General features: G+C 54.2%; 6 protein-coding genes across 17 annotated transcripts; 4 read left to right on the top strand and 2 right to left on the bottom strand.

The window, feature by feature from the left end:
- Nucleotides 1-9,817: 9,817 nt before the first annotated feature.
- On the top strand, nt 9,818-17,590 carry WBP2 (WW domain binding protein 2). Of its 2 annotated transcripts, XM_036837605.1 has the most exons (8): nt 9,818-9,952; nt 12,241-12,349; nt 13,540-13,675; nt 14,541-14,633; nt 15,282-15,416; nt 15,629-15,751; nt 16,189-16,265; nt 16,390-17,590. In XM_036837605.1, exons 1-8 carry the CDS (start codon nt 9,894-9,896, stop codon nt 16,441-16,443), a joined length of 786 nt encoding a protein of 261 aa, XP_036693500.1. In that variant the 5' UTR covers nt 9,818-9,893; the 3' UTR covers nt 16,444-17,590. The 2 variants fall into 2 exon arrangements, with proteins under 2 accessions (XP_036693500.1, XP_036693501.1); XM_036837606.1 differs by lacking the exon at nt 15,282-15,416.
- A 1,253-nt stretch (nt 17,591-18,843) lies between these two features.
- Nucleotides 18,844-32,825, top strand: UNC13D (unc-13 homolog D). Of its 4 annotated transcripts, none has more exons than XM_036838389.1 (32): nt 18,844-19,074; nt 19,827-19,862; nt 20,100-20,207; nt 20,301-20,360; nt 20,449-20,515; nt 20,743-20,923; nt 21,346-21,390; nt 21,526-21,594; nt 21,778-21,847; nt 22,036-22,140; nt 22,238-22,330; nt 22,405-22,508; nt 23,689-23,806; nt 23,913-24,037; nt 24,179-24,269; nt 24,343-24,399; nt 24,486-24,583; nt 24,691-24,742; nt 24,867-24,997; nt 25,085-25,205; nt 25,566-25,709; nt 25,875-25,973; nt 26,082-26,288; nt 26,469-26,537; nt 27,506-27,648; nt 29,315-29,420; nt 29,498-29,569; nt 30,114-30,197; nt 30,293-30,413; nt 30,627-30,750; nt 31,225-31,421; nt 32,124-32,825. In XM_036838389.1, the coding sequence occupies exons 1-32, from the start codon at nt 18,958-18,960 to the stop codon at nt 32,231-32,233; spliced, it is 3,324 nt and encodes a 1,107-aa protein (XP_036694284.1). In that variant the 5' UTR covers nt 18,844-18,957; the 3' UTR covers nt 32,234-32,825. The 4 variants fall into 4 exon arrangements, 3 of the variants coding, with proteins under 3 accessions (XP_036694284.1, XP_036694285.1, XP_036694286.1); XM_036838391.1 differs by having other exon boundaries at nt 18,958-19,074; nt 27,569-27,648; XR_005018018.1 differs by lacking the exon at nt 30,627-30,750.
- A 1,052-nt stretch (nt 32,826-33,877) lies between these two features.
- UNK (unk zinc finger) lies at nt 33,878-67,636 on the bottom strand. 7 transcript variants are annotated; one of them, XM_036836498.1, is made up of 19 exons: nt 67,105-67,235; nt 62,863-63,119; nt 62,408-62,573; nt 62,180-62,282; nt 48,002-48,211; nt 46,797-46,973; nt 46,526-46,656; nt 45,817-45,952; nt 45,149-45,266; nt 44,062-44,146; nt 42,729-42,871; nt 42,118-42,318; nt 41,476-41,541; nt 40,760-40,934; nt 39,774-39,875; nt 39,435-39,623; nt 37,096-37,277; nt 36,217-36,474; nt 33,883-35,361 (listed from the first exon to the last, which is right to left on the bottom strand). In XM_036836498.1, the coding sequence occupies exons 4-19, from the start codon at nt 62,236-62,238 to the stop codon at nt 35,206-35,208; spliced, it is 2,388 nt and encodes a 795-aa protein (XP_036692393.1). In that variant the 5' UTR covers nt 62,239-62,282; nt 62,408-62,573; nt 62,863-63,119; nt 67,105-67,235; the 3' UTR covers nt 33,883-35,205. The 7 variants fall into 7 exon arrangements, with proteins under 7 accessions (XP_036692399.1, XP_036692393.1, XP_036692394.1 ...); XM_036836499.1 differs by lacking the exon at nt 67,105-67,235 and adding an exon at nt 66,439-66,525; XM_036836503.1 differs by lacking the exon at nt 62,180-62,282.
- Nucleotides 67,637-70,985: 3,349 nt separating this feature from the next.
- LOC118886723 (histone H3.3A) lies at nt 70,986-73,387 on the top strand. Its single transcript, XM_036836846.1, has 4 exons — nt 70,986-71,122; nt 71,600-71,737; nt 71,857-72,010; nt 72,107-73,387. The coding sequence occupies exons 2-4, from the start codon at nt 71,610-71,612 to the stop codon at nt 72,233-72,235; spliced, it is 411 nt and encodes a 136-aa protein (XP_036692741.1). The 5' UTR covers nt 70,986-71,122; nt 71,600-71,609; the 3' UTR covers nt 72,236-73,387.
- An 8,429-nt stretch (nt 73,388-81,816) lies between these two features.
- Nucleotides 81,817-89,118, top strand: GALK1 (galactokinase 1). 2 transcript variants are annotated; one of them, XM_036836414.1, is made up of 8 exons: nt 81,818-82,041; nt 82,729-82,918; nt 83,359-83,478; nt 83,682-83,817; nt 83,927-84,108; nt 88,460-88,610; nt 88,712-88,874; nt 88,967-89,118. In XM_036836414.1, exons 1-8 carry the CDS (start codon nt 81,877-81,879, stop codon nt 89,036-89,038), a joined length of 1,179 nt encoding a protein of 392 aa, XP_036692309.1. In that variant the 5' UTR covers nt 81,818-81,876; the 3' UTR covers nt 89,039-89,118. The 2 variants fall into 2 exon arrangements, with proteins under 2 accessions (XP_036692310.1, XP_036692309.1); XM_036836415.1 differs by lacking the exon at nt 83,359-83,478 and having other exon boundaries at nt 81,817-82,041.
- Nucleotides 89,119-89,225: 107 nt separating this feature from the next.
- Nucleotides 89,226-119,608, bottom strand: ITGB4 (integrin subunit beta 4). The gene is given in 42 exon segments (XM_036836413.1): nt 89,226-89,640; nt 89,748-89,855; nt 89,932-90,096; nt 90,179-90,334; nt 90,434-90,622; nt 91,184-91,333; nt 91,758-91,916; nt 92,067-92,303; nt 92,842-93,039; nt 94,182-94,313; nt 94,401-94,583; nt 96,448-96,585; nt 96,732-96,912; nt 97,259-97,416; nt 98,178-98,382; nt 100,910-101,058; nt 101,883-102,062; nt 102,157-102,305; nt 103,295-103,318; nt 103,450-103,508; nt 103,824-103,927; nt 104,190-104,381; nt 104,571-104,604; nt 105,369-105,470; nt 105,472-105,476; nt 105,577-105,699; nt 106,438-106,567; nt 106,742-106,840; nt 106,961-107,064; nt 109,039-109,241; nt 109,964-110,040; nt 110,215-110,379; nt 110,794-110,916; nt 111,204-111,293; nt 111,615-111,878; nt 113,012-113,183; nt 113,369-113,465; nt 114,149-114,353; nt 114,505-114,606; nt 114,828-114,910; nt 115,909-115,997; nt 119,260-119,608. Coding segments are annotated over 41 exon segments (5,613 nt in total). The 5' UTR covers nt 115,988-115,997; nt 119,260-119,608; the 3' UTR covers nt 89,226-89,500.
- Between the last annotated feature and the right edge of the window lie 964 nt (nt 119,609-120,572).

Genomic DNA, 120,572 nt, shown 5'->3' with positions numbered 1-120,572 from the left:
TTGGGGGATCCATGGATTTGTTCTTTGGATGCTAAGATTAACCCAGACCTAAATTTGTCAGGAGGCTTACATTTTGCCCCACCCACTAAGATTGGACACTTTCACTCACTCATTCAACAATATTTATTCAGTGTGGTGTACTGTTCTCCGGGCTGCGGATACAGTGGTGAGTGACCCAAACAGAGATGCCTGTGCCACACAACCGGCCGTGTGATAATTGTGGCTGTAGTAAGTACTGTACAAGAAAAGGGCAGCAACTCCACCCCTGCGGATACACCCAAAATAACTGAAAGCAGGCACTCAGACAGATGCTTGTACACCCATGTTCACAGCAGCACTATTCACAACAGCCAAAGGGTGGAAGCAACCCAAGTGTCCATCAGTGGACGAATGGATAAACAAAATGTGGTCTGAATATACAATGGCCTTAAAAAGGAATGAAATTCTGACACATGCTATCACATGAATAAACTTTGAAGACATTATGCTAAGTGAAATAAGCCAAATGCAAAAGGACAAATCTTGTATGTTTCCACTTATATGAGGCACCTAGAATAGACAAATTCAGAGACAGAAAGTAGGAGGGCGGTTCCCAGCGGCTGGGGGAGGGGGGATTGAGGAGCTCGTGTTTAATGGGGTCAGAATTTCAGTTTGAGATGATGAAAAAGTTCTGGAGATGGATCGTGGTGATGGTCTCACAACAATGCGATTGTACTTAATGCCACCGAACTGTACACTTACAATGGTAAATTTTATGTGATGTATCCAGTGTATTTTACTACTGAGGGGAAGAAAAGTTTTGCCTCTGCTATTTTACAAAACAAAACACAAATTTCCCAGGAACAGAAATTAAAAAAAAAAAAAAGATAGAAGGAAAAAGACAGCGGTCACGAGAAGGGGCCGTATTAGGCGCGTGGGGGAGGCTCATTTCCAGGGAGGACCTCCCTGAAGGGACAGCTGAGGCCTGGAGGACAAGGAGTTAGCAAGACAAAGAGGATGGGTGTGCGCTCCGGAAGGGGCCAAGTACTCCAGGGGACCAAAGTGTTTTAAGGAAGGCAAGTGACATGACGTGGCAGTGCAGAGCCTGGTACGGATTCTGGACTTGACTTAGGAGGAATGGGAAGCCAAGGCAGGGTTTCACATGGGTAAACAATACAATCAGATTTGAAAGTTTAAAATCACTCTATAGGGACTTCCCTGGTGGTCCAGTGGTTAGGGCTCCACGCGTCCACTGCAGGGGGCGCGGGTTCGATCCTTGGTTGGGGAACTAAGATCCCGCATGCCACATACAGTGCGGCCAAAAAAAAAAAAAAATCACTCCGTAATTTAAGTGAGAAATGGGTTTAAGGAGGGAAAAAAGAGGATGAGAGAGATCTTGCATCTTTCCAGGGAGATGGAGATGATCCCCCCCACTCCCCCCCAACCCCAGACTGCTGGAAGGAGGACCCAGAAATAGCAGGGAAGGGCCCAGACCCACTAGAGCCCCTCCTAGCCCCTCCCTGAGCTCCCTCCTGCAGAAGGGTCCCTCCAGGCGTGGCTGCTCAGTGCTGGGGTGGGGACAACTTCGAAGGTGATGCCTGTGTCTTTCTGCCTTTCTGGGATTTTGGAGGCACGGAGGGGAAATGGACAGCAGGGGCGTTGTGTAAACACTCCTACAGCAGGAATCACTCAGAACAGGCCTTGCAGCTGTGCCTGGGGATACTGAACTCCACAGAGCAGGGAGGTCTGGACTGGGAGCCACTGGGTGGGGCTCATCTCCGTAGCAACCAGAAACAGCCCCAGACAAGCCCTGGCTGGGCTTACTGATGGAGGAGCAAGGAACTTGTGTTACTGAAATACCCGTGGCCAAAACGACACGCCCTGAAATAGCTCACTTTCCCATCACCAGCGCCCCACGTGGCATCTCCCACTCTGTCTTCGAAGCCCAAATAACCAACAGCAAATGGCAGAAAGTTGAGGGTTACCAAGAATTTTCTTTCTCCTGTTGGCTTATTGGAAGATGACGACTGGCTGAGTGAAAAAAAAAATACGGTGTATCAAGCATGAATTGGCTCCATAACACTCAGGTACAAGAAATGTCAATTTTGGTATTTTTCCTAAATCATAAAATTTGATTATGAGCTGCCCTTTGCCAAGAGGGAAAGGAATTCAACCTCAGGCATGTTTTGGGGGCTTGGGGTCTTCTGTCCACTGGGGCAGCTGCTGAGATGCCCGTTGTCTGAGCCCAAGTGGTCCTTGTATGGTGACCTTCCTCTCCCTTGGGTCAAACAAGGTTTAGAGATTGTGACCAGCTGTTGTCTTTCTGCTCCAGCCCCTTTGTGTTAGTCTGTTAGGGCTCTCGTAACAAAGTACCACAAACTAGGTGGCTTAAACAACAGAATTGCCTTGTCTTCCAGCTCTAGGGAGGCCAGAGTCAGAGATCAAGGTGTTGACAGGGTTGGTCCCTCTGAGGCTGCGAGGAAGGATCTGTTCCAGGCCTCTCCCCTAGCTTCTGGTGATTTGCTGACAATATCTGGCAATCCTTCTAGCACTCTGCCTTTGTCTTCACATGGCGTTCTCCCTGTGGGTGCATCTGTATCCAAATTTCCCCTTTTATTTTTTTTTAGTTAATTAATTAATTTATTTTTGGCTCACAGGCCCGGTTGCTCCGCGGCATGTGGGATCTTCCTCAACCAGGGCTCGAACCCGTGTCCCCTGCATTGGCAGGCAGATTCTCAACCACTGCGCCACCAGGGAAGCCCCAAATTTCCCCTTTTTAAAAGGACACCAATCATATTGGATTAGGGCGCACACTAATGACCTCATCTTTAATTATATCTGCCACAGCCCTGCTTCCAAATAAGGTCACAATTTGAGGAACTAGGGGTTAGGATTTTGACACATGAATTTAGACGGGGGACAAAATTCAACCCATAAAATCCACCCTCTAAGCTGGGCTCCCTGATACAGGGGCTGGGACTCTGCATTTCTCCACTACCTGCTTCTCCCTGCCGGGCTCTGCCATCAGGGGGCGCTAGAGGGCTTTCAGGGCTGAAGGAGAAGGGGCTGGCTGCTTCCCAGCTGCTGGCGGTTCCATCATCACTGGAAGGCTTCTTCCCTGGGGCAGCTGCAGTTCCTTAGCGGCAACTAAATGCACTTCGTAGTTTTTCTGACCCTTGCAGAACCAGCTGCCTGGAGCCCCCTTCAGAGGCACCAGCACCAGCAAGCATGTGCCCCCTTCGGAGAGTTGGGTTTTAGTTCCCAGGGGCTTTTCCTTCAAGCTTCTGTGTTTTAATTATTCTGACTTTGCCTTTTGGTCCCCCAGCCCTAGGTTCAGGCACCTCTGGGGCACATTGGAATTATTTTTTTGCACCTTTTCAGTTACCTAGCGACCTAAGTGACATGGCTAGCTTTATACCTGTGTTAATTCTTTTTTTTTTTTAATTTTTAATTTTTTTTTGTGTTAATTCTTTATAGTACGTTCTCTCTGTTCAGATAGCTGGACCCTTTCACACAAACCCCCAAATCACAGTTCAGGCCTCCCATTGACCACACCCCACCTCTTGGGATTGCCCTGTGGGAGCAGGACGGGTGGCAGGTGGAAGGGCTACCACTGCAGAATCCCGCAAACTCTGCTTCGGTCCTGGGGCTCTGGAAGACACCCCTTCCCTCTCTAGGTCCAGCCATTCTGCCCTCTCTACCCTCCAGCTCCTACAGCCCCAGACACACGCAATAGGCTGCAGACAAGAGCCTGGGGCTTTGTACCTTCCAAGTATCTGGCACATTCCGTGTTCAGCCAGAGCTGAAAACAACTGTTAGGGGACCCATAACCCTGTTAGGGCAGAACCCTGTTAGGGAACAAGAAGTCTTGCCTGCCCTCTTGGTCGAGGGATAGAAAAATGCCCCTCAGTATTTTGAGTCTTGCCTGAAGACTCAAGTACTGCCCCTCAGTGTTTTGAGTCTTGCAAGAAGTCTTGCCTGCCCTCTTGGTCGAGGGATAGAAAAATGCCCCTTAGTATTTTGAGTCTCCTAGCCCACGAAGAGTGAAGCAAAGATGTGATATCCTAAAAAAACTCTCCTCCCCACCAAGAGGCTGAGAATGACCTAAATCTCACTGACACAACCCTTTAGTAAACTGATTTGGGAACCATACATACGGGACAGTTTCAGCTCCAGGAGGTGGGTGGATGCAGGTCCCGTCTCTGGCGGGAGTGGGGGAACTCCAGGACTCCCCTCCTCTCCTCTCCTCCCCGTCCCCCTCTGCCCCCATCCTTTCTTCTGGAATGGGGGTTTTCAAGCTGAGGATTGCAAAATTAATTTACGGCATAACAATTAGCAGTTTTTAAATGACAAAATATCATAGAAAATCTCAGAGGACATCACAATACAAAATAAAAATTGTCCCAAACCTGGTCTGGGGCAATTCTTTTTTTTTTTTAGGTGATACAATTCACAGGCTCTTTCTGGGGAAAAAAAATAGCATTTATGATAAAATGCTTAAGCAATTTTTATTTCTTTTATTGAGGCATAGTTAATTTATTTTATTATTTTTTTAAAAATTTATTTTATTTATTTTTGGCTGCATTGGGTCTTTGTTGCGGCATGCGGGCTTTCTCTGGTTGTGGAGAGCGGGGCCTACTCTTCATCCCCGTGCGCGGGCTTCTCATTGCGGTGGCTTCTCTTGTTGCGGAGCACTGGCTCTAGGCACGCGGGCTTCAGTAGTTGTGGCTCGCGGGCTCTAGAGCACAGGCTCAGTAGTTGTGGCTCACGGGCTTAGTTGCTCTGTGGCATGTGGGATCTTCCCAGAGCGGGGCTTGAACCCGTGTCCCCTGCATTGGCAGGCGGATTCTTAACCACTGTGCCACCAGGGAAGTCCCTAGTTAATTTATAATGTTGTGTTAGTTTCAAGTGTACAACAAAGTGATTCAGTTATACATACATATATATGTATATATGTATATATATATTCTTTTTCAGATTCTTTTCCATTATAGGTTATTACAAAATATTGAGTATAGTTCCCTGTGCTATACAGTAGGTCCTTGTTGTCTACCTATTTTATATATAGTAGTATATATAGTATATGTTAATCCCAAACTCCTAATTTATCTCCCTCCCCCCCCCATTAAGCAATTTTTAGATAAACTTTAATGGCATTAAGATTTATTCTGGGGGACTTCCCTGGTGGTCCAGTGGTAAAGAATCCACCTTGCAATGCAGGGGACGCGGGCTCGATCCCTGGTCAGGGAACTAAGATCCCACATGCCGTGGGGCAACTAAGCCCACATGTCACAACTACTGAGCTTGAGCATCTCAACTAGAGCCCACGTGCAGCAAACTACAGAGTCCACGCGCCCTTGGAGCCTGCATGCCACAACTAGAGAAGAGAAAACCCACACGCCACAACTAGAGAGCAGCCCGTGCACCACAATGAAGATCCCACGTGCCGCAACTAAGACCCAACGCGGCCAAAAATAAAATAAATAATAAATAAATCTTAAAAAAAAAAAAAGGATTTGTTCTGGGAACTTAGTTACCTCTCCCATCTACCTGGTTGTCTTCAGTCAGAAACCCAGTGACCTCTGGCCAAGCAGTGGCTCTCTGACCATACTCCTTCTATAAATTGTCCCTTCTAAGAGGGAACCTCCGAATTGACCCTCAGGGGACTCATAACTAAAAGTGTTCTTCAGCAACATGTAGTAGGGTAGATATCGTTTCAGGAAAGTTGTTTTGGTAAAGTCTCTGCAGCCAGCCACCAGCGGGCACAGCCTCCAGGCTTGCCCCAAGATGCCCAGCCATCCATGAGCGGGAAGAGGGAAGCTGTTTTTCAGGTTTGTCTTCTAAAAGATTCTGAGGAGAGTCTATGGGAAGCAAGGACCAGTTCTGGAGTGGGTGCTGTTTCTGAGTGGGAATTAGAAGCACTGGGGATTAACTAGGGACTGGGGGCCATCACGAGGTGAGTGGTTTAGTATTGGGGCACCCCCGCCAATAGTTGGGAATTGCAAAACTTATCTAGGGGTATCATTGGTAAGAAAGCAGCAGTTGCTGAGAGAGAGGGGTGTCGTTCCCTCTTATGACTGCTGCTGACCCTGGAAGAAGTCAGGTTTCCTGCTGTCTCTGCTGCAGGCTTTGTTCGTGTCTCTGTCTGTGAGTCTGTTTCTGTTTTGTAGGTAAGTTCATTTGTGTTGTATTTTAGATTCCACGTATAAGTGATATCATATGGTATTTGTCTTTGTCTTTCTGACTTACTTCGCTTAGGTATGACAATCTCTAGGTCCATCCATGTTGCTGCAAATGGCATTATTTCATTCTTTTTTATGGCTGTGTAGTACTCCATTATATATATATACCACATCTTCTTTATCCATTCAGCTGTCGATGGACATTTAGGTTGTTTCCATGTCTTGGCTATTGTGAATAGTGCTGCTATGAACATATAGGTGCATGAATACTTTTGAATTACAGTTTTCTCCAGATATATGCCCAGGAGTGGGATTGCTGGATCAGACGGTAACTCTATTTTTACTTTTTTGAGGAACCTCCATACTGATTTCAATAGTGGCTGCACCAACTTACATTCCCACCAACAGTGTAGGAGGGTTCCCTATTCTCCACACCCTTTCCAGCATTTGTCATTTGTAGCCTTTTAATCATGGCCATTCTGACTGGTGTGAGGTGGTACCTCATTGTAGTTTTGATTTGCACTTCTCTAATAATTAGTGATGTTGAGCATCTTTTCATGTGCCTGTTGGCCATCTGTATGTCTTCTTTGGAGAAATGTCTATTTAGGTCTTCTGCCCATTTTTCAATTGGGTTGTTTGATTTTTTGATGTGGTATGAGCTGTTTGTATATTTCCAAAATTAAGCCCTTGTCGGCCACATCATTTGCAAATATTTTCTCTGAGTCTGTAGGTTGTCTTTTCGTTTTGTTTATGGTTTCCTTTGCTGTACAGAAGATTGTAAGTTGACTAGGTCCCACCATTTGTTTATTTTTGCTTTTATTTCTATTGCCTTGGGAGACTGACTTAAGAAAATATTGGTATGATTTATGTCAGAGAATGTTTTGTATATGTTCTCTACTAGGAGTTTTATGGTGTCATGTCTTATAGTTAAGTCTTTAAGCCATTTTATTTTTGTATACGGTGTGAGGGTGTGTTCTAACTTCATTTACATATGGCTGTACAGCTTTCCCAACACCACTTGCTGAAGAGACTGTCTTTTTTCCATTGTATATTCTTGCCTTCTTTGTCAAAGATTAAGTGACTGTAGGTGTGTGGGTTTATTTCTGGGCTTATTGGGTCCTTTATTTATTTTTTTTTTTGAGTCACCGTGCGGCTTTCAGGATCTTAGTTCCCCAACCAGGGATTGAACCCATGCCCTCAGCAGTGAAAGCGCAGAGTCCTGACCACTGGACTGCCAGGGGATTCCCTTATTGGGTCTTGATATAAAATGTACTTCTTACTGTGGGTCAACATTAAAAAAAAAAAAGGAAAGCCACCATCTGAGAAACTGCTCCCTAGTCTTTTAAACATCAGGACACACATAGAAAATGATTATTTGTTCAGCACAAATGATACTTGTCCAACTCACTGGGGCAAATAAATGAAGCTTCTTGGAGCTTAAGAGGTGACTGGAACAGGGTCACCCTGGACCCTGCCTGGCTGTTCTGTGGTGATGGGCACAATGTCCCAGGCGAGCCCGAAGCACTCGAGGAGCTCCAGTCTGCAGAATAGGAGCAATTACAGCTCAGCAAAAAGCCATCATTTCTGGAAACAGCCAGAGTCCGTGTGGACTAAAAGGCAGGAGTGATCTGAGTTCTGAGACCTGGGCCCAAACAGGACCTTTTGCCACCGACTTGGTTCAGCAATGAACTGCCCTTGAGCCCCTCAGTGTGGGTCCTGGAATGCACCTGCCCTCTCCACCGCCTGGGAGCAGCCCTCACAAGGTGTTCACATGATCACATGGTTTTAGAAAATTTGCAAAATTTGGACACTTAAGCCAGAATCGGTTAAGCCTGCTATCTCGCTCCACTCAGACTTCCTCTTCATCACGTTTCCCTTCATGCTAGGAGGCCTCAGTGTGGCCACAGCACTGTGTGTTCATAATCGTGTATCTTAGTTCTACAACAGGGCCTCCAACGTTGGAGAGGCTTCAGGCCCCACAAAACCCGCCTCTGCCTCTGCCACCAACCGGGATCGCAAAGGGGTCAGGGCAGGACTGCGCTGTTGTCCCACCTTCCCTCTTATGGTCCTTGTAGCAGCCATTCTTGCACACCCATTACTGGGTGGGTTTTCTCTTTCTTTTTGAAATGTATTATTAATATTTAAAATGCACACAGTAAACAAACAGTACAAAAGAGCACACAATGCACAGTAAGTCACCTGCCAACCCCAGTTCCCAGAGCTGAGCTTCGAAGGGAGAATGCCAAAAACAGTGTCTGGTGGATCTTTCAAGAAAATATCTAGATCTAGATCCTATCCTATTTTTTATACAAACGGAAGTATATTTATACGCCAGTTGTACAGACAAACCTTAGCAATCTTTCCACATCAGCACATAGAATATGACTTCATTCTTTTCAACCGCTACATAGATTGTATGTGTGGAATTTACCCTAACCCTTTAGGGCAGACTTCATCATGTCCATGACGCACTACTTCACTGCACTTGTCCTGCAACTTCCTGGTGGTTTTGCGCAAGACCTCACAGAAGGCTGTTACCTGTTTCATAATATTTTCTAGTTTTTGATCCTTCACCTAAGAAATCTCACTCAAAAGGAAAGTCAAGCAGGTGGATCCCAAAGTTGGCCACCACGGGTCAGGAAATCAGCTGTTTGCTTAAAAATCAAACTGATCCCTTAAGATTAATGATGCACCTGCGCCGTCCCGTGGGGAGTGAGACCTGCCCCCCTCACCCCCACAATTGCGGGTAAAGCTCCACCTCGGAGGTGCGGGAGTTTACATAACTACAGCGGCCGAGTGGGGGCCGCCCAAGTGCTGGGTCACAATGAGTCAGCCTCATTCTGCAAGCTCCGGGTGTCACAATTGTGCCCAGTTCCATTCAGCTCCTCCGAGTCCGATTTAAACCTTCCAGCCTATTAAATGCTGGGAGGGCGGGACTGCAGAGCCAGAGCGTTCTAGAGCGAGCAGCGCCACCGCGAGGCCAGCTGTGGTGGAGGCGACGGTCAGGTGCCGGCGCTGGGCCAAGGTTCTCCTCCCCGCACGGAGATTCTCACCGCCCACTTCGGAGGGTGTGGGTTTGATTTCAAGGGAGGGATGGCAGTTTTTCTTGACTCTTCTCTCCCAGAACAGAGACTGATTCTTGGACTCATCTCTCTGGCTCAGTGATTACCCAAGTGTGTGGCGGGGGAGCAAAGTCATATAGGAAGTGCTCCCCATACGCTTGCGGACTGAAGGAAGATGCCCCAGTAAGTGTTCAGCGCTCCCACAGCAGGTATAGGTTATAATCCCCATTCTGTGCGTATGAACTTTTGCGTCCAGGGCCTTTACGACGAATTTCCCTGTGACGCGCCCAACTATTTACGCCGGTCCCTCGGAGGACCGGGTGGAAGAGGGTGGGGATTAGTTATGCAACGAGCGGAGTCAATCCAGGCCTATGGTATCGGAGACTACAAGTTCCAGAATGCAGCCTTCCGTTAGCGTAGTGAGAGGTCGAGGTTCAGGGAGCCTTCTGGGAACTATAGTCTTGAGTTTGTTTGTGATGCGAGCGAAACTAGGGGGGAGGGGGAGAGGGAGTAAACTATTAGCACGTGACGCCAGGGATCAGGTGGTAGGGCCAGCCTCCGCGCAAGAGCTGATTGGCTGACTCTAATACGAACGACGCCACTAGGGGTGGGCCGAAGAAGGGCGCAAGCGCACTGCGTCCCGAGTCTCGGGACCCTTTTCCAAGACACTATGGCGCTCAACAAGAATCACTCGGAGGGCGGCGGAGTGATCGTCAACAATACCGAGAGGTGAAAACACTACGGAAGGATCCTGGAGAACGGAAGGGCGGGCGTCGAGGGTGTGGGTAGTGGGTGGTGGGTGAGTGGGCAGTGGGGAATAAATCCGTGAAGAGGGGAAACTGATGGGGGGGTGGGGAGTGGGGTAACGGCTGGGGGCGGGGCTGAAGGAAGGTGGTGGGGCGTGAGGGAGGGGCGGGATGTTGCGATCAGCTGTGGGATGGGGGTGGGGCGGCTGGATAGGGTAGGGGTTTGGAAGGACGGGTGGGGGTTTGGAGAGACGGGTGGGGGTTTGGAGAGACAGGCGGAGCCTCTGGGTAGTTCTTGAGCCCCTGTCCCAGAGTAGGTGACTTTAAGAATTGGGAAGAGCTTTAGACAAAAATAATTGCCATTTATTGGGCGTTTACTGTGTGTCAGGGACTACACCTCTTTTGCTTTTTTCAATATGTAAATTCTGTGCGGCAGATACTATTACTATCCACATTTTACACGTAGGGAAACTGAGGCACAGAGGTAAGTATCTTGCCTGAGATCACAGAGCTGTAACGGGAAAGGAGTCCTGATTCCAAAGTCAGTAGCCTTAACTCCCAGTATGTAGCCTTACAGTATATTCCAGAACTGCTCAGTTTCCAGATGAAAAACTGAGGCCCAGAGGTGAAATTACATAGCTAACGTTTGTCACATGTCTGACACGTTTCCTGTAAAGGTGTAAAGGTCTGTCTTTGCCTCTCTCCCTTGAATTCCTGTTGGCTTGGGTCACTTCCCAGAGCAGAGGTCTCCCAACTTCAAGGTTCTTCCTACCCACCCCCCTGTCAGTTCTGTCTCTTCTCCACCTCTGGGCTTCTTGGATGATTTCTCTTCTCTTGCTCCTTGGGCACTGAGAATCAGACCAGCCAGCCCTGGTTGAGCTATGCTGACCTGAAAGCACCTCTTGAAGGAGCATAGGAGGAACCTGAGTCCCCACAGGAGACTTGGTGGGGTCAAAGCCTGGTAGCTGGTTAAGGCCAGCACCCAGCCCAGGGCTGTCATCCGGGAACGCTTGATGAGTCAGAGGAGAACACCCAGGGAGCCCAGACCTCAGAATACTGATTCTTCCTCCATCTTACCTGCTCAGCGACTGGCAGTCCCAGCCTGTTCCTGGTAATGACCTCTTTTCTCTGAGCTGTATTTTAATTTTCTGGTACTGGTCCTCTTTCCCACTTACCCCTCCCCAGTGAAGGAAGTTGTGATATCTGGGAGGCGAAAGAAGACAAATGGAACTATATGAACTTGGACCTTTTGTCTTGTAATCAGAGAAACTTCACATTGCCCTTAGTGTGTAGCTGCTCTGTGTGCAAGCCAGTCCTGGACCTGGACAAACCCTTTTGATGCCATTTGGTAACATCTCCTGGGACTATTTCTTTCTCAGTGAGACTTTTCTGGGACAAGAATGTATCTATCCTGCTGGGCCTCCTACCCGGTTTAGGACTCATTGCTGCTAAATAATGATGTGCCTTGTTTCAGAAACTGCTTCAGCCTCATTTCTGAAAAAATTGTGTAAACAGTAATTGAAGTCCACATTCAGCATTTAAAACTTGATGTGTAAAATAGTGAACCTTAGTCTTCAAATCATGAATCCCTTTGAGAGTGATGAAAACTATGGTCTCTCCCAGGAAAAAGCACGTACATGATCATCTCAAGGGCTAGTGGACTGACGCCCCTGCAGACCCAGCTTCAGAACCCCAGGTTTAAAGGAACCCTGAAGTGAGCCCTTTGGTAACGTGTAGAGTCATGTCTTAAAATGTTTGTATATCAGGCTTAAAAAAATAAACCAACAAAAACAGAACACCTGTCATAAGGACCTAGAAGAGAATAGAAGAGTTAACCCAGATAATCTAACCTGATTTGAGGGATTATGGTGTCTCCAGAGCCCTGTGGCTCTTCTACAGCACTGGTCACTTTTTTTTTTTTTTTTTTTTTGGCTGTGCCTCTTGGCTTGTGGGATTTTTGTTCCCTGACCAGCGATTGAACCCTGGCCCTCAGCAGTGAGAGCATGGAGTCCTAACCACTGGACTGCCAGGGAAGTCCCTGCACTGGTCACTTACGGGCTGTGTGTGTGGGGTTTAGGGGAAATTCTATGGAACCCCAGGTTGCTCATCTCTTCCATGGCTGTGTTAGTAGTTTTCTCACAGCAGTGTTGAAGCAGATGACGTGCTGGCAACTACTAATAAGCAACTGCTACCCAGGAGGTCCAGTCCCTGGGGGTGACAGATTGTGACTCCAGCTGTCTCATCAGGGCATTTCCTCTTTTCTCATCACAGCATCCTGATGTCCTATGACCACATAGAACTTACGTTCAGTGACATGAGGAATGTGCCAGAGGCCTTCAAAGGGACCAAGAAAGGCACCGTCTACCTTACCCCGTACCGGGTACGTTGTACAGCGACACGGTTGGTTTGGTGAGTCAGTTGGTTTGGAGACTCATGGCTCCTGGAGGCTGATGGGAGTCTTGGGTCAGCCTCAGCCTTGTGAGTCTAGTGGCCGCTGAACCCTGGTGAACGTTAGCATGTTTCTGTCACATGCTCCTGGCTCTAGAAGCACCAGCCTCTTCGCACAGCAGAACTGATGGCTAGGCAGTGAATCCATGTAAGTTCCAGAGGTGCTGCTGCAAACTCTCTCTGTAGGTGGATGCAGCTGCTGGGATGACCTGGGCCTGGAGGGGAGAGACTGTTATTACTTTGATTTCTGTAGGAGTAGCCCGTGAGGCCTTTGTGCACATCCAGCGTGACAAATGTGGTCAACAGGATACAGTGGCATGGCCACAGCCTCGGGAGTAGGCAGAGAGACCGGCCAAACCCTGCAAAACGAGAAATGCCAGACTGCAGAATGGGCCTTGCCTGAGAGTTCCCCAGGCAGACTCTGAGAGACTTCCAGAGAAACACAGATGGATATTCTTGGAAGAGGATCGCTGCGTGTAGCTATCTCAGAGTTAGACTTAAGGATGGTTAGAGGAAGAGGAGCACAGGCCTTAGCGGAGACTGGGGTGGGGTGGGGGTCTCAAAACCCTATCTCTGGGGGTTCAAGCTGGCATCTTCAGTCACAGATTGAAGTCACGGGGGTAAAGCAGAATGTTCTCCACGTGCAGGGTGGGAGACTGGCTGTTTGGGCAGAGTCTGCAGAAAGGTTAGGATCGTCCCTTCTCCCGGGATCTGCCACCCGCTGCCGTTCCCTCTTCTCAGTTCTGTGAAGCTCAGGCTGAACTCTCCCTTCAGGAGCCCTGCCCTGCCTCGGCCCTGCCTCTCTGCCCTGGCCTTGCAGGCCCTTCACTTAGGCTCCACAGCCGCCATCTCCTCACCACCACGTCTCAGTGGCAGAGCAGTCTGTCCTGCTCACGCGTGCCGTCTGAGCCACACATTTTTCTTGTGAATTCACACGTCTGGCCCTTCCAGCCCGGCTGCATCTGAGGCCTTTTACTCTAAAAAGCGCTCTCCGGGGCTGGCGGGTGCTGGCTCAGGCCACCCGCCCCAGCCCTGGGAGGTGATGGCCACCCACACATAGGGGATGATGGCCGGGCAGGCCATGGTTCGGGTGGTGATGGCCCTTGTCCTCTGTCCCTGCAGGTCATCTTTCTGTCCAAGGGGAAGGATGCCATGCAGTCCTTCATGATGCCGTTTTATCTGATGAAGGACTGTGAGATCAAGCAGCCTGTGTTTGGAGCAAACTACATCAAGGGGACAGTGACGGCTGAAGCAGGAGGTGGGTGACACGGGGGCTTGGGGACACTGACGGGGCTTCCAGAGAGGTGCTCTGGGGCATCTCTGACTGCTGCCCTGGAGATGTCCTCTTTGGACCCTATCCCCCTCGCCTTGTCTTCTTCCTGGCTCTGGATTAGCTTCCAAGACCAACACTTGGGCTGCCAGTGTTCAGCAGGGGTGAAGTTGCCAAGAGCTGGAAAGTGCTGACATTAAAGGTGACAGCTCAGATCACCTTTTCAGAGAGGGAAGTCAGCAAAATGACTGTAAACCAAGTGAAAATGCTTATTGTGACTTGGGGAGTGTTCAGGTGTTAGGTATGGGAGGGAGCTGTCTCAGGTTCTTCGGAACGGTCTTTCCCCTAGAGCCAGGCAGAGCCCGCTGCCCCTCTGTAACGCCCGGAGAGGCCCTGCTTGGTGGAAGGCTCTTTGCAGACCCCAGAGACCCCTGTGTCGAACTCGCCTTCCCGCTCACGTTCAGCCTGGCCCGAGCCTTGCTGTTGAGCTCACAGTTTCCCTCTGGACAGAAGCCAGGCTGGAGGGGCCTGGGGTTCGTCCTCAGGACCCCTCGGCATGAGAGATCTGCTCTGAACTTGAATGTCAGTTGTTGCTGAGCGTGCTTGTTGCTGAGAAGCTGCTTCCCTGGGGGTGGGAGGCCTGAGTGCAGATGTGCTTACAGGGCTGCGCAGTAAGCGGGCAGGAGGTGGCCGGTCTGCAGTGCTGGCATGCGATGTGGGTGGTAAGCCAGAGCAGCCCTTTCCCCGCAGGCCTCCTGGCCATTGGATGGGGCCTGGAGAGGACGAACAGCCATCTCTTGGGACGTAACTTAAGTTCTTCTCCGGAGCTGTTGATGCACTGTTCCCTTCTCAGGTGGCTGGGAAGGCTCTGCGTCGTACAAGTTGACCTTTATGGCGGGGGGCGCCATCGAATTTGGACAGCGGATGCTACAGGTGGCATCTCAAGGTATCAAGGCTCTAAAAATCAGGGGCCAAGGACGCATTGCATGTGTGTGCTATTTGCTCATTTGGGTTTGTGTACTTTTTGTTTTGTTTTTTAAGCAGTCAGGAGATGAGTTTCTGGGCCCCAGGCTGCCCAGGGCTGGGAGTTGGGAAGGAAGCCTGTAATAAACATCACCCTCCTGTACCTCAAAGGCTGGGTTTCCCCTGCCTGGAGCAGGTATAGGACATTTTAACAAAGCTGTTTGGACTCAAGGACGTTTTACTGTGGCCTCATAGAAACAAACAAAAACCCAACCATTAAGCTACCCTCAGGCAACCATTTTAAGTCCCCAAGGGCTGTGTTCAGCAGACCTCCTCACCTCGTCCCCAGCCTCACCCAGCTCCATTCTCTACCCCACCTCTAGCCTCCTCCTTCCCTCCATCCATCCCTCCACCCCTGTCCTGGACCTCCTCCACCCCAGCTCTGACCTCTCTCCCCATCCAGACCCCTCGCCTCATCCCTGACCGAGGCGGACTCCAGTGGGGAGGGGTGAGGCGTGTCTGCTGTGTGCATTCCTGGGACCCTGCAGCTCCCCTCGGCAGGCGGTCGGGCCGCCCTCTCCCCAGTACCTGAGGCCGGCGACACTCATTTCTCTCTCCCCTTGTGCTGTAGCCTCCCGAGGTGAAGCCCCCAACGGAGCCTATGGTTACTCTTACATGCCCAGCGGGGCCTATGTCTTCCCCCCACCAGTCGCCAATGGAATGTACCCCTGCCCTCCTGGCTACCCCTGTCCACTGCCCCCAGCTGGTGAGTGTGTCCTTTGCTGCCCACGCCTCACCCCCCCCCCACCTCCCCCCGCACTGACCACCCTCACCCAGGCCAGGGGGTTGTAGAGGGGAGACTTGTTCTTTGGCCTGCTTCAGGACTGACAGAGCAGCTGGAGGGGCCTGGGAGGGTGCCAGCTACGGGAGCCGGGGCTGGGCTGCTCACTGGGTCCCCGTCACCCTCTTGCCGAGCAGAGTTCTATCCGGGACCTCCCATGATGGACGGGGCCATGGGGTACGTGCAGCCCCCGCCGCCGCCCTACCCCGGGCCCATGGAGCCTCCAGTCAGCGGCCCCGATGTCCCCTCCACTCCTGCAGGTGAGGGCCCTGGCTGCTCCCCGTGGTTGCACGGAAGCCCCAAATAATGCATGACCACTGGCCTAGGGACGATCCCAGGGGACCGGCAGCGCGGTGGCCTGGTGGCGAAGGGGTAGATTCCAGCCCCCACGCTGTCCTTTAGCTGGCCGTGTGCCCTGGGCCCAGGAAGGTCCCCCTCTGCACCGCAGTCTTCTCATCCACAAAACGTGCCAACGGCACCACCTGGGGGGTTTGTGGTGAAGGTCAGGTGGGGCAGGAGGTGTAGAGGGACCAGATGGGACAGTGTGGCATGCAGTAAGTGCTCAGGAAAGGTTCACCATTGTTTTACTGATGGAACTGGGTCCTGAGCACCAGGGGGCCGGGGCCATGGGGGCAGCCGGAGGAGGCGGGGAGGGCTGGTCCCCGGGGCTCTTCCCCAGTTTGTGTGTTCTCAACAGCTGAAGCCAAGGCCGCGGAAGCAGCTGCCAGCGCCTATTACAACCCAGGCAACCCACACAACGTCTACATGCCCACGGTGAGCGGGGCTGGTGAGCGGGGCCGACGGGACCCGCGCAGCTCCAGTTTGCTGGGATTTAGGGGCAGGAGAGACCTCGTCTTTCTAACCCTTCTAATAACATGATCTTTCCTTTCTTCCTCAGAATCAGCCTCCGCCACCTCCTTACTACCCCCCAGAAGATAAGAAGACCCAGTAGACCGCTCACACCCCCCTCCTCCCGCCTCTTTGTTCTTTCCTCCCCTCCCCTCCCCTTGGGGCTGAGTCTGGGGTGGGGGGCGGGCCTCGTCCTTTCTCCAGGTCTGATTATAAAGCAGTCACCAGGAACTAGCTTGGGGTGGGGGAGGACCTCTTGACTTGGATGATTATAAAGCAGTCGCCAGGAACTAGCCTTGAGGGGTGCGGGGAGGGCCCCTTGACTCGGGAGCGGTGCCTCCCAGCTTCCCACGTGAGCCCAGAGCCCACAGCACTTCCCTCTCACCATCCCCGGGGGGCGTCCCCCTCGTTCCTGTCCTGCTCTCATAGCTTCTACCCACGGAGGGACTCTCTGGCCGCCTCCTCCGCCGCAGTCCAGCTCTCTCGTTTTGTAGCCACTTTATCCTCTCAAGCTTTGCCCTCCCCAGGGACCCCTGCCAGGCCCTGCTCACATTCCATCCACTCTGGTCTGTGCCTGGCTGTGGAAGGCCACCTGTCTGCCGGACTGTCAGCCTACATTCCATTCCCAGCCAGCCTCAGCCCCCGTCGTGCTCGCCTTCCCTTCCCTGTCCTTGGTCATCCTGTTGCCACTGCTTTTGACTTTTGGAGCTTTCCCACGAGCCACCAGGGGGTGGGTGGCATCAGGGCCAGGCTGCTGCATCTGGGGAGGGAGCCCCTCTGCTTCCTTGCTAGTTTTTCTGGCACTTGTTTCCCTTTGCCTTCTCTCTTTTCCCTCTAGAAGGGGCTTCTTGGATTGGAGCTGGAGAATGCATGTCCACTTGGGGGCTGCCGGGAGGGCCGGGAACAGACCCCTGGGGCCTGGCCTGGGCGCTGACCATGACCTCTCGCCGGCCCCTGGGGCCTGGCCTGGGCACCTGGGGCTGGCGAGAGGTCCAGCCAGGGGCCTGACCCCTGGGGCCTGGTGTGGGCGCTGACCATGACCTCTCGCCGGCCCCTTAGCCTGCCCTCTCCCCTTTAAGCTTCTTGCCTGGTTGGTGATATGCCCCCTGGATGCACTAAAATTTGCTCCCATTTGCTCCTGGATTGGCTGTGAAGAGAGGAGATGGTTATTTAAAGAGAATTCCCTATTTATTTGACAAAAAAAATTCAGTTAATATATTAATGTGAAATAAACCCTGTTTGCACCTTGATTTGTCTGCTGAAAATGTGAGCTAGTAAAAATGAGTGACTCGACCCTGTCTGGCTCTGCCTGTGGTGACGAGGCAAGCTCTTGGGAAGGAGGGCTGTCGGGCTGCTAGGGGCCAGCGGAGGCTGTGTTCCCTCCCGTGTGAGAGTCCCTTGTTCTCCTGCCTATTTGGGCCCAGGATGCGAAGGCCTCTCCTGTGTCTGTTCCATGGCAGTTGCTCAGCAACTGTGCCCACCCACCGAGTCCCCTGGGGCCTGGCGCAGCCCAGCAGCTGCCCTGGGTGGGAGGCGTTGGCAGGAGGGGCCAGGCTGGACGTGAGTTCCCGCGTCCCTGGCTGCTGTGCTCACCGCCTTGCCTCGTGGGAGTGAGAGGGCACGTCAGTGAAGGCCAGCCATTCAAGACTGGTCCCCTGCAGTGCGGGCTGTGGTGCCACCCTCCTCGTGAACCCTGGGGCCAGGGGCGGGTGGGAAACGGCCACCGTCCATGCCCAGGCCTGCACCCCCCGGACCCTGGCCTGGAGGGAGGCCCTGGGACCCTGTGGTGGAGCTGCGCCCAGCACCGAAGCGTCCATTTTCCTGTCCCTTCTGGGCCGAGTCGCCCTGTCAGGAGAGGCTAGGCGCCCTGTCAGGAGAGGCTAGGCGCCCTGTCAGGAGAGGCTAGGCGGTAGCCTCCCCAGCCTGTTGCCTCTGCAGCCCCGCCCAGCAGCTCCTGGGGTTGACTGAGCCCCCTACAGGGGCATTTGAAGGGAGCACCCGCCCGACCATCCTTATGGGGGCAGGGGCCGTGGGGCCGTCCCTGCCCCGCGCAGCCTGGCGCTGTCACCTCGGTGGAATGTCACCTGGGGAGCAGAGCAGGTTGAGCAGTTGGCCGACGGCGGGGGAGACGCCTCTCCGGGGCCTCCACCCTGTCCCCCGCCCACCCCTACCCCGGGTCTGCGGCCGGTTCAGGGAGACCTGAGGGTGAGAAGCCCACCGGCCAGGGCAGCGTGCCCCAGTCACCTGGATGCGGCAGGCCCGCTGCCCCCCTGCCCTCATGCCCCCTGCCCGCGGCGCTGGACCCTCCCCAGGGCCCCTGTGGGAAGGTGGGGTGGGGCGGACCCGCCCACCTGGTCTACCTCTGCCTCCAGCCCAGCCAAGTTCCTCCCAGGATCCCAGCCAGCGGGGAGGGAGGAAGGAAGGTGCAGGGGCCTGGGAGCCGGGGCCCCCCAACCCCAAGGTGGTGAAACCCCGGCCTGACCGTGCCCTGACCCGCCCTTCCTTCCCCTTCCCCTGGCACCGGGTGGCAGCCCTGGGCTCTTTGCATAAGCCTGTGGCTTCCCTATCTTCACCCAAGGCAGTGGCACGGCGGAGGGGAAGGGCAGGGCTGGCCACCATGGCGACGCTCTCCTCCCAGCCCCGGCGGCGCCCTCCCCTTTCGCGCCAGGCCATCAAGATAAGGCGCCACAGGGTCAGAGATCTGAAGGATCCCCTGCCCCACAGGGCTCAGGAGGTAGGAGGGACCTCAGTGGGGAGAAGAGCAGGCCTGGGTGGGGCTCTGCCCTCTCTGCGTGCGCCGTGCCCCACTCTTGTGGGCTGCGGCTGAGGATGTGTGCCCCTCCCCTGCCCACCCTAGCCCCCGGCAGAGCCTTCGGGGTCTGCAGAAGAGGGTCTGCCATGTGTTCTCTGGGCCACCCTGGGGCTCAGGTCTGGGGTCTGAGCCTTTCGGAGCCCCCTCCCTCTCGCGCCCCGTCCCCAGCCATCCTCTTCTCCAGTCCCAAAGCCACCAGCTCCACTAGGCAGGGAGTGTCCCCGCTGGGGTCTGGGCCTTCGGGGGCCAGCTGAGCAGCCCCCAGGCCTGCTTGGCGTGACCCCCCCGGTCTCCCACCTCTGCTGCTGGGCCTCACTTCCGCCGCCGGGGTGCGAAGCGGAGCCGCCCCCGATAAGCAGCGCTGTTTCCTCTGGGGAAGGAAGGGAGGTTGGGGGAGGTTGAGGCCACGGGCGCCTGCTGGTGCAGCTGAGCCGGCGCAGCTGAGCGCCAATGGACCCGAGCCACGGCGGGCCAGGGGATGAGGGAGGTGGCCCGGGTGCCGGAGCCCCGGGAGCCCTGCTGTGGGAACAGGTGTGCGGCACTGGTGGGGCTGGAGGCCAGGTGCTGGGGCCCCCTCAGCCCTCGGGCTGGGCCTGCTCTGTGAGGAGCCGCTCCCGCATCCGAGCCCTGGTCCAGGCCTCGGGGACACCTTGTCTTTCCACCTCGCTCCCCAGATCGAGCCTCCATCCCACCACTTGTCCCCTGAGGAGGTAAGAATCGGAGTGTTTCCGGGGCGCAGAGGGGTGCTGGGAAGCAGCCCTGCATCCTCCCAAACACCCCCCTAGGCTGCTGGCCAAGGCTGGGTCTCAACCCCCTCCCCTCCCCTGCGCGTGTGGACGCCTGGTCCCCGCCTTGGGCATGTGCCGTGAGTGCCAGGGGTGGCTGGTGGGGCTCAGGCCTTGTGGTGGGTGGACGGAGGTTCCCAAGGTGACCCTGCCGTGTCTCAGCGGGCCCTGCTCTACGAGGAAGCTCTCTACACGGTCCTGTACCGCCTGGGTCAGCCCGAGCCCACCCATGTGGGGGAGTCCTCTGAGCTGCTTCGATACCTGCAGGAGGTAAGGCCAGCCCCCACTCCACCTGCCTCCCTGCAGCCTGGCCGTGTCCCCCCGCCCCCGTGCCCCAAGCTTCCCGCACTCCTACCCCGCCAGGCCTTCCGCATGGAGCCCGAGGAGCACCAGCGGCTGCTGCGGCAGGTCCAGGAGCTCGAGGTAAGCCCGCCGGGCTGTCCTGAGCGAGCACGGGGGCTGCGAAGCCCAGCTCCCTCTGGGACTCAGGCCCCACCTCCTGTCGCTCCAGAAACCAATATTCTGTCTGAAGGCCACGGTGAAACAAGCCAAGGGCATTCTGGGCAAGGATGTCAGTGGTGAGTAGGCGATGGGGGCCCTGAGGGCCTTCTTCCTGGCTCCTTCCTCTCCCCATCACAGCCTGTCCCAGAGCTTGTGATGGGAGTTCCCATCTCCCAAACATCCCCTGGGGCTCACTTTGGTGCTGCTGGCCCCTTGTCCTTGGAGCCTGGGATGGAGAGGGGTAGGGGGTGATAAGGGCTCTCTCCCTGGGAGCCTGGCCAACACCCCTCCCCTTCCCCCCCAGGGTTCAGTGACCCCTACTGCCTGCTGGGCATCGAGCAGGGGGTGGGTGTGCCGGGGGGCAGCCCTGGGCTCCAGCGACGGCAGAAGGCAGTGGTGAGGCACACCATCCCGGAGGAGCAGATCCACCGCACCCAGGTCATCACCCAGACACTCAACCCCGTCTGGGACGAGACCTTCATCCTGTACGTGGCCTGGCCCCAGCTCCTACCCGCTCTGGGCCTACCCGTCGTCGATGAGATCAGCAGCACTTCCTGGCTCGGGGGGAGGGAGCTTGGTTTGACTTGGGGAGGAGCCTGATCCCGAGGCAGGGGAGACTGACAGGAGGCCAAACAGGACACAGCAATGGCATAAATGCCACGTGCTGGTGCGGGGCGGAGGGTCAGGCACATCTGGGTTGATCTGGGGGGTAGCCTGAAGCCTTACTTTAAAGGAGAGAGAGATGCAGTTGGGAGGGGAGGAGAATCTGCAGGGAGGGACTAAGACTTGACAGTGGGTGATACTAGGATGGCAGTTTTGGGGGGCAGGCTCGGAGCTGAGGTAGCCTGTGGCCTGGTCAGGGGTCTATCCCTCCAAGACCCTCAGCCATGCTCTTTTCTCACTACAGGGAGTTTGAGGACATAAGCAATGCCAGCTTTCATCTGGACATGTGGTGAGGGGCATGTTCCCCCCCCCCAACCCGTAGGGGTTGGGAAAAGAAGGGGGCCTGGGGGTGAGGGTGGCAGAAAGGGGTTGGGGGCTCCCAGGACACCCTCTCTGCCTCCTGCTCAAACCTCTGCCCCACCAGGGACATGGACACCGTGGAGTCCGTCAGACAGAAGCTCGGAGAGCTCACAGATCTGCACGGTCTGCGAAGGTGAGGGCCATGGGTTTCCCGGGGAAGGAGTCAGGGCTCCTTCTGCCCTGCCTCCACATGCACACTGGTTGTTGGGCTGCAGGCTCTCACCTGGGCCCAGGTGGCTGCAGGTAGGGAGCAGATTCCAGCCTGACCCGGTCAGGCTCCTGGCCCCTCTCCCTCACGGGACCCTGCCTGGAACAGGATCTTTAAGGAGGTCCGGAAGGACAAAGGCCAGGATGACTTTCTGGGGAACGTGGTTCTGAGACTACAGGTGAGTGGAGTGGGGAAAGGTTCCCGGGAGAGAGGCAGAGAGGGGGTGACGAGGGAATCAAGGGAGGGGTTCCAGGTCTGCACCAAGCGGAGCGTGGGGTCTGCCTCCCATCGCCACCCCCGCCCCCGACCGGGTGAGGCGCCCACGGCTCACAGGCGTGGGCATGCCCTGCCTGCCCGGCCTGCCAGGACCTGCGCTGCCGGGAGGATCAGTGGTACCCTCTGGAGCCTTGCACGGAGACCTACCCAGACCGTGGTCAGTGTCACCTCCAGTTCCAGTTCATTCACAAGCGGGTAGGTGGCCCGGCTGGGTGGGGAGGAGGGGCTGCACCGGGTGTGGGGTCCTCTGCTCACGGCCGCGCCGGCCCCCCCCCCCCCCCCCCCGCCGCAGAGAGCCACCGCGGCCAGCCGCTCGCAGCCCTGCTACACGGTGCACCTCCACCTGCTGCAGCAGCTCGTGTCCCACGAGGTCACCCAGCACCAGGTACTGCCCTCCTGGGGCTGGGCAGGGCCAGGGTCTGCCTGTCAGGTGCTGACACCCTCCACCTGTCCCCTCAGGCGGGCAGCACCTCCTGGGATGGGTTGCTGAGCCCCCAGGCCGCCACCGTCCTCTTCCTCCACTCCACGCAGAAGGACCTGTCCGACTTCCACCGGTCCATGGCGTGAGTGCCCACCCTCTCCCTCCCTGCCTGCCCTCCTACAGGCTGACAGCCCCAAGTCTAACACTCAGGAGATTTCTGTTTGGGGCCCAAACTGTGTATTTTAAGTTTTGAGTCAGTTGCCAACTTAAAAATCTGGAGATTTGCTGTACAGATTCACATCACCAGTTTCCCGTGAAAGCTTCGTGCTGGAATTGCAGGGCTGTCGCTTTGCTGGGCTGCAGGTGGTCAGGGCAGAGTAGCGTGCCCTCCCCCATCCATCACAGTTGCCTTCTGGCCGCTTCGTCCCCTGACATCACCTGAGTCCTTCTGGGCGGTTGAGTTTGCCACCCCGGGCCCAGACGCCAGGGCCATTGAACAAATCTGTGCGCTGATGCTCCTGAATCCGTGTTGAGGGCCCGTCACCTCCCCTGAGCCTTGTTAGATTACGGGAATGCCAGGAAGGGCACACAGGAGTTTGTAGATCTTTCCATGCACGAGAGGAGTAGGGGCACAGCACGGGTGCTGCCAGGAGGAGGAGTGAGAGTGGGAGCTGACACTTGGCATTCAGTAGGGGGTCAGAAGGAGGCTGGCGGAGAAGGGCAGCTTCTAGGACCGTGGGCAGGTGGGTATTCCTGGATGGCTGTGGGGAATGCATGTGAGGCTGGATGCTGGAGCAGGCACCGGGGGAGGGGGAGGGGCTCGTTTGCCCGCAGGGCCTCAGCAGGGAGTGTGGTTGGCCGCTGTGTCCTCCGCGTGGCGGAGGCCTGTCCCTGGGCTGCTCTTCTCCCCCAGCCTCCTTCGCCCTCCCTCTTGTCTCAGTTCGGTCACCTCTGTGAAGTCTCCCCTCGACTCTCTAAAGGGATGCTCTAGCTGATGTTTTACATGTACTTGAAGGCTCGAGTCTCCAAATCTGATTTCTCAAAAGAAGCAAGAAGTCCTGAATTTTAAAATCACAAATATTCTAATTTAAGAGATGGACAATTCATTTACATGTTTGAAAAGCACTTCTGGGAACAGAAACAATCCTGTGGGTTACCTTCAGCCACTGGTTTTCAGCCTCTGCGGGTCGATGGGGATCCCCAGGAGGCTTTGGGGTGGGGATAACGCCCCTCCCCCCTACCCCCCGCCAGGCCAGGCCAGGTGAGCTGTGGGAAGGAAGGTGCCCCACTTGGCCAGGCTGAGGGCTTCCTGTCTGCCGCAGGCAGTGGCTGGCCTACAGCCGTCTCTACCAGAGCCTGGAGTTCCCCAGCAGCTGCCTCCTGTACCCCATCACCAGCATCGAGTACCAGTGGATCCAGGGCCGGCTCAAGGCAGAGCAGGTGGGCTGGGGCGGGGCGAAGGGTGTTGGGCAGGCAGGGCTCAGGGAGCGGCTCCCCGGGCCCCATAAGGCAGCCCCCGCCTCACAGCACCTTCCTGGCCTTGCAGCTGGAGGAGTTGGCCGCCTCATTCAGCTCCCTCCTGGCCTATGGCCTCTCCCTCATCCGGAGGTTCCGGTCTGTCTTCCCCCTCTCCGTCCCCGACTCCCCAGCCCGGCTGCAGTCTCTCCTCAGGTCAGTGGTTACCCCCCCCGCTTCAGTGGAGTCGGGGACGGGGAACAGCTGGGGCACCTCTGGGGTGGGGAAGCCTGCCTGAGGAATGCGTGGGGGCTACGAGGCAACAGGCATCTCGCACACGGCTCTCTCTCCCCACAGGGTCCTGGTACAGATGTGCAAGATGAAGGCCTTTGGAGAAGTGTGCCCCGAAAGCGGCCCCCTGCCCCGCCTGGTGACCGAGGCACTGCGGGTATGGTGCCCACCCTGTAGGTGTGGTGCCTGGGCCCAGCAGCCCTCCCTGCTCACTGTCTCTCTGCCCACAGACCGGCACCACTGAATGGTTCCACCTGAAGCAGCAGCACCATCAGCCCATGGTGCAGGTGAGGGGGCTCGGGTGAGGCGGTGGGTGGTGGGACGGGATGCTTGCCCCTCAGAGCCCTGCCTGGCTCACCTCTGTCCCTGCCAGGGCATGCTGGAGGCGGGCAAGGCCCTACTGAGCCTGGTACAAGACATCATTGGCGACCTGCACCAGTGCCAGCACACGTGGAACAAGATCTTCCATAAGTGAGCAGGTGGCTGGGTCGGGAGGCAGTGTGCAGCAGGGGTTCAGAATGGGGACCAGAGGGACCCTGCTGTGTGCCACCAGGTCACACCTGCTGCCTTTCCTCCAGTGTCCTCAAGATCGACCTCTTCTCCATGGCTTTCCTGGAGCTGCAATGGCTGGTGAGCCCCCGCCCCGCAACCCCCCACCCCCCCACCCCCACCCCCACCCCCCCACCCCCGCGTCCCAAGGCCACGCCCTCTGCCCTGGCTCTGGAGCTCCGCCCACCACGCCTTCCCTTCGCAGGTGGCCAAGAGGGTGCAGGACCACATTGCGGTGGTGAGCGGTGCCGTGACCCCGGAGATGGGCGAAAGTCTGTTCCAGCTCTACATCAGCCTCAAGGAGCTCTACCAGCTGGCCCCGGTCCCCTCGGAGAGGTGGGCAGCAGGCTGGCTGCAGGGAGAGGAGGGCCCGAAGCCCGCAATGGCTCCGGCTTTCCCCAGGCTGACCCTGGCTCTCCCCAGGGATGGCGTCCTGGCCCTGGAAGGCTTCCAACAGTGGTTCCAGCCGGCCATCCCCTCCTGGCTGCAGAAGACGTACAGCGTGGCCCTGGAGCGGGTGCAGCGCGCCGTGCAGATGGACGAGGTGGGGTTGGGGCCTGGGCTAGGGGCAGAGTCCCACATTTCAGGGTGTGGCTCGCAGCTCCGCCAACCGTGTGGCACGTGCAGAAGCGGTTAACCAGCTTTGAGCGGTGCTCTCGAGGCCAGCTGAGTGCAAAATGCTGCCTCCTGTTATACTGGGGGCGGGGTGGGCTTCGTTTACATGCTGATCCCTGCAGCCTGGGGGCGCTGGGCAGAGCCCTGCTTGTTCACCTTGCCGCCCCCTGCCCAGCTCTGTGCTTGCTGGCTGTATGAGCTCTGGATGCTTGCAAATGGAAGTGGGGAGGGAGAGCATGGATTTGGCAAGCCTTGAGCCCTCCTTTCTACACACTCCCCCATCTCCTAGCTGGTGCCCCTGGGTGAACTGACCAAGCACAGCACGTCGGCTGTGGATCTGTCCACCTGCTTTGCCCAGATCAGCCACACTGCCCAGCAGCTGGACTGGCCTGACCCAGAGGAGGCCTTCATGATCACCGTCAAGTTTGTGGAGGTGCAGCCTCCTTCCCACCCCACGATTTCTCCCAAGTTCTCATCCTAGCAGCCTCCAAAAGCCTATGTCCTAAATCCCCCCAGTCACTGAAATTCCTGTGCCTCCCCCTCATCTGCCTCTCCTCGGCACTCCCCAGCCCCGTTGATCATCCCCTCCTCACCCCAGGACACCTGTCGGCTGGCCCTGGTGTACTGCAGCCTTATAAAGGCCCGGGCCCGTGAGCTCTCTGCCGGCCAGAAGGACCAAGGCCAGGCAGCCAACAGGGTAAGGGCCAGAGCTGCGAGCTGAGGCTGGGACGGGGTAGGGGTGGAGCCTGCCGGTCCTGGCACTATTCAGGAAGCTCGGCATCCCTGTGCCCATGCCTGCCTGCAGCTATGTGTGGTGGTGAATGACATGGAGCAGCTGCGGCTGGTGATCGGCAAGCTGCCCACCCAGCTGGCATGGGAGGCGCTGGAGCAGCGGGTAGGGGCTGTGCTGGAGCAGGGGCAGCTGCAGAACACGCTGCATGCCCAGCTGCAGGGCGCCCTGGCTGGGCTGGGCCATGAGATCCGCACTGGCGTCCGCACCTTGGCCGAGCAGGTAATTTGTTTGACCCACAGTGACCCCACCCCACCCATCCTCAGCCTGAAGTACCCTCCAGCAGGACTTGGGCCAATGTCCAGCCCCCTTCCCTTCCTGAACCTAAACTCAGGCCCCAAGCAACCTCTCCTGACCCCCGACTCACACCCTGGCCTCCCTCCTACCGTTTTGTGTCTCCAGCTGGAGGTGGGCATTGCCAAGCACATCCAGAAACTCGTGGGCATCAAGGAATCCGTCCCGCCTGAGGATGTGAGTGGCCCTCCCTGCTTGCTGACCTTTGCCAGCAATGTGGGTCAGGGATTGCAAAGGGGCTTAGGGTGGGCAGGGGGCTGAAGGCCATGGGGTGTCAGAGATAAGTCCCCCAGACTTGGGCAAGGAATGTTCCCTCCTGGCCTCGGTTTCCCCCTTAGATGCTAAGAGGGTGGGGTTGGGTCATTCCGTGGGCTCTCCCAGCACTGACAGTCAATGTGGGAGCTGCAGTGGGGGAGGCTTTAGACTTTGCAGCCAAACAGCCCTGGGCATGCCTCCTTCTTAGCTGCCTACTAGCGTAGCTGTCCTATTTATATAGGTCAGCTGACCTCAGGCTCCTCATCTGTCAGCAGGGATAATAATTACACCTGTGATTGCTAGGGAGAGGGCTACTCATTAATTCATCAACTATTTAAGCACCCACTTTGTCCCAGGTATTGATTTAGGCACTGGGGATATATATCAATGAACAGTGTGACAAAAATCCCTGCCTTCCTAGAGTTTTCATTCTAGTAGAGGAGGTGAAAAAAGAGCTAAGTATATAACTATAACTATAGCTATTATTAGAACTATACATGTGTGTGTGTGTAAACATATATATATATGTATACACACACATATCATATGTTAGTTAATGATAACCACTCAAGAGAAAAATAAAGCACACAAGGAAATGGGAAGGGTCAGAGGACCGTATTTTTAGATAGTGGCCAGAGAAGGCCTTACTTGGAGGGTGACAGCTGAGTCAAGACCTAAAGGAAGGAAGAGAAGGAGCCACGAAGATTTCTACGGGAGAGAACAGCATGGGCAAAGGCCCTGAGGCAGGACCAGGTCTGGCAGGTTCAGGGCTATAGCAAAGGCTATACTGTCTCCAGTGTGGCTGGAGCCGACTGTGGTCAGGGGCTGGCTCTGCACACATTCCACAGATGCGCAGGAAAGCTCCTAGCCCTGTTTCCTCTCCGGGTCAGGGCAAAGGAATGGGGGTGGGACCAGAATGGGCCAGAACCAGACGTGCTGCTGCCCCTCCCCAGGCCATTCTGCCCCTGATGAAGTTCCTGGAGGTGAAGCTCTGCTACATGAACACCAACTTGGTGCAGGAGAACTTCAGCAGGTCTGCAGTAGCGCCCCATCACCTCCACCTCTCCTCCCACCCGCCCCTCCTTCCCAGCCTCAGCATCCATCCTCAGGGGAGGATGCAACCAGCCTCTCTTAAATGCTTGCTCCAAGGGTCAGGGCGCTCATGGCCACACAATGCTGTCCATTTCACCTCAGGCTGAGCTGAAACCTGCCTGTCCTTTCTCCCTTAGCCCTGGGCTGCGTCTTCGGGAGGCTGCAGCTCTGCCCTCCCTAACATTACAGGCAGCTGGTGTTCCAGGGGAACTTCTCGTTAGGGTCTCTCTCAAAACAGGGCCCAGCACACTGGGCAGCAGTGGGTAGAGGTCAAGGGCATGGGCTCTGGACGACCTGCATTCATACTCCAGCTTCACTGCTGCTTGGTGGGTGGCCTTGAGCAGATTACTCAAGTTTTCTATGCAGATGATCATAGTTCTGGCCTCTACTGAGGACTAAATGAGTCATGTGAAGTGCTGAGAGCAGTGCCTGCAGCAAAGGAAGTGGTTGATGACTGAGCTGCTGTGACGACGGTGACGGTGATGGCGACAGGTCCTCCACATGGGGCTGCTGGCCCCCAGAGTTCTGCTCCCAGTGGGGCAGCGGGGCCTCGGGAGCCCACCTTCTTTATTTCCTAGGCCAGAGAATGCCATTTGTTCAGCTCTGATCTTCACACAAAATAGAGTTTAATCTCTACTAAGACAGGAGCTTGACTTACCACTCACTGCCTCAGAACATTTAGAACAGTGTCTGTGCATAACGAGCACTTAAGTATGGGGACTAAATTAACTACTTTTATTTTATTTTAATTTTTTTAAATTTATTGTATTTATTTCTGGCTGCGTTGGGTCTTCGTTGCTGCACGGAGGCTTTCTCTAGTTGAGGCGAGCGGGGGCTGCTCTTCATTGCGGTGCACGTGCTTCTCATTGCGGTGGCTTCTCTTGTTGCGGAACACGGGCTCTAGGCGCCGGGCTTCAGTAGTTGTGGCATGCGAGCTCAGTAGTTGTGGCACAAGGGCTTAGTTGCTCCGTGGCATGTGGGATCTTCCCGGACCAGGGCTCGAACCCATGTCCCCTGCATTGGCAGGCGGATTCTTAAGCACTGCGCCACCGTGGAAGCCCCCCCCCCATTCTTAATTACACATTTTTGTGCTTATCTGCCTGACTCTGCTTTGACAAGTGAAATTTCAATTATTTCAGGTTGTTATTAGGAGGGACTGTGGCTTGGTTGCTATTTTTTTCTTGCCACAGGTAGTACATGCTTATCCATGCTGTGTGCTGAGATCCTATTCATCTTGGTCACTCCCATCTTGACTCATGATTCTGTCATTGGGGGGCCGCCCTCCTGCTCCCTTTTTTGTTGGGGTTTGCTAATCCTAGTGAGAAGGATCCTTCACTAGCTTCCAAGACATGCTGGATAGGACTGGGCCTGTCTGCCCCGCCCCCTGCCCTCCTTCCCTCAGCAGACCAGCCCTCCCTCCCTCCCCTGCCTGCAGCCTGGGCCCCAGTCCCACCAGTGGAGGCAGGTGGAGGGTGGGGGTGGGGAGGCACTGGGGAACAGGGGTGGGCCTGGGTCCCACGAGGCCTCTTCTTTCTCAAGAGCATCTCCGCTTCCTCCTCCTCTGTCCTCCTGTCCTGTGTCCGGCATCCCTCTGCACGTCACCCCAGCCTTCTGACCCTGCTCTGGACCCACACACTCACGGTGCTGGCGGAGGTGGCTGCTTCCCAGCGGAGCTGCCCTCTGGCTTCTAGCAGGCTGAAGATCGCACTACAGGTAATAATACCAGTGACAACAATAAAAACCCTGGTGGGAGAGTGCCTGGGGGTCACCTCTGATGTCTCGCCCCCTAGAACCTGGAGATCTGCTTCTACGCAGAGGGCTGTGGCCTGCCGCCCGAGGCCCTGCACACGGCCACCTTCCAGGTAGGGGCCTTTTGGTTAGCTGGTGGCGTGGGGAGCCTGCCTTCCTGTGCTCACCTGTGTCCGGGACCAGCTATGTGATTTACAGGGCCCAGCACAAAATGAAAATGTGGGCCCCTTTAAAAAAAAAAAATTGAGGCGACTTCCCTGACAGTCCAGTGGTTAAGACTCGGCGCTTCCAATGCAGGGGGAGCAGGTTCCATCCCTGGTCCGGGAACTAAGATCCTGCATGCTTCGTGGCACAGCAAAAACCAAAACCAAAACCAAACAAACGCCCCCCCACCCCAAAACCAACAAAAAACCCCTCCACGTGTGAAGTTCTTCTAAACACGGTTGGGGCGGGGGCGGCTGTGAGACACACCTGTGGAGCCCACCTTGTCGGGTGCCTCTGGCTGTCGCCAGGGCAACCCTGGCTGTGGTCCCCCAGCGCCCAGTGCTTTCCACGTCACGTTGTCGTCTCCCCGTTGGCTGCAAGCTTCTGAAGGGCAGCGCTGGGCTGCGACTGAGTGTGACAGGTAGTGACTCCTCAGCTGTGCCCCCTCCCCAGGCTCTGCAGAGGGGCCTGGAGCTGCAGGCGGCCTCCAGCCGGGAGCTCATCCAGAAGTACTTTTGCAGCCGCATCCAGCAGCAGGTGAGTCTCCCTCCTCCGCCGTGCTCGCTGCGCACCCGGAGCCCCGCCTCGCCCGCTCAGCCCCCGCTGACGCTGCCCCTGCGCCCCGCCCCCAGGCAGAGACCACCTCCGAGGAGCTCGGGGCCGTCACGGTCAAGGCCTCCTACCGCGCCTCCGAGCAGAAGCTGCACGTGGAGCTGCTCAGCGCCTCCAGCCTGCTGCCCCTGGACTCCAATGGTGAGTGGAGGCTGCCCCAGCCACTCTCCGTGGCCCCACTCTGGTCCCCCGAGTCTCCGGGGGCTCTGCTCGTCCAGCCGGGGCACTGGGTGCATTTCTGCTGGATTCCCAGGAGGGGGCAGTGCTGCCGAGCGGGGCACAGCTGCTGGCGTGGGCACCGGAAGCGGGGCTGGGATATCCTCGGCCAATGTCCCCTCCCCGGCCACTTGCCAGGCTCCAGCGACCCCTTTGTCCAGCTGACCTTGGAGCCCAGGCACGAGTTCCCTGAGCTGGCCCCCCGAGAGACCCAAAAGCACAAGAAGGACCTTCATCCACTGTTCGATGAGACCTTTGAATTGTGAGTGGTCCCACTAGCCCTGGACCCGCCTCAGGCCTGCTCCTCCCAGCTGAGGCGGGCCTAGGGGCTCCCCTCAGAGGACTGGGTCTGAGTCCCAGGGAGGGAGCACTTGGGACAAGTGTTTGCTGGCACAGGCCTCAAACCTGCTCCCCTGCAGGTGGAGTGGGGCTGTTGGGGAGACTCCTCCCACGTGTTGGACTCAGAGGCTTGCTTTCAGGGAAGGGTGCTGCCCCTGAGGTCCTCTGTTCCCCAAGTCAGGCAGGCCTGGGTACACAGGGGCCCCTGCTTTAAAGCATCGGCCCACAGCCAGAGCAGGCATCATGGCGTGTGGCCCAAGGTACACCAGCCTGAGCGCTTTCAACCCTAATCCCACCCGTCTGGGCGAGCCCGCTTTGGAGGCGGGGTGGGGGGGGCGGGGGTGGCAGCGGCAGCACGTGGGGCAGGCAGCTGAGCCCGGCTCTGTCCCCCGCCCAGCCTGGTGCCTGCTGAGCCGTGCCAGAAGGATGGGGCGTGCCTTCTCCTCACCGTGCTGGACCACGACACGCTGGGGGCTGACGACCTGGAAGGGGAGGCCTTCCTGCCGCTGCGCTTGGTGCCGGGCCTGACGGGGACTGAGGAGCCCGGCGACGTGCCTCAGACCCGCCTGCCCCTCACCTACCCTGCACCCAACGGTAGGCCTGAGCCCTGTGAGTGTGGGCCCTGGCCCAGCACTGGGGTTACAGGGGAGGGGCAGCCATGAAAGGCTCAGGGGCCCCCAGAGGCCGAGTTGGGGTCAGAGGAAAGCCTCCTTGGAGGCGGAAGCCTGTGGAGCCAGCGTGGTGGCTTGTGTTGCTGAGATCTCGTGCCTGATCAAGGACCAGTGAAGGTTAAGTTAGGCCAAGTGTGTGCGACTCTCTCTGGTGGGGTAAGGACATCGACAAGTTTGCCTGGGGAGAAGGGCCATTTCTGTGCCCAGGGGGCACGTTCTTGCAGAGCAGTCCCCAAGCTTGGTAAGAGGAGTAGGTCTTGTGTTTGAGCACTCACGAGGGGTCAGTTCTAAGCACTGGACATACGTTAACCCTCAGTCCTTACAACCACTCAGTGAGGCAGGTGTTATCGCTACTCTCCGAATGAGTAAACTGAGGCACGAATTGGTGGACTGGCCCTAGGTTCTTGTATGAAAAGGTAATAGTCGCCACCTGAGGCACACGTCAGCCTCTCGCACCGCAGGTGCACCCCGCTGCCCAGGGGTGGCAAACGCGTCTCCCGCCCCACCTGTCAGGCCGTCTCGCGAGCTTGGCTGGTGTGCGCCCATCGCTAGTTTCTGGAGAATGGGGCGGTGCTGCAGGACCTGCCACTCCCCGAGTCTGACCCCCAAATGCCTCTCTTTGCAGGGGATCCAATCCTGCAGCTGTTAGAGAGCCGGAAGGGTGACCGCGAGGCCCAGGTGTTTGTGCGGCTGCGGCGGCAGCGAGCCAAGCAGGCCTCCCAGCACGCCCCGTGACCAGGGCAGCAGCAGCGGGGCTTGGGTCCCTGGGAGGCCTGGGTTCTCCCCACCACAGCGCAGCCCTCCCGCCTGGCCTAACACTCCAGGAGGGCCCTGCAGGTCAGGGGAGCCCCAGTGTGCGGGGTTCCTGCTGCCAGAGCCGGGGCCCACAGTGATGGGGGCCCCATTCGCAGTATTTATACCCCCTCCTTCCTCCCCTCAGCCCCAGCCTCGGCATTCTCTGCCAAATCCAGCCCCTGGGGGAGCGGAGACAGCTGTCTGCACCCCTTACCCCTGCTCCCCTCTTCGGGCAAAGCTGCTCTGGCAGAGGAGGGGCTCAGCCCTTCCTCTCCTGGCAGGCCTGTTCCAGCCACTGAGGTGGGGGGCCAGGTGCCTTGGGCCTATTCTTCAGCAGCCATAATGAAGGGAGCCTGGGTCCTCTCCTGAGGGAGCTGCCAGCACCCAGGCTAAGGAGCCTAGAGCCAGGGACCTTCTGGCTCTGAAGGGGTGAGAACTGGTGGGCAGTGGGGCTGGCACAGTTTGGCTAGCTGTGTCTGCCGAGGACCACTCCTCCTTGGGACAGTACCTAGAAATTTTCTTAGCAAAATAAAAAAATTAACAATACATCGTCCTCTTACTAAACATACTGTTGGCCTGCAGCGGGGCCTAGGTTACAGCCAAGCCATTGCAAACCCCTTCTCAGCCCTCAGGAGAGGCTGGGCTGCCCCCGACCCCGGGCCCCGGCCCACCGCTCACTCCCCCATGTTACAGAGCAGCGGGGTAGGTGTGGAGGTAACTGACTCAGCAGCAAAGGCTTCGAACAAACCACCACCAGACGTATCGGCTTCTGTCGCCACTGCCTAACACAGGAGCCTGGCACTCATGGGGGCACCATGAGTGGGGGGCCTCCCAGGGGTGCAGGTTGAGGCCGAGGGGCTGCTCTGAACAGAGGGCTTAGAGGAATGGGGCCCCAGACCTGCCTGGGGGAGTGGCCCATGTGCTGGGAGTCAGAGCCTGAGGCTCACTTCTCATTCTAGTGTGACCGTGGTTGAGTCACCTAACCTCTGAGTCTGCACAGGTATGATGGATGGGGGGAGGTCAGATAAGACCACGTCCAAGGCTTCTTTCAGCTCTGCTCCTCTGAGACCCATACAGAAAGCCCACAAGGTATGTGTTTTCCCACCCACCTAACAGGCCAGCTAAGAGCAGGGGGAGGGAGGTGGCTCAAAGGCTCCCTCAGGGGGCAGGCCCACCTTTCTCACGATGCTTTTATGAGCAGGCACTGTCTGTTCCTCTGAGAAGCTACTAGGGGCCTTGTTGTCTTTTGGAAAACAGTAAGTATACCAGTTGCATCTGACGATAGAGCGCTGAAGAGCCCTAGGGCCTGGGAGGTCTCTGGGTCCAGGGCTAAAGGTCCCCATCCCATCAACCCCAGCAGGCCTGCGTCAGAACACTCAAGCTCTGTCTAGGAGCCTGGAGCAGCCTTTGGGCCTGGATGGGCCCAGGGTGCCTCAAGGCCTCTTCAGCTACCTAGCCACACCTCAGGGGTCAGGCACGAGCCTTTTCCATGGCTGAAACCTGGGCTGGGCTGGCTGAGCTGGGCCAGAGGCCCTCATTTGGGGCCCAACCCTCCCTCACCCCGACATAAACAAGCTACCACCGCAAGTTCATATTTTATTTCCAATACGTTTGGAGCTTTGATTTTTGCGTTTTTGTAAAAAAGTTTTCACTTAATTCGTTGAAAGCCCTTTCGTGCTGAGCCCAAGGGGGCGCCTGGGCCGGGCCAGACCCTTTGCAGCCCTCTTGCTCCCACCCCAGATCCCCAGTGCTGGGAGTGGGGTGGCTTCCCTCTGTCCACTCTGCCCTCCCACCCCCTGCTGCATCTCTCTGTACAGGACAATTTTAAAAATGGAAGCTAAGACACAATATACACTGGACAGGCACGCACACACATGCACACAGGCGTCTGCTCCAAACGGGCAGGACGTCAGCTGCACTCAGAGAGCACCAAGGAATGCATACGGAGCCCCTCCTGGGGAGGAGGGCGGGGCCTGGGCCCCACCTTGGTCCTCACAGTCCGCAGCTCCTCCCCACCTGTTGCCCTGCTAGCTGCCAGAGGGAGGGGTGGACAGCACGGAGGGCTGTGCACGAGGGGAGACGGCTGAGGGCAGCTGGGGGGTGATGGAGAGGGCAGTGCCAGCCTGGTAGGTCGCCCTGGGGCCAGGGAGGCTGCTCTAGGAGCCCGGGGGTGGGGGGAGGACTGGGGTAGACCCCCGGCCTCAGGTACCTGAGGGGTAAAAGGCCTGGGCTTTGCCCCTCGAGGAGCTGCAAGGGCCCAGGGTTGGGAGTGGGGCTGGCCCCACGGCTTTGGCCCGCCAGCCTGGACTAAACACACGCTGGGTAACCCTAAAGCTAGGCGGGCTTGGATGCCCCGCTCTCAAGCCTCACAGCTGGGAACCAGGTCTGGGCCCAGGTCCTCCACACCCCTGGCTCTCGCCCTGGCCTGGGGAAGTGGGGTGAACAGGGCCTGCCCTGAAGGCTTGTCCCCTCCCCTCAGCCCCTTCTAGCTTTCCACCCTTCCCTGCTCAGGCCCCAGGAAGAAGTTAAAAACAGTTAGTTCCTACATAAAAAAGAGGCTGAAACAGATTCCCTGCCAAAAGGCTGGTGGGAGAAGAGGGGACTTTGTCTCTGCAGTGGGAAAGGTAGGGAGCGGGCAGGGGGAGGACTGCAAAATAGTTTTTTCTTTTAAAAAGTGCTTGGTAAGTCTGTTTTAAAGTGTGTGTCTATATCTATGTATAGATATACACACAGACACTGTTCACACACTGGCCGCCCACGCACACCTACACACATACAGAAATGTATACATATACATAATCATATACATATACATACATACATACATACATACATACATACATACATATATATATACTTTAAAAAGTCCTAGGGGAGGAGATCTGAGCCAGGCCGGGGCCAGGCCTGCAGGGTCACGACTGGAGGGCATGGGCCCGGCCTGGCTGGCAGACGGGGCACTCACTGCCCTCGGCACAGAGCTCACACAGCACGGCGTGTTGGCACGGCAGCACCGCTCGGTTCTGCTCCTGACACTTAAGGCATTTCACCGACTGCATGTGGAACACGGCCTGCGGGGAAAGGGACATCACGGTCACTGGCGCAGCCCCACGTCGGACAAAGAGCTCCCCCAACTCTCAGTGCAGCCCCTCGGGATGAGGAAACTCGACAGTGTGCTCACAGGCCCCAGCTGGTAAGGGAGAGGGCAGGCCCAGGGGGCAGGCTGATCACCTCAAGGCGCCTCATTTCCGCTTTCAGCTGCAAGGCCGAGTGGGGCTGAGTCGGAGCTGTGCGGGGGGAGCGGGGAGGGCCAGGGCTGCTCTGCAGCGCCCAGCCGGACGGGCTTGCCCTCGCACAAAGGCTTCTGCCTCTGTCTCATTTGATCTTATAATGACCCTAGGTCCCCAATGAGAACTGTGGGGTCTGGAGAGGGTAGTGACGGGCCCGAGGTGACATGGCTGCACGTGGGGCCTGGCTGCCAAATGCCCAACGAAGGGAAGAATGCTCTTCCCACTGTGCTGCACTCCCCTGGGGACCCAGAAGGGCACCGAGGAATGCAGACAGTAGCCCTGGGGACCTAACCATTCTGGAATGTCTGCTGGCGTGTGCAGAGCTCACGGGAAGAGAAGTGGTCAGGAGGAAACTTAGGGCCCAGGCGTACTAATGCAGCTCAGCTCAGCGCCTGCCCTCGAAAGTGCCAGAGGTGGGCCCTGGTGCCCGTCTACCTCCAGGTTTCCCACCTCCCCAGTGAGTGACGTTCTATTCCGAGCTCCTCTCCAGCGGGCTGGCATTTTGTGTGAGCTCAGCGGGGACAGAGGCTCTTAGGAGGGTGGCCATCCCTGGAGCAGCAAGGACCCATCCAAGTCCAAGCACTGGCTGAGCCCACTTACCTCCCCACCCTGTGCTCCCCAACCTCCTAAGCTGACCTTGTCCACTTGCTCCAAGTGAGCCCGCAGCTGCTTCTGGAGAGAGTAGAGGGTGGAGAGTGAGAGGGCTTCCAGGTCGGGGAAGGTGGGCAGGGCCTGCGGGTCGGGGCCCGAGTGCAGCCGCTCCAGCTCCTCCTGTAGTTTCTTCACCTGCACCTCCAGTGCATCGCGCTGCTCCCGGGCCAGCTCGCACTCAGCGCCTGCCGCGCTGGCCCGCTCCCCAGCCTCCTCTGCCTCCTTCTTCCAGGCATCACAAGCCTATGGGCCCAACACGCAGCACCTTGTCATGATGGGCCCCCTGCCCTTGCCCCCCACCCCGAGAGTGCATCTCTGGGAGCCCGTGTGGGCCACTGTGGCTGCGGGTCCTGCTGGGGAGCTGGGTCAGGTGTCTGGGAAGCGGGGCAGGGAGGAGGGCTGACGCTGCCGGCAGAGAGGAGAGGTTTCAGGGCCTGCAGGAGACCCTCTGTGGGCAGGGAAAGGGGCCGAGCCCAGCACAGCAGGGGAGCACCAGGCAGAGCCGGCCAGCACCTCTAGGGGCAGCCGTGCTGTGGCTGGACGTAAGGCCCATCTCAGAACCTAGAGCCCTGGACCCAGAGCCCTGGAGAGTCAGGGCTTCTGGGTAGAAGCAAGCAGTGCTATGGGCCCAGACCAAATAAGCAGCTCACAGAGGGAATTCCAGGCCTGGGATATCAGCCACCCCAGGGTCCTGACCGGCAAGGCAAGTTTTTCCACAGCGGGAGAGAATAAGCCAAACGGAGTTTCTGCTCTGTTCCCCAGGACCCCTGACCTCCCCCAGCCCCTGTACCCACTGTGTAAGATGGGCTTGGGCTAGATGCCACCAGGCCCTGGGAAAGGCAGGTGGGCGTGGGGGCCCAGTACCTGTTTTGCCTGCTTCCAGGACTCCTCCCACTGCTTGATGGTGCCGTTGGCGTCATCTAGCTCTTGCCGAAGCCGGGCCAGCTCGGCAGCCCCGGGCCCTGACAGGAAGGCAGGGGAAGTGCCCGGGGAGAAGCTTCCAGAGGCAAAATGCTCCCAGATGCTGCTATTCATCCCATTCAGACCTGCCCCAGGAAGGGGAGGAACATCAGAGCTCTGAAGAGCTTTGGGCTTGGGCCTGGGCCCGGCCCTGTCCAGCCCTGCCTGGGGGCCTCCAGGGGCTGGCTGTGCAAGGCTCTGGCAATGTTAGGTTGGGAAACTTCACGGGGAAGCGTAGGCGCCACCTGTTACTCATCGGCTGCTATTTAACTTCCGAGTCTCAGCATCCCCATCTGTAAAGTGGGGTTCCCATCACTTGCCTCACGAGGTGATTCAGGGGACTTGGGAAGTGCTGTAGGGAGAGCAGTCTGTGAACGTGGCAATTTGTGAGCCCAACTTCACTTTCAGGCTAGAGAAAGGGGAGCCTTCTTGCACCCTGATGTGAGACCCAGGAGGAGATTCAGGAAAAAAGACACAGGTCAAGAGCCTCAGATGATGGCAGAGCTGGAGCGGGAAGAGCACAGGGAGCCCTTGGTCCATCCCCCTTGTTTTACAATGAGGAAATTGAGATAAAACATGTTGCCAGGAATCACAAAAACAGTTAAGTGGTAGAGCCAGGACACAGCCAGGGCATCTGGCTCCAAAGGCCTACTCTCTGCAAACAGCTAAGCTGTGTGCTCGTCCACCGCCCCCTCACCCACTCATTCAGCAGATGTTTAACTAACACCACGTGCCCCTGCTCTGTGGCCCCCAGGACGGCCCCTGTCTTCTGAGGGAGACCCACATCCACTTCTGGCCTCGTTCTGCCCACACACATCATTCTAATGACTTCTTTCTTGTTCCCTTTCCCACTAATCCAGCCAGGATGTTCTAGAACCAAATGGATTTAAGAGAGTCTATCCTCCAAGCAACACAAGTGCACCTACGTGACCAACGTCGTCCTGTGCGGAGATACGAGGCTCTCTGCCCTGTCCTGGAGGCGAGGACGTGGGATCCCTGCTGAGGCAACCCTGGCCAGCAGCAAGCTCCACCTGTGCTTCTCCTCCCGCTCGGGCGGCATTTCCTCTCGTGGAGAGGAGCCACTTCCTCGGGGAGCCCCACCCAGGTTAGGTCCCTCTATGATTCTGAATCGCGGCGCCCAGCCTGTTGCCTCCACACGACAGTGATGGTCTCTAAGTGTGATGTAATGCCCGGGCGCCTCTGCCTCTCCCAAGAGACCATGGCTCCATGGCAGCAGGGACTGCTGAGCTCACCTTGTGTCCGTAACTATGTGCGGAAGGAAGGAATGCGTGGCCAGTAAGTAGGGCTGCAGTCAAGATGCCTCCAGAATATGGGCAAGCCAGACAAATGTAACACTAAGCATCTGAAGCTGCAGCATCAACATCAACGGTGAGCTGCTGCCCTGATCTTCAGAGAGATTAGGGAAGGACCCAAACCCAGTCAGAATGTCACAGGGCAGCTCAGAGGCTCAGGCTCGGTGTGACCAGGATGCCCAGCACCCTCAGGGAGGGTGTTTCTGATCTCCTTGAACAGCTGCCGGGGGAGGGGGAAGTAAGGGTAGCAGCTGCTGCTGAATGAGAGGCAGCAGGTTGGGCGTCTGCTGCTTTACGTCTGTTACCTCAGCGGACGTTCGCACCGGCCCCGCGCACACACGCAGGTCTCCACCTGCGCTTCTAGACCCTCTGCGCTGACGAGCCCTCCAGAGCCCCTGGTCCACACAGTTCTAACGCTGGGTTCAGCAAACAGCCTTTGGGGCTACAGCTGGGTCCGCGTGGTGCTTCTGCTGGACAGGGAGGCCGCCCTGCGCCAGGGCTGAGCCTGTTAGGACCTCTCCCTTGGCCCCCAGGAGCTCTGGGCGACTAGGCAGAGCCGCCACACTGGCACGGAGAGCAGACCTAGGCCCTGGCAACTCTGAGGCCACGCTTCTCACTGTGCACTGGCCCGGGGCCTAGCACTTCACTCATGTTATTTCATTTAAGCCTCACAACCACCACACGAGGTGCGTGCTGCCGTTATATTATACCCATTTCACAGAGGAAACTAAGGCAGAGAGGCTAAGTCACTTGTCCAGGTTCACACAGCTCAGAGAATCGTGGAACCGGGGCCTGACTCGCCTCCGTGCCCAGAGCCCCTACTCTAACCTCCACTCTGCACTACCTCTAGCCGTGGACAAAACGTCCAAAGGCACTTTCCAAAAGCCCAGATTCCTGCCCCAGGCCTTAGAGAGCCATACCCGCTCTTACCCAAAGATCCATGTGATGCTGAGGTCCCCAAAAACGTGTTTTCTGACTGGCTCAGGTGGCCCTGGGGCTGCTGCAGGAAATGCGAGGAGAGGCTGACAGGAGGGGAGGGGGACGCCGAGTGGAAGGAAGCGGAGCTGCTCAAGGAGCCTGGGATGCTCACGGGTGCGGAGCTCTGCAGCAAGCTGCCGCCTGCAAGAGAGGCCCAGGAGCGTGGCCGAGTGAGGGCTGGGCAAGCCAGGGGAGCCACACGGAGCAGGGCACGGCTCGTCTGCCCACCCCCTGGGCCAGGCTGGACCCCAGGGGCCCTCCCAAGCCATCCTGCCCACCCATGCCCAGTACCGATTGTGATGCTGCCGGGGTGGGGCACCGTGCTGGTGTCGAAAGTCTTCTCCAGGGCAGCTACCCCAAACTCGTTCAGGTCCAGGTCATCCAGGGCAGACTCTAGAGACGCAGTGATCGGAGTATGAGCCTCCCAACCTCCCGAGGGGCCACAGTCCCGAGGTTCCAGGCCTCACCTCCTGGACCACCTGCCCTTTACTGCCTCTACTCCTGCCCCTGCCTCATCTTCGAGCTCAGTCCCACTGGAGCCGTGCTCGCTCAAGCCTCTGCTTGTGCCTGGGCTGCCCCTCTGCCAACACCGATCCCCTAGCCAAGTCCCCCTCAAATGGCTCTCCTTTCGGAAGCCTTCTTCGATACCCCCGGGGGAAATGAGTTCTAATCCAGCTGACAGAGGTCTTGTCCCCTGATGTTGCAGCTTGTATGTCGCACCCCTGAGCTCACTGAGGGCAGGCAGGTCTCTGGACCCTCAGTGGCTAGTGCACAGTAGTTGCCCAACAAATGTCCACTGCGCTCTGAGGAACTGGACTGGGAGGGCAGAACAGCATGTCTTCACCTCTGTCACCCCAGTGCCTGCAATAGGACCTAGCACAAAGTGGCACCCATAAATGACTGCTGAAAGAGAAGGGCAGTGGCTTCTCATGACCAGCTGTGCAGGTTGCTCACAAGGATACCTAGTCGGGTTGCGTGACATACGTCGTGGAATGAGACCGCACGTACCCATGGGAAGAGCCACCTCTTTCTAATCTGCACAAAAGAGCAAATTGGAGGGCTAATTTGCTATAAAGGCTAGTCTTGGCCCTACACCTTGGGCTCATGTTCCATTTAGGTCAAAGGGCTCAGAATGCCCACCCTCCGACTCTCCCAAGACAGATGTCTAAAGTGACCAGTATGCTGGTTTGAGTCTCACTCCAGAGACCTAGTATCTCTGACTCCAGACCTGCTCCTATTTTAAATGATAGACTTAGCAACAGAAATGGCCCAATTACCTATGACCGACTCTACCGTGTCGCTGGTGGGGTAGAATGGTAGAGCATTTGCATTCATGCCAGGAACACTGCTGGTGCCGGCGGGGCTAGGGGGAGTAGCTGCTAGGCTGGAGGTGATACTAGAAGAGATGCTTGAGGTCAGAGGGCTGCCCACAGGGAGGATGCCCAGCACGTCCTGCAACGAGAGAGTGAAGGAGAGACACAGTGGGAGGGCTGCCCACGGGCGGGGGCTGGAGGCGGGGGCTGGCTGGGGCAGGAGGGAAGGGTGCATCCCCATAGTGGGACGGCTGCCCACGGGCGGGGGCTGGAGGCGGGGGCTGGCTGGGGCAGGAGGGAAGGGTGCATCCCAGCTCTCGCCTGGTTGCCCTCAACACCTTGTTGGGAGGCTGGAGTTGGACAGGGGTGGCTTGGAGGCTGCAGGGCCTACTCACCCCTAAAGTTCTGCAGTAGGGGAACAGAGAAGCAAGTTCAGTGCAAGGACAGATGTTTAATAAATATTTTTTTTGACTGGTTAATGAGTGAGTCTGGAGGTGAGGGGCTCAAGGGCCTGACTCCCACCCTCTCTGAATTTGGGGCTGAGGCCCCACCTTAATCCTGCCCTCAGTTTGTAGAGAAAGCGGTGCCCCGTGCTCCCCGAAGAAGCCTCCTGGGGTTCTGGGCCTGTCCTGTCCACAGCAGGTGCCCGAAGGGGAGAAAGGGGGCTGAGGGCTCTATACCTGTTTGGGTTGAAGCAGAGGCTGCTCTTGACTCCTGGGCTCTAGTGAGTGGGGTTTTAACTTGGCCTGAGAGGAAAATCAGGGAGCAGGAGATGAGTGTGGTGCTCGGGAGGGACCCTGAGCCATGAGCCCTCCTAAGCAGCAGCTTGCCCTGGCTCACTGAGGGGGCAAGGAGGCGTCAGACACCTGTTGTACAGTCCCCCTCCACACACATGCACCCTCCCTCCCTAGCCTGGGAACCCGGGGAGCTGCTCCTCTCCTCCCTGTGACTCCAAGTCACAGATAAGCCAGCTCCAGACCCCTCTTGTCCTGCTCCCCAAGGCCCTGCTGTCCCATCAAGGCAGCACAGGGCAGGGAAAAGTCCAGACGTGGGGTCAGAAGACTGAGGTAGTAACCCCTTCCCCTCTATTAACTGGCTCTGACACTGGGTGAGGTGCGCAGCCTCTAACCTGCCTGTCTTCATCTGTAAAATGGGACGGCCTCACCCACTCTGCTCAGTCTCGAAGAGGCTGGGAACAGGGGCTTCCTAGCTCCCAGTCACGTTCCCCATAGCTGGGCCAGGACAACCCTCCAGGGCTTCTCCTGCCGCATGCAGAAGGCTAGCCCATGCTAACCTCACTGGGCTGCCCCCTCATCCCTTACCTGGCACTTCAAAGTTTTCAGGTACTCAGCCCCCACCTGGTCTTCCCTCTCGAAGCCAGGAGCCTTCTTGTAACTGCCAGGGGCGAGGCCAGGCTCCCCAGGAAAGACAATGCCTTCCAGACTCGGGGGCTTCCGGGTGGAGCCCGGTGGGGAGCCGCAGAGGTTAGATGGGCTGCCAAGGCTGCTGTTTCTACAGAGGAGCTGCAGAGAAGGAAGAGAGGAGGCTGGTGGGCAAAATGCAGGCTGGGGCATGGCCCATTCTCCGTCCCCGCGTGGGAGGGAGATCCTTCATCAAGAGGCTCAGTTCCTTTTTAATTGGCCAGGGGGCAGCAACCACCACCCAGGACCCAGAACCTCATGCGGAAGCTGTGTGTTGGGGGGCGGACAGGCTTTGTCCCTTGTACTACCTGTGATCAGCTCTACCCAGGCTGATCGCAGGGCTCTGGGGACACCACTCCAGCCACTATCAGCTTTTGACAGAGAGAAGAACCCTGGGGCAGAAAGGGCAGAACCCTTGGGCGGAGGCCTCCTCCCCAAGCACAGGGCACGAGAGGCAGGTGTTGGCTCTGGGCAGGCAAGGTGCCCACCCCATCCCCTGGACACGCACGTACTGCACTGAGGTCAGGGGCATGCGGGCTGGAAGGGCTCACGGGCACCGAGTCTCCGGCAGCAGATGGCATGTACAAGACGGGACCTGGCTGGGTGGGGCTGGACACAGCTGAGGAAGGTTGCAGGTCGTCACTGAGGGGTGGCTCTGCAAGAGACAGGGGCAGGGTGTCAGCAGGCTCCTGAGCCAGCTCTGTCCCTCCAAAAATGCATCTGGGTCTCTCTTAAAGGAGAGCATGCATCCCCCTGTGTACAAAGGGAAGGCTTCTGTTTCTATTAATATCACGTGCTGTGCACTTACTATGTGCCAGGCAATTTGTATTAATCGTAAATCTTCACAATGACTGGAAGATAGAAGTAATACCATTGGTCTCCATTTTACAGATAAGGAAACTGAGGCTCAGAGAGGTAAGGTATATCTCCCAAGGGGGCTGAGCTAGGAAACTTCTGAAGAGCTGGGATTTGAACCCCAATCCACACGACTCCAAAGCTTGGGCCATTCACTGCTTCTCTGTGCTGCCTCGGCTGGGCCCACCTCTGAGCCACGTGTGTGCTTCCCCCTCCCTGGGCCTTTATTTTTCACTCTAATCCCAGAGATAAGGCCTAAGGCTAGAAGAAGGTTAAGGACAAACAGAGCAGTGGCCTGGGGTAGACACAGGTTGTAACTCAAGCCCGTCTCTGAGACTGGCGCTGGTGGTCTGGACCTGCACCGAGCGGTACCGCAGCCCAGGACCACGTGCAGCTGCTGAGCACCCGGAACGTGGCCGGTCTGGGTTGGAATGTGCTGCAGCTATTCAAGTACACACCAGCTTTCAAAGACTTGGTTTGAAAAAAAAAAAGGGAAAATATCTTGATTTTATATTGATTGTATTTTAAATGATATTATTTTATGTTGGGTTAAATAAAAATATATTATTAAAAATTGACCTATTTCTTTTTCTTCTTTTTAGATGTGGTTACTAAAAAGTCTAAAATGACCTAAGGGGGGTGCATTAAATTTTGATTGGACAGCCCTGCTCTCAGCAGGGCAGAGTGCCGGGTTCAGCTAGCGATGTCTGCCATGGCTGTGGCACGGGGTGGCTGCTGGGGTCTGCCTAGTTGGCTCGGGGAGGGTGCCTTACCCTGCCTGGGGCTGTGAGTGCGCAACCAGGGGCACAGTCCCTGCGGTCGCACGACCTTGGAAGCTCCAGGGTTTTGAGACCAGTTCCAGAGAGGGGGATGGAACTTCCAGTGGGGACAGGGGCCCACTGCTGGCTGACACTGAACTTAGGGGGAGGGGGGACGGGGGGGAGGGGAGGGGGAAGAGGGCACTGCCCCAGGGCAATGGGAACAGCATACGGTCTACGTGGGCGAAGGCGCAGAAGGGTCCTCGGGGACAGCTGCCCGACTGCTGCATGTCGTTGCACTTGGTAGATTTATAGATCTGGAGGGCAGAGCAGAACAGAGGCGGGTCAGGCTTGGGCAGAGAGAGAAAGGCAGCCAGGGGTGCCTTCAGCATGGCTGGGTTAGCTTAGAAATCTCTCCTTTCTCCTCCCCACCCGATGCCGCTTCCCCAAGTCTCTCCCTGCCGACTGCTTACTCAAGCCAGAGTGAGCAGACACTGCCGCCCGCACGCCAGGGACCACCCCCTCCTGCGGTCACAGGCCCAACCAGCCCTGACCCAGCTCTCACAAAGGGATCTCCTCCATGCTACTCTCACTCATGATCTTGGCCAGGGCTGTGACCTTCCAATGTGCCTCTGGGCATTAAGGGAGCCAAGTTCACAGGCAACACCCGCCCACCCTGGAGCACTCTGGGTTGGATCTACGCTGGGCCTAACCTTCCACCCTGCGGTCCGTAACCCATGTCACGCAGTTTCTGTCCACGTGCCCATCGCAGGGTGTCCTGACCTCCACGGAACCAAGGGAAGCGACAGCACACGCCTCTACATACCATACGTGAGATCGTGGCACTCTGACAGAGCCCAGGCCACACCGTGGGGCCAGAGGCTGCATCAGGGAAGTTGCTGGTACCCTAGGCCCTCATATGGTACAGGACAACGGTAAGGGGATTTCTTATTTTTTAAATCCTGATGCCACGTTAAGTACCACAAGTGGTGCAAAGCCCAGAACGGCCAAGTCACCATGCCCAGTGCGTGCTCTCCCTATCAGGGGGGCTCGGGGAAACAAAACCGGGAGCCAAGGGCTGCTTGGTGAGTGTGGGCTCAGACAAGGAAAGCTGCCAAATTAGGGTGTGGGGCTCCTTTAGGTACTGCCCAGGGGGGAGCCTGTGGCTACAAATCCCTCTCCCAGGATGGTGTCAGGATGGATTCTGCCAGCATCGGCCCGGACCCTCCTTTCCTTTCTCCTTGCTTTCCAAAGAGGGTATGTTAAGCCACCCCCAACCCTCGAAGGGCCGCAGCTCGGGCCCCAGCTCCAAGGCCCACCTCCGGGTGGAACTGCTGCTCTGTGCGGGTGTGGCAGTATTGGCAGGAGTCTCCGTTCTCACACTTGCCAGGGTCACCCCATTCGTCCCCGTGTTTTACGTTCGGACATGGAGATGACCTGGTTAAATAAGAGGGTGGGGTCAGATGGACACAGAGAGGATCTGGGGGATGCCAATGAGATCGCTGCTGTTCAGGGCCCCTCTCTGGTCTCCCGGCTTTGCAAAGCCAGGCTCAGAAGTAGGAAACATCAGCTGCAGAGTGAGGGCCTTATTGGGGCCAGAAGCCAGGCTTTGCTTCTCTGGCCCAACCTGGCTGCATCACCAAGAAGGACACTGTTTTGCTCCCTTCAGCCAAGTCCTCCCCCCGAGCACTGTGCAGCCCAAGGAGAGCCAGGCTACAACCACACCGCAGCTGGGCCCTGGCAGACGCCCCTCAGGATCAGAACTAGAGGAGCTTCTAACCCAAGATCCTCATTTCATGCCAAAGGAGGATCCAGGAAGGCCCCCTATCGTTCAGCTATCTTGACCATTCTCTCCCCTCATACCTGGGTCCTGTGATTCTGTGATCCCCAGGGCTGGCCTCCCTGAGAGCACAGTGCAAGCAGCCCCTGCCGTGATCCCTTCCCTGCCACCCTCCCTCCCACGGCTGGCCTGCTTGGGCCAAAGGACCTGTATTTGTGTTTCCGGGGACTCCGCCGCCGGTCCTTGCTGTTGTGGTAGTAGGGACAGGCATAACCCTGGCGGCACAGCCGTGGGGGCTTCTTGCACGGCTCCGTCTTATAGTTCCCCAGCACATAAGCGGTCTCTGCACAGGGGGCCAGAGGCAGGGGTCAGGTGGGTGAGGCAGGGGCGGGGCGCGGGGAAGGGAAGGAGAAGCCACTAGGAAGGAGTCTAGGAGCCGAGGCTTTTTTGAGAGGTATAAGCAGGGCCACCTCCTTGTGGGCCAATGCCAAGACTGAGACCCGGGAGAGAGGTAAGGAGGATGCCGCCGTCCCTCACTGGAGATACTCAGAGCTCACAGAGTTAAAAGGGCGTCCGCAGGAGGGTTGAGAATACACCTATGTGTACTCATATACGTGTACGACCGCGTATGTGTGAAAGCCCCCTGACGGAATTTAGGGAGCACCTGGGGTGATGGGAGCAGGGCAACGTGTGTCTGGGGAGACTCCCCCAGAAGTGCCCCCGGATGCCGGGGCTGCAGTTGGTGGGATGTGAGGTGGGATGGGGGGGCAAGTGCCTCCCAGCAGAAGTGGTGGCTTGGACTGGAGAAGGCAGTAGGTGGTGGTGAGCCATGTCCTCAGAGCAGCCATGGGGAGGAGAGGGGGGAGGACAGACAGCTGGTGGGAGGGGGCATGGCCATTTGCGTGGCCACCTTTACCTTGCCACCGTGGCTCCTCACTGAGGATTTTTTCTATCATGGCGTGGCTTGCGGCCCCAGCCGACTGGCCCTCTATGCTGCCCTCTACTGTGGTCTGGCCGTTCTGCAAGGCCTCCATTGCCTGGAGCTCCCTGGGAAGAGAGGAGAGGACAGAGAGAGCGGGGAGGGGGCATGAGGAGGAAGGAACCAGAGTGCCAGCCCTGCACTCCGTCGGCGGTACTCACCGTGTCCGCAGCCAGGCCCCCACCCCGGCCCTCAGCCATCAGCCCACCTGATGTCGTAGACAGGGGAGCGGAGGTCATGGGGCCCATGAGCAAAAGCGCAGTGCAGGCCGTTTTTGGTGCAGTTGCCTTTTGAGTCTGTCTCGTGGATGCAGATTCCAGTCTTATAGTAGCGCAGGTGGTACCTGCGCTCAGTGTCCCCTGTGGTCCTGTGCAGGAATGGGCACCTGAAACACAACAGCGGGGATGGGGTCACTCACCTTCGCCCCCTGCAGCCTGGGCTACCAGCCGTGCCCTTCCCTGCCTGTTGAAGGCTTTCTCATGACCCGGCGGGTGTACTGATGGTGGGCCAAGGAGGCAAGCAAGTGACGAGTCCTGCTGAGGTAACAGAGCCACCCTCCCACTGCAGGTGGGTGCTGTAGCCCAAAGTGGGGCCTGAAAGGCCTGGCATTCCTACTTCAGCTTCTCAAAGACTGCTCAGCCAGGGCCCTGGGCTGTCCTGAAGAGAAGCTCCAGAGGGGGGCACTCTTGGGAGAACAAACACAGCCTAGGTCAGGGGTCTTCAGAGAAGCAAACGCCCTCGGGCCCTGGGTGCTTCATTAAGCTGGGGGGAGGGGTGAGCAAGCCTTTGACCCCTGGGGGAAACGGAAGAGCTGGTGTGGGATGGTTCAGGGAGGCGCACCCACAGAACCCCCGCAGTGCCTCCATCACTACCGCTGCACGGCTGAAACCCTTGTTCGGCAGGGTCAGGAAGTGCTCCCTCTCAGTGACGTTCCCAGGTTTGCCACCTCATGTTTGTCATTTGTTATGCCCTGTCTCTTCACAGAGCTTTGTGGCAAAATATTTAGGGTCAGCAAAAAGGGGAACTAGAGAGGCTCTATGTCTCTAAACAGCCAGCCTTGGTGGGAACTGCATGGGATGGAGTGGGTAGTATGGGCTGGGGAGAGGGTCCTTGTGACCTGCACGGGACCAGGAAAGAAGGCCCAGGAAGCCACTTTGGTTCAGATGTGGCCCTTAGGCTTAGCAGAAGAAAGGCCAGTGTAGGGCTTCCCAAAAGTAGGGGAAGGAGAAGGGGTCTCCCCCAGAGGATGGCGGGGTCTGAACCCAGGTTCAAACCATAGGAAGGTGGGCCAGGCTGCAGCAGGTCCCCAAAGGCAGGCTCTGGCTGGCTTCTTGGACTCTGCCTGGACTATTCTGAGGGCATCTGATCCAGGAGACAGGGGGCTCCTCTGAGGGCAGGCTGGGTAGCACTCACTCGTCGCCCTCCGGGCAGAGGCCTGTGGCCTCGTCGTACTTGGTGCAGTAGACGTCGGGGCTGTAGTTGAAGGTGCCGTCCCGACGGCGGATGGACCGGCGGCGTCGCTGGTTCACGAAATGCCAGTGGAAGCAGGTGTAGGGCCGATGCTGAGTACATTTGTGCTGCACAAAGAGCGGGCACTGCTCAGTGCGGAATTCCTTCAGGTACCTGCAGGGAGAGCCCCCGAGTAGGGTGGGCCAGGAGCGGAGAGTTAAGTCCCTTGTTTCCCAGCAAGAAGTTGGCCACCAAGTCCCCCAAGGGCCCTACTCTGGGGGGCTAGTTCAACTGAGACACCGGAAAAGACCCAGAGCTAAGGCAGGCCCTCAGCATCAGGATCCTTCCTAACACGCAGGTCCCCAGCCAGCCTGAAGGGCAGGAACCATAGACCACAAGGGCCCTCAGTGGTCAGCTGCCTGCCGTGGTGACCAGAGGAGGGCTTAATCAGTGGCTTGTTCTCTGAGCGCTCCCCAAGGTTTCCCAGGCCAAACCACTGATCACAGGGAAAAGGCTGCAAACCAGAGCTCGAGGAGCCTCTCCTAAACTTCCTGCAAGGGTCTCTGCTGCCCAGATCTGCCTGCCAATTCCTGGAGGCCTCACTTGTCTCAGGAGCAGGGCTGGGGCACCAGGCCGAGGGCCAGGACAGCTGCTGCTTTAGAGCTGAGAGCCCAGGTCACAAGGTGTCCTTCTGGACCACTGACACGGGTCATCACTGTCCTGTCCGCTGACCTTCCAGAGACATTTCCTAGCATTACCCAAGTATGTTTGTGAAGCTCATGTTGGAAGCATGTGAAGAGACTCCCTCTTAGCCTTGCCTCCCACAACAGTCTTGCAAATGAGTACCTGAAGCAGCTGAGGTATTCTATTTCCATCCTGACTAACCTGGGGTTGGGGGGCTCTGACTGTCCTCCCAGTCTCCTCCCTACCTGCATCTCTCTCCTTTACTCTGCATCTAAAAACCAAGACAACCCGAAGCTCCTCCCCCCACACCACCCAGTGGAGGGCCTGACCCACTTACCCCCTTACAGAACCATACCATCCATCTGTGTTTTCATTCACTTTGTGTCCAGGTGGAAGGTTTCTTAGATTTACCGCCACTGCCCGCCCCCGACACTCACACACAGACACACAGTGGGCACAAGCAGGCAGCCCAGTTCTCTTTATTCATTGCTTCAAGCCCTAGCAATGAAGGCAACAAATGGCTGGATAGAAGGCATTTGATGCCAGTGAGGAGGATGGTTCTAGAAGGCACAGAAGGTTGTGTGCAGAAGGCAGTGTGGAGGGAGCAGCCACCTGGAGCTGGAATGCCTGGGAAACGGGCGAGAGGGTCCAGCCCAGGTCTTTGGCTCATGCCAGGATATGCAGGGCCTTATCAGTCTGGGCATATGGAGGTGTGGGGACAGGTAGGTCCAGGGCTGAGACTTTCCAGACAGGTTTCCTTTAATGCTAACAAGAGTGCTGTAAAATCCTCCCAGCCAAGGGGAATTGCCTGGCGGCCCAGTGGTTAGGACTCCGTGCTTTCGTTGCCAAGGGCCCGGGTTCAATCCCTGATCGGGGAAACTAAGATCCCACAAGCCATATGGTGTGGCCAAAAAAACCCAAATCCTCCCAGCCCTGAAGTGTGGAGAAGTGTCCAGGCATGTGTACTGGGCAGGGGGAAGCTGGAGCTGGGTGCTCCCTAAAGAACACAGATAGGGTGTTTAAGGGGCAGCGAAGCTTCCAAACAGCCTCCTATTCATTCAGCACCTATTTACTGAGCACCTACTAGGTGCAGGCATGGTGGTGAGCACTGAGGACACTGACGTAGCAGGTCCTTATCCTTAGGAAGCCCATATTTTCATGGGAGACACACCAGTAACAGGTGGAATCAATCAACTGTGGAAAAGGTTATGAGGAAGGTTTGCAGAGGGCTCTTTGGGAAACCAGAGGAAGGATCCTTGACCCAGGCTGGCACAGAGGAAGGGGGAAGGGAAGGAGAGGTACTTGTGGGTGAAGAATGTGGGAAGGGTGTTTTAGGCAAAGGGAACTGTATGAGCTTAGAAACAGTATGCATAAGTCAAAGAGCTCCAAGCGCCTTTGTGGAATGTGAGTGGGGTAGGAGAAGAACTGGAAAAGGGAAATGAGGATGAGGTGAGGTGTGGGAGGAGCCAAATTTCAGGGATATCATCTCCAGGCTGCAGATACATTCTGAGACACTGGGTTGAAACCTGGAAGGCTCTGTAGAGCCTCTCACAGCCCCTTTGACATTGGAACGTAAGGTCTTTCTTCCTGTCTCCCTCTCTGTCTGGTTATAGACAGAAATCTTCCCTGCATACTGTACACAGGTACAGTATGGGGCAGTATCAAACCCTGGCACTGAGTTGGGACACCAACCCCCCAACTGCTAGACTGATCTCTCCTGCGCAGCACATACTCTACCTGACTCCTGACCCACAGGAGACTAATTCAGGAGGTAACAGGTGGGAAATGGGAGCAGAGGAAGCTAATCCCAGGGCCAGGGAAGAATGAGAAGTATTGATAGTTAGGACTGACAGATTAAATACAGGACACCCAGTTAAACTGGAATTTCAGATAAATCAAATATTTTGTGGGACATGCTTATACTAAAAAATTATCCATTATCTGAAATTTCAATCTAACTGGCATCCTGTTTTCATTTTTTTTTTAAGCATAGCTTGGGTTTCTTTTCTTCTTTTATTTATTTGGCTGCGCTGGGTCTTAGTTGCGGCACACGGGATCTTCATTGCCACATGCAGGATCTTTAGTTGAGGCATGCGTGTGGGATCTAGTTCCCTGACCAGGAATTGAACCCAGGCCCCCTGCAATGGGAGCGCAGAGTCTTAACCATTGGACCACCAGGGAAGTCCCTGGCATCCTGTATTCTTGTTTGCTAAATCTAGCAACCCTAAGAGTGGCGTCTGCCTGCTTAGTATCAGTGCCTCAGTAAAAACCCAGGGAGGCAGTCCAGAGAAGTGACTGTGGGCACAGTCTGTCCTCTCGGAGAAAGAGAGTTCCTGGTGAGCCTGCTTCCCTGGGGCAGCCATGTCCACAGTGTTACCTACAGATGCTACGGCTCCAAAGGGCTCCAGCTGGCAGAGGTGTCACAGAGGAAAGACATGGAGGCAACAAATTACCTCATTCTAAGCCTCTTCATCTCCATGCCCACCGCCACGGGTCAGGCACTTGGTACCTTTTAATAAACCGGTCTCCTTGTATCCGGTCTCTCCCCTGTCTAGTTTATGTTGCACAGTACTCGTCATTCTTCCCAGAACCTAAATTTAATTTTCACTTTCTTAAAAGCCTTTAGCTTCCATCAGTAGCCACTGATAAAGACCAACTATTCGGCCTGGCATTTCAAGCCCTACACGTCTGGTCCAATGTACTCTTCCAGCCTCATTTCTCTTGAATCCAGTAACACTGGAGTCCCTGGTGTCTTGCAAAGAGATCTTTAACTTCCCTGCCTTTGCTCATGTCCCCTTCCTCACCTGTAGAAATCTTTCAAGGCTGAATTCAATGGTAATTAATCTTCTGATGCCATCACTTCCATGAAGTTTTCCTTGACCTCTACCTATCCTCCCCCTCCTGCCCTTGTCCCCAGCTAAGTTATCATCTCTAAGCTTCTACAGCACTTTCTCTAGACATTTCGTATAGTCCTTATCCTGCACTGCATATTAATAATGTGTACATTTTCCTCTATTACTAGATTATAAAGTCCTTGATAGCAAGCATGTAGTAACCCAGTACAGTGACAAGGTTTGCTGAATGAATGTAACAAGAAGTCGCACAAGAGGCAAAGTCTACAAAGCAATATCAACAATTTTATGATGCCGCCCACAGGCAGACATTGAGAGCTGGAAGCTTAATCCTATTCCCTTGTGAAAAGCACTACAGTGCAGGAAATCTGTAGCTCTGCAGATAGGGCGGACTGTCCTGCAGAAAAGCCTCTCATGAGAGAAGGGGCCAAATGACTGAATCTAGGCAGGCAGAATACCCACTTTCAACCGACAATAATCAATGAGAGAAATGTCTAACCTTCTGCTTAAACCATTAACAGAACTGTGCCATCCTCCACCTGGGAACCAAAATGTTCAGTCAGAACTTCCCACTCTCCCTGTACCCCTCCAACCTTGTGCTAACCAGCAATGCACTGTCCAGACAGCAAGGAGAAACGCACTTAGAAATCACTCTTTTCTACTTTCATGGATTGAAATGAAACAAATTTTCAGTGGAAATGAACAACTGTCTCCATTAAGCTCCAACCGATCTTTCCATTTTAAAGGTTTGAAAGCATAAGATCTAAGAAAATAGGCTGAGACTTACTCGTTTCAATTCAACCAGCTCTCAGGAAAACCAAGAAGTCCTGGAATCCCTGGTTAGGAGAGAAGACTCACCAACCACCCCTGCCCCACTCCAAGATCTGGGGGGCGCACAGGGCCACAGAGCTCAATTCTTCACATTTCCATCTCCCAGGAATACCCGCACTCAAGGATAAAAGACAATAAACGTGGACTAGCTTCAAATTGCAAGGCCTCAGTGACCTACTGTGGCCAGGGTGAGTCAAGAAACCACTCAGGCCCTGAATCAGTAAGAGCTGATGGAAAAAGCCACACCTTCGTCCTTCCCAGCAGAAGGATCAACGAAGGTTGGAGGAACACTGAGTCTGCTCAGAGCCTCACCTTGACTAGGGAGCAGCGCCCGCATGTTTGTCCCAACAGGGGCTGACTTTCAATCAAAGCTATCTTTCACTCCTTATTAGGACATCATATTAATTATCCTATTAATGGTCTATTTGTAAATGTAAAGGATCATTGTGCAAGTAACAGGCCCACTTACAAAAAACTTTTAAATGTAGAAAAGGGGGGACTTCCCTGGTGGCGCAGTGGTTAAGAATCCGCCTGTCAATGCAGGGGACACGGGTTTCAAGCCTTGGTCCGGGAAGATCCCACATGCTGCGGAGCAACTAAGCCCGTGAGCCACAACTACTGAGCCTGTGCTCTAGAGCCCACGAGCCACAACTACTGAAGCCCACGCGCCTAGAGCCGGTGCTCCTCAACAAGAGAAGCCACCACAATGAGAAGCCCGCGCACCGGGACGAAGAGTAGTCCCCGCTCAACACAACTAGAGAAAGCCCACGCGCAGCAATAAAGACCCAATGCAGCCAAATAAAAATAAATTTTTTTAAAAATATTTTTTTTAAAAAAAGGGCAAAATCACCCTTAATCCCACCACGAATAATGCTAGACTTTTGGTAAATTTTCTCCCAGTAGTTTTACAAATATAGTCATAAGGTATCATATTACTGAACTGCTTTATAAAACTAATACCTTTCCCTAAAAACTTTTAAAATCAAATACATGCAAACATTTTTTTAAAAAAATCAAATGATACTTTCAATATTTACTGGATTATCTTTACTTTCCAAAATTCTAAAACAGCAAAAATCAGGCTACTTGAAATCAAAATTCAATCACTTGCCCCATTAAACCAACAGTGATAACATAAGGGATTAACAATATATTCAGTAAATTACATCACTCTTTAAGATTTTTGTGATGTGGACCGTATTTAAAGTCTTTATTGAATTTGTTACAATGTTGCTTCTGTTCTATGTTTTAGTTTTTTGGCTGCAAGAGGCACGTGGGATCTTAGCTCCCTAACCAGGGATTGACCAGAGATCGAACCCGCACCCCCTGAATTGGAAGGTGAAGTCTCAACCACTGGACCACCAGAGAAGTCCCTACATCACTCTTAAGGTGTTAAATCAAGTGCTAACTGCTACCAGCTCAATTTCCAGCTAAACTTTATTTTTTGGGCTGTACCGCTCAGCTTGCTGTACCGCTCAGCTTGCGGGGATCTTAGTCCTCTGAGGACCAGGGATCGAACCGGCGCCCTTGGCAGTGAAAGCACAGAGTCCTAACCACAGGGAATTCCCTCCAGCTAAACTTTAAATCCTATTCTAAATTGTCTCAATGGCTTATCTGTTTGGGTGTTTCACTCTCCTCTGGGTAGGAGGGTGAGAAGAATTTGAATAAACTGAACAAACAGAAAAGTATTAGAGATGACTTAGAAAAACTACATAAATTTATTTTTATTTTTTAAAATTAATTATTTTAATTTATTTTTGGCTGCATTGGGTCTTTGTTGCTGCGTGCGGGCTTTCTCTAGTTGCAGCGAGCCGGGGCTACTCTTCATCGCAGGGCACGGGCTCTAGGTGCACGGGCTTCAGTAGTTGTGGTGCATAGGCCCAGTAGTTGTGGCTCACGGGCTCTAGAGCACAGGCTCAGTAGTTGTGGCGCACGGGCTTAGTTGCTCCTCAGCATGTGGGATCTTCCCAGACCAGGGATCGAACCTGTGTCCCCCGCACTGGCAGGCGGATTCTTAACCACTGCGCCACCAGGGAAGTCCTATTTTTCCTTTTTATTTTTTTCCAAGATTTTTTTTTTGACATGGACCAATTTAAAAGTCTTTATTGAATTTGTTACAGTATTGCTTCTGTTTCGGTTTTTTGGCTGCAAGGCATGTGGGATCTTAGCTCCCTGGCCAGGGATTGAACCCACAACCCCTGTGTTGGAAGGCGAAGTCTTAACCACTGGACCACCAGGGAAGTCCCAAAACCACGTAAATTTAGAGACAATGGGGAGGACGTAGCTGACGTTTTAATCCGTATCTATCTAGTTCCCCCCTGCTTCTAGAATCGTGCTTAGCATGGCCTCACTCTGACTCTACCTCCCCTGCTGCCACTGACCTGCTCCTCTTGCCAACAGCAAGCTAAACTCTACAGCAGGGTCAGCAAACCTTTTTCTGTAAAGGACCATATAGTAAGTATTTCAGACTTTGAGGGTTAAAAGGCCAAACTGAGGATATTACGTACGTACTTAAACAAGAGAAAAAACAAATTTCCACAAAATTTTTATTGGTGAAAATATAATAATTGGCTACAATTTTTGGTAACACAGGTCTACTAATAAGAATGGATTTAGGGTGGCAGGAATAACATTTGCAAAGTTGGGGTTCCCTTTCACCAAAATTGGTTACGAATGTTCATCTGTTTATGCTGATTCTGTAATAAGCTTTTACTTATTTCACCTTTGAAAATGTCTTTTCACATAGACTGACAAACGCTGATATCATTCTACAAGCATGATTTTAATTGAGCATATTGGTCTTAGAAGACATTTATAGAATTCTATTAGTGTCTTGATACCTTTTTTTTTTATATCTTTATTGGAGTATAACTGCTTTACAATGTTGTGTTAGTTCCTGTTGTATAACAAAGTGAATCAGCTGTAAGTATACATATATCCCCCCATATGATGCTTTTAACTACTTCCGATTGAAGGTTTAGCATAAACTCATTTGCAAAGGTACATGGATTTTGAAATATGGAAATTTCCTTTGTATTCCTATCAAGATGCAAAATCACTGCTCAAACTATAATTTGTGTTCAGAAATCATATCCATGGTAGGGACTTCCCTGGTGGTCCAGTGGTTAAGAATCTGCCTTCCAATGCGGGTACGTAGGTTCGATCCCTGGTCGGGGAACTAAGATCCCACATGCTGTGTGGCACTGAGCCTGTGCGCCACAACTAAGACCTGACGCATCAACCAATCAATGAAATCATATCCATGGTAAATTTGTGTAGGGAAAGAGATCTCACCTTTGTTTTAACTTCTGGCAGCAGAGGAAGTGTGTAAGGCAGTTTGACATGACTTATGTTTCAAACGTTAGTTGTCAAAATGACTTTACTGCGACATAAGGTTTGCATATAAGTGATGTTTTGCCTTATAATTTTAGGGTGAATTCATTAAGAAACATTATCAAGTCTGCAGCAAAAGCTAATTTCCAAAGCCATTCAGCATTCAGTAATAGTGGTTGAGAATGATTCTTCTTTCAGAAAAATTTCAATCTCAGCCCTGAACTCCAAAAATTACAAGAAAACTTCACCACTGCTAAGCTATCTAGTTGTGTAGTAGGGCATGCCAGAATATTCAGCTTCTATTTTTGATAAAAATTTATGGAATTGAGGATTGTTAAGTCCACAAGAGAGGGTGAAGCTCATCACCGATCCTAGCAGTTCAAGAACTCATGACAGATTCGAATATTTTCCACAGAGTCCCTGCTGATGAATAATACAATAACCACAGGCTTTAAACACCTTATGTTTTCATAAGCTTTGTAAATTTGTCCAATTAAATTTTTCTGCTCCACACATATTCCTACCATCATCAGTTGTAACAGGTATCATCAGCAGATTATACTTCAGGCCGTAGTGAATTAGTGTTTTCTTAATGTTTTTGAAAAGAAAATATCCTCAGCTGTAGTTGTTTTAAGTAGACTATTCATAGAAGCTACTTCTTCAGTCACTTCAAACGCGGCATTGACTTCATGAATAAAACTAAACAGTAGCTTCTGTTGACACATCAAGAGCCAAGAAAAACCACACAAAATCATTTGCCTTGTTTTCTAATTGACTACTGATGTTTTTCCCATTGACCTCAACATTTTGAGAAATTGTTCTTGCTGAAAGGCTGATGCTCTTAAACAAGTTTGTTTTCTCTGGACATGTTTCTTCGGCTTCTTCCCTCAAACATAATTTAATTAATTTGCTATCTGTAAATGGCTTTCCTTGCCTGGCTAACACATGAGCCACTCAGAAACTTACTTCAGTTGTAGCCTCGTTTTCATTTTTGTGAAGAAATTCTGCTGTAATGAAACAGTCTCTTTAGAATTTTCTAATTTTTCTGATCGTTGCCTTTCTATGAGTTGGGAATATTGGGACAACTACGTAGTCTGGTAATGTTAATGGATTCTTTCTGCACAGCTTTTTAATTACAGATAGCTTTGCCAACTAATTCAGCGACAAGAAAATCCACACTCCCCTGTGCCCTAAAAACACGACATTCCAAGTCCATTCTTCTCTTCTCATTTTGATGGGATACTTAGGCACTGGTAATAAAGAATAAATAAAACATTGTGGTATGCTGACACACATGGCGCTGGAAAGACTGTCAAGTTGTAACTGTGTCACCATGATTTGTAGCGCACGGAAGAGCAATGCAGAGCAACAGTCTGGTCTCCATCAGAACTACTGAACTCTGTGGTTAAACTGCAAAAGCAGCCATAGACAATATCTAAACCAATGACCGTGGTTTCCAATAAAGCTGTATTTATGGATGCTGAAAATTAAATTTCTTTTTTATTTTTTGGGCCACACGGCATGTGGGATATCTTAGTTCCCCAACCAGGGATCGAACCCACACTTCCTGCATTTGAAACACAGAGCCTTAACCACCGGACTGCCAGGGAAGTCCCGAAAATTAAATTTCATATAATTTTCATGTGCCGTGAAATATTCTTTTTCAACCATTAAAAATGTAAAAACTATTCTTAGTACACGGGCCATACAAAAGCAGGCAGCAGGCTAGATTTGTCATACGAGCCATAGTTTATTGATCTCTGCTCAACACACCATAGCCTCCCCTCATTTTTGACCTCCATACTTTCAATCATGTTGCTCCTGTGTCTGGATCACCCTTCTGGCTTCTCTCTGCATAAGAGTTTCTTGCCCTGCCCAGTGGTATTAATTGCCCTCTCTTCCATGTTTCCGCCACACTGTGTGAATACAGCAGGTATGGCCCCACCACAGTTGATTTCAACTGCTTTGTATACAGCCAGGTCTATTCATCTTTGTACCCCTGCACAAAGCCAGCTTGTAGCAGGTGTTCAGGACGTGTTTGTCCAAGAAAAAGCAAAAGTGTTAAAGCATCCCAAGTGGCACAAGCCTGGTCCACAGCAGCTATGTACTGACCCAGCAAAACACAGACAAGCAACTTAGATGCTTCTCCTGGCAATTAAGAAATCAGTAACTTCTCTAGCTACCTTGCCCACAAAGTCTGCACAGCCTTGTTCCTCACCCTCAACACTAAATTTAAGATCTTCAGCTTCACATGCAGACTAGAAAAGCAACCAGTGGGATGGCTCACTCTGTAACTGCTGCTGAGAATGTGCAGAGATAAACAGAGATGTATTAAATTCCTTCTTCTGTTTCCTCAAACAACTAAAAGGTATTATGATGACTATTTAGCAAAAGCTGGGTACAAACTAGAGCTATATTAAGTGAAAGAAAAAAAATATATATATATAACTGGACAATTAGGTAAACTATATGCAGAAAGAAAAACTGGAAAACTACACCCAGTATTATTGATTTTAGTGGTTATCGTGGCTTTTCCAAAATTAAATGAAAGATGTATGATGCTAATAAGTCAGAAGAGTTCTTTTAAGTTAAAAGTGAACTGTGGTAAATCTTTTTGTAAAACAAATTACTATTAGAATCTCATCCTGCTTATGATTTGTAAAGTCTGATTGGATACATATGTAAAATGGTCAGATGTGAATAAAAAGGCACATAGGCAAGACAATGATGGCCTCTGGAGAAGCAACAGGAAGAGATGGTATGTGCTCGGGACTTGATCTGTGAGCCCAACAAAAAGGGGGCAACAGACAGAGCTGACAGTAGAAACCCACCCCTGACACCCTGCAGACTGAAGGTCAAGGCTCTGCTCCCGAGGAGCCAGCTGCTCCTGGCTAGCCAGTGGTCACCGCTCATGAGACTCACACAGGGGTAGCAGAGCTCTGGCCACGTGACAGATGTACCCATATCCCTAATAAGCCACCGCTGTTCATCTTTATTACAGCTAGTCTTATTAAATCCGAATTTCATCTATTTCAAGCAATAATCAAGCTTTATCATGGAAACAGAATCTTAAAATGCGAGAAATGGTCCTGTTCTTAAATATTCCTTATTGAAATCTAGCCACAATGTGATAGGATTCTGAAACTAGCAAAGGAAAGAAAAAACAAAACAAACAAAAAAACCCAAAAAATTCCAGTCACTGTCGAAGACAACATTGTGGTGTCCAAAGGCTCAAATGACACTTATCTATAATCTACTGTTTTCCATGTTCATATTAACCCTACTGGTTACTTTTTTTTCCCCATACATAACTCCTATAAAGAAATTTAGTCACAGAGCTCATAGTTCATGACTTACCAAAGATTCTTCATTTTTAAGTTTGAGGATAAAATCTTTTTTAACTTCAAGGAGAATATTGTAAGAGCAGATAAGCAGTAGATTAAGAATCCTAAATTACTTATCCAAGTGTGTGTGTGTGTGTGTGTGTGTGTGTGTGTGTGTGTGTGTAAAAATAAATATTTCTTACAATTTGCTGAAAAATCTTTCCTCATTTTTGAAGAGCTTTAGGTAAACTATTAGTTCTGGATTCAATGTTTGTAAGGATATACATACACATTCTGTTTTGACACCAAACATAACCCAGAAACCATACAACTTTATGACAATAACCATACTAGTAGGAGTTACCAAAAAAAATGGCTTTTTGAAAAAACAATGCCAAATAAAGCTAAAATTGGTTATTGGTAAACATTTGGACAATTATTTGTCCAAATCTTTATTTAAGATAAGATAACGTGCTATCTCCTGAAGTGATCCTGGTTTAGAACACTCCGGCAGAAAAAGCAAGCCCAGATAGTATTATTCAGGCAAACAAAATAAGCTTCTAGTGAATTTCTGCATGTGTCTAAATCTTTAAGGCAGGCTTTAATCCTATAATTGCACTTAAGCAAGCAAACACTTTAAGGTGGGGTGGAGTCACTCACAGGCAAATGATTTCAGCCCATTCTCACTGGGAAAGAGCTGATACCTGTGACACGTCCCGGCCCCAAGAACTAACAAGAACCATGAACGGTACAACGCTGGTGTTCCTGGTTCCTTCTGTCTATAATTTTCTCCTTGCCCTAAGGATCCTGGAACTGGTAAAATTGAGGAAAGTTCATGTAATCAGTGACTCAACATCACTGATTTTGGAGAACATGTGAGGGATACTGAAAACCCTGGTTCATTCCCTAAATTAGATAACACCTTGTTTCGATTCAAAGTTTTCCTGTAAACAGCTGGCCTCAAAAGCTTCCAATATGACAAACATTTTAGTATAAAGGTTTTAACTGATGTGTTATTTTGAACACTGTTTTCTGTACAACAGTCTTTATCCCTGAAAGAGTAGTTTGTTGAGAACACAAATTCATTGTCTGAGATATATAACCCGGCTGATGGAGGCTATAAGAACTGCGAATGAAGTGAAATTCGAATGGATACGGAAGAGAGGCGTGTGCTCTGAGGACAACACGGACCCACAGGCTGTTGAAGGAGGCAGCAGTGCAACTGAAAGCAGTAACCTGAGCACTGTTCAGATACTGATAAGAATAGTACTTACACTGTGCTAAGTGCCAGGCACGGTTTTAAGCACTTTACATACATTAACTCACTTAATCCTCATAACTACCCCTTGGCACAGGTATTATTGGTATCATCAGGAAACTGACACACAAAGAGGGAAGTCACTTGCCCAAGGTCCCACAGCTAGTAAGCGGCAGAGCTGGCCTTCAAACCCAGACAGTCTGGTCCTAGAGTCACTAGTCTTAAACACCACGCTGTTAACTATGCTTTTCTTAAATGAGCTACAGGAAAAACAAGAGTAGTAACAACAAATAAGCATAAGTGGCTCTCTAGAAGCTGTTGAAAGTATGTCCAGGAGTTTTTGACAGGCCATAATTACAATACCATAAAATAAGTTACTAAAAACAAAAACAGAAATGTTAACTTCAATGTACTCTACTGGATATTTAATATTCATTTTATGTATTCATTATAAAAGTTCAATAGTAAAATCTGTTCTGTTTGGTTTTAAATAAGAAAATATAAGTACAAGTTTCTAATTTATGTTGTTTGACTTACACAAATCCTAAACTGGCAGGCTACCAGATGCTTGGCACCTCTTAGCAGTAGAAGTGAAATAAAAAAGATATAGTAATGTTCTTACCAAAATTAATAAAAGCTCAGATATAAAAACTACTACTTAAAATTTTTAAGTCATAAAACACCATGCCAAATGTTTTTATCAACCTCTTCCTTCCTAAACATAACTATCTCTCTTCAATGGGGTAGTTTTGTGAATAGGCCAAAATTTCATAGGAAGGTGGGAACATGGGTCTTCCCCTCCTCATTAGAAGTCACTTTGTTAGGACTTATGGTGGCCATATGTTGTTTCAAATACTAATAGGAAACAAATGAGTCAACTTATGAACACAAAAAGCAAACTGTGATGTAAAGAATAAGGAAAGGGAGGAAAATAAGCTCAGATATGACATGACGATACTATCACAGGCCTTAGTATCTTCTTTGTCTCCTAAATAAATTGAGCCACCAACAGGAAAAAGGTCACCTCACAGAGAACGCTATGAGATTTTTAAGTTGCTAGACTCCTTTCCATCTTCTCCTCCTCATCAGCTCTTGATACTGCTGTCAAATTCTACACACTGGCAAAGAAAAAAGGGGTGAAAGTTGAGGGATTTTATAGAGAAAATATTAAAAGTTTGTTGTGATTATTTGAATGAAAATATTATAGCCATTGATATCACTTTAAATGCCTAAAACACATGGCCTATTCTTACAGAAATGCCCATGTGAACATTAGAACAATCATCACAATACCTGATGAACAGAAATAATTCATTTTAGCAGAACAGCAACCTCTTCTACCTCCCACCCACCCTGGGAAGTAAACACAATTCATTTTATGAAGGTATTGGGAAAAGTGTGCTTGTTCTTTATAATGGTTATCAATTCAGAGACAATTTAAAGTACAACTACCAACAACTAGGCGTCTCAAACTTGCTGAGTATTCACTTCTTAAAAGAATCTCCTCAGACTTACAACATGGAGGCATTCGCCTAGAATGGATACACGGAGACGAAGCCATTGAGAAGGCTGGGAAAAGGGTGCCAAGAGCTCTTCACAAACTGCAGGCTTTCCCGTGCTGAATGATGCTGCCGAGCCCTGACAGGCCATGTGTCTAAGGCCCCTCTAGTTGCAGGGACTCATATACACTGATTATAACCACCTTTTTTTTCAAAAAAATTGAGATGTAACTTATACAACATAAAAATTCACCATTTTAAAGTGTACATTTCATTAGTTTTTAGTATATTCATCATGTTGTGTAACCATCATCATGGTCTGATTCCAGAACATTTCCATCCCCCCAAAATAAACCCCATACCTATTTTCATATGCAATGATTTTACCCAAACTTTCTCCGTAGATCTCTCTGTTGCCCATGCAGGTATTTTAAGATGGCTGGCTGGGGTGAATCTATAGAGTATCTATATGGTAAGAAAACAAGAAAACTACATTGTCCAGAAGGATACTGAACGCAAATCCTTGGCATTTTTAGCAATTAGGCTAATGTAATTTTTATATATTGGCTAAGAATGGCAGAGAAACTTACATTCAACATCCATCTTCACATAACACATTAGTGTGCCCCAAAATTCATCCAAGGTGTTAAAAGAAGGGAAGACAATCTACTATGATTAGCCATAACTGTCCATAGTTGTAATTTCAAAATATAGAAGATGCATATGTGGGAAAACCTCCTTTAGTATCAAGCACAGCTGGATCAAAAAAACAAAAAACAAAATGAAAAACTTTATGATTAAGCAAATATTGTCCCCACTTGGGAAAATAATCCCTAGATCAGTTCTCTATTTAAAGTAATGTAGCTTTAAATGCAACCTTACTCTTATCAGTCTTCTAACCTAGAGTCTCTCCTAATGAGAAAAATAACCTTTAGGCAAAGGTCTGGTAGGAAAGCCTGCAGATGTGCGGTGCTCAGGCTGTTGCAGGCCTCTCATTACCTAAGTGAGCTCACGGCTTCTAAGACACACAGGAAGGAGACCTCACCTTCAGGCATCAGGGTGTTGAAAGCGGGAGGAAGTAGGTCCACGAGGGTGTCTTGCTTTTGTGCACTTATCTGGGGTGCTATTTGCAGAGAAGGAGCTCCTTTATAGAGTGTGCCCAAGATGGATTTCTCTAAGTTGCTCTCAGAGTTGTCCAGCTGCCCTCACCAATAAGCCACAGTCTTTGTAGGTTGATAGAAACCACCAGTCAAAGCAGATGCATATGGATTGTGGGGAAGCCTTCTTTAGTATCTAACATAGCTGGATTAAAACAAAAAAACTTAACCATTAAGCAAATCTTCACTTTAATCATTAATTTAGATTATAGCAAATATCAACTAGGTGCTAAAATTGAGTCTACCCTTAGCATGGGCACTTAACACTTATTAATGGGGATTTTGTGGACTTGCCTGAAGGCCACAGTGAGCTCTCAATTTCTGTCCTGCAAGAAATTAGTTCTCCTTGATAAACAAGTAAACAAGATCCAGAAATGTTTATTGGTAATTTAACTCATTCTTGCTGAGGCTGCTAAGCAATGCTTCCAATGACTTCCATTGTGCAACAAGTTGTGCTCTAGTAATGTATTTACAAAGTTACTGCAATCTGCAATAATGATTTAAATACTGTTCATTGCCTGGATTTTCCAAAACACAATCAGATGCAATCAAGTGAAGCTCATGACATTTACATAATGTATAAACTAACAAATTTCCCTCAAAGTAGCTTATCTATGGAAGTACTGCTACATTATTCTTCTTCAAAGATGCCCAGGAAACAGTCCTAAATTAAAATGACACCTGGCTAGTTGAGGGTATAAAGCACTTATCCTCTGTCTACCTATAAGAAATCACCCAGTGGCCAGAAACCTCCAAGTAACCGTCAATAAACTAGAATTTCATTTTCCTTTAATACAAGAGAATTAAGAAGTCTGAGAATCAACTGCAGGTAAAAGAATCCAAAAATGATTTAACGTCTTTGAGGTTTATATCCTCTTATAGGGTCAAAATAATGAGGTCAAAAACTTAATTTTTTTTTTTTTTGCCGTGCTGCGCGGCTTGCGCAATCTCAGTTCCTGGACCAGGGATTGAACCTGGGCCACGGCAGTGAAAGCACCAAGTCTTAACCACTGGACTGCCAGAAAATTCCCAAAACTGGGATTTTTTTGACCACACCACGCAGCATGCGGGATCTTAGTTCCCACTGAGGGTTGGACCTGTGCCCCCTGCAGTGGAAGCGCAGAATCTTAACCACTGGACGGCCGGGGAAGTCCCCAAACTGGGATGTTTTATTAAAGATGGCAGGTTTTTTGGTGACCTTTCAGCTATACACTTTTAACAATATAATTGTTATGTAGTAAAAAAGCCCAAAGTTAGCTAAATTTGTAGATACATTTCAGAATGTAAATTGTTCCAAAATTTCCCATTCTTCAGTCTGTTTTTATAAAACTCTTCTAAAATATAAGATGGACTTGTTCTAAATAAAGCTGCATTAAATTCAGTCTTTGTCAAAAAAAATAGACAAATTACCTAGCAAGAGGTCACGTGGTTCTTGTGTTGAAAAGTACTAATACATAAATACTATCATTTTACTTAGTGCTAATCAAATACTTGGAACTACAACAGAGGAAATTCTGATATAACCGTTATCTAAAAGGGATGAATTCCTCAAGTCTAGCACAAGTGCCGGCTACACCAATTTTCTGAAAGGATTAATTCTAAGTTTCCCTTAAAGTAAGAATATTCAACAGCTTAAAAAAAGAAAACAAACAAAATAATTATCCTTCAAACTATGTTACGAATAATCCTCTTGGATTGGGAAAAGGAGGGCTCAAACTCTAGGACTTTAGTTGTGGTATAAGAATAAAGGGCAAGAAGCAAGCCAACAGGAACACAATTTTTGCTTTTGATGGATTCAACTGTGTTTGCCAAGACTGACATTATGATGAGTGGGATTCAATTTTAATGCAAATCTCTTCTAGATTATTGCAAAATTAATGCATGTCACATAATCTCAAATAACATCAGGTACAAAAAAATACACAAAATTAACGTATAAGAAAGTTTTAAAATGTAAAAAAAATTTGACAGGTAAAAAAATACAAACATTCAAAAAAAAAACAAGGAGTCTATATCTGTATTCAACAATGGGATCAATGCAATAGATAAGGTCATATTCAGGTTGGAACAAATTCTGGAAATTCATGCTACAAAAGAGAATGAAAAAAATGCTCGGCAGCTCAAAATTTTATAGCAAATATTGAAATCAAAATTAAAATGTTCGTGTCTCCTAACCCCCAAGGAAAACAAATGGGTCCACCTTAAATAAATAAATTCAGAGCCAACAAGTGTACTCGTGCCATCATCAGTGTCCTCATGCTCCCTGCTCCTCAGACCTGAGTGAAGCTTTCCAAATCATCAAGGTTTCTGAATGCCCATAAATCTACCAAGAAAGACAACTGACTTCTATCTCTGATTTTTGGACACACACACACACGCACACACACACACACATACACACACAGAGGAACAGATAATAGAAAATAAAGAGATGGGAACACCTCCAACCTCCAACCACCCAATCAGGCCTGGGCTTTTCATCTGCTGCTAAGCCACTTTAAGAGCCCAGACTGATTACTCTGTACTTACCCACAAGGAATGGAAAGACAGATTTTAAACAAATGAGCATCAAGAGGACAAAGACTCATATTAACACACACAGCTGCTGACTTGTTTCATCTCTCAATTCCAAAATGATTAGAAAGCCTTTCTAATATAGACTCCATAGTATACTCAATGACAACACAACACAGAAACAGAGGTTGCTGAAACCAAGATTCACATAACTCAAAATGTTATCGGTATTTTTCTGAAAAAACGTGATCTGAGCAACCAGTGATTATAAATAAGTTCCAATAAGGTGAAGTTTGCAGATTTCCAAATCAAGACTCTACTGTTGCTTGACCACACCATTCATCTGATCACTGAATTCTCTGAGATAAGACCAGCTCACCAAAGCCAGCGGCAGGACTGCAGAAAGAACTCCAGTAAGAAAGCAATGCAAATGGCCATATTAGAAAAGTTATAGTTAACATGAGTCAGACTTAAGTCCACAAAAAGTTTCAAATGATTTCAACCAATAACAGAGAATCTCACGAAGAAACCAATACACTTCCTAAAATCGATGTTCCCTAATACCAGAAGAATCTCCCAATGGGTCTCAATTCCATCAGTGACAAACAAGTGCTCCTGTTGTCTACTTCTTTCTACTCCAACACATGCTTCTTGCTCTTGGTTCACCAGACAGCATTACTGTGTTCCCCTTAAGGGCTGTTCAACCCCCAGCTTCCAAAATCTCCAGCAAGACTGAGGTACACTTGGGGATCCTTCTAAACTTGCACACAACTTGGGAGACGAAGGGGACGTGGGGCACTCAAAGAGCATCAGGGAAAATGGAAACCAACATTGTGCTTAACAGGAGGGCCTGCCTCTTTTTCTCTTTCTTTCTCCCAAAGCATCTAGCACTAGGTAGTTGCTTAAAGTGCCTTGAGAGGCAATATTATAAAAAGACGACAGGGACCTACATTTAGACACAAGCAGATTCCCAGGAAGAGGCTTCCCATCTTACTGGACTCTCGTAGCATCAGCATTTGGGGCTCCCTCTGATGCCACATTTGGCTTGGGCCTGAGGACACATTCGGACCCCATCAGCCTCGGGATCCCTGACTAGGGCTGGGTCAACTGTTTTAGTGAATTCAAGCAAGAGTGACCTCTGTGGACAACACACGGGCCTCACGGACACAAAAGGCCTCCTGTGCACACTACATGGGTCGCCTGACAAGACTTCACGCTAACGGTCATTTATAAGCGGGTCTAGGGCTGGCCCCTTAGGAACTCATTCTGGTCGCATCTTAGACTTCTTATCGCCCCAGAAGTGCCTGGGATTGTGGTTTTACGGTCTGAGGAACAGTTAGGCCTCGAAGGCCCGGCCTAAGATGTGTGCACTCCGCATCCCAAGCTCCCGCCTTCCCCACTCGGCGGCGGGGACCGGGTTTCCCGCCCCTCGGCCGACCAAAGGTTGGTGGCAGTTGGAGGCAGTTGGGACCGGCCCCAGCAGGTTGGAACCGGTCTGGGCCGGGCCGGAGGAAGAAGGGGGGAGGGAGAGGCCGCCTCGCGCTCTCCCTGCGCGCGTGACTCACGCTGGCCGCTGACGTCAGGCGTGCGCGCGCGGCGGGGGGGGCTCTACGTACGTGTAGTGCTGCGGTTTCTCGGGCTGTGCCTGCAGCACCTGAGCGGTAGCGGCCGGGGGCGCCGACGAAGCTGCGGAGCCGCCGGGCCCTGGGCCCTTCGACATGGTCCTGTCTTCCTGCCTCTTCGCCGCTCCCCTTTTATTATTCAGTCTGCGCGGTCCGCGCCGAGGCCCCAGTGCGCCTGCGCCGCGCCACGAGAACGTGAAGACCCCCCGCACGGCAGCAAGGGTTGCTGGGAGTTGTGGTCCCAGGTTCGGCTGGAATTTTACCGTCAGCAGAGGGTTGCTGCCGAAGGAACGGACCACAATACCCAGGGATCCTTGCAGACGGTGTCCCGGATGCTGAGGGCCCGCGACGGTTTCTGGGGATTGCAGTCCGGCTGCGTTTCTTCTTAACTGCGGGTTTCCAGGTTCGTAGGGGAGCCTTTCCCTGAAATTGGAGCCCCTGGAGTAGAAGAGGCCCAGAGCTAGGGAGGGCCTACCGACTGCTGCGAAACGGTTCCAAGTGTAATTGCACTGCCAACAGTGTAACAATTACCTCGCCTCCATACTTAGCACACCCTGGGCTCGGTTCTGATGCCGGCCCTGAGCAGTGGGCCTTTGAGCTTCAGGCACCTGGAGTCCGCCAACATCCTCATTCCTGCAGTGGGACCAAGCTGAGAGGCGTGAAGGAAAGTCTGCCCGTTGGAAGTCAGCTTAAGAAACCTTTGATAACGAAGAGCTACACTACACAATACTCTGTTCCTGCGCCTTTGCTGAGGCGCTCCGTAAACCTTTACCAGCCCTGAAACCTGGAACTCCACGACTTGGGTCCCTTCTCAACTCGACACCTGGCTTGACCAACTTGTTTCCAGTACATTAAGGGCCAAGGACGAATTTAATCTCCGTCTAGCATAGTCTCAGGTACACTGGCAAGTTGCAGGGGCGTCGAGAAGCATCACAGTGTACAGAGGAAGGACATGGGTTTGAGTAGGGAGTGCGATTTATAATCCACTCCAGTTTCCTGCTGCGGATGCCAGCGTTTCTACTGGTGAAAATGTCTCCTACCCGCTTCCCGCCAGTTGGGCGAAGTTCTTCATAGATATTTTAACATTTGTTATTTAACTTTGTTTTCCATATTGAATCTATTTAAAACCATTGTTTTACAGACTAATTTACATTTTATTAGATAACGTTAACTAATGTTAATCTCATTAAAGAAACACATTCTGAATAACGAATAACCTTACGGGTGAAGCAGGGTGGGGTGAATGGAAAATTGTTAATGTTTTAAGACTGATACATATCTATTTTATTTTGTTACGAGTAACTTCACATCAGAAGCCAAATTGTCAGCCTACAAAGTTGAGAAACTGGTATTTCTTAAACATGTCAAATCAGTTGTTTAACCACTAGGGGCATTTGAAGATGAAAAATTCCAAAAGGACAAAAAAGTTGTGTATTGCTTTACTCCTATTATTAAATCCAAATAGTTGGCATATTTGTTATCCCCAAAATACCCAAGTGTGATTTGAATGAAGAAATGTAGTTAAGAGTGCTAGATTTTAAATAAGGGTATACCATGAGCTTCAGAATAAGTGTGTACTGGTAGAACTGGGAGATGATATCATCCAAACTGCTTAATTTACAGAAGAGGAAACCAAAACTCAGAGAGGTTAAGTAACCTGTGCGAAGTTACTCAGCAAGTCTGACAGAACAGGAACTAGGACAGTAGCCTACATGCTGCATCATGTTTTGCATTGTTTTGAGTGTATTATTAACATTTTCAGTTGTTCCCTATTTCCTGTGTTGCTTTTCCTCCCCTGCATCCACCTAGGAAAAAGAAAAACATAGCGATAAGACGGCCAAGTAAGAGGGACAAACTGTTTCCACTAATCATCCTTAAATGGATGCATGTAAATTCATACCTAGTTTCTCCTGGAGCAGTTTTAGTTCTTCTGTAGTAATTAGCAAAACTGGGGACGGGGATGAGGGGCGCGGCGGATAACTAGACTATTTCTCCTGTAGAAAGCATGGGACAGACAGGGTTCTGGATCTCCTAGAAAAGCCTTGGAACACAAAATGGGTGATAATTCAGGAGCCCATTCCTTCTCCAGGCCATCTGAGCAGTCAAAAAAAGATGACAGGGTATTTTTCTGGTTACATCCCAGGACATTTGACAGCCTCTTACGTGAGATGTAACCAGCGCCCTGTTTCTCGGCTTTACCCAGGTTCTGAGAACAGGGCATCTTGGTTTGTCTTCTCAGTCTGGCATGAATGAAACAGCTTAATTTTTCCCCTACCCTAAACTTTGGGCAGAAGGCAGAAAACTAAAGTTGATTGAATTATCACATAAAAGTTTAGATATATAATAATTAAATACATACTGTGTGTGTTATGATTGAGAGGGCTGAAATAACAAGAGGAATTTGGAAATAGAGGTTGGGTCAAAGGTGTTTTTTGTCATAGCTGCTTTTTCAAACTGCATTTTTTTTCTCTCACTATTGATGGTGAGGGGGAACTCTGGCGTCAGGAGTAAATTTTTGAGATATTTGTATTTATGTATAATAATTCTCTGAGTTGAAATCTATATGTACCTGGTTTTGCTGCTTTTTTATTTTAATTAAAATATTCGGTGAGGGACTTCCCGGGCTCTCCAGTGGTTAGGGCTCCGCGCTTCCACTGCAGGGGGCGCGGGTTCCATCCCTGACCGGGAGCCTGAGATTCCCACATGCCGCACGGCACGGCCAACAAATAAATAAATAAGTTCGGTGAACCCAGAGTAAGAACTGCGGAGTAGAATGCCCAAGGCTCTGTTTCAATTTTCTGAGCTTTGTTCGGCGGTCTTAACCTTAAGCCTGCTTTGATATTTTATATAACTGAGTCACCTGAAAAACTAAACATTAAAATCAACTCAAGACATTTAGGCAAAGGTAGGGATTACCATTTTTATACATTTGCCCTGTTTCTTCAGAAGTAACACATTCCAGGATATACCATTAAATACAAGTGAACGTATTTAATTTAGTTTTCTTTTGTTTACTCTTTATGGACATGCAAATACTGTTTTAGAACTGACTATTCCCATTCTGGCTGTAGTTATTTCGTTCAGTTGAATTACATAATTTTAAAAATATGTTGCTTAGTGGGTTACTTCTTGTTTAAGCATTTTGAAATCACAAAGTATTTTGTGATGGTCTAAGAACATACAAAACTGTACTTCTAAAATAATTTATTGACATTTGTTTTTTTGTATCTATTATTTACCCCTCCCCACCCAACCCCACCAAACAAAAGAACTCCCTTTTGATTAAAATGTATATGCCTGATATATAAAATACTTGGTTAGATAACATGATTTACTGAATTCTAATTCTCATTTACACTACGTACCTATCAAAATGTTAATGAAAAGTAATCACAGGGAATACTTTTTTTTTTATATTGGAAAATATTTACAAAATTTTCGTTAAAGAAACCTCTCCTCCTCCTGCATTGTATTAGCTTGATGCAAATAAGGTTAGGCTCCTTCCCGTCCCGACTCTTAAGTCCTGATAGGGACCAGTGCAATTCATTTGCATTGACTTTCTATTGTAGAGCTTTGGAACCAAGGGAAGGATCCAAACATAGCTACATTTTATCCAATCAGAAGAGCCACTTAGTGCTAAACTCTGATTCGTCCATTCCGCTTTCCATTCATCCAATCATTAGGCCACTTTAACAGCCAATCAGTGGTCTAGATGTCCGCCAATCAGCGAACGGGGCCGAAGCACGGCCTTTGTGTCGGGGGATGTCAGCGCGTCGGCGAAAGCGTCAGCCAATAGAAAAAGTCGTTGGTGTATGCAAATTAGGGTCCTATGACGCAAGGACGCAGCGTGAAGCGTGGGTATAAAAACGGAGGCATAGGGGGGGCCTGGAACGCAGAGCGGTTTGGTCGTTAGTCGGAGGAGCTTCTTCTATTAGTTCAGCGACTGCGGCTCTTCATTGGGCAGCAGGAGCGGCGCGGCTGTCGGAGAAGCGGCGTAAAATTTCGGCATTGGGTAAGTGTTCTTGGGTTTACGCGTGACATGAGGCTCTGTCAGCCGTTGGTGTCGCGGGCCGCGGCTGTTGAGAGCCGAGTGCCGGCTGCTGCGGGCTGCCCAGGCTGCTTGCTGGTGCCGGCGTGGGGGGGACGGTTGGTTTTCCCTTGGGGCTTCGTTCCGGAACCGTGTCTCCGCCTCTTTCCCGCTGGTGATTCAGAGGTCCCGACGCCGGGTTCCGGGCAGCCGGGCCTCCGCCCGTCGAGGAGGGGAAGTGACTCCTCCCCGCGCCCCCCCTCCCGGGGGAGGCTGTTGCTACTTGCAGCCTGAGTCATTAGGGGAGGGGGAGGAGGCGGCAGCCCTCGGCCATCTGCCGCCCGCCTTGGGGCACGAGGAGGCGGGAGGGCAGGGGCGCCGAGCGTCCCGCCCCCTGCACTCCCGCCGCCGCATCCCGGGAGGCGAGCGTCGAGGCCCCGGAGTCAGGGATTTGTTCCGCAGGTGAAAGAAAATGGCCCGAACCAAGCAGACTGCTCGTAAGTCCACGGGTGGCAAAGCGCCCCGCAAACAGCTGGCCACTAAAGCGGCCAGGAAAAGCGCTCCCTCTACCGGCGGGGTGAAAAAACCTCATCGCTACAGGTAGGCAGCGCGGCAGGAAAACAATGACTCGGCGGCGCGCCGCGAGCGGGACGCTTCCTGCTGCTTGATCTGCGCTCTCGGTTAACCGGTGTCCCTTTACGCCCTCCTCTTCGCTTCAGGCCCGGGACCGTTGCGCTTCGAGAAATCCGTCGTTACCAGAAATCCACCGAGCTTCTGATCCGGAAGCTGCCTTTCCAGAGGTTGGTGAGGGAGATCGCCCAGGATTTCAAAACCGACTTGAGGTTCCAGAGTGCCGCCATTGGTGCGCTTCAGGTGAGGTGGCCGAGGCTGCGTGTAGCAGGGGCGGAGGGCTTGTGTGCGGTTCTCCTCCTCGGAGAGCGTTAATAGTGTGGCTCTTGTCCTCAACAGGAGGCTAGTGAAGCGTACCTGGTGGGTTTGTTTGAAGATACTAATCTGTGTGCCATCCACGCTAAGAGAGTCACCATCATGCCCAAAGACATCCAGTTGGCTCGCCGGATACGGGGAGAGAGAGCTTAAGTGAAGGCAGTTTTTATGGTGTTTTGTAGTAAATTCTGTAAAATACTTTGGTTTAATTTGTGACTTTTTTTGTAAGAAATTGTTTATAATATGTTGCATTTGTACTTAAGTCATTCCATCTTTCACTCAGGATGAATGCGAAAAGTGACTGACTGTTCACAGACCTCAGTGATGTGAGCACTGTTGCTCAGGAGTGACAAGTTGCTAATATGCAGAAGGGATGGGTGATATTTCTTGCTTCTCATGATGCATGTTTCTGTATGTTAATGACTTGTTGGGTAGCTATTAAGGTACTAGAATTGATAAATGTGTACAGGGTCCTTTTGCAATAAAACTGGTTATGACTTGATCCAAGTGTTTAACAATTGGGGCTGTTAAGTCTGACCATACATCACTGTGATAGAATGTGGGCTTTTTCAAGGGTGAAGATACAAGTCTTAACCACAGTGTAACTTACAGTTTCCTTATTAAAAAAAAAAAGTAAACCTGGCAGCTATAGAATACACTATGTGCATTTATAATAGCTATTTTATATATTGTAGTGTCAACATTTTTAAATTAAATGTTTTACATTCACATGTGGTGGGGAGTCTTGTCATTAAGGTGTGTGTAATATAGAGTCCGGTTGGTTTTCTCCTAACTAGACTGCACTTGTTTTTCATACGTAGTAAAATGCTTTGCGCATTATACCTTGCATAAGTCCTCATTCTACCACATGTTGACTAACCCTCTAGCTGATAATGCAGACACTAACGGGGGGATTTATTTATAAGGGCTCTAGAATATAATACAAGTTATTCACACCAGCATCATCTGTCACTAATATAGTAGTTAGTGCAGCTTTTCTTTGTGTTGTGGTTGGTCTCATAACTAGGTTGAGTTTTTCTCTGCCAAGAGGGAACAATACCAAACTTCTTTTTCTTGTGGAGTTTGTATTATAATAACCCTTAGGCTAAACTTGCTGTGGGGGAGGGACACACAGCTTCAGCTCATGGAACCTCTGCCGGTTAAAATGGTGTCAATCTGGTATAAGGTTCTGGGAAAAATCACTTCATAGAGATGGCTTTCTAAGTGGTTTTAAAATTTATCCTTCTATTGAAGTTTTTAGGTCAATTATGTATGTTGACTAAATTTACAAATAAACTTGTTTATCCAACTAAGTGTCAAAAACCTAAATTGAATGTTGAAAGCTTAATACATCCTTTATTTAGGTCCTTTAAGTTTATTTCAGGTTTTGCTTGGTAGACAAAGGAAGCATATTTATTTACAGAAATATTTCTACAAAGCATGTAAACAGCTCTCTGCTCTATAAAAATGCCATGACAGCTGTATATGCAGTGTGGGCTTAAGACTGTATTAATATGTTTCTCCCCCCTGCGCCTCTGTTGTGAAGGAAAGTAAATTTCTTTGAAATTCCAGGACTCAAATTTGGGGTCTGTTCCTGAACCTGTTTAGGAAGCACATTTATAGATCTCTTCATATAGCGAGTTATTTTAACACAAGCCCACAGGTATAGAATCTTAAGTTAGTCTAAGCCGCTTTTTCAGTATGAAACTAGTGTTCTTGACCAATGATGGCCACCAGTGAAGCATAGTATGTCAGCAAGACATGGGCACAAGAACCACACCAATCAGACAAAAGAATTCTGTATAATTTGAAGTCAGTAGCTGGAGGAAGTCTCTATGCTCTGATAAAACAGTTTGGTGGGTTTTTTTTTTTAAGTTTGGTCTAGTTTCAAATTTAGGGTTTTAAGGGGTTTAGGATTGGAAAGAGGCAAGTCAGATTAGGATTGGGAATCTTGGTAATTTAGTGAGCTTTTTATGAGGTGTCAAAATCTGATACAGTATAATGAACTGGTTTCCTAGAAGGTGCATCATAATGAGTTCTGGAACCAATTCTGACAATTTACTTGCATTGTTCTTGTGAAGGACATTGAAATCCTAGCCAGTGGAATGTGGTGTGGAGTGTCTGGCAGTTCCAAACACAAGTAGAGAAACAGCTATGGTGATGCGTCTCCTTGAGTTACCACTCGAGCTAGAGTAGGCGACAAACTTTCTCACTAAGTCTGCATCCCAAGGTAGGATTTTACGGGGCAGCTTGGAATCTGCTAAAATAGTGCAACTTACACTTCCATACTTTCAATTTTTAAGCCGACAGGCAGAAATATTTTCTGGTTCTAGGAAACTGCCCACATGTTATAATACCCATGGGTTAAAGTGGTAGAACAGTCTGAAGAGAAAAGCAAGCAAAAATTGGAGCTGAGGAAGGCATCCTGTGCTGTTGATGGATGAGACAAAAATAAAGTTTTTAAAGTTTAGACTTTCTCATCTTGTTAATGGTCTTCATTTGGATGATAATGTTTTTCTTTCACAAAGTTTTGTGGGGGAAATGTCCAGAAAGCCTTGCCTTCTGACTCAGCTGGTGGTGGGTGGGGGAGTGCATTCCTCAGCTCTCCCCGATGGTCGTGTCCTGGGGCTCCCCCTACCTGGTTCCTTGCAAGCACTGTTTCTTGCCTGGTGTCAGGTGTTGGGGCTGGGGTCTGCCTCAGTAGGAAAGCAGGCCCCTTCTGGAACACTTTCAGGTAGGGCAGCAGAGGGTGGACACAGTCTAGTCAGCTGTGTGCCATTGGACCCGCAGGAAACTCCAGGGTTTGCCCTTAAGCTTCTGCAGGCGAGGGCCAGGCTGCCTGTGGACGCAACAGCACAAGGTTAGGGATCAGTGCCTCAGGCCTGTGGCCAACCTGCCCTGCCACAGAGAAGGACGAGGGGTAGTTTTCAGCACACCCTTCTGTAGCGGTCGTCTCACTGTGGGTAGCGTGGCCCGCTAGGCCCAAGAGCCTTGAGCCTCCGCCCTGGGCATCCGCCCTCACCCCCACCTCCCCATCCGTTGACAGTCACCTCACCACGGCAGTCACAGCGCATTTCCCTGGGCCCCACCTCGGGCGCTGATACGAGAACACAGCTGAGCTCCATGTGCTCTGTCTGCGCTCCACGGCCTCTTCCTTCCCGCAGCCCATTGGCCGTCGCACCTGCCTCTGCAGGCGTTCCTCAGGGATGCCAGCAGCCCAGACCCTTCCGTCAAGCTGGGCCTGGCTTCTGGCCAGCAGCTCCAGCACAAGCAGCCAGCCTTCCACCTGCCTTCCTGAAGGCAAGGCTGGAGGAAGGCAGGAAGGAAGAACTGACCCTTGCCCAGGTTGCTAACCCAAATCCTTGCAGCCTGCTCAGAAGGCTAATGTCCTTGGGCCAGGTGGCCGGCCTTTTGGCTCCCTGACTCCTTTGTCAGCAGGTCTGGGGAGTGAGCAAGGCTGTGGGCCGAGGTGGGTGGGTGCAGCTGGGACAGCTTTGAGTATATTCACAGAGGCTGTGCTGTGAGCAGGGACCAGAGGCTGTTGTCCTCCCTCCTGGGGTGGGTGGAGAGGTGCTTGCTCCCTGTGGTCCTGCCTGCTGCCCAGCTGCCCCTGGCAGTGAGGGATCCCACCCCGACAATCACCGTTGTTCCAAGCAGAGTCATGGGACTTGGGTGTGATGTGTCCCCAGCCTGTCCTGGTGTCCTCACCTGAGCCCTGTGTCCAGTGTCCAGCCAGGGACCCTCCACCCCCATTCCACCTACCCCATTGCCCTTCCTGAGAAAGAAGCTAAGAGGTTCTGCAGACACCCCCCCTCCACCCCAGCTAGGGAAGCAAGGCGGGGGGCGGCGGGGCGGCTCTTCAGTGAGGCTGTGACTCTTGGAGGAGCTAAAAGGTCACATGTGATCTGGAAAGGGGCACAGAGGGGCGTGGTTGGGCAGTCAGGGTCTGGGGTCTTCTCTCTGGCAGCTACCAGCCCCCGTTCAGGAAGCTGCAGTTCTGGGAATATACACAGTGGAAGGGAGAGTGGGCTGAAAGGGAGAAGGCCATCTCCAATTCACCAGTACCGGTGACAAGAAGGGCTCTGGGGAAGGGAGGCTGGTGGGCTGCAGGCTTCGGGCTGGCCACCTTTGGCTGAGGGGTGTGTGTGAGGGACTGCACACGTCCCCAGGGAGATGGTGCCCGGGCTCCGTTAACCTCTACTCCCTTCCCACCCTCTCTGTCGGACACACTAGGCCCCAGGACCTTTCCCATAAGCTCCTCACTGCCTGGCACTGAGCCAAGAGCATCAGCATGGGGTTGGGTCCAAGGCCCAGCCTTCATGAACCTGAGGGTCCTGCGACAGTCCAAGGGCCTCTCCCTCCTCAGTGCCCTGCCTTTGACCAGTCTCAGTCTTCCTGCCCACCCACAGTGGCCTGGAGACCTGCCAGCTGCTGTGCATAGGGCGAGGTGCAGGGAGAGACAGCCGCAGCTGCATCCTGTGAGTCTGGATTTGCTCCCTGCCTGGCCATCAGCAGGGTGGTCGTCAGCCTAGAGGGCAGGAACTTCAGGGACACAGTGGGGGTATCAAATAAAATGAGGCCTGCAGCTGGCGCCTCTTAGCGGGGCACCTGAGGCCGGGGATGGACAAGAAGCTCCCGGTGCTCCGAACGCAAGACCTGAGTCTTGTCTGCCTCTGGAGTCGTGCCTGGCACACAGCACAGACTCCAGGCGTGTTTGCCGGCCGACCCAAGGCCCTGGCAGCCCCACAGCGCATCTGGCTGGATCTGCTTCTGGCATGGGTGGTGAAGAATCAGTCAGGTTCCCAAGAGCTTTGGTAACTGGCCTGGCTTCCAAATTGGGAGTGTTCCATGTAGGAAGTGGGGCTCCAGGGGTCCAGGAGAGCAGCTGCCCCTCCTGTTCCTTACTATGAGGCTGAGCTTTGGATTTTAATCCTCCAGTAAGCAGAGGCTGGCAGAGCAGAGGCTGCAGCAGGTCAGAGTGCTCCTGGAGACAGGGCGGTTGCTGAGAGAACAATCTCAGTATCAGACAGACCCAGGTTCAAGGCCCAGCTGTCCTACTTGGATGAGTTCCTTAACCCATTTGTGCTTCTTTTCCTCATCTGTAAAATGGGAATAAAACCACTGTCTACCCAATAGGCTTGGAAGGATTTAATGAGACAATGTGTGCAAAGTCTGGTGCCTTTAAAACCGAAGTCCAGAGCACTGCCCAATCAGAACAGGCACTGGTAGTGAACAACCAGTGCTGCCCTGCAGGCTGCATCTCCGCCCTGATACCAGGGTTTACCACAAGCTTGACATTGGCATTGTCAATATTACAGAAGCTGTTATCATTAATGTAGCAGAAGGGCAGAGGGGCCCAAATCGGGAGATAGGTTAACCCCCTGGGAACAACAAAAAGAACCTCCCAGAATGGGTGAAAGGGTGAGCCACCTGCTGAGAGCAAACATTTTCAGAGACTGTAGATATTAGCTTGGGAGATATGGATCCAAGTCCCATCAGGAAACCAGTCTTTAACTGCAGCAGAGAGGCCAGAGCTGCATGAAGCACACAGACCTTCATTGCATGAAGAAAGATGGGGTCCAGCAGGGAGGGCCCAAGGGCTAAGAATTGAGTGCAGGGACAAACACGGACTCTGGGAGAGAAGAGCCGCCTCTGGAACACCTGTCCTCAGTGGTGGGCCCGGTCTCGCCATGACCTGGACAAACAGCTTGCCTAGGCCACTGGGTACTCAGCCGGCACGGGTGGTATTCCCACCACTGGATAATTTGTCCCCATGGGGGCTATTACTGAGAATTCTATCATGACACCTCAGTCCTGTGTGACAGTTGGCTCTGGTTGCTCTGATACAAGTCAGTTTTTTTGGCCAGCAGAGCAGAGGACAGACTTTGGGTGGCAGTGTCCCCTTTAAGGTGCCACCTTCCCCTCATTCTTGTGACATCTGGCCAGGAAATGGGAGGGAGGGTTAAAGGTCAGAGGCAGACTTTCTTCTGAACAAATTTTATGTAACATGCTAGATGGGATTCAAACACTGAGAGTAAACAGGTCTCCCAAATGAAATCAGTGTTTCAGAGTCCAGAGTGAGCCATCGGGAGCACCTGCCCTTGGGTCAAATCAGGTTTTCCAAGAACAACTGAAACATACAAAGGATGAAGATGGGTCAAAGGGAGTGTTTTCAGTCAAAATGAAACAATGGAAATAAACAGAGGTGTGGGCTGCCTAGTGATCAGAATTCCCAGAAAGCTCTTTATTCCTTTGTCAGAGCATTTATCTCAGTCAGGGTGGGGCGAGGGTCAGATTGAGACTGCCTCCCTATCAGACCAAGGCTTTTATCTGGCCCACTGCCTGCTGGAGAGTCCAACAATGTCTGTTGTATTAATGGATGATTGATTGTAATAGCAAACATTTATTCTGTGCTTACCAAGTGCCAGGGGCTGGGCTGGGCACTCTATGAAGATGACCTCATTCACTTCCTTTTGAAACAGTCTGTTGGGAAGGAAACACACTAGCCCTACTTTACAGATGAGAAACTGAGGCTCAGAGGGGTTAAGTCATCTGACCAAGATCACACAATAGTAAGGGCAAAGATTTGGGCTCAGAGCTGTTGGACATCAAAGCTGAGGTGGGTAAATGATGTGCAGAGTCGGGGAGGCTTCTCCGGTCATTGCCTCGTGGGGAGGCATGGTTTGTGAGTTTAATTCCATTTTAACCAGCCCCAAGGGCCACCGTTTTGTCTTGTTTTATTTTGCCTATGCCAAAAAATGCTTTACTGAGGAGTGCTCAAAAGGCCCATTTAAAGTGTATAATTCAATGGTTTCAGTATATTCACAGATATGGATAAACCATCACCACTGTCAATTTTAGAACATTTTCATCACCACAAAGGGAACTTGGTACTCTTTCCTAACACCCTCTTATTCTCCCATTCCCCTCAGCCCCAAGCAACCACTAATGTACTTTCTGTCTTTATAGATTTGCCTATTCTGGACATTTCGTCTGGATAGGATCATACAATTTGTAGTCTTTTGTGACTGGCTTCCTTCATTTACTATGTTTTCAAGGCTCATCCGTGTTGTAGCAGGTATCAGAACTTCATTCTTTTTATGGCTGAATAATATTCCCTTGTATAGGCCACATTTTGTTTATTCATTTTCCCTTTTGGATTGCTTCCACCTTTGGGCTAATGTGAATAGTGCTGCTATGAACATTAATGTACAAGGTTTTGTGTGGCTATATTCTTTCTCTTGAGTGTACATTTAGGAGTGGAATTGCTGAGTCATATGATAACTCTATGGTTAACATTTTGTGGAACTGCTTAATTGTTTTACATTCCCAGCAGCAGTGTATGAGCGTTTTGATTTCACCACATCCTCACCAACACTTGCTATTTTCTGTCTTTTTTTTTTTTTTAACTTAAGCCATCCTAATGGATGTGAAGTACTATCTCATTATGGGTTTTTTTTTTTTTTTTTTTTTGTTTATTTTTTGGCTGCGTTGGATCTTCGTTGGCCGGCTTTCTCTAGTTGCAGCGAGCGGGCTTATTGTGGTGGCTTCTCTTGTTGTGGAGCACAGGCTCTAGGCACACGGGCTTCAGTAGTTGTGGCACATGGGCTCAGTAGTTGTGGCGCACAGGCTTAGTTTCTCCGCGGCATGTGGGATCTTCCTGGACCAGGGCTCGAACCTGTGTCCCCCGCATTGGCAGGTGGATTCTTAACCACTGTACCACCAGGAAGTCCCCTCATTGTGGTTTTGATTTGCATTCTCCTAATGACTAATGATGTTGAGCATCTTTTCATATCTTCTCTGGAAAAATGTTCAAATCTTTTGCCCATTTTTTTCAAGCTTTTAAACCTTTTCTTTATTGATCCCCAAGCCTTATATTTAATCTTTTTGCCCATTTTTAAATTGTCTTTTTTACCGTTGAGTTGTAAGAGCTCTTTATACATTCTTCTTTCTTTTTTGAAAAATTTATTTATTTAATTAATTTTTTTGGCTGCGTTGGGTCTTCTTTGCTGCGCGCGGGCTTTCTCTAGTTGCAGCGAGCGGGGGCTACTCTTTGTTGTGGTGCATGGGCTTCTCATTGCAGTGGCTTCTCTTGCTGTGGAGCACAGGCTCCAGGCGCGTGGGTTTCAGTAGTTGTGGCACGTGGGCTCAGCAGCTGTGGCACATGGGCTTAGTTGCTCCGCGGCGTGTGGGATCTTCCCAGACCAGGGCTTGAACCCGTGTCCCCTGCACTGGCAGGCGGATTCTTAACCACTGCACCACCAGGGAAGTCCCTCTTTATACATTCTTTTTAAAAAAAATTTATTTATTGTTTCTGGCTGCGTCGGGTCTTTGTTGCTGCTTTGTTGTTTTTCTCTAGTTGCAGCGAGCGGGGGCTACTCTTCGTTGTGGTGCATGGGCTTCTCATTGCAGTGGCTTCTCTTGCTGTGGAGCACAGGCTCCAGGCGCGTGGGTTTCAGTAGTTGTGGCACGTGGGCTCAGCAGTTGTGGCTCGTGGGCTCTAGAGCACAGGCTCAGCAGCTGTGGCACATGGGCTTAGTTGCTCCGCGGCGTGTGGGATCTTCCCAGACCAGGGCTCGAACCCGTGTCCCCTGCATTGGCAGGCGGATTCTTAACCACTGTGCCACCAGGGAAGCCCTCTTTATATATTCTTGATACAAGTCCCTTAAATATGATTTGCAAATATTTTCTTCCATTCTGTGGGTTGTCTTTTCACTTTCTTGATGGGGTGGTCCTTAGATGCACAAAAGTATTTTATTTTGATGAAGTACAATTTACATATTTTTCTTTTGTTGCTTGTGCTTTTGGTGTCATATCTAAAAAACCATTGACTAAGCCAAGGTCCCAAAGGTTTAACCTTATGTTTACTTCTAGGAGTTTTCAGAGCTGACTTTTGAATGTTCTTGGGGCAACCCCCTGAGCAGACCCGAAGCTACCCTGGCTGAAACCCTCCCCAAAACCCCCACTCTAATCCCGAAGAGTGTGCTTACATTTCAGCCTTTCCCCTCCAAGGTTTCATATGTGGTGGCCAACTGTGGACAGGCATCCAGTCAGGAGCTGCGGACAGCTTGAAGGTTTAGGATGCAGGCTGGTGAGAGAGGAGGTGGCTAGTGTCAGACTCTGGGCACCAGGCCCTGGGACCAAGTTTCCAGGCTGAGAAAGCACCTGCTGGGGCCAACAGCCCAACCTACCTTGGCAGCTGGGTGGGTCCTTCCAGGAGGGGCTGGGCCCACTGCTGTCCATCTCTACCCTCCCTACTCCTCCATTGCTAGGAGCTGGGACAGCAGGTCCACTCTAGAAGAGAAGCCTGTAGAAAGTGACTCCACCAAACTTGGCTTTCCTTATTTCTATTTACACTGATTGTCCGGCTGCCCTCTTACAGATTTATGATCAGAGGCTGGTGACCTCTCACAGTTGCAGGACTTTAGGACCTAGGAGATCCTTTTGGGAAACCCAGGTGTTGGAAGCCAGCTCTATTGCTCCGGCTGGGGTAGATGGCTGGGTGGATGGGTGTGGACACAGAGAGGGGCACCAGGGCCAGGAAAGAGCAGCTCAGATCTCCCGGGCCGGCCAATACCCGCCCCGCTGGGCGCCCAGCACTCCTTTGGAAAGCCCGCCGCCGGCCCGCCCCGCGCGCCCAGCTGGTGGATTGGGCCGGAACCGCGGGCGGGGCGGGGCCAGCGCTGCCCGATTTGGGGCGGTGCGTGCAGCTATGTGAGCCGACGCCGCGCGGCTCCGCCCCGAGCATCCCGAGCCGACCCGACTGCGCCCGGCAGAGCCGCAGGGTGAGTGTCATGGCCGCTTCCGAACAGCGCCAGCTCGGGGAGCTGCTGGCCAAGGCCCGGAGAGCCTTCCTGGAGGAGTTCGGGGCCGAGCCCGAGCTGGCCGTGTCGGCCCCGGGCCGCGTCAACCTCATCGGGGAGCACACGGACTACAACGAGGGCCTGGTGCTGCCCATGGTGAGGGTCTGCGCGGGAGGCGCCATCTCCCCGCGCGCGCTGTCGGGCGGGCCGCTCCGAACTTTTACTCCAGCCGAGTGTGGGGGACGAGCACGTGGGAGAGACCCTAGGACGGGGCATTTCACACGTTGGAAGGGAGGAAACGGGGAATCCGCGAGGAAGTAGGCTGTGGACCGCTGATCCTCGCCATCTCCTTGGGAGCCACCTCAGATTGTCGGGGAATGCGGAAGGGGGCCCAACTGCAAACCGAGGCGAAGTAGCCCTAAGCCTCCTGGTCCAGCCCGTTCAGTTCGCAGAGGAGGGAATGGAGGCACAGAGAGGGCTAGTGATCTGCTCAGGGTCACACAGCTGAGGTGGAGCTGCCTTAGTCTGGGGCTATGTCCATCCCACCTTGCATCTTCCAAAATGGGAAGGCGTCAGAAAGAGCTCGTCTGATTCTGTTTTCCTATTGACCCACAGCCAGGAGCCCACGCTTAGGGCAGAGTACAGGTCTGCACTCCCGCTACACTGGCCCTGCCCCTGAAGACCTATGGGATGGGACCCAAGCCCCCCAAGGCCAGATGAACATGCAGGCTCTTCCCTGAGACACTCCCTATTCCCATCATGTTGAGCCTGGAGGTCACCTCCTTGTCTGTCCCTGGCCCCTTGGTATTGGAAGTTTTGCATACTATTTGTTTCTTCTGCCAGGCGGTGGAGCTTGGGACTGTGCTGGTGGGTAGCCCCCGGGCAGATGGGCTTATCTCCCTCCTTACCACCTCTGAGGATGCCGACGAGCCCCGGCGGCTGCAGTTTCCCCTGCCCACAACCCAGCGGCCACTGGAGCCTGGGGCCCCCCACTGGGCCAACTACGTCAAGGGAGTGATTCAGCACTACCCAGGTGTGGGGCCCAGGCCTGGGTCAAATTCCTGTCTCTCAGCCACAAAGCTCATTAGCTCATCTAATCCACTGTGGGGGTAGGCATGCAGGGTGGAGCATCCCCATTGTACAGGTGAGGAGACTGATGCCCCGAGAGGTTCTAGAACTTGCCCTGGGTTGCCCATGACACGATTGGAGGAGCCAGGGTTCAAACCCCAGCCCGTTGGTCTCCAGAGCCCTAAACCAGGAGAACTAGGAGACCGTGTCCTAGGAACCTCAGGGTAGGAGGATGGAGGGTGGCGGACCCCTTGGCCCAACAGGTTGGTGGCCTCTGACAATTGAGACACATTTCCCTGGAAGCAGCTGCCAGGCTGTTGCCTCCTTTGTACCAGAATACATGCCCTTCTTGTGCTCATCCTTCCAGATGGCCCGTCTTACCATCATCCATTCTTTCTCCTGCAGCTGCCCCCCTCCCTGGCTTCAGTGCAGTGGTGGTCAGCTCAGTGCCCCTGGGGGGTGGGCTGTCCAGCTCAGCATCCCTGGAAGTGGCCACATATACCTTCCTGCAGCAGCTCTGCCCAGGTACCTCCTAGACCCCAGCTCCCAACCCAGCCCTCCTTCCCTGAGGTCCTGTGATCAGAGCTTCCTACCCCAATTGTGGCTTTGGGGGAGTGGGTGGGGAATCTCCCTGGAGTATCACTGGACACATTGGGGGCTGCTCCCACCCTCCCACCCCTAGTGCTCCCTCCTGGGCCCCAGCCTTCCCACCTTGCCCTGTGCTGCAGACTCGGGGACAATAGCCGCCCGGGCCCAGGTGTGTCAACGGGCTGAGCACAGCTTCGCAGGGGTGCCCTGTGGCATCATGGACCAGCTCATCGCACTGCTGGGGCAGAAGGGGCACGCACTGCTCATTGACTGCAGGTCAGGGGCTCCCCTTGTCCCCTCCCACCTCGTAGGAGCTCCTGGATGAAACATGCGTGGCAAACAGACGCTTGGCCTTGTCATCTTCCTGGCTCCATCTCCATCCCAGGTCTCTGGAGACAAGCCTGGTGCCGTTGTTGGATCCCAAGCTGGCTGTGCTCATCACCAACTCCAACGTCCGCCACTCGCTGGGCTCCAGCGAGTATCCCCTGCGGCGGCGCCAGTGTGAAGAAGTGGCCCGGGCGCTGGGCAAGGAGAGCCTTCGTGAGGTGCAGCTGGAGGAGCTGGAGGGTGAGAGCTGGCTGGGTGTACTGTGTCCTGGAGATGGCTGGGCACCCTGGGGTGAGGGGGGCTGCCGGGGTCTCGCTGTGGCTTTGACCCGGATGTACATCCCCTCACCTCCAGGGACCTCTGCCAAGCTCTGCCCACTCCCCCAACACTGCTGACTTAGCACTGCTTGAAATCTCCATATTGTTTTTTCTAATGTGAGGATTAAGTATCCACCGTGGAAAATACAGAAAAGTACAAAGAAGAGGACTTCCCTGGTGGCGCAGTGGTTAAGAATCCGCCTGCCAATGCAGGGGACACGGGTTCGAGCCCTGATCCAGGAAGATCCCACATGCCGCAGAGCAGCTAAGCCCATGTGCCACAACTACTGAGCCTGCGCTCTAGAGCCCGTGAGCCACAACTACTGAGCCTGTGCTCTAGAGCCCGCGAGCCACAACTACTGAAGCCTGAGTGCCCAGAGCCCGTGCTCCGCAACAAGAGAAGCCACCACAAGAAGCCCGTACACCACAACGAAGAGTAGCCCCTGCTTGCCACAACTAGAGAAAGCCCGTGCGTAGCAACGAAGACCCAATGCAGCCAAAAAAAAAAAAAAAAGTACAAAGAAGAAAATAACAAGCTATAAGATCACTACCCAGAAATAGCCACTATTAGCATTTTAGTATATTTCCTTCCAGTGTTTTTCTACATCTGTATTTTCTTTTTTAAAATTAATTAATTAAAATTTTTTTTTTTTTTTTGGCTGCGTTGGGTCTTCGTTGCTGTGCATGGGCTTCAGTAGTTGTGGCGAGCGGGAGCTACTCTTCGTTGTGGTGCGCGTACTTCTCATTGCGGTGGCTTATCTTGTTGCGGAGTGCGGGCGCTAGGTGCGCAGGCTTCAGTAGTTGTGGCACGTGGACTTCAGTAGTTGTGGCTCACAGGCTCTAGAGCGCAGGCTTAGTAGTTGTGGCACACGGACTTAGTTGCTCCGTGGCATGTGGGATCTTCCTGGACCAGGGCTCAAACCTGTGTCCCTTGCATTGGCAGGCGGATTCTTAACCACTGTACCACCAGGGAAGTCCCAATTTAAAAATTTTTAATTGAAATATCCTTGACTTACAATGTTATGTTAGTTTCAATATCTGTATTTTCAAGGTTGAGTATACGCAGTGTTGCCACCTGCCCTTTTTTTTTTTACTTAACATTATCTCAGAGCCCTTCTCTATGTCATGAAAGGCCTGTCATCAACACGGCTTTTTAAGGCTACATAGCATTTCAGCATCTAGGTGCACTGTAATTTACTGAACCATTTTCTGGTAATCATACCTAACACCGTGATGGATTTTTTTTTATATAAATTTATTTATTTTTGGCTGCTTTGGGTCTTCGTTGCTGCACACAGGCTTTCTCTAGTTGTGGCGAGCGGGGGCCACTCTTTGTTGCGGTGCGCGTACTTCTCATTGCGGTGGTTTCTCTTGTTGTGGAGCACGGGCTCTAGGTGCGTGGGCTTCAGTAGTTTTGGCGTGCAGGCTCAGTAGTTGTGGCTCACGGGCTCTAGAGCACAGGCTCAGTAGTTGTGGCGCATGGGCTTAGTTGCTCCACGGCATGCGGGATCTTCCCAGAACAGGGCTCAAACCCTTGTCCCCTGCATTGGCAGGTGGATTCTTAACCACTGCGCCGCCAGGGAGGTCCCTGTGATGGGTTGGTTTTTTTGTTTGTTTGTTTTTATTTTTGGCTGCGTGGTTCTTCATTGCTGTGAGTGGGCTTTCTCTAGTTGCAGTGAGCGGGGGCTACTCTTCGTTGTGGTGCTCGGGCTTCTCATTGCGGTGGCTTCTCTTGTTGTGGAGCACAGGCTCTAGGCATGCAGGCTTCAGTCGTTGTGGCTCACGGGCTCTAGAGCGCAGGCTCAGTAGTTGTGGCGCACAGGCTTAGTTGCTCCGCGGCATGTGGGATTTTCGCGGACCAGGGATCGAACCTGTGTCCCCTGCATTGACAGGCAGATTCTTATCCACTGCGCCACCAGGGAAGCCCCCTTGATGGGTATTTTTTTTTGTTTTTTGGATGGGTATTTTTATACATAATTCTTTCTCTGCATTTTCTTCCTGTTTTCTTAGGATTAGATTATTAGGAGTAGGATCACAAAGTCAAAACATAACTCTTTTTTTTTTTTTTTTGGCCATGCTACATGGCTTGTGGGATCTTTTTTTTAAATTTAATTTAATTTTATTTTATTTATTTTTGGCTGCATTAGGTCTTTGTTGCTGTGCGCGAGTTTTCTCTAGTTGTGGCGAGCAAGGGCTACTCTTTGTTGCGGTGCGCTGGCCTCTCATTGTGGTGGCTTCTCTTGTTGCGGAACACGGTCTCTAGGAGTGCGGGCCTCAGTCGTTGTGGCTCACAAGCTCTAGAGCGCAAGCTCAGTAGTTGGGTCGCATGGGCTTAGTTGCTCCGCAGCATGTGGGATCTTCCAGGACCAGGGCTCGAACCTGTGTCCCCTGCATTGGCAGGCGGATTCTTAACCACTGAGCCACCAGGGAAGCCCGGCCTGTGGGATCCTAGTTCCCCAACCAGGGATCGAACCCGGGCCTTCGGAAGTGAAAGCGTGGAATCCTAACCACTGGACCGCCGGGAAATTCCCATAACGTGTATTTTTAAGTTTCCTGATACACATGGCCAGGAAGATCTATTGAACAGTTTAAAGGTCATGTAAACATTAACTCATTTAATTCTCTCACAACTCTGTAGAGCAGATATTGTTATTATTCTCTCTTTTTTTTTCTTTTTTTTTTTGATTGGGGAATGTACAGTAAGTGGCAGTGCTGAGACTTGAACCCAGGCTGATCAGCGCCATCCTCCTGACTGAGGGTCCAGGCTGCTGGCGTTGGGAGCTGTGCCCTCCCTCTCAGTGTCGGGGTGCCCATCTCAGAGACCATCTTGTCCTTGGTGAACTGTCACCTTCAGACCTGCCCCACCTGCTCTCTGCAGGTGGCTGTGGCCGAGCTTTTCACACTTGAGCGCTTTTGCCATTTCTTCCCTCCACCTCAGCCCTTCCATCCGCTGCCTCCCCCGGGGGTCTCCCTCTACCTCAGGAACAGTGCTGCCCTCTGCCTGGCTCCTCCCCTTCTGCTTTGAAACATGCCCAGTTTTCTAACCTCCTAAAGTAGAGTCTCCTTCCCATGCCAGTCCTCTGGGAAGAGTACCCATTGCTCACGGCCCCCGTTTTCTCATTTCTCCTCATTTCTAAATCCTCTGAATATGCCCGCCCGTCTCCCAAGCCACCCGCCGTGATAGCTCTCCCAGGGGTTCCCCACAGAAACCTGGGGGTTGCCCTCCCTGCCCTCTCAGTGCCAGATCTGCTTGGCCACAGCCCCGTGTCTCTGCCCAGGCCTGCCCCAGGCTTTGTCCCCAGCACAGAGCGCCAGCCACGGCTGCTCTGCGGAGGTCTCCGATGGGAGCCTGCAGCCCCCCACTGGGGTCCTGCAGCCTTCGCCTGACCCTGACAGAACGCCTCCTCCTTCCCCTGGACGCCTCTCCTTTTGACTTCCCCTTTTCTGTTATTTCCTCGCCCTTGTCACTGCTGTCTGAAACTTAAGAGCCACCTCTGACTCCTCCCTGCCCTCCTTTCCTTCCTCCCCACACCCGGCCTCTCTTGGTCTCTGACTGTTTTAACAGCTGCCATCTCCTGGCGCTGGCTTCTCCCAGCAGGGCCCCCTGCGCAAGGCAGTCACTTTCGTCAGCTAGAGCTCAGCTCCATCCCTCCCCTGCTCCAAAAACCTCTCTGGCACCCAGAATTAAGTTGTAAAGTCCTAAGTGCTCAGGGCTGCCATTAGCGACTCAGCTTGCTCTGCCCGCTTCAGCGTTAGCCAGTGGGACGGCTTGCTGGTTCCCTGGGGTGCCCCGGGCAGACCTGGTCTGTACCCCAACTCTGGAGCCCTGGCTCTCGGAGGCTTCGCTGTTAACTCCAGCAAAAACACCAGCAGGACTTTTCCTTCCTGTTCTGTCTTGGCCTCTTGAAGGCAGTATTGTGTCCCACTCACCATGGAAGCACCAAGAGTCTGGGGCTCAAACTGCTGTTTATCGAGCACCCGCTGTGTGCCAGGCACCCTGCTGGGACCACTCCATGTGTCTGCTCACCCAGTCTTCCCTGCGCGCCAAATGAGGCGGGTGTCCCCTTTTATAGTCGAGGAGGGGAGGCTCTGAAACCTTGGTCACCAACCCGAGGTTCTACCCAGAACTTGGTCAGAACCAGGTCTCAGACTGGAGATGCCCCCGCACCCGCCCTCCCCCAGCCAGCGCCCTGGAGCCATTGTGCCCCTTCTCCACGTGCACAGGGGCCCAGAGGCGGTGGATGGTGGGTCTTCTGACTCCTTTTCTGCCCCAGCTGGCAGGGAGCTGATGAGCGGGGAGGCCTTCCGGCGGGCGCGGCACGTGGTGGGCGAGATCCAGCGCACGGCCCGGGCAGCAGCCGCCCTGAGCCGCGGCGACTACAGAGCCTTCGGCCGCCTCATGGTGGAGAGTCACCACTCGCTCAGGTGAGATCCCGGGTGCCCAGCACCTCCTGGTCACAGGCTGTCCGCTGTGCCGGATGGGGCTGGTTCACGGCCTCCCTGCTCCCCCCGCGTCCTCTCTGCAGGGATGACTACGAGGTGAGCTGCCCCGAGCTGGATCAGCTGGTGGAGGCCGCGCTCTCTGCGCCCGGGGTTTATGGCAGCCGCATGACAGGCGGTGGCTTTGGTGGCTGCACGGTGACCCTGCTGGAGGCCTCCGCCGCTTCCCTAGTGATGCAGCACATCCAGGTGGGCAGGTGCCAGAGACCGGGGGGAGCGGGAGAGATGGGTTCCCAGGGCCGTGCTGTGCTCAGACCCCACCCCACCCGTCCCTCCTACAGGGGCAGTACAGCGGGACCGCCACCTTCTACCTTTCCCAGGCGGCCGACGGCGCCCAGGTGCTGCGCTTGTGAGGCCCTCCCAGGCCGGCCCACGGCAGGCCTGCCCTCCAGCCTGGGTGCTCAATAAACTTGTATTACCTCCGGCTCTGATACCTGCCTGTCTCCAGAGGTGGATGTGTGCTTGGGCATCAGAGAAAGGTGGGTATAAGAACTGCTCCCCTGCTCTGGGCAGGCCCCAGAAACATGGACAGGGCAGAGCCAAGCGGTAGCAAAATCTTTTATTAAGTGGAGAACAAAGCTGGGACCTTGTCATGCTGGTCCAAGCTCTTTGGTTACAAATGGGCTTGGGCCCAGGGTAGGAGGGCAGCCGAAGGGCCTTCCGGGACCACTTCATGCCTCCCAGAGGACACCTACCCCCTGCTCTGTGGCCAGAGGCACCGGCCCTGTGATCAGCATGCGGGTGGGCTGGCCGCCAGGGGTCCAAGGATGGAGTAGCTGAGGCAGCGCCAGGGAGAGGAGGTGGGGGTCGGGGGCTCAGGTCTGAAAGAACTGTTGGTCCACGTGGGTGCTGAGGGTTCCACTGGTGGTCAGCGTCCGGCTCACAAACTCCTGTGTCACGTGCCGGGTGAGGGAGCCATGGGCTTCCAAGTGCTGGGACCCCAGGGTCAATCCGTCTGCAGGGGAAGAGGTGTTGAAGGGTCTACCTGGGTCCCCAACCCCCTCTCCTCTGTTAGCGCTGTGCTCCCCCCGGAGAGCCAGGAGCCCCCGCCGGGCAACTCACCCAGTAGGACGGGCTCAGTGGTGCTGGAGTGGGTGGTGGTGATGCTGTACTCTCCTGGCATTGGGTGCTGGAAGAGCCCCAAGTGGCTGCCCAGCTGTGGGAAGGGGCCTGGAGTGGGCAGAGGGGCCAGTCAGAGGGTGGTGCCAGGAGAAGGCGTGGCCAGAGGAGGGGTGAAGCAGCCTACCTCCATCCTGGGACTCGATGGTGATGATACCCTCACGCTCCGGCCCGAAACCTTGGGTGGTCTTGGCCTGCACCTTGAACTTGTAGGGCACGTTCTCGCTGAGGCCTGGCACGGTCAGCCGGCTCTCGGGGCTGTCGCCATCCACCAGGAACGTGGTGGCCGGCTCTGGGCAGGGAAGATGCCTTTAGCCTTGGTGGCTCCCTCTCCACCCCTCCCCTGGTCCCCCTGACCCTGGGGCGGGCAGCACCTCCTCCGTGGGCCATCTCACAAGTCACCAGGTAGCCGAGGATGTCGCCATCAGGCCTGCGCGGCCGCTCCCAGCTCAACTGCAGAGAGTCTGGGCTCAGGGCGGTGAACACCAGTGGGCCCGGGGCGCTGGGCGTGCTCAGAGTGAAGGCAGAGCCTGGGGACAGCAGAGGAAGGGTGTCGGTGGGTGGGTGGGTGGGTGGGTTTTTGGGTGCAAGATGGGGGGGCAACTGTCAGGGCGGGGGGGGCAACTCACCCGGCAGGGGGCAGAGTGGGCTCTGTGGGTGCACCTGTGACTCGATGGTGATGACACCCTCGCGCTCTGGGCCCCAGCCTTCCTGGCTCTGGGCCCGCACGCGGAACACGTAGGAGTGGTTGGGCAGGAGGTCTTCCAGCACCACCGAAGTCTGGCTGGGGTTGGGGATGTTGAGCTGATGCAGCTCACCTGGGTGGGGATGGAGGCAGGTAGCAGAGCAGCATTATTCCTTATTCCCATCCCCGGCCTGATCCCAGCCCTTCCCTGGGCTACTGTCAAGACCTAGCCACCACCCACCCAGCATTAGTTGTGGCTTGGGCACAGGTGGCGTCAGCCTTGTATAGCGTGGTTGGTCGTTCAGGTCGTACGTTATACGAGGGATGAGTGGAACCTGAAATCCCATCTGCGTATGTTGGCTGTTTATGGGCCCAGGTCATGCTGCCGTGAGCGTGTCTGCCCACGGAAGTGCCACTTCCCGACGCCTGAAAAGACATCTCATAGGCCAGCAGAGGCCCTGGGTCCCTAGGCTGGTGAGGCCTTGTTAGGCAAAACCTAGCAGTGGGAATGATCTGGAGAGACGCCCAGGGAGATGGATGAGGACTCATCAGAAGAGGCAGTGGGGGTCTTGGAAGAGAGAGACTCTCTCAGAAAGGTGGGGTGATGGGGGGAGCATTAGTGTTCAAGGGACTTGGGTGGATTCCTGACAGTCGGGTGTCCCCGTGTGTCAGCCCGACAGCAGCCGTGTCTCACCGCCATTCAGCAGCTGGTACTCCACGCTGTAGCCCTGCAGCGCCCGCTCGCACTGCGGCTCCTGCCAGCTTACTTTCAGAGACGTGGGTCCCAGGGCTGAGAACACCAGGCGGGTGGGTGTGTTGGGCACACCTGCAGCCAAGCGGGAGCCTGGAGACAGGAGGCCACAGTCAGCCGGTGTCGGGGGTGTCTGGGCAGGAGTGCTAGTTCTAGCCCTGCCCGCCCTCAGCTGTGGCGCCTGCACTGACCGCTGGCCAGGTGGCCCACTCACCCTGCAACACCCTATCCAGGCCACCCAGCACCTCCTGAACGTCCTCAGAGTGGGTGCGGGCCCTGCCTGTGCCGAGACGGGGTGAGCCCGTGAGTCAGCCGGCCCCCATCCTCCTCAGCTGGCCTGGCCCCTCTCCTGCCCCAGCCCAGCACCCCCGGAGGACAGAAGCCGCGTTCGGCACCAGCGCTGATGTGGATGGAATGGAGGGTAAGGTGGCACGGGCGGCGGCGGCGGCGGTGGGTGGATGGGTGAGAGATGGAGCAGGACAGCTGTGGAGGCACAGGATGGCCACCCCTGTACTACCTGGGCCCCAAAAGGGTGCTGCTGGCTGCCCAGCCAGGATTATAGAGTCTCTTGAGTCCCCGGAGTGGGGGACCCCCTTCATCTGAGCCCGACTCCAGGACCCCAGGGCCCAGGACAGCGGAAGCCTGCTCCTCCCGTGTTCCCAGATGGGAGGGAGGCCTAGGGCAGGACAAAACAAGAGTGAGAGGGCAGGAAGTGTGCATGTCAGAGGATGGGCAGGAGGGCGACGGCAGGCCAGCAGCCCGAGCCTCCAGGAGCTGGAAGAGAGGAAGGATTAGGGGGAGAGCAGGGGAGGTGGCGGGCACTCACTCTGGGAGGAGAGGGAGGTGAGGGTTGAGTAGTCCCTGGGCAGCGTGGCCGAGTGCGAGTGTCCCGTGCGGGTCAGCGAGTGGTAGTCCCGCGAGAGGGTGGAGGACGTGCTCAGCACGCGGTGGGACAGGTGTGGGCTCAGGTGGGTGCTGTAGGCGGCGTTGCTCACAGTCATCCTGTGCAGGGAGTTGGCACTGCCCGGGAAGGCGAAGTCCATCCGCCCGTTCACCAGGTGCTCTGTGGGGTAGAGCAGGGTCACCGGACCGGCCCGCACCAGGCCTGGAGCCCCTCGGGGCAGGCTGCGGCCCTGGGAATTCCCTGGATTACCTACCCTCTGGGGGCCCTTGGCGTAAAAACAACCTGCTCCCCTTGGCCCGCCAGGGACAGAGGTCCTTGGAGGAGTCCAAGGGCCCCCTAGGCGTCTGCAGCTCAGGTCCTGTGGCCTGGCAGGACGCCCCTATGGACGGCCGCTGACCTCAGCCGGGGACTCACTGCCCCTGCAGTTGGCCCTGCCCTGGGGAGAGCCCAAACGCCTGCCCTTGGGTCCCCTGAGGCCTCTGAGGGGTCTCCTTGGGCACCAGGGCCTGCCCCCTGGACACAACAGACTTGGAAGTTTGGGGGCAGTCCAGCTTTGGGGAGAGCCCCAGCGCCTGCCCTGGGGTCCCTTGGCTCTGGGGTGGCAGCCGGGCAGCCTGGCCGCGGTGGGCTCTGGCTGGAGCCCAGAGGCAGCAGACCAGCGAGCCTAGGTGGGTGCGGGTCAGGGCAGGCCGGTCACCTCCCTCCCCGCCAGTGCCCCGCGAGCCCCCATCGGCGGCGCCGTCGTCCAGGGGCCCGCGGGGCGGCTCGGCGGAGTCGGAGGAGCGCCGGCTGCTGGCCGACGGGCGCGGGATGAGCTCCGGGGGCAGCCGCCACGTGACGCGCCGCAGGTCCAGCTCCTCCCCCAGCAGGGGCTCGAACTTCCAGCCGCTGCCGCCTTGGGAACAACGAAGGGCCGCGTTGGCACCGCCGGGAGGCGCGGGCGGCTGCGCGGAGGGGCTGGGGGAGGAGGCGGGCGGCGCTGTGACGTGAGCCCATCCTCTGGCTCTCTGGGGTCCGGGTGTGTGTGCCGGGGAGCCCGGTGGCCCGGCGAGGCCCTGGCCCGAGAGGTGGAAGAGGGCGGCCCAGGCTGCAGCCGGCGAGGGAAGACCCCTGGACCAGAGCCTGGGCTCTGTCGCCAGCTGTGAGGACTTGCTGCTCTGAGCCTCAGTTTCCCGTCTGGATAACGGAGGGAGTGAGCTCTCCCCTGCCGGCCTCCCAGGGGCACTTCCAGCAGCCAGAGTGCGTCACAGGCAGCCAAGTGTAGTGCAGCTGAGCTGGGGCACCTGATTCGTACCAGCTGCTCTTTACTTCAGACCCTCAAAATCTCAAGACCCTTGGGCTTGGGTTCCTTAAACCCAAGCTTGACACCACGGAGGCCTGGTATAGGCAATGATGGAAGAAAATACAAATCCCGGAGGACTTTCACTAATGGTAGTGTGTGATTGGCAGCCCATTTCACAGATCAGAAAACAGGCACAGAGAGGGTGACTCATCTGAATTCCTGCAGCGGAGCCAGAGCTAAAACTGAGTCCCCAAGGGTCCCAGTCGAGGGCTCTTTGCATCACACTGTACAGGAATCAAGGAAGGAGGAGGAACAGGGCCAGTGTGGGGAGGAGACACTGCTTTGTGGCCCCCAGAGCCAGGCCTGCCTCCTGCCACATAGCCCTGTCCCTGGGAGGTGGCCCGAGTCCATGGCACTGCTGGTGGGCCTTCGAGTCTCAAAACTGTGTTTCCAGTCCCAGGTGCACGAGCCTGTGTGCATGTGCCCCAAGCACAGGTCTGTCTGCCTGTTCTCACACACAGACGTGCACACGATTCACTTGGGCCACGTCGGCTTTGTCCCCTCTGTATCCAGAGCCAGTGTGGTGCCTGCCAAACCGTCGGCTTTGTAGATACTCGTCTGGGGCTGAGAGGGGACTTCTGGTGTGACCTTCCTGCCCAGTGCACTGGCCCCTTGGCTCTCTCTGGACACCAGTGACGGCCCCACCCTCTACCCAGGACCCCCACCTTCCTCGCAGGTGTCCCAGGCTCACTCACCAGTGTCATCAGAGACGCTGGGCCTCTGGCTGCCGGTCGGGGAGCGGAGCACGTCATCGCTGTACATGAGGAAGCTTTCGTAGTCTTCCCCACTCTGGGCGTCCACGATGGGGATGTCCGGGATGATGGGGACTGCAGGGTGGGAGCGGGTGAGCCGGGGCCCCAGCCTCGGCCTCCTGCCCGCCCCTGTCTGCCCTGTGCCTCCCGCCCACCACTCACTGGACATGGGCCGCTTGGGCTGGGTGGCCAGGTTGATGATGGCCTCCCGCTCAGGCCCCCAGCCTGCCCCGTTGCGAGCCTTGACCGTGTAGCGGTACGGCTGGGACTCCCGCAGGTTCTCAATGAGCAGCGTCCGCTTCTTGGGGCTGTCTACCAGCACCTTCTTCATGGGCCCGATGGGTCCTGGGACAGGGAGAGTGCTTCAGAGGGGTCATCCAGCTCCTGGCCTGGTGCCTGCCTCTGACGCACCAGGACTGTTGCACAGCCCCTGAAGCGCACCCAGGAGTTTGGGGAATGAGTCAGGGAGCAAGCAACTGTTGAACCCCAGCTGCATGCCAAGCCCTGAGAGCCTGGGCGTGACTGGCTTAGAGAAGGCTCCACGCGGCTCACTGCTAAGTTAAGTGGCAGAGACAGACCGGACTCAAGTCGGCCCCACTGTCACCGCTACCAATTGGTAAAGGGACCTGCGTCCGTGTGCGTCTGTGTGACGCTGGCTCCCGAGGCTTGGGCGCCCTCACCACCTGTGCCTCACTGCCCAAATGCATGGCTGCCCTGGTCACCTGGGCAAGGACGGGAGGAGAGAGGCAGGCCTGAACCTGCACCTGAGGACAGGCTGAGGCTTGTGAGAGCTAAGGGCCAGAGCAGAGGGGAAGCAGCTCTCCTCCGCCACACCTAGAAGGGTGGACGCAAGCCCTGGGAGAGAGGAGGAAGAGACCCCAGGCTGCTCTGAGCAAGTTACGGTGCCTAGGCCCCCGTGTGACAAGATGGGGCCCTCTATGTTGGAAGACGTCTGGGAGACCAGAAAATGTCCCAGTTTCCAAGGGGTCCAAAGGAGGGCTCTGGAAAAACAACACCTGCTAAGCTTGATGCTGTTTGTTTGTTTGCCCCACCGCGTGGCATGCGGGATCTTAATTCCCCAACCAGGGATCGAACTCATGCCCCCTGCAGTGGAAGCATGGATTCTTAACCACTGGACCACCAGGGAAGTCCCTTGATGCTGTTTGATAAGTAAACAGCTGTGCTCCAAGAATTGGCTGATGTTGGGCTGTCAGCCGGGGGAGGTCTCTAACTGCCCTCTCTCATCTCTGTCCACCAGGGGGAGAAGGGAAGGGGGCCACCCCAAAGCTGCTGATGCCCTTGGGCCAGGAGGTCTGCCTCACACATTCGTGACACAGCGGAGGCCTCAGCAGGCTAAGGCCGTGGGCTGAAGCCATCAGTCATTCCTGGGATTAAAGGCTGGGTCAGAAGGCACTTCCTGACAGTGGTCCATGGGTGGACCAGGTGTTGTAAACTCAGAATGAGCCAAGGATGTGATGCAGCTGCTGAGAAGCTTGTGCTTGGTCAGCCAGGCTAGTGAAGAGCAAGGAGCCTGAGGCCCAGAGCAATCCTGCTGCCCTCTGCCCTGTTGGGCCACCCTGGGGCTGCTAAGCCTGACTCACTTTAGGGTCCGCAGGTCCTATTTGGGGGTGGTCAGCTCTCCATCCCTGAGATGGACCAAACAGACGTGAGAGCACCAGGAGGAGGGCCCTGCACCAGGCGAGAGGCGGGACCAAGTTCCCTCAAATAGTTTCTCATCCTGACAACTGGCAGGGGTCATCCCTCCCCTTTCCAGGACTGGGAGAAAAATAACAGTTCTGCCAGATGTTTTGGCCTAGGGCTGCCAGATAAAATATTGCATGAAATGTACTAGAAAAATTGTCTATTTGAAGTGCAGGGTGTCCTCCGCTTTTATTTGCTAAATCTGTCAACTCTACTCTGGCCCTAAGAGAACCGTGTAGAATTGAGCCATTCTAGTTACCTGCATGGGCAGGCAGCCCTGGACACTTGTGACCCCACTGCACATATATAATCTCAGGCCTTCCATCCCTACCTGCCCCGGGAGCTTCTGGGCTTGGCTTTGGAACGCAACTCAGCCCAAACCTGACCACAAAGCTAACGATGCCCCAGGCAATCAGACATATGGGCTCATCCACTGACCGGGACGCTGTGACCTCCTCCCACTCTCCGCCCCCTCCCTGGGGGCAGAAGGAGAGGCCCACGTCCTTACGGTTGTCCTCGTTGACCAGGCCATAGCAGACCTCATAGGCTGTGATCTCGCCGTTGGTCTCTGCCGGCTCAGCCCAGCTCAGCTGGGTCACGGTGGAGGAGACGACATTGAAGGCCAGACGCCCCGGCTCGCTGGGTACTGGAGGGGGAGGGGATGCAGGAAGAGAGCTGTCAGCCGCAGAGAGGGGGCAAGAGTTCTAGGGGGTCAGGGGACAGGGCTGGGCACGCTGGCATCAGGGTAGCTGGGGGGCAGACAGGTGGATGGACGGAAAGGCGAGGCCTCACCTTCCGGGTGAGTGCGACAGGACACCAGGGAGCTGTAGGGGCCCTCGCCCTGCGCCCCGTAGGCGCACACCTTCATCTCGTAGTCGCAATACGGGTACAGGTTGGTGAGCTCCACCGAGGGCACCTTGCTGTCGAGGAGGTGGGCTTCGGACTCAGAGTCACCCTGGATCCAGTACTTCACCTGCTCCCGGGGCGGGGCTGGTCAGTGGGGAGCAGCTGGCAAAGCTGATCGTCCCTCCACTGAGCCCTGCCCTTGTTACCCCCTTTGCGCACAGACACGGGAGGGACTGAGTGACCTGCCAGGTTCACACAGCAGGGCTGGGGCAGAGCAGAGGTGTTTCTGGGCTGGTGGGGCCACCGTCCAGGAACTTGCCTCTCCCCCGGGGCACAGATGGGGGTTCCCCTGTCCAATGAGGCCAAGCATGCCCTCTCCTCTCCCTCAAGGGCCCTCTGCCCCCGGGTGGCCCACCTCCCCACTATGTGCCCAGCCTCCCCATCCACCACCCTCATCGCCCCCCCCACCTTACCCGGTACCCTGTTGGCTTGCCAGGAGGGGGCAGCCAGTTGAAGTGGATCTTCCGGGACCCGGCGGCCTTGGCATTGGGGTTCTGTGGGGCACCCAGGTCACCCCGGGGGAGTGGGGGTGATGACAGGGTCTGGCCCATTAAGTTCCCGTCCAGTTCATCTGTAGTGGGTCAAGCCAGGGCAGGGCAGCCAGCTGAGACCCCCTGCTGCTTTGAGGGGGGGGGCAGGAACCCACCGTCGCCACCAGGGGGCGCCAGAAGCCCAGTTAAACCCCAACGCTCCTTCCCTGCACCCCCCTCAACTGAGACCTGCCAAAGGGGGTCTCTAGAGGTCTGGTGCCCCCATTAGTAAAGCACAGGGCATCCTGCCAAACTTGGGGGGGCCCAGGAGGGTCTCTGGAGGGACGAGAAGGAGGAAGGAGTTTGCTCTCTCTCTCCCTTTGGCAGCCAAGGGTGTGTCCCACGTGAGAACATTTGGCTCCTCCCAACGCCCTCCATCACTCCCGTACCCCAAGATTCCTCCTCCTCCCCCATCTTCTCGGCAAGCCTCCTCTCCGGGTGGGCTCACAGACCCCACTATACAGTTCTCAGGACCCATAAGAACTGTTTCACCCCTTCTGGGAACACCTGCATTTTGGCTGGAATTAAGGCTGAAGTCAAAGGGCTATGACCCCAGCCTCTCTGATTGAGAGGAGGGTTGCCAGATAAAGGCAGGATACCTAGTTAAACTGGAACTTTAGATAAACAACAAACACTTTTTTAGGATAAGTACATCCCAAATAGTGCATGGGACATACTTATACTACAAATGTGGTTGTTACTTATCTGAGATTCAAATTTAACTGAGCGCCCTGTATTTTTACTTGCTAAGACTGTCAAGAAGCCCCCAGCCCTGCTTAAGCTGACTCCAGACTCTGCCTACCTCGGTCCCCAATGATGACAGTGGCAGACTGGGGCTGGCCCAGGCGGGCCCCAAACTTGGGGTTGCTGAGTTGGATGTAGAAGCGGCGGGTCTGGCAGCCCCGCAGGAGGGAGTCCATCTCCTGCAGCTCCAGGAGCTTCACCTGCAGCTCCTTCCAGGTCTCCCCAGGTTGGAATAGCAGTTCGCCCTCTGTGGGGATGTAGTCCTGGGAGTGGGAAGGGGTCAGGGTCAGACCAGGCCTGGGAGAATGAGTAACGGCCCCACACCCCACCCCAACCTCACAGATAATGCAGAATTCTTCACACACAGACTGTCCCACGTGGACACGGAATGGCTCATGTTTCTACAACACCTGTTGTGCATCAAGCACTTTACAAATATTAGCTCGTTTACTCCTCAGGGCAGTGTGAGGTAGAGATATTATTGTCCCCATTTTACAAATGAGGAAACTGAGGCACACAGAGGTGAAGAAACTTGCCCAAGTTCACACAGGTAGTGGTGGTGGGACCAGGATTTGAACCAAGGCAGAGACAGGGGTGCAGATATGGAGGGTCCCATACAGGCAGGCACTCAGCCGGGGGAGCTGAGATTTGGAGGCCCCAGACAGGGAGGGAGGAGCTGTTCCCCGCAATGGGGCTCTGAAGTCTGGATCCCACCAGCCCCTAGGCCCTGCCTCCCGGGTGGGGTGCTTCCAACATCTCCAGCTTTTTTTTTTTTTTTCCCCCCCAGTGCCCCAGAGCTTTCCTGAGCGCCCGTCACATGACGCCACTAGGTGGCACTGCAAACTAACATTCAATTCCAGGCACTGCTAGCCCGCCCCGCTGTGCAGAGAGGGACAAACTCAAACGCTACAAAAACCCAGAAAGAAAAGCAGGAGTTGCCTGCAAGACAACTGACCTGGGGGGGATGCTTCAAAAATGTCCAGGTGACAAAAGACAAAGCCGGGGAATTATTCTAGATTAAAGGAGACTAAAGACACGTGACAACAAAATGCAATGCCATACCCTTGATTGGTTCCTGGATTGGGGGGGAAAAGCTATAGAGGACATTACTGGGACATGTGAACATGGGGGGGGTCCGAATATGGACAAATTATTAGTTATGAGGACAATGTGACATTTCTTAAGTTAGGTAATTCTGTCGTAGTTATGTAGAGTGACCTTGTTCTTAGCAGGCACCTGCAGAAGAGTTTAGGGTCTATATGATGTCTACAATTTACCTTGAATAGTTCAGCCAACAAAAGTAAACCAAACACACTCTCTCTCCCTTTCTCTCTACAGTTATAGAGCTATAGATACATATATATATTCTCTCCCTTTCTCTCTACAGTTATAGAGCTATAAATACATATATATACACACACACACACACACACACACACACACACACACAGGCATGTATACATCTATATAGAAAGAGAGAAAGAAAGCAAGGTGAATCTACGTAAAGAGTAAATGGGTGCTAATTTTGTTAGTCTTTCCATTTTCCTGTAGGCTGAAGCTTTTCAAAACAAAAAGTTGAGAAATAAAATGTTTTTAAAAATAGTTCAATACCAAAGGATCTTTATAAAAGCATAACAGGACAGCCAGAATTTCTATAATATGGCATATTCAGTGAAAAGTTATGGGCATACAAATTCCTCTTTGGCGTTTTTATGGGGAGCCCTGGAGCAGTAATGAGAACTGTTCCTACCGATAAAAAGAAGAATAGGGTGTGTGTCGGGACCTCCTGAGTGCACGCCTGCTCCCATGATTGCCAAGTGGGCCTGTGGGCCAGTGAGACTAGACTTTATTACTTTTTGAGTGAAGTTCTGATGTGAATATTTTTAGTTTTAAAATGTTGGTAACAGGTATAAACTGGATAACTAATGAGAACCTACGGTATAGCACAGGGAACTCTACTCAATACTCTGTAATGACCTATATGGGAATAGAATCTAAAAAAGAGTGGATATATGTATATGTATAACTGATTCACTTTGCTGTACAGCAGAAACTAACCCAGCATTGTAAATCAACTATACTCCAGTAAAAATTAGTTTAAAAAAACATTGGTAATAGGGAATTCTCTGACGGTCCAGTGGTTAGGACTGTGAACTTTCACTGCCATGGGCCCGGGTTCAGGTTCGACCCCTGGGTTGGGGAACTAAGACCCCACAAGCCATGCGGCGTGGCCAAAAGAAAAAAAACAACATAAAATGTTGGTAATAAATTTAGAAAAACAAACAGACCTGTAAGCCAAACCAAGTACATCCACCACCTGGATTTGGCAGTTCCCTGAGACTGGGGCCCGGTGATAAAGGGGACACTGCCCTAGCACACGGCCCTCCCTGCCCTGAGGGCTGCTCCTGTGGCACGGCCCAGAGAGGGCCTGCCCGGCAATGACAGCCCAGGGACATGGGGTCTGTGATCCCACGTCAAGAAGCCCAGAGTCCCTGCACAGGGGCAGACGGAGGTGTCTATTTCTCTGTGGAGAGTTTGGCTGTCCTGGTGGATCCTGGGATGTTGGGAGGGGGACACGGATGGTCTGGACATGATGAGACCTTACTCCTCAGGGCGTCACTGGCACTTTTGGTGCGCAAGACACCCCTGCTGCAGGGTGGCCGGGCAGGTGGACTTGTCCTTGGGAGGCCAGCCAGTGGCACCACCAGCATCCGGAGACTCAGGCAGCTGCCACGTCCTGCTCCCACCGGGCCCTTGGGATGTGCCCTTGACCTCGTGGTGGAGACTCACCTGGTTGCCCTGCGCTGTGTTGTCCTGCGTGCAGTAGGAGACCTGGGACTTGCCGTTGTCCAGGACACGCCGGATGATGGGGATGCGGGCCACGTGCTCCCCGCGGCTGACCAAGTACTCGGGCTGCTCAAAGGACACGATCCCGCTGGCTGCAAGGAGCCAGGCACCGGTCAGGGGTCTTGGCCACAGTCCCTTCTCAGCCCCCGCCCTCCCTCTGGCCCAGCCCGGCCCAGACTCCAGGAGTCTGCTTGTCACCCCTCTCTGGGGAGGGCAGAGGAAGGGGCTGGAAAAGTCTGCCAGGAAAAAGTTGGCAAGGCTGGAACTAACATCTTGGAAGGGTCAGGGCAGAGAAAGGAGGCCGGGCAGGGGCAAGACCAGACATGAGAGCTGAGACTGAGAGCTGGGGCAGAGTAGGCCTAAGTCCTGGGGTCCTGGAGCAGGTGGGGAGGAGGGGTCAGGGACCAGAACAGACCCTCTGGGCACCGGAAAGATGGTTATCGACAAGTCCAGGTTCCCCGAGGAACTAGCAGGGAAGGCACCGTGGGTGACAGTGGTGTGACGCCTTGCTCACCCCTCTAGATAGGCTTGGGCAGAGGGAGGCCCCAGTCCCCTCCCTGCTCTGATGCCCTGTCATCCTAGGGGGGCCCCATTCAGTCTCCCAAGTTCAAAGGCCATAGGGGAAGAACAAGGAGAGGGATGTGCAATGGCCCCAGGAGGACGTAGCACCCTCTGGTGATTATAAGAGAAGCTCCCACACTGAGTGCTTACTACCAGGCACTGTGCAGAGATGTACAGCCACACACTCCTCACAAGAGCCTGATACCCATTTTACAGATGGAGAAACCAAGGCTCAGAGGTTAAGTCACTTGCCTAGGCCACATGGCCAGGCCCCACTTCCACTTGGATTCGAGGAGGAACAAGGGACCCCAGAGCCTCCCTTTTGGACCCCCTGTTCCCCCTGACCCTGACCGACCTTGCTCCTTGATGATGGTGATGTTGACCAGACGGCGGCCGAGGGTGGCAGTGCCCACGGGCACGTCGATGGCCTCCACCAGCAGCTGCTTCTCGTCATCGTCCTCAGGCCGGATGAAGAGAGGCACCCGCACGTCCACCAGCTCCACGCCCTCCTGGAACTCCACCATGCCCCGGGCGTCTGGGCGGGCGGTGGGGAGCCATCAGGTGGGGGTCAGGGGGCCGCACAGGGGTGGGAGGTCAGAGGGAGGGGCACAGAGAGCCTGCCCACCTACCCTGGTCTGCAGTGAGGGTGTAGTAGCCAGGGGCCACCTTGAGCTCATGGAAGGCCCCCTGCTCCACGTGCTTCTCCGTCAGCTTCAGCAGGGCCTGCTTGGCCGAGCGGGGCGCCATCAGCACTGTGTCCACAATGGTGTGGTCCTGCCTGGGGGCGGGGTTGGGGGGGGAGGTGTCAGGCTGGCCAGGAGGCTGGCACTTGTCCCGCCCCGCCTGCCTGTCCTCTCTCCATCAGGGGACAAGATTCCAGGCAGTAAAAAGCAGAACCAGACGGTCCTAGAGGCCCACGCTGGTCCCACCACCTCGCCCTGCAGCCTCGGCATCCTCATCTGTGAAATGAGGCCACTACTCCCACCCACCTCACCAAGAAGGGCTGGTGAAGCAAAAGTAGAGTCAGGACAGCAAAGATGTGAAGGGTATAGGCCCTGAAGCCAGACTGCCTGGGTTCAAATCCTGGCTCTATATCTTAACAGCTAGGTAACCTTGGGCAAGTTACTTAAGCTCTCTGATTCTCGGTTTCCTCAACTATAAAGTGGGAATAGCAATGGTACCTACTTGGATAAGATAACCACACACATGAAGCCCTTAGAACAAGGCCTGGCCCGTTGTAAGCACTCAGAACGCAGGTCTAAATGGTTCTTACTGAAGGTGATGTGCTCAGTGAGAGCTGTATTCTGTTACTGCGCAGTTCTGTCCTCTCTGCATGCTGTTCCCACCCCCACTCTTCCCCTGGGGGGGCTGGGACTCGGGGTAGGAACTGGGAAGGAGGTGTGTCACCCACTGGACCATCTTCTTGGCAGCCAGCGGTGCCTCCAGGATCAAGGCCTTTGGCGTCGGAGGAGGGCTGCAGCTGGGCACCGGGCTATCCCGGGTACTGGGTAGGGGGCTATTGCCGGCACGAGGGCAAGGACTGGGTCTGCTTGGTTCCCTGTGGTTTTCCTGTTCTAGTACCGGGGCTGGCTTTTGGTGAGGGCTTCATACTGGTATTTGTTCAGTGAAGGTCCTACCCAAGGACAGACACAGACAGCCCTCCTTTCCAGTGGGATGGAGATGGAGATGGAGATTGGGGTGGGGGAGGGGGCAGAGGGGGCAGGTACTTGGGGCTGGTACTACCCCACCTGTGTGTCTTCGACTCACTTTTTCCCGGCATTGGGCTGCTGCCTGTGGAGGACAAAGTGGGGAACGTGAGCCAGGTGGTCCCTGGGGTGGAGGCACGATCTGCCTGGGGGAAATCCCCTGGCATTGGCTATACGGGCGGCACCCTCACCCAACCCCGGGCACCCAGGACCCACCGGAACTTGGTCTGCTGGAGCTTCTGCGCGCCTGTGATATGCCTGTACACCTCGTTCAGCTGCCAGGCAAGGGAGGGCTGTGAGGCTCGGGCCCTGGGGGAGCCTCTCCACCCAGAGCCATCCCGGCCCAGAGGACCTCTCGGGGTTGGCTGGGGGCGTGGCCATGGGCACGCACATTGCCTCTACCCTTCTGGAAGCATTTACAGGGAACAGATCCCAGGATGATCCCAGGCCAGGCACATGTCCAAGGAAGCCCTTCTTTCCTGCCCGGAAGAACCCAGGTTCCCCAGCTGCTTCCCTCTGCTCTCCCGCCGCCTGGCTCACACCCAGCCCAGAGATGCCAGCTGCCTGGGATCGGCTTCTTTGGCCCTTACGTTCTCCTCCACTTCCTGGCGCAGCTGGTCACATTCTCGGGTGCCAGGCTTCAGTAAGTTCTCGGTGCAAAGGCGGGCAAGGCGCAGGGACAGCCCGTAGGGCGCTAGGGGCAGGCAGGGAGGGGTGTCGTCAGCCCCCTGCACAGTGGGCACCGCAGAAGCCCCATCCAGGAGCCATGCTTGGATAGGGGAGCACCTGAGGCTTATAGCACCATCAGGAAGGATAGAAGGCAGCCAGGCCTGTGCCTGCACCCAATACCCAGAGAAAATAGGAATGGTGTGATCCCGGACCCGGGAGCAGCGGTGAACATGCCCTGGGCCCCAAGGGCAGCCCCAAGACCTGCGGTGCCCAGCCCTGGCCCTCACCCAGCTCCATGGGGTTGATGCCGGCAGCATGCGAGGCAAAGCCAGGCCGTTGCACGTTGTTGGTGATCTTCCAGCGGACCATGTCACGCCCCTTGAGGTTCCCGCTGCGCAGCATGGGCGTGTCCAGGTGATCCGAGGCCATCAGGTTCTCCCGCAGCATGTAGTGGTCTTCCTTGAAGCCCACCATGTGACCTGCGGGACAGGGTCCTCACACTGGGCCCTCACACTGGGCCGCTCCCTAGACCTTCCCCACCACACCCCTGCAGGTGGGACCCCGGGGCCTCCCGCCTCTGTTCCAGACTCAGCCCCCGCTTCCCCTCCACCCCAGCTGGAAGAAAGAGCGGGCAGAAGCCCACCACCCCTGCTGATGCTGGCCCGTACCTCGGTTGCAGCACGGGAGAAGGGCCAGGCAGGCCTAGGAGACAAGGTGGGTGAGGATGAGAGCTGAGACAGCCACCCCAGCCTAGGTAAGCCCCTTCCGCCACCACCTCCCACCCACGCCAACGGTCCAGAGGGGCCAAAGGTGCCTTCCCCAGACACCAGGATATCCAGGCAGCTGCAGGGGTCTAGGTGTGTGGCACACAAGGTGGGTACAGAGGGTGATGGGGGCAGAGGGTTCCCCAAGTTTGTGCCAGGGGACCCTGGTCCTGCTGTATACTCTGGAAAGTAAAGGTTCTGTGATCAAACCCATTTGGGAAGCACGGAATTCCTTCCCCTTATAGTTTCACTATTCATACAACTAGGTCAAAGGCTCTGAGAAGTCCTGCAGAGAAGAAAGCGCTTTCTCAAATGTATTTGATCACAGAACCCTTTTCCTCTGTAACACACACTAATATCCCACAACACTGGGGGTCACTGCAGAGTGTTGCCTCTGCGCCCCACAATTCAGTATCCCTTGCCATGCCATCCTCCATGTTTTCCTGTCTCCTGTCTTTCCTCCCCAGTGAGACTGTCAGCTCCTGGTGGGCAGAGCCCTTCCTTCCCTGTTAGCTCTCATGACCCTTTGCATGTGGCTGACCCCCGGGCAGGGGCTCCCAGGTATCCGGCCACTGATGGTTGGCAGAGGTGAGAGGCTGGGGTGGGGAGGGCACCAGGGCTGGGCAGAACATGTGGGTTCGCTTGGCCTCTGCCACCCACAGGGACCCTGGTGGCGGGTGGAGACCCTGGGGGAGCCCCCACCTTGCAGCAGGCACAGTACTTCCAGCAGAGCAGCCCCAGCAGTGCCGGGAACAACAGGAGGAAGATAAGCAGGGGGATGAGCCACCAGAAGGTGCCGGGGGGGGCAGTCTAGGGAGGAAGGAGGAGGAAGAGGAGGGAGTCGGTGCCATTTCCCCCTCCGGGGTCTGCCAGGCCACCCACATCCCCCCCGGCCGGCCCTCCAGCTCACCCTTGCTCCTCTGCACCAGGACGGTGCTGTTGGGCCCGGGGGCGCCGTCACCCTCCACGGTGTAGCTGTACGTACAGTCGTCGTCCTCGTCCCGGAAGGAGCAGTACTCCACCACCTCCTCCGCTGCACCCACAGATGGTCAGCAGGGCACCCGACCCCACCCCGGAGCACCTTAGGGCCTGGTGAGGAGGCCGCTCCTCACCACGGCCCTACTCTGGGGCCCACCCCGCCCATCACAGGGTGGGAGGCACCTCCCTGGGGAAGAATGCAAGTTCCCGGCAAACTGTGCATACAGATGGGGCAAGGCGGGGGCTGCCCTCCAGGAGCTTCAAAGGCTGCAAATCTGTGCCCGTCCTGGGCATCACTCAGGAGCTGGGCTTCTACAACATTTTTCTTTTCTTTTTTTTTTTTTTGGCCACATGTGGGATCATAGTTCCCCGACCAGGGATCGAACCCACGGCCCCCGCAGCGGGAGTGAGTAGTCTTAACCACTGGCCCGCCAGGGAAGTCCCTTCTAGAACATTTCTCTGACCTAGAGAAAAGGAGGCTGTGTGCCCCCACGGCCCAATTATGTGCCTTTGCCGTGTTCATGGCCCTACCCAGCTCTTTGCCCCCTGCCCAAGCCAGAAGCCATCTCCCCAGGTCTGGGGGCCCTGGCCAGACTGTGTGTCCCCTACCTGGGTCTGTGTGACCTGTCTGGGTTCTGTGACCACTCTCAGGTCTGGAACCCCTCTTTCTGGACTGCATCTCCTCAGTTTGGATTATGAGCCCCCTACCCAGCTCTACAGCCCTGCCCAGATAAGAGACACCACCTACCCCATCGGAAGCCCCCCTGCCTAGTCCTCTTTCCCTGCCCCATACCTTTCTTAAGCTCATCCACCATCTTGACCTTGAAGCTGCACTCCTTACACGTGTGCCCCTTCTTTTCACCGGTGCCCCACGCCTGGCACTGCACACAGGAGCGCAGGTCCTCACAGAGGCCCAGGTGGATCTGGGTGGGCGAAGAGGGCCAGATGGGCACTGTGTTGGGCGGCGGCCCCTGCCAGGCCCGCTCCCACCACGTCACACCCTTAGGCAGTTCCTCTGGCACCAGGCTCAGCCCCTCTTGTCCGTCTTGCCCTGTGCCTGGGGTCCCCATGCCCATACCCAGTGAATCTGGCCTCACCGCTGAGTAGTTGATTTCGCAGATGGTGTCTGTGTAGAGCGACTGTTCATTGCAGTGGCAGCGGCCACACTCGCAGTAGCCACGCCCATTACAGATACCCTGAGTCAAGAGGAGGCACCAGTGAGCCAGCTGTGCCCCCATCCCTGCCTGAGAGGGAGGGTGGTCCTGATTGGGGCCCCCTCCGCCGCCCCCCACTGTCTGCCTCATGCCCAGGCCTACCCCGTTGCTGTCGATGCAGGTGGCATTGCTGAGAGGACAGTCACAGCTCAAGCCTGTCCAGCCAGGCTCACACACACACTGGCCCATGGAGCAGCGTCCCCGGTCTGCAGAGAAGGGGAGGGGAGAGGAGAGGCACACTTGCACCCGCAGTCCAGGCTGCCCACTGGCTGGAGCTGCCTTGGGAGCTAGGATGTCTCCAGCCAGGGGCAGAGCCATCTCTTCGTCGCTTTCTTGGAACTCCCTTCTCTCCATTTCTCCTGCTCTACTGTGCCCTTCTACCTTCCACTCTGCAGCTGGGGTGATCACCCCAAAACACAAACCCAATCATGTGTCTCCCCTGTTTAAGAACCTCTAATGAGTCCTGGCCAATGCAATAAGGTAAGAAAAAGAAATAAAACATAAGTTTTGGAAAGTAAGAGATGAAAAACTGTCATCATTTGCAAGTATCAGAAACATGTCACAAAATAGCAAGAAGAATCTATAAATAAGTTATTAGATTTCATAAGTGAGTTTAGCAAGGTGGCTGGATACAAGGTTAACAAATAAAGAGTTAGAAAATGAAATTAAAAGCACCAGTGAGGACTTCCCAGGTGGCGCAGTGGTTAAGAATCCGCCTGCCAATGCAGGGGACACGGGTTTGAGCCCTGGTCCAGGAAGATCCTACATGCTGCAGAGCAACTAAGCCCGTGAGCCACAACTACTGAGCCTGCGGTCTAGAGCCCACGAGCCACAACTACTGAGCCTGCATGCCACAACTACTGAAGCCCACGTGCCTAGAGCCCGTGCTCTGCAACAAGAGAAGCCACTGCAATAAGCCCGCGCACCACAATGAAGAGTAGTCCCCGCTCACCGCAACTAGAGAAAGCTCGCGCGCAGCAGTGAAGTCCCAATGCAGCCAAAAATAAATAAATTTATTTAAAAAAAAAAAACACAAAAAGGAAACACACCAGTGACTCCCTTTTGCCCAAAGGATGAAGTCCAATATCCTTACTAGAATAGGGGTTGATTAACTACAGCCTGTGGGCCAAATTCAGCTCACCACCTGCTTTTGCAAAAGTGTTATTCGAACAGAGCCACACTCATTTGCCTTTGTATTGCCTATAAGCTGCTTTCTGCTACAACGGCAGAGCTGGGTAGTTGTGACGGAGACCACATAGCTTGCAAAGCTGAAAATATTTAATGTATAGCCTTTTAAGAAAAAGTTTGGACTAGACTAAAACTGGACCCATCCTGGAGTGGAACACAAGCCCCTCGCACTCTGGCCCTGCCTCCTTCCTGGCTGCATCTCCCTCCCCTCCTGTCTCAGCTTGGCCTGTGCCAAATGTCTGCCTTTCTCCAGACGTCCTGGGTTCTCCATTCATTTCTCTGAGCACACCCTGGGGTGGGCAGGTGAAGAGAAGAAATGGCAGACAAAAGCAAGAACGGAGGAAAGGGTAGAAAAGCAGGGTCTTGACCCCCCGTGGCAAGTATACAGTTGGGGCTTAACAAGTATTTGGTGAGTGGATTTTCATTCATTCTCCTCCATTTACCCATTCAGTACTTCCACGTGGCCCCTGTGGGTTCTGTGACCCCTGCCCAGCTCCGGAAGCCCTGGCCAGCCTATGTGCCCATGGCCTGGGCCCACACTGTGTTAGGCCCTGTGGGGCTACAGAGGATGCATTACTCCAGGCCCTGTCTGCTAGAGATGTAGCATCTTCCGAGAGAGGAAAGATTGCCATGCCATATACCACCGATCACTGAGGTTGAGCTGGGTGGTACCCACTCTAGTGGGATGGGAGAGTGGAGAAGGGGGTGGGCACGGGCCGGAGGACCTCAGGGGGACATTCCACAATGGGGATTTCATGTTGGCAGGGGCCTTGGGCATCAAGTTTGTGGAGGAGGAGAGAGGTCCAGGTTGGGGCTGGACTTGGGAGAGGCACTCAGGGAATCTAGAGGAGGGCTGGGCCTGAACATGGGGGTCCTGACTCCCAGAGAGGCTCTCCCAACATGGGTTCTGATGGCAGAGCCATAGGCGGGGGGCAGGGGCTGGACACCCAGGCCACCCTCTCGGCTCCACCCAACCTGGGCCAGTAGCTCACCGTTGCAGAGGAACCCGGAGGCGCGGGGGCACTGGAAGTTGTCGTATTCGCAGAATTGACCCTCATAGCGGCCTTCACCATAGCACACGCAGTGGCCGCACTGGCACTCGCCCTGCCCTGAGCACAGCTTGTCCTCACCCTCCCGCCGGCAGGGCGCCAGGTCGCTCAGGGAGCCAGTGGAGCAGTTACAGGTCTTGCCGCTCCTGCGGGAGAAGCCAGTCACTTCCGCACGGCGCAGCAGGAAGGCTTTCACCATCCCATTTTACAGATGAGGAAACTGAGGCTCTAAGTGGGCCCCTGTGGGTCTGAGTTATGTAGACAGCAGGGGCTGAGCTGAGACTCAAACCTCAGGCCCCTGAGACCCTCTCCCTGTCCCTTCCTCAAGTCATGACAAACTTATTCAATGTCTTGAAGCTTGAAAAGCCCTTACTCTTACTAACATTCTCTTATGACTCCCTTCTGCTCAGGTAATAGGTGCCCATGGCTCAGATACTAAAGGTCCAAAAGGGATGGAGGGTAAAGTACGTCTCCCTCCTGTGTCCAACCCACAGCACCCTAATGGCCACCACTGCCCTGATTCTTACAAGTCTTTCCAGAGGTAATCCTATATATCCATATATTTCTTTTTTTTTTTTTTTGGCCACGCTATGCAGCTTGCGGGATCTTAGTTCCCTGACCAGGGATCGAACCCGGAGCCCCGGCAGTGAGACCGCTGAGTCCTAACCACTGGACTACCAGGGAATTCCCATATACATGAATTTCAAAGTGCTTTGAACTGAATCCACCTGCCAACTAGACATACCCCTTTCCTAGCCCTTTCTATGCCCAGCTGCCAACCCACCCTCAGCAGCCTACATGGTGTGCCCAGCCCCTTCTCTGGGAGCTGCTGGCATGCTGGGTGCTGGCTTCACCTTCCCACACTCACCAGCCCTCATTGCACACACAGTGTCCGCACATGAAGTCCCCATTGAAGCTGCAGCGAGACGACCGCTCCACTTTTTCCTGGAATGAAATCATGGTGGGGTGGCTGGAGGGGTGAGGGACGCTGGACGCTGCCCCTCAGGGCACCCCGAAAGGGAGTTGTGGCCACAGGATGCTCTGCTGTGTTACTCAGGGCCCTGGGGTGGTCGGCTTAGCCTCTCCCTCCCTCCGCGACCTGGCGGGGCCGCATCATACCAGCTCACAGGCGCACACGTCACAGACGATGTCCACGTCCATCTTGAGGCCATTGGAGAAGGAGGGCTTCAGATGGATGTTGCCCTTCTGGTCCGCTTCTGGCAACTGGCACACGTGAGTCCCCTCCAAGTCCTCGATAGCCCGCAGCTGCACTTGGTATGTGCCCTGCAGGGACCCCACTGTCAGACAAGGCAGGCCTGGACAGACCACCAGGGGGCAGTTGTGCCTGAAGGCTCTAGGCCCTCGAGCTCCAGGGATGTGTCTGGCCCCTGACACCCAGCCCCCTGCCTGCCCTTCCTCAGGGCTGCAAACTTGCTTCTTCCAGGCACAGTCACGGTAACAATAGCACCAACAGTAACCAGGGTTGCTTTTGGCACATTCACTCATCTGAGCAGCCCTGAGCGCCGAGCTGATTGGTCTCCACTTTACAGATGAGGACAAACCAAGGGGCTGATCCAGAGGGCTTCAAACCCAGATCTGACTCCGGAGGCCATGCTCTGGACCTCTGTTCAGGTAGACCCCACCCCGCAGGGCGCTGTGCCCGTCCTCCCCTGCCCCGGGACCCCCACGGAGGCGTACCACTTCCCCCCGCCGGATGAGAAAGGACCCAGTGTTCGTCTTCTGGAACATCCTGGAGGTGACCTCTGTCCGCAGGCCTCGGGGGCTTTCCAGGGCCCGGATATCCAGGTTGGAGCGGATGCGCTAAGAGAGCAGGCGATCAATGGCCTGGGGGTACCCCGGGCTCACCCACCCTGGCCTGGCCTGTCTGTGCTGCACTCCCACTTACACGGAGGCCTGGGGTGCTGGCGGGGCGGGGTGGGGGGGGTGTCAAGGGAGAAGAGCCTGCAGGAACCTGGGGCCAGGCCCAGGGGGCGCTCCTCAAGGACTGCAGAAGACCCTGCCTCCCTCCTATCCTATTTCCCAGTCCTCCGCCCTTCAGCCTTCTCTCCAGCCCCGCCCCAGAAAGGCTCAGCCTCCAGAGCCCTCACATTGAAGGCCTCCTGCAGCAGATCCACGATATTGGAAGAGTCCTCCTGCAGCACCCCCAGCGAAGAGACAGGAAAATACGAGGACAGCTTCTGCAGGAGAAAATGCCAGGCTGGGGCTCAGCCTCCGACAAGTGTCAACTCTTTGAATCCAGACCGCAGCTTTGGGGTTCACTCACTTTGCAGATGGGGGAGCTAAGGCCTGGTGCCTGCTGTGCGTTCCGGAGCCTGTGCTCTTAGCCCCCACCTGCTTGGGAGGGGGGCTGGGGAATGGGCACGTGGACTCCTCTTCCCACCAGGGCCCATCCCAAGTTTTGGGAAGGAAGGGAGGAAGGCAGATGGGGGTGTCTGAGAAGTTCCACGGACCCTCCCGCCCGCCCCCATCCTGCCCAGAGAGGCCCCGGCCCCCCGCACCTCGTAGTAACCATAGGAGTAGTTGGTGACTGCGAAGATGGGGATGATATTGTGCTGGCCGAGCAGGCGCACCAAGGTGGGCACCGACGGGTAGTCCTGTGTCCTGTACTGGGTGTAGGTGCCCGTGGTGTCCAGGTGGCACTCCTCGTCGTTGCGCCTCATGATGCCAGCCAGCACGTTGGCACCGTCCGCCTCGTAGTGGAAGGCCGACTCGGTAGAGAACACCAGCAAGTGGGTGCTGTCGGGGCGCCAGCCGATGTCCCTCTGGGGAGAGCGAGGAGGGGTGCCCGTGGAGCAGGGGACACTCATCACAGCGTCGTGCACAGTGACAGAGAAAGCACGTCCCCACACGGGGCTCAGCGAGGACACAGGATTAACAGCCTGATGCCCCCATGGATGACGCACGTGACAGACAGCACAGGAGTGATGACGGGGAAAAACAGAAACCAGCGATGGGAAGTGGGAAACAGAAGCAGGGGCTGTGCCCACAGTGGGCACCACGCAAGATGGGAACCAGGTTCATCCAGCTGTCCCCACAAGGTCTTAACCACTCTGCGAGACTATCTCAACTGCACAGAAAATGCACACCATGCAGCGTTCAACAGAAGAGTTAAAATAGGTACAGCAAGCAGCACGTGAGAAATACATGGGATGATTTTGAAAACCATGTATTACAAGAGAAAATGTTTATGATAGCATTAGGTGAAAAAAAAAAAAGCAAGTTTCAGAACTATACGTACACTGATTCCAACTATATAAAATAAGGAAAAGGGAACAAAATACGCTGGTGGGGTATCAGTGGCTGGCTGTCTGATGGTGGTGAAATTATGGGCAATTTCTGTTTTTTGTTTTCCAAATTGTCTGTAATATGGATACATTATTTTCATTTTATTTCTTATTTTTTAATTTTGTTTTATTTTTTGGTCACGCCATGTGGCTTGAGAGATCTTAGTTCCCCGACCAGGGATGGAACCCCGGCAGTGCAAGTGCTGAATCCTTAACCACTGGACTGCCAGGGAATTTTCTTTTTTGTCTGTGAATACATTATTTTTTAAATGAAAAAACTGATGTGCACATAAAAAGAAGTGCCCTCTTCCAGCACAGTTGGAGACGGGTATTAACAGGGAGATTGGGTGGGAGGCTGGCCTCACGGCACTGAAGATTCCAGAACCCCAAGACTCACGTCCGCCTCACTGGCCAATACAAAACCAGGCTGTGACTGCTCAGGCCCTGATACCTCTAAACTCGGATTGGAATTGAGGGCCCCCAAGTGGGTCTGAGCTTGTCTTAGGGGATGGGGGTCCCAGCCTGGTACCAGAGCAGGCCAGTGGGCAGCTCATGCCCTTGTTGAAAAGCACAGCCGGGTCTAGGCCGGCAGGACCCGCCCCGGCACTCACGGTGCACACGGCCGTCTGCAGGATGGCATCGAAACCTCCTTCGGGGGCGTCCAGGTTGCCTGAGATCCGCTCTCCCTTTAGCTTGTTCCGGAACTCCTCCACGTCTTCCGTCAGGCTGATGACATTTTTGAAGGAGAAGGGGGCGTCACTGTTGGGCCAGGGCTCCTTCAGCCTGGGCGGAGGTGGGAAGGAGAGAGTCAGGGAGGGAGAAAGTCAGGGGAGGAGATGCCCCCAACCCCCTGCCCACCCTCTCTAGGGACCGCCCCCTCGGCTCATTTCAACCTGAAGACTTCCAAGTGCTTGGGTGGAGAGGGCGTGGGCCACCTGGCCAGGACCCCTGCCCACTCGGTCACTCACTTCTCGGGCCTCATGTCTGTCTGAGGGACGCTGACTTTGTCCACGAACTTGCCAAATCCAATCGTGTAGTCACTGGTGAGCTGCCTCAGGACCTGGGCTGGGCATCAACAAAAAAAAGAGGGGGCAGCTGGGCCCCAAGAACCCCACATCAACACAGGGGCCAAGGGCTGGCTTGGGAAGGAGGAAGAGGAAGAATAACTTATTGTCAACACTTTGCATGTTGGGCGTCAGCTCACGCACGACAGCCCTTGTCCTTATTTACGGATGAGGGAAATGGGACTCGGGGGACCCAGAGTCGTGCATGCAGCTAGTTGGAGGGTGCGGCCGGGGAGCTGGACCAGCCGTCTGCAGAGCTGGGAATTAACCTCAGCCTCATGGCAGCCGGTGCCCTCCTTGTCAGCACCAGAGGAGGGACTTCCTTGGCAGTCCAGTAGTTAGGACGCTGAGCTTCCACTGCAGGGGGCGCGGGTTCAGTCCCTGGTCAGGGAACTAAGATCCCGCAAGCCACGAGGCGCATCACATCCAAAAAAACAAAAAGGGCCAGAGGGTTCTGGTTCCCACCCGGCTGGGGCCTTCTCTGCACTCCCGAGTGGTTATTGGGGTCTGGACAGGACCCGCCTCTGAGAATGGGGGGAAGGAGTTCTTGGGGTGCTCAGATGTCCTGTCCTTCCTTGAGGAGTGGGTGCAGCTAGCCTGAGCCCTGGCCTCCTGAGCAGGTGCCCAGCCAGCTGGGGGAGGCGCCTCTCTCCATGCCCTGCCCTGCTGTCTTCCGCGCCGTACCCAGATCCTGCCCCATCTTCTTGAGGTTGTCCAGATCGTCAGACATGGAGTTGGAGAAGTCCATGAGGATATACAGGTCCATGGGGCTTTCCAGGGGCTCAAACACCTGCAGCTCAAAGTGCCGCTCCTCTCCCGGCCGCAGCCGCACCCGCAGCCCCTGGGGGGACACCTGGCTGCGGTGCAGGGTGGTGTCGATCTGCGTTTCCTGTGTCCAGGGGAGGGGGACACCTGGCTGGAGGGTCTCTCCAGATCTGATGGAGATACCTCTCAGCTCAGCCAGGGGACACGATAGCCTCCCACAAACAGCCAGCCTTGAGCTTGGAGGGCCCAGCCCCCTTGACCCCCACTCTGGGCACCTCTGTGATCTCGAAGCTGCTCTCCATGACCACCATGCTCTCCTGCCGGCAGCCCGCAGCCAGCAGCTCTGCCTGGGTGTTGCAGCGCCATTCCTTGAACATCTGGCCGGAAGGAGACGGAGTCAGGAGGGCAGTGCCCTTCCCCTGGCTGTCCTAACCCTGGATTTACCCTCCCCCCCACCACCCCGATTTTCCTGACCCTTGCCTGTTCTCCCACGACCGCCTGGCCTGAGGCTGGGCTGAGGGCAGGGCAAGTGTGGGCCAGAGCCCAGGGGTGGGGTGTAGCAGGGTGGGGCACGCAGGTGGGGAAGGTGGCCTCGCACCTCGTCCGTGCAGTAGGCGCAGTGCTTGTCCACGCGGATGCACTCGGTGCAGCTCTTCACCTGGGCCTTCTTGCAGCGGTTCGCTGGGGAGCAGAGATGGGCGTGCCCACTGAGATGCGCCTCACCCACTGCCAAGCCCTTCCCTTGTGCATCCTCATTTGAAAGAGGGGGAAGTGGAGGCCAGCAGGTACGTGGTCAGTCCCAGGTAGCACAGCTAGAAACCCGCCGAGCCAGGTCTCAAACCTGGACTCTCCACTCAAGTCTGGAGGCAAGGATGGTGGGGGCTGAGACCGAGGCGCTGGCCCATTTGCTGGCGGGGACACCCTAACCACCCCCTTCACCTGCTCCTCCAGGGTAAAAGGGATTCTGTCTTGTTTATCATTGTGTCCCCAGTGCCTAGCCCAAGCCCCGCACACAGTGAGTTGTTAGTAAATGAAAGAGGTAAAACTCCAGTTTCTCCAAAGGTTGGGATTCCCTTTGGTTTTGTTCAGTTAAAATCACAGTAAGGACCTATTATGCGCCCTAGTGGGTGGTCTCCCGGAGCGGCAACGGTGCACTGTCAATGTTTAGCAAGGGCTGGGGTGAGGGCGGGGAAGCCCTGACTTGCAGCATTTGCCAATTTCCAGGGTGTAAATGTTCCCACCATGGTCTATTTCAAACTATCAGCATGACCTCCACTGACAGGCAACATTTCATCAGTAGGAGCCGGCTCTAGCCCTTTGCCGCCTGCAGACACTGACAGAGCAGGTGATGATCACCTTTCTCTCCTCCAAATTCCTCTAAAACTTTTCGACTCAGCTTTCCAAGCCCCAGTACATCCTGCGAGCGCCTCCATTCTCTGAGTGGACGTCTTCTCCCTCCTCTAGACCAAGTCTCCTTCCTCCCCTGGGTGTTCTTGGGCCATATGGCTCAGGCTCATGGCTCCCCAGCCTTCAAAGTGGGTGGTGGTTGTTTGTTGAATGGCCAAGTGAGTGTCTGGGTAAAACACTCGATGAGAGGGCCCCCCCCCACTTAAGGGCAGTGCCTTGGAAGTTGAGCCCCCCCGTCACAGAGGGGTGTTGCAGGGGCGTGTCCGACTCACCCATGTCCCCGGGGAAGCTGACGCTCAGCAGGGCTGCCAGCAGCAGCCTGGTCCACCAGCTGGGGTGCGGCCCTGCCATCCTCTTCCTCCTGTATAACAGCAACAATCGACATACGATGCCTGACAGCCCTGGTCCATGTGTCAGCTCACTGGGTCCCTGTCTAAGCTCCATCATTCCCATTGCACAGATGTAGAAACTGAGGCTCTACAGAACTTTAGTGATGTTCCAAGGCCACCTGGCCTGCAAGTGGCAGGACTCAGGGTCCCTGACTCCTCTCTTCCACTGCCCCCTTCCTTGTCGTCTCTGGAGTGGCCAGATGCCCTGCAGGCCTATGCCCTGCCCAGGGAGGCCCCCACCCTCTCACCACTGAGGACTCTGGGCTCTGAGCCTGTCCCAACGTGAGGTCTCTTGTGCTGATCTCCCTGAGGGCAGAACAGGGCTTATTCCGCCTTTGCCTTTCAGACCCCAGTGGCCTGGGTCAGGTTTGGCAGGGACAGGGCCACCCTAGAGGGTCCTGGCTCCACCTTCCTGTCCCTTCTCTGTCCTGGCCCACTTGCCTCTTGGTGAGAGGGTGCAGCCGGGAGGAGGGGGCCCCTCCCAATATCTGGGGCCTGGGGAAGGAAGGAGGAGGCTTGTTGCACTCAGCTAAGTTCTGCAATGGCTGTCTGTCCCGTCAGAGCAGGGGTCCCCACCCTACTCCCCACCTCTGCCTGCCCCAGAGTTGAGTTTTGGCGGCCCCTGAGCAGATCACCCTTTAAAAAATTAGCCTGGAGCTGGATTACAAGCCCCTCCTGCCCACTCACACACACACACACATTGCCAGCCATCCCAGGAGACCCATCTGCCTTTGGTTCACCATTAAACCATCTCAACTCATTAGTGACCTTCGGGGCAGGCACTGGCATCCCTGAGGCCTTTTAAAAGATGGGTATGGGGACTTCCCTGGGGGCACAGTGGATAAGACTCTGCGCTCCCAAGGCAGGGGGCCCGGGTTCGATCTCTGGTCAGGGAACTAGATCCCACATGCATGCCTCAACTAAGGAGCCCACGTGTGGCAACTAAGACCGGGTGCAACTAAATAAATATTAAAAAAAAAAAAAAAAAAAGACGGGTATGTACAGCAAGAAACTAATACAACGTTATAAAGCAACTATACTGCAATAAGAATTAATAAAAAGCAAACAAATAAATAAAAGATGGGTAGCCTGCTGAAGAGAAGGGGCTGGCCATAGCCACCAGGCCTGCAGAGTTGACGTTAGGACCCCCTCCTCTTTCTCTGGAGCCAGTCACCCAGCAGCCCAAGACTATGCCATGCCTACTGGCCCTCCCTCCTTGGATCTTTGCTCAGTCCTTGGCTTGTGGGGCAGGGGCAGCCCCAGGCTCTGGGAGACTGAGGCCCCCATATGGCTGGGGAGAGCCGGGGCGGGGGGGTGCGTTGCAGGAAGGCATGGCCTCCATTGCTCCAAGGCAGGTGCCTCCCAGGAGGCACTAGCAGCTCCAACACATCGCAGGCAGAGCCTGCTGGGAAGGATCCACCCTCTAAGAGGGGCCTGGGGTAAGGGAGCCCTGAGCCAGCCAAGCAGGCGCTTCTTGGGGGAAATGACTTTCCTGCAGCCTTGGGGCATAGGCACCACACCCACACACTACACAATATAGGCTGCTTACCCAGGCCTCCCGGGGGCACCATTACACACGCAGGTACAGACACTGGAGGGCCCAGCCCAGCTCTTACTCACCCTCCTGTGCCCCCAGGCTGGGCACACAGTGGGCAAGTGCCCAGCACTTCATGTACATAATTGCCATTTAAATCTGTACAGGAACCAGTGGGGATGATCGCATTGTCCCCATATCCCGGGTGAGACCCGGGCAGCACACACCCCCCCGTTTAACCTTCACTTTATACTCGGAGGCTCTAAAATGGCAGCTGGGGGCTAGTTATGCACTCAGGAGTGTTGTGTTTGACTCAACTTGTGTTTAAAAAGTTTTTTGGTTTTTTTTTTTTGGCCTCCCTGCACAGCTTGTGGGATCTTAGTTCCCCGACCAGGGACTGAACCCGGACCCCGGCAGTGAAAGCGCCGAGTCCTAACCACTGGACCACCAAGGAAAATCCCTAAAAAGTTTTAAAAGTAGTTGTTGGTGTTAAAAATAATAAGGTTTCACAAAGAAGTTAGGATTGTGGGCTTATTGGAAGAGGTGGCTGGCCGTGGCAGGCTGGGCAGAGCCCTCGGGAAACATACTCTCCAGGCTACTCTGGGTCCCCAGGCTGCAGGGCCTTTTTATGTACGACCCGGGTCCCGGAAGTATGTGATTGTCACCCAGTGTTACCACATAGTGGCACACCCAGGCCTTGCAGGCACAGGGACATGCATATTCTTGGACACACACTGTGACCCACATGAACATAGGCTCGGCCCTCTCCCCACACCCGCCCTCCCTCCCACCCATGGGACCCCTGTTGCGTGTCTGCACCTGCCCTCCATGGTTCTCTCCCTTCCTGCTTTCCTGGCCCTTCTGCTGCTCCATTGCCCACAGAAATCAAGGCCAAGGAGATAGGCTCTCCTTCCCGGCTGTCCCTCCTGCTCTCCTCTCCCCACTCAGCCCCCAGGATGGAGCCCCTCGGTCTTCACTTCCAGCTCCTTCCGAGGCAGCACCAACCATGCCCACCCTTGGGCTCAGGGTGTGGCAAGGCCATGGGGGAGAAGGAGGAGCCCAGCCGCTGCCCTCTGGGAGCCATCTAGAGCCCCCCCACCCCCCCCCCCCCCCCCCGCCTACAACCAGAGGCCCACCCGGGGCTAAGGGGGTGGGAAAGGGGGCTGGCTCTGGAGGAGGTTACAGTGGTGGGCACAGCCTCCAGGGGTGTTGGATGAGGTCAGGAGAGCTTCCTGGAGGAAGGGTGTCCTGAGCTGACTTTGGGAGGAGGGCCAAGAGAAGAGTCAGGGACTCCCCAGACCCCAGACGGACTGCGGCACCACACAGCCAAGCCAGGAGGGCCTCTGCCTCTAGGTGGCTGCTTCTTTTTGAACCCCAGAGGAGCCCAGCCCAGTAGGCCTGCCAGCCACTGCCTGGCCCCTGCCCACTTCTCCCTCATATTCATCCAAGGGCCGGGCGGCCAGCCTTTAGGAAGGGAAGAGCCGGGGAAACAAAAGCCACTCGGTCCACCAATCAGCTCCCCGCGGGCCTGCCCAGTTGGGGTGCGCACTCACTTTCTTCTTCACCCCTCGGAGGTCCCTGAATGGGCGCCCAGCCCCGGCGGCCCGAGGCACTGGAGGGGCGTGCGGCGTGCGGAGGGACTGCCTTCCCGCCCCGCGCCTGTGCCCCGGCCGCCTGCCGCGGTCCGAGGATGGACCTACCTCGGGGCTGACTCGCACCCTCCCCGCGCTGGGCTCCGCTCGGCGGCTCCGGATGCGGCGCGCGGGCGAGCCGGGACTGTCCGGAGGGCGGGCTGCAGGGAGGGCGGGCGGCGACGGGGAGGGGACCGCTTTATGGGCTGGGAGGCAGGTAGGAAGGAGGAGCTGATGAGTCAGGCAGACCGCATTCCTGCGCACGGCGCGCACCTGTCGGGGCAGGAGCCGGGCGCTGCCGCCTCCGGACCCGCCCCCCGGAAAAGGCTGCGGCTCCCGCGCAGCCCGGTCCCGCGCCCCGACCCAGAACGGCGGGGGCGGGGAGGAGCCACCCCCCTCTCTCCGATCCGGCGCCGGGAGCGGCGCCTCCCCTCCCCACCCCAGGCTCCAGACTCTGGTGCGGGGCTGCCCCGGGCTGGGGGTGGCCTCTTAGCCCCCTTCTCGGACTGCCGCCCTCTCTCCTCCAGACTGTGAACCATCCCCACTGCCCTTGGGAGCCATCTAGGTAGAGCCGCAGACACACAGCCCGGCGGCGATAGAGTGCACGCACCGCTTCGCTCCTCCCTGCGCCAGCGCGAAGGATGGGCCCCGGGGCTGCCCCAAGCCAGGTCAGCCATTCACCGGGTCTTCGCAGCCTTCCCCCAACTCTCCAACGCACACACGTGTGCCCAGAGGGAGATCTGAGCAAGGACTGGTTCCCTGAGTGTCTTCAGGCAAGCTGATTGAACCTTCTTAAAGTGTCAATAATATCCATCAAGAGGCAGCACCCACCTGACGTGGAGTAGGCACTCGAATCGTTACAGCTGTTCTTGACAAGCTGGTTCACAAATCTGACCCCTCCAATCCTCTTTCAAGTGCTGCTGGTTAAGTGTGTTCGAGCTGGACCCTCTCAAGTTGCTCCCTGACCTCAACTGGGTGTATTTCTCTGGCCCCACCTGCTAACAATGCTGGACAAAACCCGATTGCTTGGCAGCCCCCCACCAGCCACCAAGCAGCTTCAAGCCAGCATGCTCTTGCAGCCCGGGGCTGTTTTGCACCAGGCTGGTCCCTTTGCTTGGGATCCTCCCACCCCAACCCCAGCCTGGTTTATCCTCCTTATCCTTGAAGGCATTGTGCTGATGTCGCATGCTCCAGGGAGCCTCCTTGACCTCCTAGCACGCTGGATTACGTTATGCGTACCCCTGGGGCATGTTTTTTTCACGTTATTTGCCACATTGATTTGAAATAATCTGTTTAGGGGTCTCTTCCCCGTTGGACTGTGAACCCCAAGGACGGACATAGTCTAGCACATCTTTTGATCCCCAGCACCTACCTCAGTGCCT

This window comes from Balaenoptera musculus, chromosome 20 (assembly GCF_009873245.2).
Source record: "Balaenoptera musculus isolate JJ_BM4_2016_0621 chromosome 20, mBalMus1.pri.v3, whole genome shotgun sequence".
Taxonomy (NCBI): domain Eukaryota; kingdom Metazoa; phylum Chordata; class Mammalia; order Artiodactyla; family Balaenopteridae; genus Balaenoptera; species Balaenoptera musculus.
Note: the sequence above shows the minus strand (reverse complement) of the source record. Positions and strands in the feature narration are given on the sequence as shown.

Coding starts and splice junctions, on each gene's coding strand:
- WBP2 (XM_036837605.1), top strand. CDS start 9,894: ATGGCGCTCAACAAGAATCACTCGGAGGGCGGCGGAGTGATCGTCAAC. Junction 12,350..13,539: donor TCTACCTTACCCCGTACCGG/GTACGTTGTACA, acceptor CTGTCCCTGCAG/GTCATCTTTCTGTCCAAGGG. Junction 15,417..15,628: donor CTGTCCACTGCCCCCAGCTG/GTGAGTGTGTCC, acceptor CTTGCCGAGCAG/AGTTCTATCCGGGACCTCCC.
- UNC13D (XM_036838389.1), top strand. CDS start 18,958: ATGGCGACGCTCTCCTCCCAGCCCCGGCGGCGCCCTCCCCTTTCGCGC. Junction 20,516..20,742: donor TCTGGGCAAGGATGTCAGTG/GTGAGTAGGCGA, acceptor CTTCCCCCCCAG/GGTTCAGTGACCCCTACTGC. Junction 24,400..24,485: donor ACCATCAGCCCATGGTGCAG/GTGAGGGGGCTC, acceptor TGTCCCTGCCAG/GGCATGCTGGAGGCGGGCAA.
- UNK (XM_036836504.1), bottom strand. CDS start 67,208: ATGTCGAAGGGCCCAGGGCCCGGCGGCTCCGCAGCTTCGTCGGCGCCC. Junction 42,319..42,728: donor ATGCCCCTGACCTCAGTGCA/GTACGTGCGTGT, acceptor CCTTCTCTGCAG/CTCCTCTGTAGAAACAGCAG. Junction 37,278..39,434: donor AGCATCACATGGATCTTTGG/GTAAGAGCGGGT, acceptor TTCCTGGGGCAG/GTCTGAATGGGATGAATAGC.
- LOC118886723 (XM_036836846.1), top strand. CDS start 71,610: ATGGCCCGAACCAAGCAGACTGCTCGTAAGTCCACGGGTGGCAAAGCG. Junction 71,738..71,856: donor AAAAAACCTCATCGCTACAG/GTAGGCAGCGCG, acceptor TCTTCGCTTCAG/GCCCGGGACCGTTGCGCTTC. Junction 72,011..72,106: donor CCGCCATTGGTGCGCTTCAG/GTGAGGTGGCCG, acceptor TGTCCTCAACAG/GAGGCTAGTGAAGCGTACCT.
- GALK1 (XM_036836414.1), top strand. CDS start 81,877: ATGGCCGCTTCCGAACAGCGCCAGCTCGGGGAGCTGCTGGCCAAGGCC. Junction 84,109..88,459: donor GCAGCTGGAGGAGCTGGAGG/GTGAGAGCTGGC, acceptor TTTCTGCCCCAG/CTGGCAGGGAGCTGATGAGC. Junction 88,611..88,711: donor GAGAGTCACCACTCGCTCAG/GTGAGATCCCGG, acceptor TCCTCTCTGCAG/GGATGACTACGAGGTGAGCT.